The following is a 110,026-nucleotide window of genomic DNA, read 5'->3' as shown; positions in this document are numbered from 1 at the left end:
AAAGAAAATAACATCTGTAAACATCAGCCTCCACATTTCCTGACACCCCTGGTAGCCGCGCCGCGTCGTACTGGATCAGTACCAAAAACTGTTTTCTCAGAGGGGGAAGCAGATTTTTATTCCAAATGTCCTGACATTACAAAGAATTAAACAGTAGAGAAACAGGCCCACAGCAACACAGATCCTCCACCGAACTTAACAGTTTTTCTCCTTTGTTTCACAGCAGAAACATCCTGGAGTGTTTGTTCCTGCAGAGCTCAGTCAGCTGCTGTTCCATTACAAACCTGCACAAAACTTTGTCAATATTTCACTAACGTTAAAAAACACAATTTTGCAACTGCAATGTTTTGATTGAATAAGAAACACAATTAAAATAAAATCACACATGAATAACACCATCATTCTAAAACTACTTCCTGTTGTCATCTTCTTGGTTTCCACCAGTAGCAACATCCTGTTGTTGATCATGTGACTCGTGAAGCGAAAACTTTTGTTTCTGTTGCATTTTGCAAAATAAACCAATTTTCATAGGGCCAAAAAATCCACCTGCTGCTAGCACCGAAACCTTTTACTGAAAAACGAGATTTTTTTTTTTTTTAAATTAATGAATTTATTTTCGAAACATCAAATTTTGCAATTATATGTTTAGTGGAAATGCAGCTGCTGCCCTGCCCGTTTATAGTATCAAAACTGAGAGAGATTTTTCTTTGTTAAGATTTTATTAAGATAATTAAACAGAAATATTCATGTAACCGGATCAATTGTTGAGTTTCTCAGGTTGAGGTTGTTACTGGAATAATTCCTGCCTTCGTTTCTTCACCAGGGATGCCAAAAAGTGCGGAGGGTGCTGAGCGTTTGTGTCTGGACATGTTGGTAAAAAACTGCTGAAAGTGTTAAACATCCAGCTGTTGTACAGATAAACCCAATCAAACATTTTTCATCACATAATATGGGTTAATATGCTACCTACACAGGCTCAATGTCAAAGTATACAACATCCAGAGAAAAAAATCTACAACTTCTTGTCTTGAAGACGTCTGCAGGTAAAAACTGTGAAGAAAAACGTGGCTTTTTGTATTTTTTTCTTTGTTTTTGATCGATGCCAAAAAAAAAAGAAAAAAGAAAGTCCCTTTCTTGTCGTTGAGTTGTTTGGTGTTCAAAATGATCGGACAGCTTTTTCTTGTGATTTCACTCAAGCCTTTAAATTGAATCGTGTTTGTCTTTTCTAAGTCGTCAGTGAAGGAGCGATGGACGGAAAAGGAGGCTGGAGTTTTGCCCGTTTTTCTGTCGTTTTGTAGTTTATTTTTGACTCCTGCCGGGAAGACGGGATGATTCTGGAACATTTTGGGCTTCTAAAGTCAGAAATGAAAGGAGAAACAAATCAGCTTTGGAGCTGAAAATAAGAAACGTTTGGAGGTTCATTTTTGTTCGGTCCCATTTCTTTTTGCTCTACAACAAAAGTAGCCGTGATTTATCGCAGCGTAAACCTGGACGTTCAGCAGGTTTTTATTTAAATCATGTACACAGTAAATGAACACCCACTGAAGGTTTAAATTTTTTTTCACTAATGTAATTATTGTTTTACTTTGGATTTAGTCCAGACTGAAGGTTTTCCATAAACTTGTTTTCTGGCTGGCACAAACTTTACATTTTTAGGTAAACTTTCTCAATCTTTCCACTGATTTCTCAGATTTATTTCCACATCAGGCAGGTAGATTATGGGGACGTCCCAATCTTACTGACAAAAGTAGCAAAAATGCAGAAAGGCAGCTTCTTTAGGGTTAAAACATTAAAAATGCAATTTAATTTCCTTCAACATTTCAAATATATTATTATTTATGTTGTTTCTCAACAGAAATATTTTGTATATAAAATGTACATCCAGATTTCAGATACCAAACCGTTTATTCTCTGTGGAGCAGCATTATCACATTCATCATAATGTTGCAAAGAATATTAGTAATGGGGAAAAAACATTTTAATTTGTACATATTTACCTGTTATATTCCACAATAACAAACTAATTTCTTCTAAATGCAGTATTTTATTTTGTAGTAATCTCAATGGTACTGCTGAACCGGCGTAGCATTTAGCATAACTGTCATAAAACGTCTTCAGTATTGTTAAGGTATAATTTTGTTTTGTTAATATAAGGAGAAACAAGTTCTATGTTTATGCTAATGGCAAAATTTAAAAAAGTACCAAGCAAAAATTCAAAATACTCATGCATGTGGCTACTTAGCACATGCTAAATAGCATCTTGCTAGTTAGCAAATGCATGTTAGCTTTAATTTCTTTAATTTGAAGTACTGTATATATACTGAACATTGTCAATCACAAAGTTAACAAAAAAGTATAGCTGCAGTGGTTTAAAGCTAATGGTATATTTTGATGTAGGCTAACTAGCATATGACTTAAGGTCTGTGGTACTATATAAACGCTAAGTTAAGCTAATTAGCCATATGCTGATTAGCTTGAGTAAAATTAAGCTCTGCCTTGACAGGATGAGTTGTGTTGCTTTGAGTCAGTCAGTTGTTAAAACTTTGATCTAAATGAAATCTGAACATTATAGCAGAAAAAGTAAACAAAACGTTGGCATTATGCTAGTTAGCTTAGAAGTTCTCTCAATGGTAATCCGTGACTACAGATTTGACATGAAAATCACTTTTTCTCTTTTATTATGAAGATTTAAATTTGCTAATAAACTTTTAATATTGTACCGTTTCCAGTAGTCTAACAAATTTTAAAGATTAATTCTCATCTTTGAAATATAGGCACAACGTTATTTTTATTTTTTAACAGTTGAAGAGGTTTAATAGCAGTGGCCCGGAAATCATTTTGATAACAGTTTTTGCTCTATAGCAATTATTATTTGGCTAACAGTTCTCTAGCATTACGTTCAAGCTAATTTTAGCTAATTCTGTTATATGCTATTTGTTTGTGTAAAATGCTGCAGTGTGCTGAGTCGAAATGTTTTCAAATGTTTTTTTAAGCATTCTTTTGTTCTGGATAATTTTAACCATACAGTAATGCTTGTTGTTTTACATGACAACTAGCATAAAGCTAAAAGTACAATAGCATTCTATACAAGCTAAGTAGCCATTTGCTAACTTGTATAGAACCCTGTTTGCTGAAATAAAACTGATTTTCAATGTTTCTCAGATCAGAACATCCCTATAAAAAATTTAAGTTTCAGCAAATCTCAAAATGTTGTTAGCTTAACGGTTTAGCTTTGGACTTTCATTTGTATTTTTATTACCAATATTCACAAAATCCTAAATAAAATCAATATATTAAACTTGTCACTGTTGAACAGTTTGTTTGGGGAAAATTTGGTGCCTTTTTTTTGGCTCGACAGAAAATGGTGGCTTATGTAAAACCTTCAGTGTGTGAGTGTTCTCCTGTGACGTAGCTAGTTACTGAGGCAGAAAACGGCTATTATTACATCTGTTCTTATATATGTATAGAAAAAATATTCTCCCAGTGGCCTTTGGGTCCCTGAAGCTGTGCAGCTGTTTGGTTTTTATTAAGCATATGACTGTGATCATCTCAGCAGGACACTGTTTTAATTAGCAAACACACCAACGGGTCATCACTGGGCTGTGCTTTCGGTTGGTTTAGCTCATTTTGCTGTATGTGATATCAGACTATTGTGGTTATTGTTGGAGCGATTTGGGCCTTCCATCATCCTTCTGCCTTGTAATATTTGTTTTTGTATGTTCAAATATGTATGTTAATAATTTTTATTGTTAATGGATAAACTTACACTGTGTGCTTTGTCTTTCTTTCATTTAATCCACATTATGTCACGTTAATCAGAACTAAACTATTTTTTACCCATTATGGGTGTAAAAAGTTGAGTTTCTCTGATGCCTTGACTGCTCAAAAAAGCCCAGATCATCACTCTTTCACTGCCGTGCTCAACACCAGTAAGCTGCCTAAACTGCTGATTTTATATCAGTGTTTATGCTGATGATCGTGTAATGAGCTTCAAAAGCAAATTTTTGTTAAATATGTTAACTTGTTATACTGAGGTTGATTTTTATTTTGAGACATATTGGATATTCAACAGCCTTTTGGATTTTTAAAATATTTGCTAAATTAAATTTCTTCCATTTACCCATTATAACTTCAGAAAATGTTGGAAATAAATCAGTTATGCATGGCTCTTTAGTTATTAATTAATTAAATGTGAAATTGATTTAATTTGTGAAAGGCATGCTAAAGTTGCTTGACTTATTAATTTAATGGTTCCTGGGCTGCAGTTTAAACCGTCACTGAGGATCATTAAACATCTGACTGGTTAACATGATCAGCATAATTAAGACTAATCACTTTAACTGGAACTTTAAGCTGGCAGATATTAATCTATGATATGCTGCAGAAAGGATTCATTTTATAGTAAAATATGTGATTTTTGTAAAATGTCTGTAGTAACTTGTAGAATCTGACCTTTAACCTTTAACCTGCTTTCCTCCAGGTCCCTTCAAAATGTCATTGATGACGTACATTTTAGATTTAGCAACAAAAGTCACTTTTTCCCCACAAATCACCAAAATATGTTTTTTCTGACAAATTTGAAAACCGTGGCAGTTAAGTCTGTTTGGACCATTTCCACTGAGGGTATTAACATATCAGGGTATATTTGGTGCTGCACCAAGCACCATATACACGCAAAATGGGTATTTCTAAGCATTTTAACTATTAATTTTTCAATAGAATAAACATTGGATTTGGATTTTTCTTTTTTTATAAACAGGGACCAAAATCACAACAATCTATTCATTTGTTTTTAACTTTGAGGTTCAACTTCTGAAAGTTTTCAACATAATTAAACAGTGAAATAATTTTTTGGGATTAAAACATTTTATTCTTTTAAATGTTATTTTTCACTTCAATTGATGCAAAGTTGTAATAAAAGTGATGATCTGGAGCTGAAGCGGTTCACAGAAGAGTCGACCTGCAGGCTCCTGGTTGAATCACATTTTATTTCAGTGCAGTTTCAGCAGGAGGATTTCAGATGAACAAGCAGAACAAACAAACTTTCCTTTAGTTCTGGTTTTTTGACGCTCCAAGAATCAGAAAACCGTTGAGTTATTTAAACGGGAAGAAACTTTACGCAGAACAACAACAGAAACAGTAATAATCAGAAAGAAGGAACATTGATTTCTGTAGCTTCTACTGAACATAATAATTATATATTTTGGTGATTAAATCCTACGTTGAACCATAATTACCCTTTAAACCTGAACGGGGACACTGTTTTAATCCTTGGAGCGTTAGGCTGAATCTGGGAACTTTGTGAATAATTCAGAGTAAATATTTATCTGCTGAACGTCAAACATGATCCGCCTGAATGTTTCAGGAAACCGACTTCTCTGCAACGTCTCTGACTTTCACTTTGACGCGGTAAGACATGACAACTAAGAATGTAGCATGCAGCGACTCGTATGGGCTGCAGGGGGCGCTGCTGTGATCCAGAGGTGTGGGCTGCGGTGCGTTCAGGGCCGGCAGCGCTGGATGAAGCGCGGGTACAGGCAGACGTCCCGGATGTGGTGTCGGTTCAGCAGCCAGGTGAGGAAGCGCTCCAGGCCCAGACCGTAGCCGCCGTGGGGACACGAGCCGTACTTCCTCTGCAAAGCCGGAGAACCGGGTCAAGCTGGATCAAACCGGGTCAAACGCGGCAAACGGCTGAGGCTCACCTGGTCCGTGTACCAGTAGTACGGAGTCGGGTCGATCCCCTCCCTCTTGTATCCCTCCAGAAGCTCGTCAGAGTCCCAGATACGCATCGAGCCGCCGACGATCTCCCCGACGTTTGGCATCAACACGTCCACCTGGGGGCGACGAGGAGAAAACTCAGGTTTCCTCCTAACATTCACATCTGTTTCTACACCTGCAGCTCGGACAAAACTTTATAAACATAAAAAATAAATAAATTATAATGTAAAAACTGAGATAAATCATTTTAGAAGCTTTTCTGCTTTTATCAGGTCAAATTCAACTGAAAAACAATAAACTGTTACAATAAACTGTTAGCATCTGGTAAAATTACGACTTTAACTTGAAAAAATTATTCTCGCATTTTTATGATTATATTCTTGTACAACTTTTTTCCTTGTAATATGACTTTATTCTCTTTTCCTCCTTCGGACTCTCATGAAGAGCGCTCCGGTTCTGGATTCTGCCCGGTTCAGTTTTCTAACCCGTCTCTCTGGTCTTACCGACTCGGTGAGGCGCCGGTCCTCTGGGCAGCGCTGCATGTAGAAGGATTTGATCTCGGCCGGGAAGCGGCAGAGCAGGATGGTCTCATTGATGGCGTCGGTCATTAGCCTCTCCGGAGCTTCAGGGATGTCCTGAGAAAAACCCAGAATGAAACATTAAAGCTCAGCCCAAAGTCCAGACAGATCTGACTTTATAACATCACTAAAAGTGATTCAAATGTAAAAGTCCATTTTTATTTACTGGCCAGGAAGATCATAAACTGATTTACTGTCGAGACAACAGCGTCCTCTGCTGGTACGTCTTATAACTGCAACCTTCACCTGAAGAATCTGTCACTTCAGTTTTCTGCTAATGTGACAGATTCTCTGTAGAAATGCACAAGTGGTAAACAAAGATATTTGTTTTAAAAATATAAAATATTAATAAATACTAATTATTTGTATCATTATATTTCTATAATCCTACGAGTGACTCGAATAGTTTGGTTGGTTCTTTCGTTGACGTAAACTCAGCCGTTTCCACAATCCTTTCAAATTCCTGCTACTGATGATCCTTTGATGCTGATGAAGTTTTTCCTTTTGGTTAAACTGATACCAAAGTAGAACTTTACAAGATGCTCAACATTCCTCATTTTCATTTATTATTATTTTCATCTTAAAGTTATAACATTACGACTTTACTCTCACATTTTTACGACTTTATTTTCTTATTTTTACAACTTCACTCGCATTCGTACGACTATTCTTGAATTCATTTCTGTATTAACACTGTTGTATTGTTCTTATAATCTCATTTTTTAAAAACTGTTTTTTGGGTTTATATTAACTGTGTTTGCACCATTACACCTGGATTAACGGACCCTCCTGATGGTGTGAAAAGATTCAAATCAGAGCAGACTTTGAGTCCGGATTAGTCGTCACCTCTCCAAACTCGTAGTAGGTCCCGTCGTCCTTCTTCACGTCGTGCTCTCTGAGCCACTCGATGGCCTCCGTGTAGTTCATCCTCTTGAAGGGTCTCTTTGGAGGTTTGAAGTCCTGGAAAACAGAAATAAAAACCCAACACTACCAGAGACGCAGTAATAATAAACTAGTGGAGCCGGGCTCTTCTGTGTCGTACCGGGTTGATGTCGTAGAGCAGCTGAGCAGCGGGAGATTTGAGAACCCGGTCCACCACGTCACAGACCAGATCCTCTAGTCGGGTCAGCAGGTCCTCAAAGGAGATGAAGGGACACTCGGCCTCGATGTGAGTGTACCTGAGAAAATGATAAATGACAGATTTTCAGCTGAAGAGGCTAAAAGTTGACCTTTCCCTGGGTTTTCTCTGGGCTGAAATCAGCTAAATGAAGTATTTAAAACCAAAATTAAATAAGATTTTCAAAATATATTCATGGAGTTGGCAAAAAGAGGAGATTTCAGACTGCTGTAGTTCCTCTTAGCAGAAGGTGGTTGAGGTTGATCCTTCCATAAATATACTGGATGTCTTTAAAATGGAAAAGCTAACAAAACAGAGACTCTATAATATTTGGTACAAATTAGTTGTATATTACTCCACCCTCTCAAGATGCTTTTTGATTCCTCCACGTTTATTTCTTTTCTTTAAATTTTAGATTCTAAAATATATGTTGTTATAAGGTAAAAAGCTGATTTAAGTTCTTTTCTTGTTTCTTTTTAACTCAGGGAAGTTTCTTCATTCTTTCCTGAGTTTCATATAAATATTTCTGATTTTTAATCAACTATAACGAGTAAAATTACAAAAATGAAGGTCTTAACTCTTACATATGACAAATTCACACCCAAAAAGTATCCTAAGGTCTTTCTTTAGACCTGAGGAGTCTTAATGTGAGAATATTTTGGCTCCACTCACTCGGACAGATGTCTGCGGGTTCGGGACTGCTCGGCGCGGTACGACTGGGCGATGCAGAAGGTGTCGCCCAGGGCAGGTATGCAGGTCTCCAGGTAGAGCTGGGAGGATTGTGTCAGGTACGCCTGCTCGCCAAAGTAGTCGAGGCTGAACAGCGTGGAGCCGCCCTCCACCTGGGTCTGCACCAGCGTGGGAGGAGTAATCTGAAAAATTAAAGATATGCAAACGTCTGAGAAGATTTGACGCTGAGTGCACTTCATGTTTCATTTAATGAAATAAATATTTCAGTTATATAGTTAACCTCAAATGTAGTAGAAAAACTAAGTACTGCCTACAATGTGTAATTATACACAGCATGCTATCACATAATAAATCAGTTAAATTTAAGAGTTGTTTGAGTTGCTTTGCGTCACCTCGTAATATCCGCGGCTGAAGAAGTGGTCCCTGAAGCACTGGGTCACCGTTGATCTCACACGCAGGATCTTGGAGACGTTCTCTCCTCGGATCAGCATGTGCCGGTTGTTCAGCTGGACGTCGACGTCCGACTCTTCGTTCAGCAGGTTGTCGGCGCCGCCTGCTGGAGCTAAGCCCACCAGCTCCCAGAAATCGCAGTGCAACTCGTGGCCACCGGGGGCCTGGCAGGAAAAACTCAGAATGTTAATCACATGTTTAACTAGTTATATCGCTATAATTCTAGAAAACAATTTACCATTTTATATGTGGCACAGCATAGAAATGTGAAGCCTAGTCACATTCTTAACATTTTAGCAACACTATTTAATACCAAAGTGTTGTTAGAGGGCATGAGAGACATTTTCTTTTTATTACAAATAGTGTCAAAATCAAATGGTTCAGGCATCTCCAGATTAAATACTCTTCATTTTAAATTTTAACATCCATTTATGTATCTTTTTATAATGTTCCTGCTATTAGTTTTCTAACATTTATAACATTTTATTTAACTTAATTATGGTTTGCCTTTTTTCTTGATGCTAATTATTTTTATTTTATTTGTATCAAAGACAAAAAAATCAGTTTTTTTATCGTTAAGAGTTTATACGCATTTATTTTACTTTTTCATTTATGTTTTACTGCTTGGAGAAGGTGCGTTTGATTTGTTTACCTGTTTCCCTTCAGGAACCGCAGTGATGGTCCCGTACAGAGCTACAGTACTCTCTGTGGCCAACAGCAGCCCGTTGTAGCACTGACACTAAACATAGGAAAAAAAAAACACACACAAGTTTAGTTATTTAAATAAGTTTTGTACAGAAGGAGCAGAACTTGTTTGAGATTTTCTAAAAGTCTCGCAGGCTTTCTGAAGGTCTAAATATTTTATGAAACTTAAAAGAAAAGAAAATATGACCGTTTGGATCAGGAAATGCAAAGTAATGACAGTTGGAAACAAGTATTACCAGTTTATCAGACAGAACAGACTGGAGGAAACCAGTTCCATCCCTCAGCACAATGAACATCAGGTTCTTCCCTGCAGGAAAAGAGAAAGTCCAGTGAATCCCAGCTCTCATCCAAGCCATGAGGTGCGTTTCATTCTGCTGCGGTTCTCACCCTGCCTCCGGAGGCGGTGGACCCATCCAAACACCTTCACCCTCTCACCTCGCTTGGCCTCCAGCATGTGAATTTTCACCTGGAAAAACAAAACAGGAGCTACATGTTATAAACAGGATTTCTGGTCAAATTTGCCTTTGGAGGACATGGATTCATGGAAGTGTTGACAGGCAAAATGAAGACAAAGCAAAGTGACCAATCTTCCACTTCCTGTGAAACTTCAGCCGTTTATGAGCTGGACTGATGGGAGTACTGTTTAATCATTGCAGGGAATAAAATATGGTGAAAATTGGTATTTTTATAAACCTTAAACCAAGAAAGATCTTTATGATAAAATATTTTGTAATTGAGGAATCTAAAAATTGATTAAAATGTAAAAAAAAAAACAACTTCTGGTCACATTTGTAAATATACTGTCAAACATTCATGTTTCCATTTTGCAGCTTTTTAAAATCCAATCTCAAAGGAAATTCTACCACTTCTTGTTCTAAACATGCAATGGTCTAAGAAGAATGAGAAGAGGAGACCGACCGTCTCAGGCTCAGGAAGGTTCGGGTCATTCACTATCTCGATCTTCTTGGCCTCTTCCAGGTTCTTCTCCCTCCTCTCGTTGTCCTCAGCCTACGCAACAAATAAAAAGACACAATTCAGAGGCACAGTCGCCACCTGGTGGGTAGTTTAAGTAAAAAACGAACCACCAACCTCTTTCTTGTCTTTGGCGTCGTTCTTCATCTGCTCACGGTTGAAGGCTTTCTTAGCGTTCTTCATCTGTGTTTTTGAGATCACCGCCCAGCGCTGAAGACAACAACACACACAAAATCCAGAGGTTTTTACTCAATTTTATTTAAACAGCTGGAACAAACCAGTTGCATTAGGAGGGATGCCATCCTACCGTCAAACATAAATGTGTGGAGTTTGTTAGTTCTGCTGGGACTTTAAGTCAGGTGAATATGTGGGGAAGAACCTAATGCCCACTGTTAAGCACAGTGGAGGATGTGTGATGCTGTGGGAACTCACCTCTCCCTCCTTCTGGGATTCCACGTAGATGGTCGGGAACGGCTCCTTCCCAGCAAACAGCAGCGCCTGACAGGTTCAGATCACAAACTGAATTTTAGAAGTAGGAACAAAAACATCTACGGCAAAATTTTTTAAATAAATCTAAAAATCGCTGTTTTTTTGTTTGTTTTGAATTATTTCAATTCAGTTAAGCTTCAAAGACTGCATCTATTTCAATATAATTAGAAAAAAATTTATTAGAACATTATTAGATTTAGGAATTTCCTCATATTGATCCTTCATATATTGATAATTGGTAAAAAAAAACGTTCAGCTTGATGTCTGCGTGGGGAAAACCTGCCTTTAGGGGAGTTTTGAAGGGTTTCTGCTCCGACCCGTCTCCATCCTGGTCGCTGCCGTGTTTATCAGAGACGTACATCTCAGCTGAGGAACAGGAACAGCAACAACAGGTTTAAAACAAGGATGTAGAGACTCCATGATTTACCTGAAGGAGGTTAAAGTTCAGGCAGTTGACTCTGAAATGTGGAAATGAATCTGAATCGCGAACTTGAACAAGGCAGATGATGTGAGGAAATAACCTGCTGGGGAGTTTCTGCTCCGATGAAACAGATAAAAAATCCCTGATGATAATTATATGAATTTAAGTTAAACACATTTTTGATCTGGATAAAACCAGGAGGTCACATCAGCCCAGCAGATTTAAACTATTTCAATTTAAAAAAAACATTTCCAGACTAAAATCGACCATTTTCTCAACTGATTTTTTTTTTATTCAAGATTTTTGTTCAAATATTTACTGTAAATTTTCCTGTTAGCTCCAGACCTGAACTATGTGTCTGATTTATGGTTCCAACAGAAACACAAATATCCAAAGTTTCCGGCTTTGGATTTCTGTATAAAAATTAATCCAAATTAACAAATTAAAATCCCAACCCAAATTAAAACGGCTCATTTTAACCAGAATCTGTTTCTATTAGTTACGAAGAAGAACCCAGATGAGTAAAACTGAAAGTGAAAGAAGGCTAAATGTTGCAACATTGCAGCAGGACATTTTGAGATCAACTCATCTGCAACTGAAACACCAGAAACATTTAACAACTGACTGTAAATAATAATAATTTGATGATCTATTTAAACCAAAGAATCGGCCCCATCCTGAGTTTTAGGATGCAGAAATGGGGCAAATTTTTTTACAACCTTCATTTTTGATTGAATTCATAAACCTGAATAAAAGAACCAGCAGTAAACTCAATGTTTGTTGCATTAAATATATATCTAAAAAAGAAAACATATGAAAGCAAAATGACAATGAATAAGCAGTAAATAGTGAAAGGGAGAAAAGGGGGTCTAAAATATTATTTAATTTCTGGTTTTGGGTTACACTGAGGTTATATTTACATTAATAAAACTTTTGCTCCTTCTTTGCACCAGATTCAGAAAATAAGCAAAGAATACAGAAATATAGAAACAAGGGATGACAGGTTGGAAACATAGTATAACTTTTTAGAATATATAATACAGGATATAGTGTAACAGGAGAAAAGGCCATATATACATCTTGATAAAATTATATACAATTTAAAAAATGTTAATTTACATTTTTGCAAATTAAGTCAAAAAAGAAACTCCTGTATTACATAGATTTATTACAGAAATACACATTTTAAGTGTTTATTTGTGTCAATTTAGATGATTATCGCCAAAAGAAAAACAGGAAAAATATAACATAACAGCTGTAGTCCTCAGGTGACACCATATGTCTTATAGTTAAACAGATACAACCGAGAAACCTTTTTAAATTCCGTTTTTATTAAGTTACCCGATTAATTAAAGTATCGTGACTGAAAATGTTGCATTTCCTCCACAGACTGGTCGTCGTATTTTATCCCTTTAACCTCCGCATTGCAGATGGACGGCCACCTTAGCCTGAATTAGCCCAACATTAGCTTCCAGTCTTTATTTACGTTTTTCATTCAGTCTGTAAGCGAACAATAAGACCAGTTATAGTAAAATAGATCAAACTAGAGACTCACTGATTGATAAAGCAGAGATTTAACCACCTTTATCATCGCTATCCAGACAGAAACACACACATGTCCCTGCTAACCAGCTAGCTCCCCCTGGACAGGCTCATTTATCTCTTACCGACCGAGACTTGGTCCACACCTTTAGTTATCTCCGTCGCCATGTCGGCCCACGTCTAAAAACACCTCGCTGAAAGCAAAAGGTGGCAAATTTGTATTAAAAATCTAAATCAGCCTTCAGAAACGAACACCGGCGACGTCCCCGGGCTCCTAACGTGCAACTTTGCATCAGCCTACGGCAGCTTCATAGAGAAGGCGAGACAGATATCTGATTGGTCAGTCTGGAAACGACGCGCATATTGCGTTGAATCTGATTGGTTACATTCCATGTCAACAACTGTTGGATTCAATGTTAGCTTGAAATCATATTTAAGGTTGTTCAGAGGAAGAGAAACTAATAATATTTGTTTCACGTAAGATACATTTCATTTCGAAATTACATTTATGAGACTTCACTTACATTTTTAAACCAAAACGCAATATAACATTTACCCGTTTTTCTACTATATACCATAAAATCATATTTTTATGATTTTGAACGTATCATGAAGAAAAGAGGCGGGGTTATTGCAGATTCTTTTTCTGTCAGGTGTCATGTGATGCATTCAAGTGACACGTAAAGTCGGAAATTAGAGCTACGTCACACCGGGATCGATCTCATTATGATTGTTAATAAATGACAGAAAATATTTATACAGAGCTACAAGTAAGATGTTACAAATTACAATTCTAAGATTATTTTACACAGAGCTTTATAAAAATAAGCTTTATAAATTATAAGGAAAAAAAAACACACCTGAGCTAAGAAACAGGCCAGAGATTAACATTTAAGATTTAACCCACATTTATTGCAATCAGAGACATTTTAAAGAAATGCAAGGTAAACAATGTCATTCACTTAAAGTAGAAATAAGCAGATTTAATGTTTGACTTTGATCAAAAAGTGATTATGTCCACAAAAAGACAGAAAAAAATTACAAATTTGTCCATAAAGTTACCAAAGTGTTTTATTTAGATTTTTAAATAAATTAGTTTATCAATGTTACACTGTAAATATTATAGTAGATCAAATTTTGTTACATTATGTACATTTTCATCACTTCATCTCATATCAGACCTCATTTTTATTGACTGCTGCTCTTTTCCCCATTTCAGGTCTTACTTATGGAGAAATAAACAAAAATGTCTGACTTTATCAATTTAAAACAAAAAAAAAGAAATTAAACAAACTTTTCCAATGATTTAAGATTTTTTCTGTCCATCCAACACATTTCAATATATTTAGTAATAGAATATATTGACGTCAAGGTGGAATATCCATCTGCTGTTTTTATTTTTTCACTTACAGCACAATATTTCTGCATTTCGATCACTTAAGTGGACTCACATCCAAATACTAAATTGATGTCTTTCTGTGTTCAATATTTAGTGTTTAATTTGGTAACTTTTCTTCAGTTTTTCCTTTCATATTTGTTATTTATTTGCACATTATTTATTTATGTGTAAAAGAAATAGGAATGCAACTAATGTGCATTTTTACTGCTGCAGAACATAAAGGAGAATTATTTTAATCAAATAAATCTCAAACTGACCAAAGGTCACAGATCTGAACTGAGGCGCCCCTATACAAACCGAATCCAGGACAGAGAGGTCGGGTGAACGTTGTCTGGACTCTGTGCAGGAGGATCATGTTGTTGTCAGAGATGCTGTAGAAGGACAGAACTCCTGCACTGTGATCCAGGTAAACTCCTATTCTGGATGAAATTGGACCTGAGACTGGAGTTCTGATGGAGTTATGTCTGATTTCATAACTTTCATCATAACACTGCAAAGCCCAGGACTTTTTATTGTTTCCAAACGCACTTTCTTCATCTTTCCTGCTGATGTCTTTATATGAAACTGCTAGAAAACCTTCCCAGCTGAAATACAACATTTCCCACTCCACCTCCCAGTAACAACGCCCAGTTAGACTTTCACAACACAAAATCTGGGGCCAGCATGAGAACTTATCTGGGTGATCCACAGGAACGTCATTTATTATGTAAAAATAAGCCTTTCGTGGACATTTATAACTGACCCACTTGTGTGCAGTCCTTAGATCTAGTGTGAGAGGACAGGCGTACTGCAGGAACTCCTCTCTGGTCTGAGGTTCTGCCTGTGGAACCAGAACCTTCACATCGGTTCCAGTTGGTGGAACTGGGCTCCAGTCCTCGGTGAGCAGCTCCTCCAGTTTGTCTCTCAGCTCAGAAACCGTTCCCTCTGCGTCTCGTCTGAAGCTCTCAGGCTGACCGTCGATGCGGGTCGGGTCGGAAGCCTCTCCGAGTCGGTCCAGGGAGCCGTAGTTCTGCAGAAAGCGGATGTGGTCACTGGTCTGCTGCAGCTCCTCCACCATGGCGGCTCTCCTCCTCAGATCCCTGATCTCCTCCTCCAGCGCCTCCTGCAGCTTCTTCACTTTGTTCACCTCAGATTCCTGCCGAGATCGGATCTGCTGCTTCACGGCGGTGAAGATCTTCTCTGCGTTTCTCAGCGCCTCGTCAGCAGACCGATGGATGTCCTTCTCCACCTGCTGGAGCTTCTCCACCTCCTGCTCTCTGCCCTGGATTCTCCGCTGGACGTCCTGCCGACGAGCCGCCAGCTCCTTCTGCTTGTTGCTCATCTCGGCGGCGGCGGAAAGCGTCTGGTGGCCTTTATGCTCATCCATCAAGCAGAGGTAGCAGATGCAGCTCTGGTCGGTGCGGCAGAAGATCTTCATCACCTCGCTGTGCAGCGGGCAGACGCTGTCCTCCAGCTGCCGGGACGGCTCCACCAGCTTGTGCTTCTTCAGGGCGGAGATGGAGAAGTGAGGCTGGAGGTGCTGCTCACAGAACGACACCAAACACTGCAGGCACGACTTCACTGCTTTCTGCTCCTCCTCACTGCAGAAATCACACAACACGTCTACAGAGAGAACAGGTTGGATCAAAGTTAGCATAGCTAGCTAAACCTGAGGAAATAATGAAAACTGAGAAAATGTTGTGGTACATTTGGGCAGAGAACAGAAAATCTGTACTCAAGTCAGAGTAGAACGATTTTTACTCAAGTAAAAAAAAAGTAGCCATCCAAAAATTAGTAAAAAAGTATTTAAAAAATCTACTCAAGTACTGAGAAACTGAACAAACAATCAATAATTTAATATTTAAAAATTACATCATCAGACGGACCAAAATATCAAACTAAGTGAACATTTTGGTATAAAAATAATAATAATAATAAAAATCTAAATCAGACGAAAGAAAATGTTTCCAAATCAGTTTCTTTCAATAAAAAAAAAACTTATGAAACTTTAACATAAACTGCAGGTGTGTGTCTGGCGAATATCTGGTTTAAACATGTTTGTTTTTTTCATTCGGTGGGTAAAAAAAATCCAGAAATTTTACTCAAAAGTGTCGATAATAATGATACTTCATAATGAAATTACTCAAGTAAAAGTAAAAAGTAAAGCGCAGTAAAAATATTCCTAAAAGTGTAATTAAAAAATAAAAAAACTTACTCAAGTAAATGTAACTAGTTGCTACTCTGGTTATAATGTAATGATTGTTTCTAAGTTAGAGAAGAACGAGGAAGAGCTAGCTGGTGGCTTGTTTACTGTTGTCATAGCAACTCCACACCCACCGCCTGCCAAAATCAGTTGATCACCTGATTTAGGTCACACCTAAGTTCACGGAGGTGTGACGTCACATGAGACCATACTAGCAAACACTGTAAAAACTAATTAAAACTAATTAACTGAAAAAGCCACAACAAAATGAAAGTGAATATAATGGGAACCCGGAGCTTCTCTCACCCTGGTTGGGCTCGTCGGGAGCCGCCTGCGGGCCGCTCTTCCTCTTCATCCTCTTCCTCTTCTCCTCCACCAGCTCCGCCAGCACGGAGCTCCTCACCAGCACCGGCCTCGGGCTGAAGCGCTGCCTGCACTGCGGGCAGCTGGGGCTCTCCTCCGCCGTGTCCCAGTAGCTCCCGATGCAGGCCAGGCAGTAGCTGTGGCCGCAGGGAATCGTTGCAGGATCCTTCATGAGATCCAAGCAGATGGAGCAGCTGAGTTTGTCCTGCTGCAGTTTCACTTCTGGCTGCGCCATTTCTGAGCTGCTTTCAGAGCCAGACACCCGGAAGAGGCAGAGCAGCAGCGGGGATAGCGCCCCCTATGCGTCACAGCCAGAGCTGGGGAGATTCTTTACTTTAAATAGGACTTATTTAATTAAGAAAAAAAAAATACACGTTCATTTTTACTCAGTTTGAAACGAAATATTTAGTTGCTGATTAAATATCTAATATTGATCCTTAATAAGTTACTGAGCTAAATAGTTAATTTGTAAGCTAAATATTCAGTTTGGAGCCAAACACTTAGCTTGTAGCTAAATATTTGGGTTGTTTGATTTTTCATTTCAAACTAAATATTTGGCTTGCTAAGTATTTAGTTTGGGGCTAAATAGTTAGCAATCCAACTAGTTCATTTATAAGCTAAATATTTAGTGGAGCTACATGTTTAGCTTGCTAACTAAATAGTTTGAAGCTAAATATTTAGGTTGTTAAACATTTGAGATCTGAGCCTAATTCTCTTTAGTATCTGCAAGTTGCTTCTGACTTTTTTCTATCACACTTTTTCCTTCCACTTAATTTCCATTAATATTCTTAAATACAGCACATAGTGAACAACAAGCTCAGCTTTAGAGTCCGGTTGTGGTTTATGATTTTGTAGCCATAACATTTATGTTGTGGCTCAGAAATGGCGCAGCCAGAAGTGAAACTAGAGCAGGACAAACTCAGCTGCTACATTTTAATATTAGTAACATAATATTAAAATGTAAATATTAAAATTAACTGTTTAAAACTGAAGCAAACCGGAAGCGCATGCCTTTGAAAACAGATTGTGTTTTTATTTACAGCGATTTCAACAGAATTACAATATAAACGACTGACAGACGGAGCAACAGGAGGGACGCTGGAGGTCCGTTCTTCTTCTTCTGCTTCTCCTTTGGCAGACGGGAAAACCCCTCCACTGTTTCTGCAGCCTCTCCTCATCCTCATCCTCCTCTTCCTCCCTCAGTGGCTCTCTCCTTTCTTCCCGACAACCTGCAGAATGAAAACATGAGAACGTCTCTGCTGAGCGGGCGGCTTTAAGCCTCGATAAGAGCAGGTTTGTTGCTCCGTATCGCGGCTTTAAGCCTCGATAAGAGCAGGTTTGTTGCTCCGTATCGCGGCTTTAAGCCTCGATAAGAGCAGGTGTGTTGCTCCGTATCGCGGCTTTAAGCCTCGATGAAAGCAGGTTTGTTGCTCCGTACCCGTTTGAAGTCGTTCATGTTGGTGGCCTGGACCGGAGTGCCGATGAACGTCAGGTAGTTGATCTTCGTCGTTTCCTCGTCTCCCTGGTTTGACTTGACAAACAGCTGCAGAAGGAAAACAGGAAATGCATGAGACTCAACATCAGGGTGTCCAACCTGCGGCTCGGGGGCCATTTACGGCCCGTTCAGTAGCTTTATACTCCAGTAAATGCAGCTGATGCAGATGGAGTTTGGGTGAGATTTTCAAAAACAAATTTATTTAACATACTGACCACTGTTCCTCATCTAGTACTTTCTCCTGCTGCTCTCCGTATCTGCAGTTTGTTTGTCTGGTTCTGTCCAGTGGACCCACCTGGTCGTATTTCAGTTCATTTAACTTTCAGACGTTGTTTTCCTCACCGTGACACTCTGGACGTTCTGAAACTTGACGTAGCGCAGCGGGATCAGGCCGTCGTCTTTGCAGTCCTCCTCAGACAGCTCCAGGGTCTGGGTGGCTTTACTCCGCTCGGCGTCGTCGAAGTCCATCGACCGAGGAAGGTTGATGAAGACCTTCAGGACCTTCGGGGCCCGGGCTGAGGCGAGACGACACGCGGTGAAGGAGGGTCGGGTTTTAAACGCCTCACCTTAAAAAAACTCACCTAAATCTGAACACTGGAGCTTCATGGAGAAAAGCTTGACCGGCTGGTTGAAGGCGATCGTTATCAGCAGCTGGAGAAGGAAACGGTTATCAGTAAAGCGAACAGGAAATGTGAATCCCCCGTCACTCGGGGTCAGAGGTCACCTGCTCGTCGCAGTCGGACTCCAGGCAGGACGAGTCTTTGATTAAGCAGTTGTCGAAGCCGCAGTCGTCGCTCTCGTTGAGGCACTCGCAGCCGGCTTTGTTGACGAATGGCATGAGGTCCATCTGAGCGACACAAACAGAGAGGTCAGAGGTCAGAGCGGGTCGAACCGGTCCCAGTCTCTGCTGACTGGAACCGGAGAACGTTCTTAACTGGTTCCATTTGGATACAAACACAAAATAATGTTCTAACATGAAGACACAGCCTGACTTCAAACTTTCCTTTAGGAAATCTTGATCTTCCACAGAATTTATAGAACTGAAATTTTACTCCATCATTTGTGTTTTCATTTCATCTGCTTTATTTCTGATCAGAGTAACTGAATATAATGAAGGGGCATCACTTAGGATGTTTTTCTCCCGATAGTCCGGTACATTTGGTTCTATTGGTACCAGAACTCCATCATCTGCTCCACCTCCAGCTGCTGTGGTTCTGAGTCAAAAAAACCTGTTCCCCTCCTGGCCTGTGGGGGCGCTGCACCAAGAACCACTGAAGGAAACGACTCAAAAATCTCTGAAGATGCTGAGAGCAACTTCCTGTTTCACCAGATGGAAACAAGATGGAGGCGTCAGATTTTAGCGGTTTCATGAATTATTTCTCCCATTAGCACTAAGCTAATACAGTTGTTTTGGTTTTATTTACCCAGAATGCACTGCTCTGTAGCCCACTTCCTGCTTTTGGAGCGCTCTCTGGTCTGCTTGGGGTTCACATATGCATTCAAACTGAACCAGAGTTCACGTCAACCGAACCCAGACCGACGTCTGAAGTCCAGAGTTTGTTTAGTTTTGGTTTGGTGACAAATTCACTCCACAAACAAACTGGAGTTCAACTAAAGTGGACGGAACAGGCCTGGTGTGAATGCAGCCTTTAACATCGCTAAACACATTTTGGATTTGAACAGACACCTAATAATATCCAGCTTTCTTCAGTCTCCCAGCAACCAGCTCTGCCAAGCAAGGGCGCAATTTGGAGGTGGGTGCACTTCTCCCCCATTGGAGTAGTGCCCCTTATTTTAACTGCTTTTGGCAGAATCCGTTTGGCCAACAGCTCTACAGTAAATCACTCTGATAAAACACCAAACTTGAGCTTTTCATATTTCTATTCAGGCGTTTTTTCACTCCAAGAAGCAGATTTTTCTGTCTGTCATTTTCCCAAACTCAGAAATCCAGCTTGGACAAAAACATCTGCTTTAAACTCTGACCACTGATCTTAGCTCTACAGGGATAATCCAGAACCAGGCCTGGACCCGTGTGGTGGAGTAAACTCACGTATCCCTTGGGAATGTCCGAGTCCTCGTTGTTTCCCGGGTCGTTCTCTGTGTGCTGTTTGATCTTCTCCTCCAGGCCTGCCGCGTCCGCCCCCTGGTACTGGTCCACCCGGACCCGGTTCCTGAAGAACAGGAAGGTGGGCGTCGCTGAGATGTTGTTGGCTCCCGCCGTCCCCTGAGGAAACAGAAAAACAACTTTTCTTTCAACTGACTTTGAGATCTCAGTTTTAAAAACAGGATTAATGACGTTAAAAAGTCTGAGCAGGAAAATCCCTTTCAGATTCAACCTGTAGAACCTCAAGTTGTTGATTTTTAGACTAATTTATTCATTTTAAAACAACTTTGGATGGATGTTTGGGATCATACAGAAATAAAAGGCTTGATGACATGCTTACCTGACAGACATGAACGTCGACCTCCAGGAAAACCACATGTGGATATTTGTTGCTGAACATGTTAAAAGCCGGAGCTATTCTGATGCACGGCCGACAGCTGCAGGGAAGAGCAGGACATCAGAAAACTTCATATTTAAAAATTACATCACAGACCAAAATATACAGTTCAATGGACATTTTTGGTATTTTAAGGCCCAAATGACAATAATTCATATAAATAAAAAAAATCTGTTCCTCTCAAAAAAGACAAAGTACTGAAATAATCTTAACTGCTGGAAAACGTATTCAATCAATGATGTAGAAATTTATACGTTCACATTATTTTAGTTTTAAAGTAGATCCAGTTAAGCTGTAAGCCTTTTAAGCCACATTAAAGGTGGAAGAAGTTCTGAAATTAGGATTGATTTGATTTTTTCTTATACTGACGAAACATAGAAAAACATAAACTGGTACAGCCTTACACTGTTCCGGTTATTACTCATATATTTCTGTATATTACACCAGAACCTTGTTAGTACAGCGGTGCTACACCTCTGCAGCTAACTTACTGTAATACTGCCAAGTCATTGTAAGCAGCAGAGCTAGTTAGCTTCCACCGGCTAACAGCAGCATGAATCTGGGAGAAAATCAGAGCCACTCCAGCATTCAGCTGGTTTTAAGTCTTTAAATCTTGATCTTCCACGTCCACAGGACCGACACGCAGAGCCTGGTTAGTCGCCCTCGGCCCGTGTGGAGAATCTTACCCGGCCATTGTGAACTTCACCACGGCTAGCCTGGAGCCGGCGGCCGCTAACTCCGGCTGGAAGTCCGGGTCGCTGCCGATCACTTTAACGCCAACCATGGTCCGGTTGTGTGCTGGGGTCCGAGCCTGGTCCTCCGGGAGATGTTCAGAGCAGGAAACCGGGCAGCCTGGTGGGTTAAACGGTTTTGTTTTTAGCTTTCTGTCACAAAATTAGCTCAGCTGCACACCATGGGAACACACTGCACCGTTAAGAACGGAGACTCCTGATTGGTCAATTCCTGACAGGAAAGGCGGAGTTTGTTCTTCTTCTTTGGTTCCTTAACTCCTCTTTGCTGCCCTCACGTGGAAACAGAACAAACAGCTTTCATTAAAACCTTCGACCATTCAGGTCATTTGAGGCTGCGTGGGTGTTTTTAAATCCTCTTTTTGGTTCCGTCATCTACATTTATCTTGGACTGGAATTGATGTAGTTCATAATAATAACTAGAAAACTTCTTCAAGATTTTTATGGTTCCTTTGGTGTGTGACAGCCATGATTATTATCTATATTTTGTTTCTTAGCTAGGCTGCAGGTTTTTTATTTTTTATTTCTAAATCCCATTAAGGATTCTTTATAATTATTAAATAAAACAAGCAAGAATTTCTGTTAGGTTTATTTTGAAGTCAAACAGATTCATTTTTTATTGCCTCATGTAGCTAGATTTAGGTTAGCTGTTAGCTCAACTATGATTAGCTGTTAGCTTGATTGTAATTAGGTGTTAACTTACCTCTGAGTTGCTCTTTCTAAGACTTGGATTAACCGTTAGCTTGTCTCTAATAAATTGCTAGCTTGTCTCTGAATAGCTGCTATCTACACTTAGCTTAACTGTGATTAGCTGTTAGCTTACTTGTAAGTAGTAGTTAGCTTGTCTCTGAGTTTGACTTTAATTTTAAAAATTCGTTGAATAATTAATTGTGCTTTCTGTCCTGTTTGGTAACTAGAATCAACTGCAATGATTTTTGATGACGTGTCTTGAGATGATATTTGTTTTTAATTGACAAACTGAGTTGAATTGAGTTACTTTTATATTATTTGTACCATAGGTAGTCAATCAATCAACCAAACCAAGACTATCATTACACTTCAAAAATGTTGGCTAGTGTTTCATTTATTAAAAAAGCAACTATAAACATCTGGGTTTGTTTTGGCTGTTTTTACAATTTTCAGGAAGTTTATTCCAGGTTTGAGGAAAATGCTCCATGTTTGGTTCTGGTTCTGGTCATGCAAAGCGAACCAGAACCAGATATGGAATGAACAATGTGATGTTAAAACATATTGTGGCAAACAATTGTGGAAAAGTACTGTCTATTTCACACAACCCCACCGTTAAAAACAAAAAAATTAACTGTCCCTTTAAATCACCATGGAAACAGAGAAGCGCCTCTTTCGCTAAAGAGCTCGGAAATCCGAGGTTACGTGGAGACCTTGAAGGCATCTTGAGCGTCGGTCCCCCACCCCTGAAGCGAACGGGGCCACATCCAGCAGAGCCGCAGTTCTCTCGGAGCTTTTCATCCCGCACGGTCCTCCGCCTGAGCCCGGTTCCTCTGCGCGGATCCTCCCGTCCATCCGAACCGGGGGAGCGATGCGACGTCCCGGAGGAGAGAGCAGCGGAGACCAAGCGGCCGGGCAGCAGCGCACACCTGTGAGGAGCATCTGACTTAGTTTCCACTAAAGAAAGGTGAGCGGCAGAGAGAAATCAGGGGGTTCTGGCTGTGTGTGTGTTTGGGTTCTGCTCGGCGACGCGTTTCGGTCGTGCCCAGCCCAGCATCAGTGACTGGCAGGCGGGATGAGTCATAGCCTGAGCGGCGCTGCTGCTGCTGCTGCTGCTGCTGGAGGAGCGGATCTCTCCGCAGCCTTCAGGGCTTCATTATCAGCTGCTGCTTCACATGCAAAAGCGCAGCCAGCGGCTCAGCGCCGCGCGGTCCGCACAGTTTGCATGAAGTGTGGGAGGCAGAGATCCACAGATCACAGATAAAACAGAAATGTTGTCTAGTTTGTGTTGCGCATCTAACTTTGAATCTACATTTAATTAAACTTTTTCAAATGTAGATACATATAAATACTTTAGGATGAGAAGAAGATGAACCAGGGAGTTCTGTTTGTTCCTGTAGCTGTAAATGAGCATAATAAAGGAAAGTTAAGTGGAAGGAAAAAGTCTGTTCTCGGTATGCTTTAGATCTAACAGGCTTCAGGAAATAGAATAGAATAGAATATAGTTTATTGATCTCAAAAGGGAAAATTGATTGTTTGTTGACAAAGTGTTAAATGTTAGTAAAGACAAACATACAATATAAAAATTTATATATATAAACTGCAGGTGCATCTTAATACTTCCAAAACCAGGAAATGCAATTTTTAAAGAAGCAGTTTGTTCCGTTAGCTGCATCTAAGCTTTAGAACGGAAAGTTAAGTGGAAGGAAAAAGTGTTTACTGTGATGTATCTGTGTGAAGTAACGCTGGTCCACGTTGCTCTGCGATGTTTTAGGTTCATATTGATGTGTCATTATTATCAAGCTGCATCAGATCCACAGCTCAGATATTTGAGTCGTTTTCATTCATGTTGGGAATCTAAAAGAATTAATAAACAACAAAATGATTCCTGGATGTTTTAAATCAAACCGCAGGCAAATAAAAATAAATTAGAATGTCACCGGACACTTAATTAGTTCAGTAAAGAAGCAAACTGTTCAGAAAACGTTCTCTAAGCTTTTAATGGAAAGTTGAGTGGAAGGAAAAAGTGCAGCTGTGTGAGACAGTTTTGCTCCTTGTTTTTCTGTATATTTTAGGTCTAAATTATTTGTTGTTACCAGATTTCAGCAGATCTCAGTATCCAGGTTGGAGATCTAAAACACGCAGAATTCAGATTTAACAAAATAACTCCTGGTGGTCGTAAATGGAACTGCAGGTGCATCTAAATCAGTCAGAGTATCATTGAATAGTTAATTAATTCAGTAATTCAATGCAAATGTCATGAAAAGGTTTTGGTTGATTCTTTTTTATTATTATTTTTGTCCCAGAAGTCGACGCCACTTTCTCACATCAAACTTTCGAAACTCGTTGGTGTTTTTTCTCCAGCTGTCCTGTCGTGACCTTTAACCTTTCAACCCGCAGAGCCGACATGCTGAGGCGCTCTGTGATAATCTGGAGCTGCGAGCGTCCGAGGCGTTTTGCAGACCTTTAGCTCTGTTTCTGATCAGGCTGTTGCCGTGGCGACGCGTTTAAAAACCAGAGGCTCCAGTCCCGTCGGAGGTTTTTATCGCGGGACGCGTCGGGCGTTTGGCTCTGATGATCCTCGGTGACCTTTAGGCTGGAGGACGTGACCTTTCCCTCAGTGTGACTCCGCCTCCTGCGGAGTATTGACCAGGAGCAGCGGGGCGCGTTAAGACGGAGGAGATTTCCACTCCGCAGAGCCTCACCGGGTTTCCTGCAGCGAGGATCTGGCAGCAGAGACACGATTTGGTTAAAGAGAAACTTATTGGCAGAGGAAACGAGTCTGCATCCAACGAAAACAAAAACACTTCCTGATCTAATCATTTCAACTAATCTAATTAATTTAAATCAGTAAAAACTGGAATGTTGACAAACTTGATGAGAATTTATTGGGATTTGTTCAATAAATGTCTCAGAAATGGAAAGATCTGAAAAGTGCAGCATGCTTTTGTTGCTCTAGTTCAGTCAGATGGGATGGAGAACATCTGTGAACATTCATTTTTAATTCATACCACAGATGACTTTGACTAGGCCATTTTAACCTGTGATTCTGCTTTTCACCAACACTCTCCTTGGTTTTCACATTTCAGAGGGCGGCCATCTTGTTTGATATGCATATTTTACAGCTTCTATTTAGGTCAACTCTACTACTAAATATAAGGACAGGCTGAGATATTTATTTCCTTTAATCATGATAATAAAGTCATAAAATTACTAGAATAAAGTAGTAATTTTATAACTCCTACAAGAAAAATTACAAAAAACGTCCAGTTTTAGAGATAGATTTTTATACTTCATAGAAATACTTCATCTTTTAATGTATGTGCATCAAATAAGTCATTAAAAACATGCGGAGGCACCATAATCCAACCACTTCCTGTTGGTCTTCTATGTTGTTTCCACCAGTAGTAACATCCTGTCGTTGGTCATGTGACTCGTTTGATGCATTTCCATTGCATTGTTGCAAAATGTACCAATCCAAATAAAACTAAGATGAGCTGAAAAACCTCCTCATGTTAGAGCAAAAGGTTTTTATTGAAAAACAATCGTTTCTCTAAATCGAGATGTTTATTTTAATTTAATTGAATGAATTTGTGTAATTTTACAGTGAATAGAAACACAGCTGGTGAGACTCTGGTTTCCTCTCAGACCCGTTGTTTTGTTCTGCTCCCTGTTGGTTGTTTGGATCCAGGTTGAGGATGTGACACGTTGAGGTTAAAATCTGTTTCTTTATCACGTTCAGCTGGGAGGAAACAAGGAAACCTAAAAAGCTTTGACTTATTTCCAGCAGAGCCATTTGGAGCCAGTGTCTGGCAACGGATGCAGTTTGGGAATATCAGGCAAATGAAAAGGTTTCATCTGTGAAGAGAAGGAGCTGATAATCCTGGTTGTTCTGTCAGACGAAGCTCTGAAAGCTTTAAAAGATCAATGGATTCGGACAGTAAATCAGTTTAGCATCACATTCTCTCGGCGCTGCAGCCATTTTTATTCCTGCTCATAAACAGCAGGATTACAGCCAATTATGATGGACGGCTTCGCTCTGATGACGTCGGTTTATTAACCGCAGGAGAATCCTGTGATGTCCAAGCATCAAATTAATCTGTATACCAGAGAATATTTGATGTTATTATATCTATCTTGAATCTGTATCAATATTTCCCATATATAAAATAAAACCCTCCAGTCTAGAAGTGGAAATAACATAATAGGATCAGTCAGGAGACATTACAGAATAATTGGAAAATTCCAAAAATAATGAAATAAAAACTAATTGTGTGTTAATGGTTATGTTTTTTTTATTCTTCGGAGCCAAACTTGAAGTTGAACGATAAATTTGATGAAGTGCTCAGTGGATTTAGTGGAGCAGATAATTGAATGTTTCAGAAAAATCTTTCACATGCGGATAAAAGGATCTAACCTGGCACAGATGGTCCAAGGGGAAGTGAAAAAAAACCTTTAGCCACTGAAAAATTCAAGATGGCCGCCGTGGTCATCATGTTTGAAATAGAATCGCCAATTAAATGAATGTGTTTGGTATCAAATAATTAATTTAAATCATAGAAATCATAAATATTTTCTTGCTGTTGTTTCCTTTATCTGGTGAACATTTTTCAAAATGGCCGCCATGGTTGTAATGGGGAATAAATGTTTGCGCTAAAATCTCGCAGCTAACCACAAAGTTTGGTCAAATAACCACTAATTTGCAAAACAAGAATACTAGCTATGCTAATGCTAATCTGCTAAACACATGAAAATGACCAGAAGCTAATGCTAAACCACAAAACACATTAAAAAATTTGCTTGGTCTAATAATAAACACAGAAAACTCACAGGAAGCCAACAGTAAACTGCTAAACACATCGAAAAAATAACAGAATGCTAATGCTAAACCGCTAAGACACTTAAAAGAATTAGCAGAAGCTAATGCTAAACCACAAAGACACTTAAAAGAATTAGCAGAAGCTAATGCTGAACTGTAAAATCAGTAAAAAAAAAAAAAAAAGCAAAAACTAACTTTAAACACACAAAAATTACTGGAAGCTAAAACTAAAACGCTAAACGCATAAAAGAATTTGCGGCAAAGCACATTGTAAAATTAGCAGAAGCTAACGCTAAAGCTGTAAAAAAATTTAAAAATTTGCTAAGCTAACGTTAACCATTAAGTCTCTCAGTCTGTGTCGTAAATCTTCATCTACTTCCAGTTGACTAATTGTGTGAGACTCTCAGATATAAATATCAATATTCTGTAGAATACGATTTAGTGCAATAACTATTTGCTGTTTCTAAATGTAGCTGGTTCTTAAAGCTGGAGAGGAAAATGGTGTGACGGTTGGAGAAACCTGTCCTGGTTTTACTGCCCCTGATTTATCGTCGGGTTTCGCTCAAATGGCAAATGTCAAGCCAACAACGACTCTCTCCATCACTGCAGGAAACTGTGTTCAGCTTCCACTGAAATGGAAAACAATCTTCACATGTCGGGTCATTTGTGTCCGTGCAATAAATGGAGGCAGCAGAAATAAATTGCAGCTCATCAATAATTGAATGCAACAGGCAGCCGGGCTGTGAGGTCCTCAGTGACGTCACACAGGGGAAAATGCATGTGAGCCGAACGGCAGAACATTGTAGAGAAGCTCAGTTCTGTCTGGATTCCTGGAAACCAAACGGATGATCAATCATGTGACCGTCCAGGTGGTCTGGAGGAAGTAAACAGGACTGAGGTTATCAACGAGGCCAAGAGCTGCAACTTCCAACAACATCAAACAAATGAAGAAGTTTTTCTGCCAGATTCTGGAGGACGATCCAGAAGATTTGGTTTGTTTTCCCACCTGATCGTCCGGTAGAGTCAGAAACAAAAACTGAAACATTTGATCCAATTTAAGCTGCTGCAGTTCTTTATCAAACCAACCCTGAGCAAGTGGCCTGTTTTTAAATCTGTGCGCCCAGTTAATGATTAATTGATTGATTAATTAATTGATTAATTATTTCACCTCTAATCCAAACTGGTTCTGGAGTGGCCTTCCCAGTTCTCTGACTTCAATCTTACTGAACATTGTCTTGAAAATCCAGGTCCATTTAGATCAAAATACCATTTCTAAAGAAATATCCATCCAGAACGGCGCCAGAATCCGGACCGTTTACACTTAAAAACCTGAATTCTTCCTACTTTCTTTTTTATTTTTGAACCAGAAACCATTGCAGAGTTTTCCTTTTCCAGCTGAGTCCCAGAAATCCTCGGGCTTCTCATCAAAACAGCTTAGATTTCAAAATAAAGTAACTTCCTTTAAATTAGTAGCAGTGGTTTCCATGTTGGATGGAGTTTCTGTTTCCACAGAGAATCAAAGTATAAATTTGATCCTCATTAGCTGTGAACCGTCGCTGATTTCTCACGTGATACGGAGCTCATAAAGCCTCACTTCCTTCCTCACTTCCTTCCTTCCAGCGGTGGCCATAGCAACCAGGCTAACTTCTTGTTTCTGCATTTCATTCCCTGAAAAAAAATATCAGTTTCACTTTGAATTGGCCAGAAAATATCAGTAGAATAAATTTAGATTATTTTGATAATTTCAGGTTGAAAACATTCCTCAGTGTCAGACATTCGTTGCTCCATCGTTTGAGTTTTTTTTTTTATCGCTTGCAGTCAATAATCTCTTCCAGATGTTGAATCTGACGGCGTTCGCTGTGCAACAAACCTTTTCTCCACTCGTATCCACCGTCTGCTGGCGTTTGGTCTAACGAGGGTGAGAGAGACGGACACCATGTTGAGGGAGGAGAGACCAGTTGCCTGGTGACGAGGCAGGAGGAGACGAAGGTGAAGGAAGGAGAAAAACGAGGAGGAGGAGGAGGAAGAGGAGGAGGAGGAGGTGAAGAGTTGTTTTCCGATAGCAAAGAGTTTCTGATCACGATCTGTTGATTTTAGCCAGTCAGGTTCTCTTCATTTTCATATTCAGTTGTTTTTTTACAGGTTTTTATTTTTATCTGCACTGATTTGTTTATTTTAACAACATCCAGTTATTTTTATAATAATTAAACATTTAGAAAAACAAAAAACTTCTTCAGATGATCTACATCTGCAAATTTATCACAATGTCAGTAACAATATTGCAAAAAAAAAATAAAACAGTCAGAACTGCAATAAATGTTTAATTTATCTGAATGTAAAATATTTTATGAAGACATTAAAGTGAAGAATAAAACTATAAATATAATTACGTTCAGCTTTCTCATTAAAAACAGATTGACATTAAATGTTACATTTAATTTTATTCTAGTTTCTGACTGACCTGTTTAGTTTTATAGTTGTTTATTTTCAGCTCATATTGTTATTGATTATTATCGTCCAACCTTTACGTTTCTCTTGCTTCGCCTACATTTTTACATTTTCACATTTTTATTAATCTTATTTGAAGCTGCTCTGATTACAACCATTTTTTAATATCAAAAATAAATCAATTTTACTCCAGTTACATAAAACATTCAGTGTTAATCACCTTTAATTAATGGATTAATTGAAGAGTTTAAATGAATCTTTATGTATTTTTTAACCTTCTAATGAAGCTGTGAGTCTTTCTCATGTCTTTACACAGAGTTGTTTCATCTTTATTTTTACTTTTTTATCATTTATTTCCATTTCTCCTCTGTAATCTGGTATTTTGTTGGTCTGAAACTCGTCAGTTTCTGGGGATTTTCATGCACCAGTTGTGCTGAAAGTGAAGATTTGGTCTGTAAACAAACACAAAGCAGAGCAGCGGCGCTCCGGGGACGTTAGCAAACCTTCAGCACTCAGACTCAAATCCTAGGGAATATTAAGATCACCTGTTTGCTTTCTGAATGTATTTTTAATAATTAATAGTTAAAAATGTGGATGAGAATTTCAGCAAGTCTGGTTCAGATTTCAACTGTTGAATGAAGAAAACAAAGTTTATTGATTATTTAGAAACAGCCGTGTTTCATTTATTATTATCATAATAAACGATAACGATCATAATCAGGTTACATTCATTTCAGTTTATTTAGAACCAATTAACAAAAACATCAAGATTTTAGTTTCTATCAAGACTTCCTGTTCACTACAGCAGTCTGCACTCTTTCGCTAATGTGCTAACAGCTAAGCTAAATTTTTTGTTTAGCTCTTTTGAAACTTTGAAATCGCTCAGCGCACAAAACGTCCTCAGTGCTAATCCACTTGGCTGTTTTGTAAACTTTCATTTGAATAAAGTTCGACATCTGTGTTGAAGTTAGTGCGCTAACAGCTAAGCTAATTTTTTGTTTAGCACTTTTGCTAACTTTACTGTTGTGGTAAAACAGTTTTTACTCTTTCAGTTTTTCTGCATCATCTCCAGTTTTACTTCAACTCGTTTCTTCTTTCTGGTTTATGTTTGTCTTTAATCTGTCGTCTGCCTCCATCTCCTCCTCCTGCTCCCTGTGGCCTTCCCGTTACTTCTTCTCATTTATCTTCTCCTTGCTCCGCCGTTCATCATGTTTCCCCTCCTCGGTTGAGCTCTTCTCCTCCTCCTCCTCCTTTTGGGACTCGTGACTCGAGCTGATATTCAGCTGACAGGACTTTATTAGAAGTCAGACACAGGCACCTCTTTCTCTCTCTCAATAAATACCATTAGCAGGAACCTGGTGAAATAAAATCTGCTCCCAAACAACCAAACAATGTGACTTTCTGTAAAACAATAAAGCAGATTAAGATGATCGGATCAGAAAGCGGCGCGTCTTTATCCGCTCTTCACTCTCGCTGTTAAATGCTGGCATCTCACACACACACACACATACACACACACACACACACACACACACACGTTACCAGCTCTCTGCTTGAGGTTGAAGGCTCATACATTTTTAAATCGCTGCTGTCAGCAGCCTGCTCTTCCTCTCCTCTTACTTCGCACCTAAATTTCTTCCTAAGCGTTTCTTCCCTCAGTAAAAAGCGGCTTGTTCTCATTTTGCACTGATGACTTGAAGCCAAATCAATTAGGAAACATGGAAATTAATCTGCATGAAGTAAATGCTGGAAAAAATCTCATATTTAAAGAGATAAGTGAGACAGAGAGGTGTCCGCATCCTTAAAAAGTCTTAAATTCATTGGGAAAAATAGAAAAAGAAATGCATTAAGAAGAGTCTTACATTTAGTTTTGGTAGGATTATTTAATCCCATATACTTCATGTAGTTTTCATTTTTCTCATGGAAATTTACTGTTGTGCAAAAGTTTGAGCTAACTAGCTAATTAGCCAGACAGGAAGGGTAAAATATCTAACTTTTTTACATCTATATGGCTGGACGATATTATTCTTAGCCATTGGGAATTTCTTTTTGTACATTTCTGTCATGATACAAGTCTTAAAAAGTCTTAAATTAATTGGTGAAACCTGCAGAAACTATGTAGCTACATAGTTATCTATAATATATAGATGTTTCTTTTCTTTAAGGTGCTGCTTGTGCGCCCTAATTTCTGGGCAACAGTATCAAAACCCATAACTATTTATGAGCAATCTGCGTCTTGCCTGCAGTCATTTTATATTTTTCACCAACAAATGTTTTAATTTAACCATTTCTCTTTAAGTTTTGTGTAATTTCTCGACAGAAAATCATCTGTTTCCATGGAAATGTAGCAAGGATGTGCTATTCCAGGAAAAAATATTTTCTTTTTGAATAAAACCTTTTCACCGGCATGATTATGTTTCAATTTATTTTTGTTGGCTCTAAATATTTCAGCTCCAAAGCAGTAAAAGAGTAAAACTGAACCAGACCTTCATTATGTGACAGAAGAAGCTTTTACTTACTGGAAACTGTTTCTCTGCTTTCCCATCTTGGCGTGTCTGTTGGCGTGTTTGTACGGGGGACTAAACATGGCAAAACTAAGCAGACTTGGTGGAACATCAAGTCCTTTCAGGTCTTGGAAGAATTAATGTTCCACTTCTGAAAAGTGAATCAGTTTATATTTCCTGTGACATCAGAGGCTTTTATTTTTATTCACATAGTTAATTATTAACTTACCTTCTTGGGATGAAAGTGAATAAATCAGAAAGAAGGTTATGGCATCAGTTTTACTTTTTGTTTCGTACAGGCGGCATGCCAAGGCTGCTGGCTCTTCACAGCGTAGACGAAGAGTTGGCGTAGTGTCACATGAGGTTAACATAATTAATGTGTCATCAGTGAATTATTGAGCAGCAGTTCTGAAATTTTAAATGTTTTAAAAACATTTAAAATTTCAAGAGGCGGATATGCAACAGTGTGTCGGAGGTGTTAGCATAATGCTAGCTATTCAAATACTCAAGAACACAAAAATTTAATCTTCTGATGTTTTTTATGGTGTGGCTTCTTCTGTTTCTTCAGTTTGTGCGTTGCTTCCCCCTTGTGGTAGTAACTGTCCTCTACAGTTCAAAATAACAACAAAATTGAGTTAGTTTAATTTTCAGGCTAAAATAATGAAATTCCTTCCTGTTTACGTCTTTGTTTGCCATCCTGCTAACTCGTGGCTTCGCCTTGGCTAACAAGGAACGGGTTGTTGACGCTGCCAACAATGTGAACACTGACTGGTGCATTCCTGAACGTCTCATATCTCCAAGCGAGAGGCTGTGAGTCTCAGACTTTCTCTTATAAATGTGGATGTTTAAATGGCGACAGCAAAAAAACGCCAGAGTCGGTTGGTTGTTCGACAATTTAATAGATTTTTTGAAAATGGTGTCTTCAATACCCAACCGATGCAAACTTAACCACAGTAGAATATTTTTTACCTTTTATTAAAACTAACTGAATTAGACGATCAAAGAGCCGCAGTGGAATAAAACTGAACTTTGATTTTTCTAACTGGTTTGAATGTGTAGCAGCTGTAAATAGGAGGCAACATTCCTGCCGTAATTGAAGCTGCATGACCGACTGATTGTTGAGCTCATAAAAACTGACCTTCACTTCCACACATCCTCGTCTTGGTCGTTTTCAGAAGAGGAAGATTTAAATCCTCACAAACTATCCCATCTGTTTGGCTAAACTGTGTTGAGCTACATATTTAATTGTTTTTGTTATAAGTAAAAATCCTCCCAGCTCCAGATTTATTCATAAACTTTTCTCTGAGCTGCAGAGTGATGTAACAGCAGAAACTTTCCTTTTTGTTCCCAGTCTGTTTTCTTTCTGCTTTGCATGATCCACAGCGATCTGATCTTAATCCTCCAGCCGATGCAAAGCGCTTCCAATGGAAACAGAGATAAACCGAATTTAGTTCAAGTCTTAGTTTGCAAAATGCTTTAGTGTAAAAAACAATTAGATTCACTTCAGCTGCAGCGTCTGAAACGAGATCCTGGGATTGTGACAACTGGATTTCAGGTCTCATCTGAAATCTGAGTTTTCATCTGGTAATAAAAAAACAAGGATTTCTGAGAAACTTTGTTCTTTAATTCTGATTTATGGCCTGATTATTACTCATCATTAAATTAACTGTCTTTGTTGATAAACTGTTTAATTAGTTGGTGGTAAATTTGTTTAATTCTGGGAAGCTCGGCAGCTATGAGATGTTTTCCTCTTTGGAGAATGATGGACTTCAGTTGGTTTGGAGATGACCTTTAACCCTTCAGAGGTTGATGAGCAGCATCAGATCAATGCTGCTGTTTCCCACCTGATAGTTTGGTAGATTTGGTTTGATTTGGACCAGAACTTCACCATCTGCTCCACTTCCAGCTGCTGTGGTTCTGACCCAAACCAACCTGTTCCCCTCCTGGCCTGTGGGGGCGCTGCACCAAGAACCACTGAAGGAAACGACACAAAACCTCTGAAGACACTGAGATCAACTTCCTTCTTCACCAGATGGAAACAAGATGGAGGCATCAGATTTTAGCATTTGGAGGCTAGCGGCACTAGCATGTTTGTTTTGGTTGTATTTACCCAGAATGCCCTGCGCTGTAGTCCACTTCCTGCTGTTGGAGCGGTCTCTGTTCTGTTTCATCACATTTGCAGTCAAACTGCACCAGACTTCACTTGGACCAAACCAGAGGTTTGTAGGCGGATTCGGTTCGAACCGGATTTTCTAGACAAACGGACTGGAGTTGGTTTAAATCAGCCTAGAATGAACTAAAGCAGCAAATCTGCTTTTACTGAGGTTCTCACTCTGTTTCTTATTAACTATTGAAAGCTTTTGATCACCAGAACCAGAACCTTTTGTTCCTTTTGGGTTTAATACGTCTGGTTTGCTGAACATCTGATGGGAAAGTTTGATTTGAATCCGATCCGGCAGCTGGATTTGCTCCGGCCTCAGGTTGTCGTATTTTGGGAAGTCGGCCTTCGATTTCCACCCGTCGGCTGATGATGATGATGATGATGATGATGATGATGATGTCAACACTCCCAGCAGTGACTGCGGCCCAGTGAACCCTGATAACGGCTGTGAGCCGCAGAGACACTTCCAATATGAAACCAGTTCATTCTCTGAGCTTCTCTCTGGTTCACTGGGAATTGTGGGAATTGCTGTCATTTTCTCGCAGCGCTGTCATGTTTCATGTCTCGGTCGCTGGTGATTGGTTTGACCCGGCTGGCCTTTTCACGGTCATCCAATCAGAGAGCGGGGATTGGAAATGTCTCAGGGTGAAAAGAAATAAATAAAAAGAGTTTATTGATCTGAAGGAAGTCGTCTTCATCAGCTGGTGATCGATATCCATCTGATCGATCTGATGTGATCCTGTAAGAGACAATCATCCTGTTCAGACACTCGAGTCAGAATGAAATGTGTAAAACTTGATAAAAATGTAACAAAACATCAACACTTTCTATTGTAGGGTGTCCAAAGTGTGGTTCAGGGGCCATTAGTGGCACCTGGAAATGAGATTTCTACCGTTTGTGGAAAACTTTAAGAACAACACAAATAATATTTCCTTAATTTGATAAAGGTGACAAGAGCCACCAAAAAATATATAACTCTTGATCTATAATATCAAAAGTAAAAATTCTGAGTTTAAAGCAAAATTCTGTGAAAAATGTCAGAATTGTGAGAAAAGACAGAATTCTGAATTTTAAGTAAGAATTTTGAGAAAGACGCCACATTTCCAAAAAAATACAAATTCTGTGAAAAACATCAGATTTTTTTTCAGTGGCCCAAATTTTTTTCAGAATTATTTTATTTTATTTTATTTTATAGAAAGTCGTCCCACAAATATCAAATATATCATATCAACACATCAAAGGTTTTAAAATAAAATTTTTATTGCTGGAAATGAACTAAAACCTGGTAGATAAAATGCATCAGGATATTTACTGGGTTATGTTTGACTGTTATTATAAAAATGAAATAAAATCAGACACATCATTTTTCTTTTTTCTTTTCAGTTTTTCTTTTTCTCCTCGTCTCTCAGTCCTCGGTTTAAAACCTTCTGCAGATAAAATGAACTCGCTGCTCATCAGATACGTTCAGTTCAACTTTGACTCACTTCCTGTTCTACTGCTCTGGTTTCCTGGACCAGCATGACCCCAGGCCCTCCGGCGCTGATAACAGAGCGCGCGTGTGTGTGTGTGTGTGTGTGTGTGTGTGTGTGTGTGTGTGTGTGTGTGCAGCCGTATCTTTCTCCATCGCAGCCTCACCCTCTCATTACTCTCAGAAACAGAGGAAACTCGGTTCTCAAAGTTTGGATCCTTGGAGACGCAGGAAGCGTTTCTGCTCAGAGTCGAACGCCGAGCTTCTAGATTCACACGCAAAGTCGTGGCAGTGATGCACGGTGGTGGCAGCATCATGCTGTGTGGGGAGGATAAGGAAAGGGAACAATGGTTTAGATCAAAGCTGATTCATGGGTGGGAATGGCCTAGTCAAAGTCCAGCCGTAAATCCACTTGAATGGATCAATGGATGACTTTTTTCCTTCCCTTTAACTTTCTCTGTGGCTTCCAGCTGAAACGTGACTGAAGGCTGAAAATAGTTCCGGGTGTGAATAGTTCCGGGTGTGAATAGTTTTTCGTGGAGTTTTTCCGAGAGGCGGACCGGAAGTTAACCCATCCGTGACGCGTGGCGCCCCGCAGTCAGCTGCTGGGCGGAAGGCGTGGCTCCCCGCCCGGCTGCCTCCTCCAGCTCCCCGCCCGCTCCGCCGCTCCGCGTCCCAGCAGAGCGTCCGGTCTGTGGGTAAACGCTGGCTGACCGCCCGGTCGTCTCCCTCCGGATCTGACGGTGAAACCGGCCGAGGAACCGCGGACAGGTAGGAGCTCCGGTCAGCGGGACTTCTGGGAGTTTTCTGATTATGTGACTCATTAGGAATAAAAAGCTTTGAGTTGATCTGCTTAGAGGAAAAACTCCTCCGATGAGTTTCTCTCTTCACTATCAGCCTGATTTTAAACGTTTTTTATTTTCAACAGCCTGAAACTTTCAATTAATTCTGATTTTATTCTAGAAAAAAACTGTTTTTATTTTATTTTGTGGGATATGAAAACCTCAAGCTGAATTTTCTTTGTTTCTTCTTGTATGTATATTTATATTTCCAGCTGTAAGGAAATAAAAGCAGATTTAAGTTAATCTGGTTCTGAATCAAGACAGTGAAATTCCACCTGAAAGTAGAAAGTTGTTTACAGTCCCACCGTTACTCTTTCCTTTGGCCAGGAGCAAAGTTTAGTTTATGGCTGCAGTAAAAATCTGACAAGTCATAAGTTTAGAAATGGCCAACAAAGCTTTTGTCTATAAAGAAGAAGAAGAAACACAGGAAGGTGAAAATGCTCAATATTTATTTATTTTTATTTTTCATAAGCTCAAATTCTTCTTTCCTGCTGCTAATTAAATGTGGCTGTATGAACGATTTAGTATCCAAATGCACAGAAGACAGTGAACGTCCCACCGCAGCGCATTGTATGCACAGGGGCGCCACCCTGGAGGGGGCGCCAAAATGCAGGTGCATTTTTTTTGTGTGGGTCTGTATTATAAAATCTGTTTGTTACAATGTTTTGTTTAGATAGAAAAATGAAGTGAATTTCCGCAAAAACACAGAAATTTTGAGATTAATCTGATAAATTTTCTAGGAAAAACTTTGAATTTGTTGATCTTCTGCTTTTGTTTGGATGTTTTGGTTCTCTCTGTTAGGGCTGCATGGTATTAGTCATTTTTTGATGATTATAAAAAAAGGAGTAAATTCCTGCCAAAAATCAGATGTTTTCTAGAAAAAAACTTGGAAATTTCTGAGCTCCAAAAGTTGAAAATTTGCAGGAAAAAACTCAGAAATAATTTTAAAAACCTGAGAATTTTCTGCCCAACTTTACCGTTTTCTCCTCACATCATTATGGAGGAGTTTTGGCCCACTCTTTTTTTCCACACTACATCATTTCAATAAGATTAATGTCTGGACTTTGACTAGGCCATCACAGCTGCTGCTTTGGTTTTGTTCATTCTGTGAAGAACTGGTTCAGGTCCAATCAGAACAGCTGCGGCTCTTTTCTACCAACCTGAACAGGAGCCGAGTTTACATACTTTAGATCAACGTCAGATTATTTTTATTCCCTTTAGTTTGTTATTTTGTTTGTATTTCCCTTTAATTCATGTAAAACCGTCTGAACTGCCTTGTGGCTGAAAATGTGCCATATAAATAAAATTACCGTTACATCATCACACCTCCACCACTTCGCCGGATATTCTGAAATTATTGCGATGATGAAAACAGCTGAGATCATTTCTTAAACTTTGAATATATTCAAACAATAATTTCTTCATATGAATTGAGTTTTTATTTCTCGTTCTTTCTGGGAAAACGAGTCGGGAAGTTTGACGTGAATCTTAAAAGTTTAGTTGTGAATGAATGAATCCGTCAGCGTTTCTTCCTCTGACCCGCCGGGTCCGATTCCAGTTCATTTTGTTTAACAGAACCGGTTTTGTCTGTAGAACCTTCTGGACTCAGGTGATGATGAACCTGATGATGTTCATCACCTGCTGGAGGATCTGGAGGTTTAATTAGGTTTTAATTTAACTTTATTTAGTTTGATTTTATTTCTTTAAACGGTTAAATCTGAGCTGGTGTAAAAAATCAATTTGTATTGATTGATTGGTTTGGTTGATTGATTTTGAAGTTTTTGTCATTTTGAACTGAACTGTTATTTTGAGGAAGTGAGAATCTCCCTTAAAGTTGCAGTTGTGATTTTTCAGGAGGGGTTCTGTTGAGAGTTTCTGAGCAGTCAGCGTCTTTTCCTGGTTTCTCGTCTTCAGTTTGATTTTAACTCCAGTGTGAAGCAGAAAGTCTCCCTGGTTCAGCCCAGCGGCGTTTTATAAACCTTTAAACCTGAAACATGGTTCCAGTCGATCGTTAGGACTTTCCTCGGTCGTTTGGTGGAGTTCTGGTTCTGTCCTACTCAAATCCTGGCCTCTGAGCTCCGCATGTCTGCTTACCTAAATGGACAGAATGAATCTGTTTGTTTCCTTTACTCTCAGGATTCACAGGTTTCTCTGCTTCAGTTTAGGCTCATTTATCTTTTCAGTTGATATTCCTACCAGAGTTTAGATGAGGTCCAAACATCTGGGTTTGTTCTTCAGCCACAGGAAGTCCTAACGGTTGTTTAGTCATGGGAAAAACTAAGTACACCCTTCCAACATGATAAAAATTATTCTGACTTTAGAGCTATTTTTATCTTATTGGGAAAAGATTAATAAGTGAAAAAGCTTCATGTCACATTAAGGTCTTAAAATGTCTTAAATTCATTTTAAAATGCGAGTTAGCTTTAAATATGCTAATCACAGATCTTAAATTGTTCTTAAGCGTTTCTTTCCTCAGTAAAAGTTCTCATTTTGGACTCATGACTTTTTGAAGTTTTTTATATTATTGTAACTTTCTCGTTTTAATAATATAAAACTTTCTCTTTATAATGAAAACATTTCTCATTTTGTGTCTTTTTTAACCATTTTTAAATCTTGTTGTAATGTGAAAGTTTCCTGTTGCAACAAAATGCTGCTCCTGAATGAATTAATTTCAACATGAAATGCATAAATTAATGTAACTGCTGCTTTTCTGTTGCGTTTTTCATCTTTGCTCAATAAAAACCAACAGATGGAGAAACGATTCTCACTTGCAGCTTCTAATAATATTAAACCTATTACAGCTCGTTATTGCCTGAATTAAATCTGTTATGGAATCAGATCTAATTGACCTAAACGGGTTTAAAATGTGATTTAATGAAAGTTTTCCCTCTGGTTGTGAGTGAGAAAGTGAAATATTCAGGTCAAACCACTTTAAGGATCCTGGAGGCAGAAAAACGCAGAACAGGATGTTCTGTTTCTGCTGACCCGAGGCAAAATGGCCGCCGCACATCCAGTCAGCTGACCGGTCACATGACCTCTAACTCGATAAGCAATGAACCAGGAGGAGAGAACGAAGCACAGAGAGTGTTTCTCACCGTTGTTGGGATTTTAACAGCAGAGTAAATTCTCCTCCTGTTGTGGTAAAAAGTCCAGATTTGAACCAGTTTTATAGAAAATCGAGCCACAGATCCGCCATCCGTCTGTCCAGATCTGTTGGTCCAGGAGGGAAATGCTAGCATGTTTCCACTGGTTGGCGCACTTCTGCTAATGCGCTAATAGCAAAGCTAACTTTTCATTTAGTTCTTTTGCTAGCTTTGAAAACGTTTAGCGCACTTAGCTTCCCCTAAAAGTCCCAGATAAATTCCAATTTTAGTTTTAGAAATATTTATTGTATTTTTCAAATTATTCCAGTTTTTTAGGAAATTTACAATTCATATTTGTTCTTCATGTTATTAATTTTACATTTTATTTTTCTATTTTCTTTTTGTTTTTCTCTGTTTTGATGCAGAACTTTACTTCTTTGCTTCCAGGTTTTATTGTTTTGACATTTTACCGTTTTCTCTGTTTATTTGTGGATATTTTTATGGTTTGTAATCTTGTGAAGTATTTTTTGTTGCCTCTAAAGTTCAGTAAAGAAAAGCAGGAAATGTTGTTTTCTGAACCTGCTCAACTGTTTTTCCCTCAAAGCAACATTTTCCAGCAGCGACTCGTTTTCCACCTGTAACCAGGTTAAAGGGACGCAGCTCAACGCTCAGCCGTGTTTCCACTGCAGGATGAATCTGTTCTGTGTTTGATCGGGTTTCATGTGTCTGGATGTGATGATTGGTTTGGTTTTCGGGTTTGGCTGAATGTCGGCCTGTTGGGTTCAGAGAAACTTTAAATCCCGACGCTGCTTTGGAACCATAATAAATGAAACATTGACAAACGTATTGGTTGTGTCTGGTTTTGGTGAATTCGCTCATCAAACTGTAATGTTTACAGTTACTTTCTTTGTAACTTTGTAATTTTCTGTTTTGAACCGCCTGGCTGTGAAACGAGCTCTAAATAAAACTTCTGGTTTGTTTTCCGTCCCGTCTGCCAGGTTGACTTCCTGTTTGGTTGGTAAATAAAGACTCTGTTGTGTTGGACTGAACTAATCTCTGGAATATCTCAGATCGTCTTTATCCTGAAGCCTGTTGGACTAAAGCAGGTTTTCTGTTTGTGTTTTGTGAAGGTTGATTGGTGAGGATGTTGGCAGCAGTGAATTATTCACCGTGAATCTTCCAGACTCTGAGGTGTTTCTGCCGTTTCCTCTGTGGAGACGCTGAACGCTTCAGGACAATCTGCTGCAAACCGTCTGGGCGTCCTGAGTAACTGAATAGTTAAAGGCCAGCCCTCATCAGCGTTAGCAGTTATTGATCTGCGGCTTCGGAGGACAGATTGTTAGCGACAGCAGGAGATGGAAAACAAATTAGTTCTGTGATCAGGTTAGGTTGAACCGGAGGACACATCCGTCAGACCTAAAGGTCCAGCTGACCTTTCAGAAAATATTCACTGCTGGGGAACGAATGTTCTTAACTGCAGACCCAGAGGAAACTCGTGACTCCAGGTAGGAAGCTGGGATCTTTTATCCTAAATGCTCCTAAAGGTTTACATCTCTGTGGCAGAAAGATCCTCACTGATCCACAGTGGAAACCAGTGGAAACCAGTGAAAACCAGTGGAAACCAGTGAAAACCAGTGGAAACCAGTGGAAACCAGTGGAAACCAGTGAAAACCAGTGGAAACCAGTGGAAACCAGAGGAAACCAGTGAAAACCAGTGGAAACCAGTGGAAACCAGAGGAAACCAGTGAAAACCAGTGGAAACCAGTGGAAACCAGTGGAAACCAGTGGAAACCAGAGGAAACCAGTGGAAACCAGTGGAAACCAGTGAAAACCAGTGGAAACCAGAGGAAACCAGTGGAAACCAGTGAAAACCAGTGGAAACCAGAGGTCGGCATCGCTAACTGGAAACTGAGCTGCTCTAATGTCTGAAGCGCTAATCATAAACATTGTTTTGCTATTGCTAAGGATCTACACCAGCACAGTATTTAGTGGAAGCTAATGCTAAACGCTAATCACAAACATTAGTTCCACTAAAGCTAAAGTGCTATAACAGCACAGTTTATGTAGCAGATGCTAATGCTAAGTTGCTAATCATAAACATCCGTTAATTCTTTTGAAGTTTTGGTTTTTGACTGCTAAGTTTTTTTTAAGCAGTCATTTGTTTATATTCATGCTCTTATTTTGAAGTCTTTGTACACAGGAGTTCTGTTTCCTCTCCTCAATGTTCTTTTATTTTTTAAAATAAGTTTTATTGAGTAGCAACAGGCAAACAAATGAGGAATAGAGCAAAACATTCAACACTAACATCTTAAAGCCACTGGGGTGTACTTACTATTCCTGCTCTGTTTTTGTTTAGGAAATAATGTCATTATGAAATCTGCTGCATATTATTTACATTTGAGTGAAGATTAGAATAATTTTAAAGCTGGTTAAAGGTCCTGGTGTTTAAGATGCATTAATTTAAAAGAATAATTTCAGTTTTTTATTTTTAGTGTCAGAGTTTTCTGCAGGTTCCTGATTGAAACGTTCCAGGTTAAAGGTCAGGAGGCTAAATTTGTCCCAGAGTGACGACTTGAAGGCCTCATGGTCTGAACTGCAGGCAGAACGTCGCTCCCCCGTAATAAAGCCCCATATTTAACACGCTGCAGTCAGCTGATGAACCAGAAACCCATGATCCGTTTTCTAAATACACAACCAGAGAAATACGACCTCACCTCATACAGGATTACTTCATTTCTACAAATAAAACCAACCTGCTTTGTTTTACAACACTAAAAAAAAAAATACGCTTTTCATTTCTCAAAGAAGCAAAAGTTACTGAAAAAGTTTACAGATCGTCTTTTTGTTGTGAAGGATCAAATTTAAACAGTTATAGTCATAATAAACCTGCTGCAATAATCAATATATTAATTAATCACATGATAAATTAAAACAGGCTCAATATTTTCCATTTGCATGATTCATTTTTTTCTCTTTCTACCAAAAACTGGAAGTTTTCAGTTTTCAGTCTGGTGATCTGATCGCAACTGAAGGATCATTTTGTTTACAATTAAATTTATTTGTATTTTTGTTTATTTATGTTTTATATTTAAAATGTCTTCCACTTCTAGAGTTAAATATTTGTTAGAATTTAAAGTTTATTGATATTTCAGAATGTATCTTTATATCACTTTAAATGGTCTCAGAACAACAATACTATCGTTTATCGCGATAACAATTTATCGTCCAGAAACGTTTGTTTTTGCCTCTGAGGCAGCAGCCAGCGTCACACTGGGGTCAATTAAAACACTTTTTACAACCAGTGTTGTTTTTTAGAAAGTGGGCCGAGTACACGTCCAGGTGGAACACCTTCCTGTGGACTTTGGTTATTTTAAAGCTGTAAAAACATTTATCAGGATCATTTCTGGTATAAAAACCTTTTTTGTTGTAAGAGTTCCAGCTGCGGTCCTGAACCAGCAGGTTCTCCTTTCCTTCTGGACTCGGTCGGTGGTTCCCCACCAGCTCCAGTTCTGGTCCGGACGGCCCAGCGACCCGCGGCTCCCGATGGGAGAGTGGTTTCATTTCATTCGGTTCGTCCCGCAGCGCTGCAGCCGCCCGTCGTTTGATTCTGACGTGACTCTCATGTGACGATGTGTTGGATTCCCAGGTTGTGATTTTCTGCTAGAACCAGAAACGGAGGATAAATGATTCACTCCAGCGAATAAATGAGACGTTGAGCGTTTTCTATTCACTCTGGTGTTTAATTCCTCCTACAGACAGAATTTCTTCATTTTGTGTGTATTTGATGTCTGATTTCTCCTTCAAAGTGAATATTTAGCATTTTGTGTTCACTCTGTGGTTTCTTCTATTCTGCTGAGAAAATGTTGCATTTTGCAGAAACTTATGTATAATTTCTTCTCCTGTAGATTTAAATTTTCCTTTTTGTTTTCACTCTTCTGTGATTTTTCATTCAGTCGATCCAGTTTCTCCGTCTTCAGGGTTCAGTTTTCCTCTTTGCTCCCTCCTGTGATTTCTCCCTCTGGCGGTTCTCGGGGTTTTGCTGACAGCCTGCTGCCCTCTCTCTCTCTCTCTCTCTCTCTCTCTCTCTCTCTCTCTCTCTCAGGTTTTTTCCGGTCTCCACTATGACTGATGGGGATTACGACTACCTGATCAAGCTGCTGGCGCTGGGCGACTCCGGCGTGGGGAAGACCACCTTCCTCTACCGCTACACCGACAACAAGTTCAACCCCAAGTTCATCACCACGGTGGGCATCGACTTCAGGGAAAAGAGAGTGGTGAGGCTCCAGCTCTTCCTCCGCTTTGCTTGTAACACGCGCCCAGGCCGGGTTGCCATGGCGACTCGTGGCGGGGCCAGCTGAGGTCAGCTGAGTCGCAGCCGCCATGTTTCCGTTCCCACATGGAAATCAATTCAGATAAATGACCTGCAGAAGCAAAAGTTCACTAAGTATTTACAATCGATCAATCGATCGATTTGGTCTGATTCTCATCAATAATTTGCAGTTAAATGTTAATCCTAACGACGGATAGATTAGAACAAAATTAAGATTTTAATGTTTATTTTAAGGAAATTAGAAGAAACTTTACAGAAAGTAAACTGGTCTTATGTTTCTTTTTTATTCTATTTCTCTTTCTTTCTGTCTTTCTTCTCAGATTATTTGATTTAATCCCAACTCTAAATGTTTTTCCTCTTCAGGTTTACACGGCTTCAAACCCGAATGGAACGACGGCGGGGAAAACCTTCAAGGTTCACCTGCAGCTCTGGGACACGGCGGGACAGGAGAGGTGGGATGGAGGGATGAGGGATGAGGGATAAACAGTTACCTAGAGCTGTAAATAAATCTGGTTTTCCACCAGTAGGGGGCAGGTTTCTCAGGTTTCTGAGGTTTCTGAGGTTTAGAAACTGAACTGAATGAAATCAGATCAGAATCAGATTTTATTTATTTCTTCAGCTTCATGTTGATCTGCAACGTTTTGACCTACATAAACTCTGAAAGTTTCCTGTGGAGGATCCAGTTCGGTTGATGTGATAATTAATCGATTATCCTGACAATTAATCAATTTGTCTGACGATTAATATACTAATTGGATTTTTTTTAAAAAAACCTTTCTGAAGATCTGAAGACAATCAGACTTTTATACATCATTATAAACGTACTAAAGAAGCAAATAAAAAGTCTATTTTTAAATAAAATGACAGGTTTCCTTTAATGATCGATTAATCGTTTGCATTAAAAACTTTCTCAGCTCCTTTTTGTTCAACTTGACATCAATAACTTAGTTTATAGATTATTGATTGGATAGAAAAAGATGCTTAATATGAGATTTATTTCCATCATTAGAACCAGGTGAAGCTAAACCTGAAACCAGAGTTTATAGTTTGTAGTTGTGGGTAAAACAGATTTACAGAATAAGATGTTTTTATCTAAACTGTAAAATTTTTATATTTTTCTCTATTTTTGGCTTCATTAATCCTCTGAATATGTTTTTTACCCTTTTTATAGTCTGTATACTCAGTTAGTGATTAATCAATCACTAAATTAGTTGATGATTCAAATAATTGTTAATCACAATTAATCGTCCCACCAAATTATTTCTATGATTTTTCTTTTCTTCAGCCGTTTTGTTGGTTTAGATATGACCTTTGACCCTCCCAGGTTGCTGTAGCTAGCGCTGCTCCCTGCTCTCCTCCCACAGCTGCGGTTCTGCTGGTCGGTTCTGTGGGACCGAGGCGAGTTAATGCGGATAAATGACGTAACGAGCGGTGACTAATGCAGCAGTGAGTCATCACCAGGACCAGCCGGTTCTGGTCCAAACGCAGACAAACGACAGCCTGGAAGATTCTACATGTTTAACACACAAAATAAAAAATAAAGATTCAGCAAACTGAACTCAAACGTCACAGTTTAACCAGAAAAAAGGTTTAATAAAGAACAACGTCTGAAAAACCGGAACATTTCCTCTGAATCAGTAAAATAAATTTATTCCATCTTTAAAGCTGCAGAAACTTTTAACATACATATTTTTACATATTTTATATATTTTATATATTTACTGACAGTTTATAAAAACACAGATAAAATATTGATCTCCTCTGTCGTCACCCAGTTCTAGAAACAACCAATCAGAGCCAGGAGGCGGGTCTTAGCGCTGTCAATCACAAACCCACCTTTCTCTCTGCTACGTGCAGCTAGCATAGCATGCTGTGAATGCTAGTTAGCATAGCCACCAATGACAACGGACAAACGGTTTTTCTGTCACTGCAAGTTGTTTCTCTGCCAGTAGCACATTTAGCAGGGAGTACAATAGGATGATTGACAGCGCTAAGCCCCGCCTCTTGGTTCTGATTGGCTGTTTTTGGTGCATTTTTTCAGACAGCAGCAGCAGCTCAGGGAGATCGATCTTTTATCTGCCTCATAACAAACTGTGACAACATGGTGACGGTTTTAACTAATATGTAAAATATATATTCTTATAAAAGTTACGTACTGCAGCTTTAAGAAGTCATCATGTCCGTCCGTCACGTCTGTGATTTTGTGCTGCAGGTTCCGCAGCCTGACCACGGCGTTCTTCAGGGACGCCATGGGCTTCCTGCTGATGTTCGACCTCACCAGCCAGCAGAGCTTCCTCAACGTCCGCAACTGGATGAGTACGTAGGCAGAGCTTTAAAGATCAAACTCAGCTGTTTAAACCAGCAGAGCTTAAGGTTTAAGTTCAGTTTATAATTCAGGAATATCCTGAAAATATTTTTACTTTTATAGATTTAGTTTAAGACATTTCTAGTTCTAGTTTACATATTTATTCAGGTGGAAGGAGACAGAAGGACTAAAGTAAAATCTGCTGCATCCTCGGTGCACAAAGCAGCGTAAACACAGATCCTTCCTCCAGAACCATCACTGCTCACATAAACTCAATAAATCTTCACATCCCGACCGGTATTTAGTTTTACTTTCACTTGTTGTACATAACATTAATACACATGAACATTTTCTACATTTTCTAAATTATTCTACTGAGATACACATTTCAATTTCTAATATATATTTTTTACAGAAAATATTTGTGAAAAAGTGTCTGATCTGGTCAGTTAGTTCACTTTTAGATGACTTTTATTTAATTCTGGGAAAATATCTGTAATATTAGCAGAAAAATACAATTTTACTAAGGAAAAATATTACAAGAAAAAAGTTGTTTTAGCGATAAATAAGGTTTCAGTTTATCAGGATATGAGAAAGTATAATTCTAAAAACATTCCTGATTTAATTTTTTTGTTATTTTTGGAGTTATAAAATCACTACTTTATTCTCATTTTATTTCGACTTATTTCTGTGAATAAAAATAGGAACATCTTTGCGTGGCTCTTATATTTTGTCGTAGAGTTGAGCTGAATAATTCAAAATCCAAACAAACAAAAGCTGTAAATAAATGATTGTAAACCAAGATGGCCGCCCTCGGCTCTGAAGAATCGAGCAAATTGGTGGAAAAAATCCAGATTCTTTCAAATCTTCAAAAAACTCGATTGTTAAACCTGATTCATCGCCAGTCGCTCGTCGCTTTGCTGCTGATAAATGTTACGTTTCTCTGTCCTCTGCCTGGTCGCCGTGGCAACCGAACCGCAGGCCAGCTGCAGGCCAACGCCTACTGCGAGAACCCGGACATCGTTCTGGTCGGGAACAAGGCGGACCTGGCCGACCAGCGGGAAGTCCAGGAGAAACAGGCCAAGGAGCTGGCCGACAAATACGGGCAAGTTCTGATTTATCACAAATAAAAACATTTCACTGAGTTTTTATCAGAAATAAAAAAATTTCACTGAGTTTTTATCAGAAATAAAAACATTTCACTGAGTTTTTATCAGGAATAAAAACCTCTTTCTGCTGCTCATTCACAGACATTATCCCATATTTCCTTAAAGTTATCAGTTTTATTATCAGTTTTATTATCAGTTTTTCTCAGGTTATTCAATAATAACTATAAACTCTGCTGGATGATAAATTGTTCCAGGATTTACTGTAATAAATGATAATATTGTCGTTTTGATGTGATTTTTAACCAGAGGTGAGAAAAATACCCAAATTACTCGAGTAAAAAGTAACTGATCAGATTATCAATTATTTAATATTTAAAAATTACATCAACAAATGGACAAAATATAAAGCTAAGTGGAAATTTTTATATTTTAACGACCAAAATGACAATAATTCATACAAGTAATAAAAAATAACAAAATCAGGCAAAATAAATTGTTACTAAATCAATTTATTTCAATAAAAAACAGATTAAACTTTAACAATAACTGCAGGTGAGAGTCTGAGTCTGGTGAGGTTTTCATTAATCATCAGAATATAAATTATTGATCCAATTTTATCTTATTGTGTGATTAATTGATTAAATCAGTGTTTTTCAACATGTTGGCCACCAGGGGCAGCAGAGGGAAAGTTGGATGGAAAACAAGAAAAAAAAGGAAAAATAAATTAAATGAAACCCAATAAATGTTAAAATCATAACTTTAACTTGTTTTTATGAAAGTAATATATTTTGTAATTATTACTGTAAAACATAACTTTAAATAAAGTAAAGTTTATATTAGCTGTTTGAGGAGCTAATATAAGTTTGTGAACCCCTGGATTGATTGATTGATTGATTGATTGATTGATTGATTGATTGATTGATTGATTGATTGATTGATTGATTATGAACAATTTTCTTTTACTGGTGTTTTTTGGCCCTTTCAGGATCCCGTACTTTGAGACGAGCGCAGCCACCGGTGCGGAGGTGGACAAGGCGGTGATCACGCTGCTGGACCTGGTGATGAAGAGGATGGAGCAGTGCGTGGACAAACCGCCGGCCGACCCCGCCAACGGGAACGGCGCCGCCAAGCTGGGCGAAGGAGCGCCCGACCCGAAACGATGCGCATGTTAGACCCGGAGACGCTCCTCCGTCCTCCTCACGTCCCGTCCGTCTCTTACTTCCCTCCCTGTCTGTCCTCAGCATGTTACTGTCATCTTTCAATCATTCCTGTTTGCAGCTCTGACAATAAACACACTGCAGCTCCCTCTAGTGGACACCACTAGGCATCGCAGCCTCCGCCTGTCAGCCTTGAGAAGCAAATTGAACCAGGAGGGGGCGCCGTCATCGCTGTCAGACGCATAATGTGCCTCGCTGAAAACCTGCAGCCTGGGAATTAAACTCTGCACGCTCCCTGCTTCACCGTTTATCCAACGTCCGTTCATGGCTTCACAGCAGGAAAAGGTCGAACTTTGAGTCAAATCTGGGCTGAAACTAGTTTAATGCCAGGCTGTGTGAATGAAGCATTTTATCCTGGACCACAATGAGGATTAGTGGGACCAATGTGTTTTAATTATATTTCTTTGATTCTCTCCGCTCTGTGCTGGACCGGTACCAACCACACATTAGAGAAGCTTTGTTTTAGACGTTTACTGAACATGTGCCAAATGTGTTTTGTATTAACGGGCTTTACTGGGAGTCTTTGACACAAACATGGAGAGACTCCAGCAGCGTTTCTCAACATAAAACTGTGTGTGATGTCTTTTTGTGACCAGTTTGTTTTATTTTTTTATTAATCAAAGTTTTTTAGCTAATTTATTGGAGTATTTCAGCTTCAGCCAAAACAAGGTGTCCAGGAAAAACATAATATTCAGTTTAGTTTAAAAATAAATGAAAATAGAAACATAACTTGACCTGAAATTGTAGTCAAAAATGGTACAAGGTCAGCTAACCATCACTAACTGTTAAATTGCAAGTAGAAAGTGGTACAGATTAGCTTAGCAGTTAGCTTCTGTAGCTGCTAGCATGATGCTAATGTAAAACTTGCAGCTCAAGATTTTGTTAAGATAATTTAAGTCATATTTCTTGCTTTACTTCTTGCTCTGTGAACATTTTTTATTTCTCACTAACTTCACTAACATAATGAAGATTAAGCTAACCTAGCTTAGCCTACAATGTTTTGTACATCAACGGTAAAGAAATTACAGTGGCTCTTAAAACTGTTTACCAGTTTAAGATCAGACAGTTTCTACAGTTAGTAGTGATATTTGTCAGCTGTTCATCAAAAGCAACATCTTTTATTTTCACAGGCTGTCCACACTTTTAAGATACACTGCAACTAAACCGTCTTTTTGTTTTGGTATGTTGTAATAAATATGTTATTATTGTGGACATTCACCACAAATGGTTGTCCAAAATTAAACGACCTCTGTTAACATTTATTTACTTTTTTGAAAGGCAGATACAAAAGACTCATTAGCTAATGTAGCATGATGCTAGCCAGTTAGCTTTCATAACTGCTAGCAAGATGCTAATGTATCAACAGTAGCTCATTTTCATTTTAACTGAAAAATGAAGTTTTCAGGTTTTGTTTTATTTTCATTTGGTTTACTTCTGATTAGCTTTTCCATCTTTTACATTCCACAGAAGGCACTAGCATGCTAAAGATAGTCTAACTTAGCATAGCCACCTAGCATCTTTTAGCACAATATAAAATTGATTAGCATTGGCATCGTTTTGTCATCTGTACACTTTAAAGCTACAGTTCATTTCCAGCCCAAAGGAACTGACGTTTAAAGCAAATGGCGCTCAGTTAGCATAATTATACCTAATGTAGCTTCAGTGCTACACTGTTAGCTTCAAAGATATTTTAATGTAACATCAGCTCAAGGTTTTTCTCAGTTGGGTGACTTCATATTTTTTAAGCAATTCTGTGTATATTTTATTGTCTGTATCTGCCTCACTAACTTATTTTATTCATAGTCATGCTAGCTTAGCAGAGCCAACTTTTTTTAACGCAAACATCAGAGCATAGATGAAATTAATTAAACCGACATTGTTTGATTCTTCATATGGTGTAAACATTTGAATGTTTTAACTGTGGATGTCCTTCACGGCTGTTAAAATAATAAATGCTCAGTTAGGCTGCCGTTCGTTTTTGTCTCTTTGCCATTTTGCATTTTTGTTTTTTTCATATCCGACTTTCTCAAGTACAAACTGTCCTGTAGACGCCGGGCTGTTCGGTACTGACAGATTTTTTATTACAGGTTATTTCCTTAATTCATAAAAATACTTTAAAAAATAAGTTAATTGTTTAATTAAGTGGCTTTGCTAACAGCTACATGGTGATGCGTTTTTAGCTAGTGCTTGAATGAATTTCCAGAGGGACGACTGACCGGATTTCTTTAATTAACAACACTAAATATTATTTGAACAGCAAATAAAATCTTTCTACAGTATTTATTTACTAAGGTAGCGTTGTTGCTAAGCCGGTAGCCTCCATACCTGCTAGCAGGACGCTAACAGGAGTAATTCAAAGTTTTCCCATCTTTCTGTCTAAATGGAAGAAATCAGTTTTGGTATTTTTATGTTTTTTTTTGTTTGTTTAATATCTTTCTAATTTCAGAAAAGAGTAATTTACTAAAAGTGAATCCAACTAGCTTAGCTAGCTTGTTAGTTTGTCCAAAAACATGACAGAAAGCTAGCATGGTTTAGCTTCCTGTCGTGTTTTGAGTTTTTTGTAACAGAAACTCAAAGAAAACTTACTATACTCGGCATTGTTTGATATTTTGTGTGCTTTAATATTACAAAATATTACTGTGCACATTATAAAAATAACATTTACTTCATTGAGACAAACTGAGAGTAGGATTAGCACATTTTGGATGATTTTTAGCTTCAATCTCACTTTTTAAAACCTGTATTATAAATTCTTTAAGCATCGCAAAGCAGAAACTTTAATGAATGAATGTTAGGAAAGTTTTAGAGTGTTGGTGCCTAATATGCCTCATTTGCATCAGAAACGTTTTCATAACTTCACTCTTTCTGCCATTTTTGTGTTGTAAACAGATTAAGTTGCTCTGCGCTGATTTTCACCCAAACATTAAACATATTTTTTTCTTGTTTTAAATTACTGACATGTCCTTATAAATTTATTCATATCATTATTTTACCACCATTGTGCTTCATTGTTATTTACTACACTTACTAAAACTTATTAGTTTTATTGTTTTTTGGGAACAATTAGTTTTATTTAGCTGTGCCTGGAAGATTGCAAAAAAAAAAAAACACAAACTTGCTGCTGCAGCATTAATTTTATGAAATACCTCACATGCCAAGAATGGCTCGAATGACCTGTGTTGGAGAAATGAAGAATAATCTGCATATTAATAATAAAAATACAGAATTATTCCAGTAATTCAGAAAAACACCAAATGAGCTCCAGACTAAACAATCTGGATTAACTCTGTTAGCATCTTCTAATGTTTCAGAAAGGAGGAATATTTCATTAAGTCATTAAATCATTTTAAACCTCCATAAATAATTACACATATATTTGTTTCCTTGCATGACCAGTTCTGAAACCAATGCCTTGTAATCATGACAATCTTTTGATACGGTTAGTTGTCTGCATCAGTGTTTATATTTTTTAAAGCTACTGTTAGCTTAATGCTTTATATTTGACTTTGTTTGTGGTTCTTCTCAACACATCTGTCATCTTGAAAGCAGAACATTATTTTGCGTTGATCTTCATGTTGTGCCTGTTGAACCTTCCTGTCTGTGAGGTTTTGTCGGCTGAATGTCTGAATTAAACGGATCAGAAAGTCCTGAAGTCGGTTTTGTTTCTCTGATGCCTGCAGTTTAGCTGGTTTGTTGCGTTAGCGCTGAGCGTATCGATGCCGCATGTTTGACACGATGAGAACAACATCAGATGCTTTGTGCTTCTGGTGCCAGAGCTGAAATAAATCGGTTGGTTTTATCCTCAGAACTGTTTTGATTTGTTTTTTATTTTGTTTTTGACAGAGATTAGTTTTAAAGTAAAAAAACTGTTTTTTTATGAAGGAGAAATGGAGAAAAGGTTGGACTGTTGGACCACACGTTTCTAACTGTAACATTTATATATGACTTAGAAAAATACGTTTTAATAATTGGGATAATTTAGAAAGTTATTACATTTTTGTATTTTTGGTTGTGGAAACCCAACAGGACAGAGTTTGTCTGGATCTGTTGGCATTTCTGCAAAATTAGAACAAAACTTTTATTTTTTCTTGTTAAAAGTGAAAATCTGAGAACTTCCTGATTCTCTGGTTAGTTCAGTTAGTAAATCGCTCACCTTCAACATAGAGACTGTTGTAGGTTCAATTCCTGGTCTTTAAATCAAATAAATTTCTTTCTTATTTTGGTATTTAGTGGGAGTTTTAGACTGAAACACACAAAGTTCATCATAATCAGAAAAACATGATTTCTGCTTAAATTTGTTTTTTTTAAATAAATCTGTTTTTACTCCGGTAATGCACCAATTTGAGAATTTCAGCCAATATTCATATTTCTGGTTTTTTCACCATAAGTGTGAAAATCAATATTATCTTTTATTTTTGTCACATGAACAAACACCAGATGACCGACCTGCTAAACTCCCTCTAAATAAATAGTAATAATAAAATAATAAACTTTGATAAAAAATAAAAAATATCGGCCCAATTCCACCTATTGATTTTGTATTATTTGTATCGATCATAAAAACAGATTTTTAGTTTTTCTCACAGTTCATGAAAGAACAGATGAAACTCCATTAGTCAAAGTTAAAGTTTATTTTGTACCGAAGGGCGAAAAATAAATACCCAATATGAGAGAAAACAAAATGTGGCGTTCAGATTTAAAACCTAATGTTTGTGCTGGTTTAAAATGAGAAACATTGTAAACACGGCAGAAATCAATCTGCTTATGGAGTCAAAGGTTATATTTCTGATTTCCTTTCGTTGCAGACGACAGAAGGTGAACGGTTTCCTCGCCCCGTTAAATGTTCAAACAACTTCTTTACATAAACGGCAGAGTTACATTAAACAGCAGCAAACCCTTTAAATATGCAAAAAATTAAACTTTTAAGATGTCCCAGAAAGACTTCAAGACATATAAATAATCTTTGCTGTGATTGAGATGAAAAAAGCCACGATCAAAGATCCCACAGACACTTTCACGACCCGTTGAAGCATCTTAAACACAAATACTGCAGATAAACGAGTTTCTGTACAGAAAATAAAAACCGAGGCGTCTCAGACAGTTTTCTTCTTAAAGCTTATTCTATATTTTCTATTAGAAGAAACTCAAACATTTTCCTCAAAGTTTTCTTCTAGATCACATCTCCTATAAACATTTTGAAAGAAAAGCAGCTGAGTGCAAAATGAAGCGGTTGTAGTTCATGGTGTCCACCAGCAGAGGGCGCCGAGGAATTTAACTTCTTAAAAACATGAAGAGAGAAAAAGAGAATCCTGATTTGAAGATGTTTTGTGTTTTCATGGCAGGAAGGACCTGAAAACAGAAAGTGTTTGCTACAACCTGGCACCAGATTTCATCTCAATGAATTTCTCAGCTAGTTAAAAGTGAAGAACTTTCCCGGCAACATGAGATTATTTCCAAGCAGCTGAAAGTCATTCTGTGTTTCTGCTGCTGCAGATCTGCTGGTTTCCTGTCAAATTAATCCATTTCCCCACAGGAAGGTGGGCTGGAGGGTTAAACTTTAGTCACGCTGGTTGGTTGTTCACTTAGCGGCTTCTCCTCTTCGTCGTCTTCGTCTCCGCTGAGGTCCAACCTCAGGTTGTCCAGAGTCTGACGGATCGTCAGGTTGTCTTTACGCCTGGTAGAGACACAGAAAACTTTGTTTAATCCTTCATTTTTGTTGGAAAACCGATTTTAAAACTTCACTGGATTCAGAAGAAAAAGCTTAACAAGGTACAGCGGTTTCCTGCTAACATGTTAGCATTGGACCTTAGAAAGCTGTGAACTATTATTTCCCATCAATCTGGGAAGAGTTATGAAGACATTTCTAATCCATCTGAAGTTCATTTTCCTCCAGAAAATTCAGCTCAAAGGGGAAATCGCTCAATCCTCTGTTAGCATTAGCATGCTAAGTGTTAAAGGTCATGGAAGGTTGATTGAAAACATCATGGCAGCACAGATCGAGGGAAACTTTGAAATCTTACATTTTTCATTAAAATCTTTGATTTGTGTTAAAATATATAAAATAGAAATTATTTTCTGATTGGTTGCCAGTCAAATTCATAAAGCTAGCAGAGCTAGCAAGAAACGGAAAAGTTTCATTTTGAAGCGGTTCGTTTTCCAGAAACAAAACAACTTGAACTTATTGCCCAAATGGAAGAACCAAAACATGCTAACTTAGCACAGCGCGTCGTCTTTAAGCTAACTTATTGTCACAGTTTAGCCTGCAGGCTGCGGTTCGTACTTGGTCTGCAGGTGTTGGTCCAGCAGCTGCCGCTGCAGCCGGCTGCTCGTCTCCCTCTCCTCCGTCAGCTCCCTCTGCAGGTGGCGGTACTGCGCCTCCTTCCTGGTCGCCTCCTCCTCCGCCTCGTTCAGCTGCCGCTTCAGCGTGCGCATCCTCTGGGTCATCTGAGACCAGACACAGCAGGGAATTAGCATGTTGCTAACGTTAACATGCTGTGTCAGACTTAAATAACGTAAATTATTATACTGTGTGATAAATGTGGGGAAAGTTTCTGATTGTAGTTTTCATGTTTCCATGTCACTTTGCTGCCCCCTGGTGGCGGGAGGCTGCAGCGTGTATTACCAGTTCTTTCTGCTCGTTAGCGATGCGGGTTTCCTCCTCCAGCTGGTCATTCAGCTCGTTGATCTTCCTCTCCAGTTTACTGATGGAGTTTGTCAGAGTCGCCTTGTTTCTACAGAAACACAAAAAAACCGTTAAAAAAACAAACAAACAAAAAGAAACAGAGCAGAAAAGTTCAAACTTGAGATCAACACTCAGTGAAGGATGGAGTATCTGGACGATGGACGGCGGCTCACCTCTCCTCGGCCCTCAGCGCGCTCTCCAGCTCCTTGGCCCGGCTCTCGGCCCGGGACACAACGTCCTCCTGAACCCTGGAGCTCTGCAGCTCCTCCACTTCCATACGCAGCTCCCTGATCTGGAAACACAGAAAAGCCAAGCGCCATCTTTAGCAGGGAAAAGGCTAGCGGTGAAGATGCTAGCAGCTCCATCGTTAACAGCCGAGGTAAAACACCCAACGTTTGTACTTCAGTAAAAGTATCTGTCCAAGAAATTCAAACTAAAGTAGGAGTCAAAAGTCTACTGAAGTACTGATTAACCTTTGAAATTATGAATCATGTAATATTTAAAAATGACATGAGGTTAAAGGTTAAAGGTCACCTGTCTCTCCATGAAGGTCTTATCCATTTCCAGCTGGTCATTCAGATCTTTCTCCTGGATCAGCTTCAGCTGCAGCTGCTCCGTCTGAAACACAGCAGAAAGTATCGGCGCCGGTCCGGTGGAAGACCCGGTTCAGCGGCGGCGCTCCGCCTGCAGGTGGCGCCCTACCTGCTCAATGGTCTTCTTGTGCTTGGCGGCCCAGCGCTGCTCGCTCTCCAGCAGTTCCTCCAGTTCCGTTTCCACGTCGATCAGCTTCTCCTGTTCACCAGAAAAACAAACGGCTCGGCGTTTCATCATGGCCGCTCGCTTTAGAGAGTTTACGGCTGAACAGGATTAGCATAATTAATGCCTCATTAACCCCAAACTGATGGTTGAATGTCTGGTTAATTCATGTGGACGTCTCTGCTTCACAGAAAAACATTTAGAAACTAAAAAAAAATTTGTTTTAGTGCTTAAAAAGAAACTTATTGCTCATTTCTTATAAATAAACCCAGAGTAGAAACTGACCTACTTAACCAGAGTTTAATAAAGACTCAAACATTTCAGAAGAAACAATCACAATCACAGCCTGAGGTTTTATAATTCTGTGATAGCAAAAATTCACACAAAATCAACAAATCCATGCTTTTCATTATTATTATTACTATTATTATTATTATTATTACTATTATTATTATTACTTACGTTAATACATAATTCTTTGAGCCAATTTCCTCCAAAAAAAACAAAAACTCTGAGTTAAGTAATACCAGCTCCCACCTGCAGGTGGCAGCATTTCTCACTACACAGCTTCATCTCGTGTTAAAGTCTGAGATCAATATGGTGAAAAATAAAATAAAAATGGAGATATTTAAGTTGTTTAGAGAATGAAAATGTTGGTCTCTAATCTGTCATTGTTTCTTATTCTATTTGTAGATTTCATAAAGTGTTTAATAAGGAAATTAATGGATTATTTATTTTGCAAATATCTCTTTTTTAAAACTTTTTTTGTTACTGTTTTTGAGCCGTTACACCACCAGGATCCTGTGAGGTTTTTGTTTTTTGCGCAGGCAGTACCTGGGCCACCTTGACCTGCTTGGCCAGGTCGTCCTTGGCCTGGTTGGTGCTGTGCAGCTCCATGGTCAGGTCGTCCACCGTGCGCTCGGCCTGCCTGCACTGCAGCTGCAGCCGCTCCCGCAGCTGGATCTCCTCCTCCAGGCTGCGCTCCTTATCGATCAGCTTCCCGGACACCTGGACCCGACAGAACCAGAACCTGAAGCAGCAGCAGCAGCTTAACGCCTGTTTCGTGTCTGCTGCAGCTGCGTACCTCTCCCTGCAGCTTGCTGACCAGCAGCTGCAGCTTCTGGACCTCCTGGTCCTTCTCCAGCAGCGCCTCCTCCAGCTCCTCCACCCTCATCTGGGCGTCTTCACGCAGCTTCAGGTGGAGGTTCACTTCTGCTGAGTTCTGGGTGGACGACTGCAGAGCCTCGCTGAGCTGGAAACAGAAGCAGCCGTTAGCGCCGCCTCTCACAGCCCAGGAACCAGCAGATTAAACGTTTCTGCACCTCCTCCTCCAGCCTGAGGATGGTGCTGTTGAGCTCAGACGTCTTCTTGTCTCGGGTCTCTTTGTCCACCTCCATCTCCTCCAGCTGCCTCTCTGCCAGCCACAGCTTCTCGGCCAGAGACTGGGCGTGTTGGGTCTGCTTCTCCAGGTTGTCCTGAACGCCAAACAGAGGCACAGAATCAGGAAGTAGAACCAGGAAGTAGAACCAGGAAGTAGAATCAGGAAGTAGAGTCAGGAAGTAGAATCACTAAGTGGAACCAGGAAATAGAACCAGGAAGTAAATTCAGAAAGTAGAACCAGGAAGTAAAACCGGGAAGTAGAACTCAACAAACAAACATGGCTGACTAGGAAGACGTAATGGTGGTAGTTTGTGGTCTATAATAACAGATAACGTGTACGAAGATTTCTCAGACGTCTATAGTGTCTATGCAGTTTGTTTGGATGAGACAAGATTCACAGCAGCTCGTCTGGTTCTACCTCAGCGTCCTGGATCTTGTTCTTCAGGGACTGCTGGAGGAAGTTGAAGGCGTACTCCTGATTATTGGCCTCCACCATCATTTCCCGGGCATCCTTCACCTCAATCTGCAAAACAAACAACAAACATCACACAGACTGAAGCCAAACAAACACGACCTTCTGTTATAATTAACTTTTTAATAATTGGATATTTCACCAAAAACTTTCGCAGAACCTAAATTCTCACAGAATTCTAATTTTACATTAGCCACTGAAAAATTGAACATGGCCGCCATGGTCATCTAATAAGATTTATTTTACAGTAAGCTTGCCAATATCACAAATTAACATTTTTGGTGTTAAAAAATAATATATGGTTTCCTAATCTTGTGTTTCCTTTTACAGGTGGACATTTTTCAAAATGGCTACCATAGTTGTGGAAAACGTTTGCACTAAAATAGGAGAAGTTATTGCCAGTGTTGGACACAGCTAACCAAAAAGTTAGTTTCACTAAACACTAGTTTGCTAAACAAAAGTATTAGCTAAGCTAATGATGAACTGCTAATCACATAAAAAACTAGAGAAAGCTAACGCTAAACACATAAAATAACAAACAGAAGCTAGCAATAAACTGCTAAACACATTAAAAAACTTTAGGAAGTTAACGCTAATCGCTAAAGACTTTTAAACAATAGCAGAAGTTAACTTTAAGGTGATAAACACATAAAAGAATTAGCAGAACATAATGCTAACCAGTAAGAGGACTGAATAATCGGCACAGTTACGCGTCTTCATCTCCTTCCAGTTTACAACTGGTGTAAAAGTCTGAAACCAGTTGTCAGACTTGTAAACACCAAAGTGTTCATTTTCAGTTTGGTGTCTCATTTTGCTACATATTATCACTTTAAAGTTGTATGAATAGTTGAAAACATGATGTGGCATAAATATCATCCAAGTCATTAAATTAGGGAACATTTTGGTTCCCATTGTAATAACTGGCTAAAAAATGCACAAAAATGGCGGCCATCTTGAAACATGTCCATCATCCTGAATTCAGTGTGAAAATCATACGACCAGAAGGATTAGCATGCTAATTTTCACAGTAATTTTCTGTTCCGTCTCACCTCCATCTCTCGGCATCTCTCTCTGAGGCCCTGGCTCTCCTTGTCCATCTCAATAATCTGCTCTCTGGTTCTCTTCAGCTCGTTGTTCAGCTGGGCGTTGGTCCTCAGCAGGTCCTCGTTGTTCACCAGCAGGGCGCGCATCTCAAACCTTCACAGGACAATCGGATCGGTACCGATGAGATTTACACCTCAGATGGTCAAAGCAGCAAATTAAACAACAAAAGAGAAGCAACATTCAAAACCAATTTACACAATTTCTGTCTCTATGAACCAATGCTAAGGATTTCTAAAGTATGTTTATTGGACCACAGTCATTCCCACCTACAAACCCAGGTCTTAAATGTAAGGCCTTACGTTCTTTAAAAAAATTTACGTTGGCCTTAAATACATTAATCACAGGTCTTAGTTTTTGTTGTAGAATGACTAACCGCAAATATTTTATGTAGTTATTTTTTTCTCTTCTGTCAGGCAAAAGTTTGAGTCATCTTCACTGCATTCTGTGACTTGAGATGAGGCTACAGGTAACTGCTAGCTGCTAATATACCCTTGCTTGCTAACAAATTTTTTTTTGTTCATTTTTTGTGGTCAGTGCAAAATTACTTCCATTTGGTTGGATGATTTCGCTACTGAACCACTTTTGTTGCCAACCCATTCAAGGTTAGCATTAGCTGCATTCTGTTCCAAAACATTTTTAAGCTAGGTGGTACGGGGTTTACCGATGTAGGGAGCCATTTTCAATGTGATAAACACAAAGTTGCTGCCAACAGTCACAAACACACCGCAGTAGTTTCACTGTTTCTCTATGTTTCATACAATACGATGTCCCAACAATCCCCAATATTTATACTTCTTCTTTTTCTTAAATTTAATTCAGGGTGGCATTACAAAAGGTCTTAAAAAGTCTTAAATTTGACTTTGTGGAACCTGCAGATAACCTCAGTTCAGCTAAAGTGAACCTTGGTTCAGTTCGAGTGAGTATGTGAACGACAAGCAGACCAGAGACTGCTCCAAATGCAGGAAGTGGATTACAGCACAGTGCATTATGGGTAAATACAACCAAAACAAATACTAACTAGTACTAGCAGGAGAAATGGTTAATGGTCTTTAGCCAAAGACAAAATAGAAAACGTCTAACCACTAAAATTTGACCTCACTCCATTTGTTTCCATCCACCCCATAACTCTCCCCAGATTGACCTGCGTTATTCAATCCAGCAGATTAATCAGGATTAAGACATTAAAGCATAAATAGTTGAAATCATCTCTGACGATGCGGCTCTTCCTCTCTGACCTGATCTGGTTCCTTTCTTTCTCCATCTCGACGCTCTCTGCTTCCAGGAACGTGTTGCGCTGAAGAAAACACACAAACCATTAGAAATATTGTTTAATAATTCAGTCACATAATAACTAATAAACCAGTTTTTATTTAATACCGGTAAACTCTGGTATTATTAGTTAAAGTTACAGCAGTCAGAACCTCATGGAGCTGCTAGATAAAACCAAACAAAATGTCTTTAAATCTTTAACTTTTGTGTAAAATTTAATCTAAACTGAACATTTCAGTTCAGTTTATTTATACAAGGCAAATGTTACAACTACAGCAGGTCCAGTTCATGGTGAGTAATTAGAATATATTTAAAAACTTTATTTATTTCAGCAACTAAAGAGAAAAAAATATACATATATACGTAATATACGTATAACACACAGTGCAGGTATGCAAATACCTGAGATTCTGCACCTTCTCCCTATTAACCTTTTCTTCCTTCCACTCAACTTTCCATAAATATTTGTTTGGATAAAGCACTCAGAGCATCCAGCTTCTTTAATAATGATCTCTATGGCTGACTCTCCTAAATAAAATCATCTTTTTGGTATATTAATTTATTCAGATGCATCTGTAAAACCAGATTAGTGTTTTAATAATCTGAGATTGATTTTACCTTCTGACAGACGTCCAGTTGTTTGGTCAGTTCTTCTATGAAGTCTTTCTTATTCGGCGCTCCCAATGTGGCGGAGCGCAAGCTGTAGTGAACAGGCGCCACCTGCTGGCCAGATATGAACACAGTAAAATTCACTTTTTTAGCCGCTAAATATATTTTTTGTGTACTTTGAGTGTCTACGATAAAAAGGTTGTAATACTATATGAATAAAGTAAAAATACCCAAAAGTTATAATAGATTAAAGTCGCAGTAATATGAGGATAAAGTTGAATAATATGAACAAAATTGTAATGATACAAGAATGATGTCATAATATTAAATAATAGTTGATGTTTTTATTGAATTAACAAAACCCCCATAAATCTGAACAAACTTTAAACGTTTTTGTATTTTCCTCCTTAAAGAGACAGGCGCGTGTTTCGTACCGTGTTGTTCATCTCGGGCCTTCTCCTCAGGGTGTCGTAGGTGGAGAAGCGTGTGCGCTGGGAGGTCAGCGAGGGCGTTGGCATGCCGATGGGGCTGGTGCTGCGGCTGTTGAAGCTGAACAGGTTCATCTCTGAGGTGGCGGGGGAGAGTCCGCCCTGAACCTGGAGACAAACGCAACGTCATGCGCTACAGCTCCCCGCTCTCCACTTCACACAGAAACCAGGTACACACCTTGTACTCGGACATCCTGTAGGTCGGGGTGTAATCCACGGACGTGGTCGTGGCGTACGGACTGTTGAAGACCCGGGGAGGGCTGTCGACAATGCCCGTCTGAAAACACACACCAGGTGTTCAGTTTACTTCCAGCAAGTAAAAACAGAACAAACAACTGTAATGCAAACAAATGCAACATTCTGATGGGATCAAGACAGTTATTACTTCAACAGGAAAAACGTGACATCAGCTGTGAATTATTGTTTCATTTTGGCTGCGTGACACATTAACGTGGAGACAGAGAGTTAGAGCCAGACTGAGAGAAGTTTGTTTATAAAATTACAAGAATAAAGCAAAAATATCATGTAAATGAAGTCATAACACCAGAAAAAGTTGTGAATATAGTAACATTTTATGATTAAAAGAAGTAATTATAATGAGAAAAAGTCATAAAAATGTAAAAATAAAGAAGTAAAAAAACATATCCAAATAAAGTCATAATTCCAGCATAAAGTCAAAATATTAAGTGAAGTTGTAATAATACACTAACAAATTTGTAATAGTAGACTACAGATGTAATATTACAAGAATAGTCATAAAAATACCAAAATAAAGTTATAATATGAGAATAAAATTGTAATAAAAAAAAAACTTCTACATGAATAAGCAGTTTTACTGCTGCCTTAAGATAAGGAATGTTGTGAATCTTGTAAAGTTATAATTTGGTTTATAAACAGGAAACTCTTCATCTTTAAACACATCAACATCAAATTATTATCAACAGCAGGATTTTGAATCTATTTTGAAGAATCTCTGGATAACTATTCACACTTTTTCTCATAATTTTACGACTTTCTTCTGCTAATATTGTAACTTTATTTTTGTAATTAAAAGAAAATTCTCTCAGTTTGTCTCCAGTACTCCGTCGCAGTAGATCTAACGTGATTTTTGTAAAATAAAAACATTAATCGAAGTCGAGTTTCTGTGCTCTGATTGGAAACTGTGAGTCAGCCGACGGAGCGAAAAACCTTCAATCTGTGTTTCTTCCAGAAGGTGGCGCTGTGCATAAACTGGAAAGGAAAGATTAGATTGGATTCATTCTGCAACAGACAAGTTACTGCTGGAAGGTTTGGGGATAAATCAGTTAATCAATTAATCTGATTAGTTATATATAACATTATACCAACGTAAAGGAAAATTATTATTTTTAATCATTTATTTATATGTACTTTTTACTCGTTTATCTAAACAAAGGCAAAAACACATACTACAAATATTCTTTAATAAGTTTAGAAATTTGTTTGGCAAAATACATTAAATAGATTTCATTTATCAAAGTTCTTTTAAATACCTTTAAAATTGAAAAAAAAAATAGTTTTTCCTACATTAAAATGTTTAGTTAAAACCTTAATTATATTCTTTTAAAATATTTTAAATTTTAAACATTTATTTCACCATTTTGAATTTTAAAACTTTTAACTATTTATCTACTTTAAATTTTTTTCTACATATGTGAGGTAACAAAGTTCCTTTCAAAATAAAGTCTCTAAATCTCAACTTTAGTTCAAAAAGATTTAGAAGAGTAAATAAATTACATTGTTAATTTTTTAGGAGCAACTAATGCTTTATGTATCCTTTAATCTCCATTTCTAGAAAATATTAAATTACATTTTATTAATTTTAAAACTGAATATTTTTTAATTTTTTATTTCATTATTGACTTAAATTGTTTTCTAGATATTTAAGGTAAATAAATTCCTTTATAGCTAAATAGTAGGTGTCTAAATTTTATTTAATATTTTTGATATTTTTAATATTTGAGGCCTCAACTATTGCTTAATCTTTATTTTTTTTAAAACAATAAATAAAGTTTATTTTAAAAAATTTTGGTATGTTTTTACATTTTTCATTTTGTTATTTATTTCCCTTAAATTGTTTTCTACAATATATTTGAGGTTAATAAATTTCTTTAAAGATAAATGTTAAGGACTCTAAAACTTATTTTTAATATTCTTAATATTTTTGAGTATTGAACTGTTTCTTAAGTTTTAAATCTAAGTCTTTTTTACCCAGAATAAATCAACTTCACGTCTTTTTGACAAATTCAAGAAGACCTTCAGATTTCTGCACAGGAATTAAATCAGTTCCCATTTCTTCCATGTGATGGCGCTGTTAACTCTAGAATGACTGTTATCCCTCAGCATCTGGTTCCTATTTGGTCCAAACTTAATCTACCAAATCCCTCACACACACACACACACATTCTGGTCTTCCTCACTCACCCTGTCAGAACCCGTGTCCCAGTCCCGAGAGGCCAGGGACTCCAGGGACCCGCGGAAGTTGTTCGATCCCAGCCGGGTGGTCTCCCATCTGGAGAGCCGGGGGCTTTTGTCTCCGATCGACCCGCCGCCTGGCCCGTTGGCCTCCCTGCTGCTCAGCCCGTTGGTCTTCAGATCGTGGTTCAGCAGAAGCTGGTACTTGGGGTTCTGGGTGACCATGGTGGCTCTGGGCGTGGATGGCTCCTCCTCGGACGGGCTGTCGGACTGCTTGCTGGAATCCACTTCTGACTCCTGAAGGACGGAGGCAGAGGATTCAGAGGAAAGGTGGAGATGCAGTTGAGGAGTAAATCAAATGATTTAAGGCATTTTCATTCCAACGTGAAGAAACAGATCAGCAAAAGCAAGATTTGGAAAGTTTAAAGAGTTAATTTTTAGTGCAGCATATTACTCTAAAAACCTTTCATGTGTGGATACAAGCATGCACAGTGGCATGCTCACCCCTAAGGTCAATATTTCCCATTAGCCACTTGAATTTCAGGATGACAGCAATTTTTCAAGATGGCCGCCATTTTTGACCCTTTCAAATCAGTTATCATGGAAGGGTGAGGCAGCAGTGGAGTGGAAGAAAGAAATACTGGCACCTGCAGGTGGGAGTTTGCACTTAAACCCAAAATAGTGGAAAACATTCACCTTATTTTACTTTGCAGGGAATCAAAATATTGTCAATATTTACACTTTTTCTCAAACCAATGAAAGAAGAACATGTAATTATGGATAAAACACTCCCCAGCCTTCCTGTTTACCATTTCATTTATTCTTGTCTAATTTATTTTCTTATCCAGACTCAGAAATGAAAAGTTAATTCCTTATTTTTCAACACTCTAAGAACCTGCAGGTTTCTTATGAAGCATCATTTTGGTAAAAAATAACCTAAAGGATTTTTTTTCCCAGATTCAGGACTGATTTCAGGTCATAGACCATCGTTTTTCCAACCCTACATCATCAGACTTTGTGGAAAAGTTGGGAAACAGTTCAGAAAGCAAACAGAAACAGAAGCAAAATTCAATCAGGCAGATCCATCAGTTTAAATCTTTGTTTGGTGAAATAAAATCAAGTCGTTATTGACATGAAGAGGAAAACTTGGTGCCTTGTAGTAATATCTCAACCACAACCTTTAGTAAATTTTATTGGGGTTTTCTGTAATGAATCAACATAAAGTTATAAATAATGACAACATGGAGAGAAAATGATGCATGTTATTTACTTACAAATAAAAGTCTAAAGAGCTTTGTGTCTATATTGAGATGATGAACTGGGTTCAAAGCTTGCAACAAATTCATTCCACAGTTTAAAGTTTTATGTAAATATTTCTCAAACATGCATCATTTAGATCCCAGTTACGTTTGTGTGGATCCGTCGGTTTAATTTCCAAATACATCAAAGTTTGTGGTTGAACCAAGACTAAATCTGAGAGTGAAAGAGGTAGAAGTGTTTTTTCAAGACATTGTAGGGGAAAAAAAATCAACGATGAGAAAGAGATTCAGCTGACGATTAAATGATGATGTGCTCTAAAGGCCTGAAGTGGTGCTGTGCCTTTAAGTCGGATCAATAATCATGCAAATCGTTTTATGAAGCGTCCGGAAAAGGTGCAAAGTTCCCCGGATCGGTGCAGCTCGTCTGGATCGGATTTGATCCTCCGTCTCTTACCGATCCCAAGCCAGAGTCGGCCACTGAGTCTCTACCAGACTTTGGAGTTTTCGGTTTGCTCGTCGTTTCTGAATCCGTCGTCTGAGTGCTGCCCTCTACTGGACACTCAACCCTGGTGGTTATATCCGTAGATTTGGCTCCCTTCTTAGTCGACTCCGCCTCGTTCTGTTTGGCATCTTCGGATGGAGTCGCTGTGACGGTGGGAGTCGAACTCCTGACCTCCTCGATGGCACTCGGCGTGAAAACACTCAGCTTGGACTTGGAAGAGTTCAGCGACTCCATGGAAACCGACCTGAGGACTCGTCTGTGTCCAGAGAAAGCGCTCTGGGATGAAAACAAGTACGGAGTCGGACCGGAGAATCGACTCAGCAGGTCTTTGATGCTGTCAGCTCGCCGCAGGTTGGAACCAACATGGCCGCCACATGATCCCTCTTTACTGGGAATCTGGGAACTTACTGGCCGATGCTGAAAGAGGTAAACACAGCAACAAATCCCCCCAAACAGCTGTTAGACAGGACTCTGATCCGGAGCCACGCTCTAACCGATTCTGTAAATACACACACATCTGGTAAATATTATCTATCAGCAAGAGCAAAATATATAAATATGTTTCAGGTTTCTGCATAAGTTCATGAGCAAAAACTCAACCTGCTGACGAAGCAACAGTAAACCAGTGAGTAAATATATTTAGTAGAGGCGTGCGTATATAAAATGTCACTGCAGTCCAGTAAAGACAAACGTAGCATCAACCAATCGCCTCAAATGATACAAAATCCCAATTTTAATCTCGGCGTCTATACCAGCTGTTGAATGTGGAAAATAAATGACAAAGAATCATCAATTAAAAATCCTAAATATTTAACATTTTACATTTGAAAACAGCATCGCCTTCGATTTGTTTGCATTTAAAACAAGCTTAAGATTTACCTGTAATCAATTAAAAGTATCGTTAGGTGAGAGACCAGCACAATGTAAAACAGTATCATCAGCATAAAAATGAAATTTTGCATAAGCCACATTTGAATTAAGACTATTTACATATGTAATAAAAAGGCACTGACCCCTGAGGAAACCACTAGGGAAGTTAAAGCCCCTACATGAACTCACTGACATCTTGTTCAGACAAGTCAAAAGTGTGAAAACTCTGTAATAAAGCTTCATTATTAACTGAATCAGATACTTTGGAGAAATTGATAAATTTGGCTGAAAAGTGTTATAGAGTCAAACAGGAGCTGGGAGGAAGGGAAGGATCTGTGATAACGCAGCTTTGTGCACTTTGGATGCATCACTGAAGGAGAGCTGCAGCTGTTTTGGTCAAAATAAAATATTTCACAAAAAATAATTTAATATCAACCTAAGTTTATATGAAAAGCAGTTTCTAATTGTGACCTTTGGTTTGTTGGCAGACATTAATGACTACTTCGTGCTGTCAGACAGGTTCTATCTGAGTGATACGTTGGGTTTAGTAAAACTGCAGAACAATTCACAACAGAATGAGTTGATTCTTTAACTAGGACCGAGTATTAGAAAAAAGAAACCAATTACAAGAATAAAGTCATAATATTAAAATAAAAATGTCGAAATAAATAAGTCATATAGTGCGACTTAATTCTGATAACATGATTATTCTCATATTCAGACTTAATTTGCGAATTACTACTTTATTCTCTTAACATTATAACTTCATTCTCATATTATTACAATAATTTTCATATTATTACAACTTTATTCTCATATTATACCAATTTTCGTCTCGTAATATGAGTTATTCTTGTAATTAAATTATTTTTTCTTAGTTTGTCCATAATACTAATTAATAATTTAAATCTCTCTGTACTCAGGTTAGTTTTTTCTAATAATTTTCTAAAAATCTAAAACTTGTCTCCTGATATCTAAATGTTGGTAAAAACCAGAAATGATAAATAATACAAACATAATGTCCTGATATATCCCTGAAATATGCCTGGATGTTTATTTCGGTGTTAATAAAAGGCTCTTTTCTCTGCATGCCGTGTTCAGACGTGTAGATGTTGACTGATAAATGCATTCATTATGACACACAGCCCAGAGTGTTGTGTGTGTTCCCATCCTGACATAAATCCCTCCTGAGAAACTGCAACATCTGCTCACTCATATGAAAAAATTCCCAGCCCTCCCCCCAAACACACAGCTTCCCACTTTCTCACACAAATAAAAAACAGATAAACAACATGGAAAAAAAAATCCACTCAATTCAACAGAAAGATGAGAAAAAAATAGAAAATGTCAACTATATTTTTTTGCCAGAAAAGTAAAGAAATCCTGTTGAATAAATCCAACTTTAATTAACAGTCATAACGAGGGAACTGATGCCACTTAGAGAAATGAAGTGGCGGACGTCCAGGGGTTTAACTTTCCAGAGTGGCCTTAATCCGGGGACTCGCCTGACCGCCTCCCCCAGGGACGGAGAGCCGAGGCCCGGGCGGGCCGGCCGCCCGGGCCTGACGGCGCTGGCTGGCCGGGCTTTAGGATCACTGCTAATCACTCCGGTATTAAAATGTCCGCAGGCCGCGGTGGGATTAGTTCCAAGCCGATGACTTTTAAAGTTATTATTTTTGCCCTGTGAGTTCAGGCTTCCTGAGCGCTGAGTGTCAGAAACGGGCGGAAGCTGCTTGTTGTCTCTGCTCATGTTCAGAGCGCTGCACTATGAGTGGAAGCCAAGTTCATTTATAAGCAGAATATAGAAGACCACCAGAAATCTGGAACATTTTCATTCAATTTTCACTAGCGGTGTTTACATTCACCATAAAAATAAATTAATTTAATGGAAATGTCCATTTTCAAAAACGTTTTGGCGCAAGGATGAGGGGTGTTTTGTTTTTTGGCCGTATCAAAATTGATTTATCTCACAAAACTAAAATGGAAAATTTTTTTCACATCACACAAATCACATGATTAATAACCGAATGTTACTACTGGCGGAAACCACAAAGAAGAAGCAGGAAGTAGATGATAATGTTTTTTAACGACTTTAAAAAAACTTATTCAGGTGTGATTTTAATTTTTCTTATTTAGTGGAAACGCCGCAATTGCAAAATTTCAAAACATTATTTGGATTTTAAAGCAATGGAATTACAGACACTGTAATCTTGGAGCGTATCTATGTAGCTTAGCTTAGTTGGTGCTGGATGAAAACAGACAATTATTAGATAAAAATAATTTAAATCAACACCTTGGTATATTTCTAAACAAACAAAAACTAGAAACTATTATTTTCCAAAACAACAAAGAACATAATAGTACTCAAAACCTAGTGGAGTTAGCAAGATAGCTAAATGGATTAGCTGTTTCAAGCTAGTTTGATTTAATAATAGTCAAATAATTAATTAAATAAGCTAAATTTAAAGGGTAAAAAATGTTAAAATACTAATAAAATTTTGCTTTATAAATGGAATTAGTAACTTCTTTATAAAGCAATTAAGTGTTTTATAAAATTTAAGGCTAGCTGTGTAGCTAACTAATTAGCGGTTAATATAAAGCACGATAAAGAAAAAGGAAAATGACTAAACACACAGAAATCATGTACTGAAAGCACCAAATAAATAACTAAATATGAGTAAAGTGTTAAGATCTCTAATAAAAAAATAAAAATAATAACCTGAGTTATACTGGCAGAACATAAAATGAGCTAAAATTGATAATTAGAACTTGTCTGTGTGAGAGATGAACTGCATCTTTCAATAAAAACACAAACATCCTCCTGGCGCTCTTATTTCAGACCTCTATTCCCTGCAGCCTCACTACAGTAACAAACATATGGCAATAAACAGAGTACCATCTGACCCACATACACAGCAGAGGTGCATTCTGGGAAACGCTATGAAAGTCTGGCATGCTGGATATCTCTTCAGAATAAAAGTGTAGTGGATGAGGCTCTCACTCGTCATGTCATTCAGCATCATAAAGGAGAATTTATGTGGTAATAAAAGATCTGATTGATCAAATATTAAATTTATTGACTTTATGAAAACAAAATATAAATGTCATGTCTTTTTTTACATTCTTTTATTAATTAGTTTGTTTAAAAGCTCCCAATGTTTTTCTGAGCTTCTGTGATTTTTTTCCACTCAGATTATTCACGTTTAAGCTCACAATTATTCATACCTCTGGAAGATTTAACATGAAAAAGGGGAAACATGCAAACAGCTGTTCAGTCATTAAAGAATGGAGGATCATTAATCATTCAGAAGGCTATAAATAGTTTAAATTTGTTCAAATGTTTATTCTCTTTGTCTCATTTTTCAACAGATCAGAAAAAACATCTGTTTTTAATTTTAAGCTGTAGTTTGATCAGATCCATCAACTTAAACTCACTCAAGATTTATTACAGTGACTGAAATATGTTTTTCTTTATTTTATTGTAATTTCTATTTATTTTGTTTATCTTTTTTACAAATAAAACTGAAACTGGAGAAAAAGTGAAGCCTACTGAGCAATATTTCCTTTCTAAGACTTAAAATTTACACATTTTAGGTGTAAAATCAAAGTTTTAGACTAAAAACTGACTGAACCAGAAACAGCGGCCCAGTGATCGCCAACATGTTTCTATTTCCTGGATGGATCATCGTTTCCACCAAGCCGTTTTTAATTCAATCCAGCCTAAACCCATTAGATTAACACGTAATCAAAATGATGTGATTATCCAGAGTAACTGAATTATCTGATAAAGAGGGTCAGAGGTCACAGAGGGGGGGCGGAGGGCTGCCCAGTAAACTCTTTGGTTTGTGAATAAATAATTTCAGGGGTAAAATCTGACATCTGTCAGCGTGTGAACCCAGTTTTTAACAGGATGTGACCCAATTCCCTCTGAATCCACACAGCAACTGACTTCACAGGATTTCATGACGGCAGTCGCTGAATTTTGATGAACATTTGATATAAATAAGTTTATTTGTTTTTTAATTTTCCACCATATTTTAATGTTTCAAGTCTTTCATCCACTTTTTAAAGTGTTTCCAAGGGACAATCAGGTAGTTATGTTACCTTTAGTTGTTATAAAAATTATATATATCAAATGTGACTTAAAATAAATGTTGACTTAAGTAAATAATTTAACGCCTTAAAATTGGGCCTCTGTCTCTTTAAGAAGCTCCTGCTATTTCTGAAACAGGAAGTCATCACAACATGGCCTCTCTATTAACTGCCCTTCGTTGATCGATTGTCCACCACTGTTTTCTTAAAAATCTGTTCTTAAATGTATGGAAGCACATTTCTGCCAAGAAAGAAAAAAAATGAAGGCTCTTTATAGTAACTACAGTCATAGTTACAACCTTATAACTTGTAATCATGACATTTATTCTCACAATAATGACTTGTAATTATGATTTCAAAACTCAGATATGACATTTATGACTTCAAAATTCACAATTATGACTATAAACCAGGGTGGGCACCTCCAGGCCTGGAGGGCCTAAAAGTCTCCTGCAACTTTTAGATGTGTCTCTACTTCAACACACCTGAGTCAAATAATGAGGCCATCAGCAGGACTCTGGAGAACTTGACGGCACTAGGAGGAGATTCAGCTGTTGGATTCAAGTGTGTTGGACCAGAGAAATGTCTAGGAGTTGCAGGACACCGGCCCTCCAGGACCAGGACTGGTCCTGCTATAAACTCATAAATATGACTTTAAAACATCAATTTCTCATTTTAAATTTGTAATTTTGACTTTAAAATTTGTAATCATGACTTTCAAACTGAAACTCCCAGTTTTGACTTTCAACCAATATATTATGAATTCCTGTTGGGCTTGTATTTTTTTACTTTCATGGCAGAAGTGAGTTTCCATACATTTCTCATAAAGGTTTTGGGACAGAGTGATTTCAACATTTCCAAAGCTTTATTTTTTTGCCACTTGTTGATGATTTCACTGAAGTTGCACAACTTGAGTTTTGCATCTTTAAGGTATTTTTTCTGAAGGGAAATATTAGAAAACTTTGCTTTTTTTGACCAAACTTTTGCTCCGTAGAGTTTGGTGTTGTTCACATTGTGCAGATGTTTCCAACACATCAGGATTTGACTTTTGGGAGCGTGATATGAAACATTGAGCAGGAATCCCAGCCCTGGTTGTTGCTGCGCTGGCAGCCGGCCTGTCGGCTGTTTGTGTTTAAGCTCTCAGAGTTAAACTGTGGTGACACTTTGACAGCTTTCCTGTTATAATAAGACTCCAAACCAGGTTTCTTCCCTCATCATTTCCCGTCACAACTCTGTCAGGTTATTATGGGATGTTTTTTGTTGATTTTTAGGTGTGTGTTTGAGCGTGTGTGTGTGACAGACAGAGCCAGATGAGCGGGCAGATGTTTCCTCCGTCTCTCCTCCGACTGTCTGAGGAAGACTGACAACAGCTGGACGGACGCCAGGCCCACCAGAAACACAAAGAGGCGGCCATGTTTTATCCCGCGCGGCTTCGTTCATCAGCAGCTATTAGTTATTTCTGTTCGCTTGTCAAACGGTTAAACACGTTTAAATAAAAACCAGCCCAGAAAAATCGGTTCAGAATTAGCAAAACAGTTTTACATCAAGTCACAGAGCAGCAGATTTATTTTAACAGCAGCTGAATTAACATATAATTTGTTTTTAAATTGAGAAATTTGGAAAAGTTGTTTTAAAAGCTTGATATTAATTAATGTGGTTTGGTTCCTAATTTATAATTATAGTAGCATATTTAATATAAATTTCACAATATTTGAAACTTTACATTCAACATCGATTTAATGAAGTTTCTTATATAAACGTAAATCTGAGGAAAACGTCGACGTGACGTCAAAGTTTTTAGACTTTTTTTTTAAGTTTGTAGTTGGGAAATTTTGCCATTTTGCTAGAAAACTCCAGAATTATTCAACAATAATTGACCTTTTTGAAATCTGCACCTTAAAATCAACCAAAATGTGAAAAACTAAAACTATTAGTACAACTAATAAAAACTGAACAATGTTTAGTTAATAATAACTAATAAAAATGAATAAAACACTAAAAACCAATTAAAATGAACTGAATTAGACAAAAAGTCAGAAAGTCTGTCAGAGGTTAGGATTGTCTGTTAGTGGATGAAGTCAGCAGTAGATTTAGTTTTCTGCATCAGTAATGAAAGAAAATGTTAGTTTTTAGTCTTTAACACTGAAATCCACCCAGAGGATCCAGCTGCTGTTAAACGTTTAAAAGAAGGAAACGTTCATCTGTACCATGTTCTTTTCCGGCGCCGCCTCGTTCTTTCCTTGCATACTTTCTTCTGCACAGATGAAGGTTTTCTCTCCGTTTGACCTGGAAAAGATAAATAATTATTCATCCATCAACAACAGCGCAGCAGACGGATTCCCAGGGCCGGAACAAGCCTTTATGGGGCCCGGAGCTGGTTTTTTGGGGGGCCTCCATACAAACACCACATGCTTTCTCATTGTTTCACATCCTAACATTTCTGTTTATCTGCTAGCATTAGCTTCATTTGTAATTAGCTTACATCACACCAGCGTTGTTACAGCTGTTGATTTTAGCCTTATAGGATTAACAAACTAAAAATAATTATTTGGGTTTTGAAATACAGAGTCGAATTTAAGGTGCCATATTTTTTTATTTTAACTGTTTGAAAATAAAATCAGCTGATAAACACTAAATTTACAGTAAACAAGTTGATATTATTTATGTAACAACAATAAAAACAATATAGATATTGTTTTTATCCATGTTTAATAGCATTTAGTTTGCATTATTTCATGTTATTTTAAATATATATTTTTTTATCATGCTAGCTTGCTGCTCTGTGGGGCCGCTCAACTCACACATGCCTTGGGCCGGCCCTGGTGGTTCCCAGCGCTGGTTTACCTGTGCGATCGGCCGATGATCTTCTCAGTGAAGCAGGTGAGTTTGCGGCTCTCTTCCTGGTACCTGTGCAGGTCGAGGGTCAGCAGGTCACGGAGCGCGCTCAGTGCCTGCTCCTGGAACACCAGCTGTTCACACCGGATCAAACGATCGGCTACGATGGCCTCAAACTTCTGCAGAAACACGAGAAAATGGAAAACATTTTCACTCAGGAAGCTGCAGAGAGGAGCTACGGCAGATTATTAGGGAATAAATTATAAGATGAGAATATGTTCATTATATTACCAGATGAAAAAAAGTTGTTCTAATGACAAAAAAGCTTCAAGTTATGAAGTCGTTTCATTATCCTGCTACTGTATATTCACATCCTAACGTCTTTTATTCTGAAATCAAACGTGTGTTTCCTGTTTCCTGTTTTTCAATCTGTGGACTCAGAAACGAATCAATGAACAAACAGATTTTGCTCTTTGTAAGGAAAAACTTTTCCATGAGTCTCAATCGATGCTGAACGTTTCCTCAAAGTGAAGTCTGGATGTTTCTGTGCGGTAACTTACGGCGGTCGTCTGAGGGCGGGAAGCGGTCGTCGCTTCTTCTTCTTCTGTCCGTTTCTTCTTCTGCTGAAGGTCGGGCGGCTCGGCGGTCAGCTGCTGCAGGCGGCCTTCGATCTCACACAGTCTGGAGACAAAAACACATTCAGAGTCCCTCCCTGTTGATTTATAACTATCACAGGTCCTACAACATCACAACAGCAGCACAGGTACGGACCACCAACACGGCCAAAACTAATAACAGCTGCAAAGATTTATAAACAGGAAAATAAGCTAAATACTACACTATGGAGGGCTAATGCGTCCATACTACGAATAAAAGCTACAGAGATATGTAAATAATAAAATTAATCAAGTACAAAATGTATGGAGAACCAATACAGTCAAAATTAACAACTTCAGAGACATACTGACAGTAAATTCATGGAGGACTAGTACTGCCATAACTAAATGCTACAGATGTAGCAAACGAGTGAAGTACTAAATGTATGGGGCACCGATACAGCCAAAGTTAAAGGCTTCAGAGAGACATAAATAGTAAAGTAAAACTATATGTATGGAGGACTAATACATACAAATTTATTAAAAGTTACAAGGTTACAAATTGCAAAATAAATTAAATACAAAAGTATGGAGGACTAATACTGACAAAAAACATTTATATGAATTATTTCACTTACAGTTTTAGAATTGTATAAATTAACTTGGTTCTCAAATTTGTACCGTTTTATGTTTGTATTGTACTGATTTATTGTCGCAATTTATTTCCCTGTTTAACTTTTTTTTTCATTTACAAAAATATTTTATACATCTGGAAATATTCAGCCTGTGTTTATTTTAATAGCTGTACCTTTTTTATTTCTTCTTCTGCTTATTTCTCATATTTATTCCTAGATTTCCTGCCAGGTCTGTTTTTTATTGTTACATCTGCTTTGCTGTCAAATTTAACTGGCTTTCATTTATTTCTGTATTTATTTTCATTTTGGCTGCTTTAGTTCTCCACACAAACTGGATTGTTCTTCTGGAAATCATTCAATACATCAAGATAAAACAGAACAGCAAATATTTAGGCAGTGAAAAATGACAAGGCTTTGCAGAAATGTAATTATTGAGCAACTTATGCAACAAATCTTTCAGTTTTTTTGCTGTTTGAGTCAAAACAAATCTGATGGAATATGTTTGTTCTGTTTCACCCCAGAAAACCCAAACCCAGATCATCACCGAGTCCAGAAAGAAGTGAATAAAAGCTGCAGCTTGGGATCCTAAATCCTGACAGGCTGCAGGTTTTTAACCGTCTGACGGCGAAAACAGACAAAAGTCCAGACAGACACAAGTTTTAATACAAAGCTGCAGGTTTGAGTAAAAACTTGATTTATAATGAAAAATTTCTCATTATTCGCATTTTTCTGCTTTAAATTGATGATGGAAGCAGCGAGTGATTCCCCATCTGTCCACTGGGAGGCACTAGACCTCTGTTAGAAAGCATCAGAGGATCTGAAGTCAAAGATTTGTTAAGTTTTGTTTGTGGCGAGGAAGAGGAGGGTTTGATGAAGCAGGTAAATCATTTCACAGAATAAAAACACAAAAAGAAATAACTTCATATTCTGTTAACGAGTTTCTGAAGGAGGAGCTTCACCTGGAGGAACAACAGACACATTTTATTTATGATGTAGAGCAGAAAAACACAGAGAGATAAACAACTTTAGTTCATAAATTATCATGGAAATTAGATTTTAGTTACATGTTTTGGAAACATCTATTTTCAGGATGTTTAAAAATAACATTTTAAAATAATTCAGATTAAAACTAATCTGTGATCCTCCAGAGAAAAACCAGAGACTGATGAAGTTTTATTTCCATCTGTTTTCGCTGCTGATTTAACATGAAACCGATGGAAGCCCACAGCATGCTGCTGCCACCGTTACTGTTCAGTGAACAAGGTTAGTTTTGATAGAATTTTAAAATTTCATTTTGCTTTTACTTCATATTTGTTTGATCAGAATCATTTTAGTGTGATAAATAAGCAAAAGTAGAAGAAATATTAAGGGGGATAAACACATTTTTACCTCCAATTGATCTCCATAATTCACCAAAATGCTCAATAATACAAATAAAAAAATGTTAAATATTACAGTAAAATCTGCCGTTTTGTGTGAATCTCCTTTCAGCTTGTTATTCAAACTGTAGAAAATGTATTTATTGGAGGAAAGCAGGACGAATCACCCGGGAAACGTCCCAGTGGACCGGAACCAGAACCGACGCCTGACACACGTGAACACTTCCTCCGCCAGCTGCCGGCGGCTCTGCTGACGTACGGAGAGGCGTGAAGACGACAAAACGCTCCTCGCACCAGAACCTGCCGGGTTTCACAGCCAGAATTCATACGTTCATCTGGATTTCTGTTTGTTTTTCCACCAGAAAATGATTCATTCAGACGAATAAAACCCGGGAGAAAACACGTCAAAACTGAGGCGGAGAATGAAAAGATCAAGATTTAAAATGTTTCCATCGAGGGCAGAAAAAAACCCGAGTCCAGGGCCGGAGCCACAGGGTTGGGGCCCTGGGCTGGAGCCAGTTATGGTGCCCAGAAAAAAGATTCAACTAATGCAAATTATAAATCATTACGATACATCAGAGAATATAAACTGATAAATTATAGATTTAATATCAGAAAAATGCACAAAAAAACGCAAAATAATTTGATAAAATCATAAAATATTTTTACAACTCACTTTCACCCTGCAGGTTTTGTCATTAATTTGGTCGTTCAGAAGATTTTAGATTAATTTTAATAATTTAGAGATCCAGTTTTAAAAATCATTGTTTCCGGATTCATTTAAAAATATTTTGTGTTTTCATCTGAGCCGCTTGTATTTTTAAATTATGACATCATAGCTCCATATTTCTCTATATTTATGTTTTTCTGTCTACTGCGTCATTCTTTGGACGTACTACAGCGCCACCGCCTGGCCTGGCAGACCTAGCGGTGTAGTTCAGTAAAATAATCATTTTTTGGAGAAAGTGGATTTGTATTTCATGTTAGAGCTAAAAAAATAATTTTGCCTCATTAAAAACAAAACTGATCATTTGGTTCAATTGTCACTTTGTACTGTCAGCAAAAACTACATGAAAAATGTCACTTCTTCTTTAAAACCTTTTGCTGAATCTTAATTTTCCGTGAAGGTCGGTGAACCGAGGCTGAAGGTCAAACCCGGTTGGGTTCGGCTGGGTTTACGAGCCGCTGCCAGTGACAGTTATCTCACGTTCCAGCAGGTTCAGCGGCTTTTTCCCGTCACTTTCAAACGGGAGGAGATTTAAAGATGAAGCGCTGATCTGGGACGTTTCCAACCTGCCAGTCGGCCTGTTGCTGCTGGCAGCTCAGAGGCCTGTTGCATAACCGCAGGCTGCCAGCGGGAACCACGGCAACGCACACAGTCAGGGTGGAAACTGCACCGCTCCTCCGTAAACCTCACTTTATTCACAAGCAAACTCAGAATTAAAATAAAATGAAAAATATCACTTTGTAGTCGATCAATGTTTGCAGCTGGACTTTGACTAGACCATTCCAGCAGTTTGGATCAAACAGATGGACTCACATCTGACTCTAGAAGACTTTGAATGGATCGTGAACTCTGATAGAAACCAATAACTTCAAGGTTTCCGATTCTTTGGCTGCTGAGCCCAGAGCATCATTCCTCCTCCTCCGTGCTTCGTACTGTGTTTGTCTCATTTGGCACCGAATCAGCAGAGAGAGGCTGATAACTGGATTTATTAATCAGCAAATGAGAGCAACAAGTTGATTAACTTCAGATGTAAAGGTTCAGTCCCTGATCGGACCTAAAATCCTCCAGCAGCAGATAAATCTGCACGAAGCAGCAGCTGAAGCAGCGATTAGCATCAGGCTGCCTGGACTCTGATCCCAGGAGAAACTGGAGGTTTTCCTGGAATGTGATCAGAGTTTAGAGGAACGGCTGTGAGCCGCCACACCTCGATGTGTTTTAACTCGTCTTTTCTGAAACAATGGAAGGAGAAACGACGACGTCATGAGAGAGCAGAGCTGCAGAGAAACCGAGACAAAAGAAAATCTGGTCCTGATCCGACACGGAAACTGACATTCAGACATATTTCAGCTTTAAAACACGATTTATGTCCTGAGTATGCAACGAAATTTCGTTCTGTATACACCCTGTGCATGCAAAATGACAATAAAGTCAGTCTAAGTCCAAAATATGAAGAAGGAAAAGCAGGAAGGTGATGAACTGCAAAACTAAAGTTCATACATCTTCATCAACACCAGGAAGATTAAAATAATAAATCTTTAGCAGCAGAAACAAATATTCCCAGATAATCAATCACAAAATCCTACAGAACAGCCCAGAAAATCCAAACGATCAAAACTTCACTTCCTGTTTTTCACTCTAAAAAATGAGAATAAAAACTGAATCCCTTCATGCAGCTTTCGGGTCATTTTAAGTCATTTTAATCTGAAACCAGAATTTCTAAAAGTCTAAACCGTAGCACAGCAGTCTCTTGTTTTATTCACATATTTTGACTTTATTTTGAAAGTCCAAGTTAAAGCTTCTTCCTGTTTCTTCTTGAACAATTAAAAAAAACTAGAGACTCAAAATTCACAATATATTTGGCTCCATGTTGGATTTATTTAGATAAGCAAAAAAAGCAAAATCACTGAGTCACTTGTTGCCATGGCGATTCCCACTTGGAAACACAAAGAACTGGACAAAAACTTTTTCCTCAAACAAACAGTCACTGTGTGAAAACTAAAGGTCCTGTTAAAGTAATTCCTCCACTGAAAGGGACAAAACGCTCCTGTGGACGAGAGTGTCCATTTTCATGTCTGTCCAGGGTTTTATATGGGAGTTAGGACATGTCAAGACAGACTTATGGAGCTACATTTAGGCCAAAATGTTTGTGAGGAAAAAAGAAAAAAACTAATTTTCAGATTCAAGCTGTTTTTTCAGTTTCAATTTTACTTTTTTTCCTGTTACGTTTAGTTTTCTCTTGTTCATCAGCTTCAATGAAGGCAGTTAACGTCTGCAGACCACACACATCCTGGACACATACTGTTTGGCTTCAACGTTACATATGTATGAATTTCTTTTCCTTTTTATATATTTACAGTAAATAGAAAGTGAAATCAATATCAAATTCCTTGTTTGTTAACAGCTTGGTGAATAAAGCTGATTTTGATTAAAACACTTTAAAACTTATTTGTTTAAATTTGACGATTCAAGTTTTATGAAGCAGATCAAAGCTTCCATCAACAAAGTCACCAGTCCAGGTTTAAAATGTCCAGACAGGAAGTCAGCGCCTCATTAATGTTTTTTTCCGTTAGCGGCGGTTAGCAGGAATCCCCACAAACCGACGGACGAAGATCCACTTTCGCTTCCCTCCCTCACCTTCTGCTCGACTCAAACTCAGGAAGGCAAGTAGGATCCTGTTGCCTGCTGCAGCGAAGCAGAACCTGCTGCAGCGAAGCAGAACCTGCTGCTGTCAGGAGACACTTTCATGTGACAGGAAAATCCCACAAACCAACAGCGAGCCGCTCCACACCCACTCATGTTCAAACAGCGCCGCGCTCGTCCACAGCAGCTCCAAACACAACAGCACAGAGAGACGAGATAATAAAACAAACACCAGGTTTCATGTTCTGAGAAACTGGAACATCTGTGACTTTTAAAGTTTTATTTTATCCTTTTCTGCTGATAAATGAGCTGATATTTGCATTTTAAGTGTCAATTAATCCAATAAAACAACCAAAGCCAGGCAGTGATGTCACCAGCTGTAAAGTTTAACCGTTAGAAAAAGTCCAGTTTTGATCAGATACACTAAAAAAACATAATCAATATAAACATTAAGTTTTAATTCATTTAAAACTCAGGATGAACCGAAAATCTGAGCCAACATCCAACATCAGCAGATAACCAATATTTACCAACATTGATCCCAACGTTAAACGTCCCACAATCCTCTGCTGCATTAGTCACAAAGCTAAAGTGCTACATAAACACAGTATTTTGTAAGCTAACACTAGAGCGCTAAACCAATACGGCATTTAGCGGAAACTGAAGCTAACCGGCTAAATTTCACCACGTTTATATCCACAGTGTCTCCATGGCAACATGAACGTTAACATAATTCGACTCGATAACTAAAACATCAACACGGGTCAAACTTTATCCAACTGAAAGTTTAGAAAACAGTAAATTAGTGTTTTAAAATTTATCTGCAGAAGCTAAATGTTCTTATAGTTAGTAAAAATGCTAAGCTAAAAATTAGCTCCACTGTTAGCTCATTAGCAGAAATATGCCAATAAGAGTAATTATTCTAATACATAATTAATATTATAATTTAAAGGGGAAACAAATCATCTGTAAATAAATAAACAGATGATTCTAGAAAGTTTTTCTCCTTTCCTCTGACCAGTCAGACCAGTAGAGACCAGTCAGACCAGTAGAGACCAGTAGACAGCTAGCAGTGGTTTCCACTCACTGTGTTTGGATGTTTCTGAGCTCCTGCTCCGTTCGGCTCTGCAGCTCCTGGAGGTGAAAGGTCAAGTCCTGACTCAGAGCAGCAAACCGTGACAGCTCCTGTTCTGGGTTCTCCTCCAACACCGAACCCTGACAGGGGAACATTTCAAACAGAGGTCAAAGTTCATCTTTAACCGGGCGATGGACGACGCATCGGCCAAACACTGAAACCTCCTGACATGTCAGGCGACAAAATGAGAAATCCTGTTTTCCTGTTAACTCTAGAAGTTAGAGACTGAACCAGAAGTTTTTAATTTCACGAGCTAACAGAGCTACTGCTGCTGCTAGCTCTGACAGAAATGACCTCTGACCCAGAGGCTCTAGCGTTAGCAACGACTGTTTGTGGACAGAATCCCTGAGAGACACTGCAGGGAGGGAAAGAGAGAGAGAGGGAAAGATAGAGAGAGGGAGAGAGAGAGAGAGGGAGAGAGAGAGAGAGGGAGAGAGAGAGGGAGAGAGATAAACAGAGGGGAAGACAGATGAACAAAAAGAAAGAGAGAAATAGAGACGTATGGACAAGACAAACAACTAAATCGATACGCCAACTTCATATTTAGCAGAAGCTAATGCTAAAGCGTTATTCCAACATGGTATTTAGTGAAGCTAATGCTACAGCTCTTTACCAAAATGGTATTTAAAAAGGCTAATGCTAAAGCGCTACAACAACCTTTTATTTAGCAGAAGCTAATGCTAAAGCGCCACTCCAATAAGCCATGTTTGTTGCTCTCCACTGTCGCCACGTACTTGCTGAGGAAAAGTGTTTGATCCAATTTTTCACGTCTCATTTTGTGATGAACGGATTTGGACCGATGGTTCAGGTGAACCGGCCCTTTAAGAGCCCAGTTACATCACCGTTTCTGAGCTTTCCAGTTAAAATAAAGATGTAATCTGAACCAGAGCGAAGACTGAACAGAACCCAGCGGTTCTGCTGACCGGACAGGTGAGTCCGGACAGATCCAGAGGAACCGGGTCAGACCGAGGACAGAAACCTCATCAGTAACGGCGGAACGGCTCGGTTCTGGTCCAGTCTGAGCCTGCTGGAGCGGCCAGAGGCCTCGGAGCGCCGTGGGCTGGAAGACAACAGACCGGCTGAGTCATCCTGGCAGAACGTGGAGATCGACCCGATTCACCCCGTCATCTGTCCGTCTGAGTCCGTCTGAGTCAGCCGGCCAGGAGGAGCCAGAACCGACCAGAACCGACCAGAACCAACCAGCAACAACAACTCAGCTCAACAACATTTACCTCCACAGAGAAAACATCCCAGCAAACCTGAATAAAACAACTTTCAGCTAAATATCGATCAATAATCCCCCAATATTGATGAGGATCCATCATTAATCTCCACTGGCAGATTATTAATAATCCAGAGTCTCTTCAATAATCTGCCAGTGGAACCAGTTATTTTAAAATCAGTTTAAAGAAATTATTGACTTGAAAAAGCTGCTATTTTTTACTTGTAAGTTAATTTTGTTTTATTTCCTGTGAACTAAAATATTCAGACCAGAAATTATTTGGAAACATTTTGTTTTTTCAGGAGGAATAAAACGGATTTTTAATATTCTCCGTATGAATCCAGGTTTTTTTAACTGAAGCTGATTTCATGAAGCTTTTGGCCTGAAGAGTCGTGATGAAACAGAGTCCAGACGGTCAGAGGATGAAGCAACCAGAACCAGAACCAGAACCAGAACCTCACAGAAACAAACCTCATGAAATTATTTCCACATTTTAGCTCATTAGTTTATTATTTAGGGATTTTATGTAATAAAACAACAATGGAGGAGGAAGATGATTCATAATTCAAGATTTTTTTATTTTTAATCTGAAAAGTGTGGCGTACATTTGTATTCAGTTCTTTTCTCTGATAGGAAATCTAGTTGAAACAATTAATCAGATTAATCAATTATAGAAATAACGTTCAACTAATGTAGTAATTTATTAGTTATTAACTGGAATATATTGACTCTAAAAAGCAATTTGATGAAACAACAACAAAAAATATACATAAATATTTTAATCAAAATGTAAAAAACCTTTTTTATCTGTAAACAAGTTTTATCCAGAACTCAAAGTGTCAGTTTTAGCTTCACCCAGTTCAACTTTTATTTAAAATATCTCTTATTAAGCATCTTTTGCCACCAATTATTAATCAATAACTGTTAATAAATAAAAAATCACAATAAATTAATTTTTGTCTTTTTAATAAAATGAATTTTGTGGCCCATCTGTAGTTTAAATTAAAAGTTTAGACACTCCTGGTTTAGATCAAAGCAGATTCATGTATCAGAATGGCCTAGTCAAAGCCCAGAGCTAAATTCAAATATAATCTGAGGAAAAACTTGGACATTCACCGACGTTCTACAGAAAAACCTCAGACCTGAAGCTGGATTTGACTAAAAAAAGCACGCCGCACTATTCAGATCACTAATGAATCTGATTCATTTGGTTCAGTTCCTGAACTCCTCTGAGTGGCTCTGAACTCTGGATTTTAACCTTGTGAGGTTTTTACCTGCTGGTTGTCTGCAGTCGCTAACCACAGGACGCTAACTTTGTCCTCTATCAGCTGCCGTAGTTCGTCCACAGAAACGGGCAGCTCCTCTCCGCTCCTCTGGAAACCTGGAGTCTGAGCAGAGAGACGGGAGCGCAGGGATTTATCCACTCAACTTTCAGAACCGCAGGGTTTCACAACATTTGGAAACAGCAGAGTGAAGCGCTGCAGCGTTCAGCTAACGTAGCTTCCAAGCTAGCTGGCGTTTGTTTGCAGGTTTCTTCAGCTTTCAGTTTCCATCCAGGTCAGATGATTCTCACAGGAATGTGTTTTACTTCTTCACCATAAATCAGCAAGAAAATAATTTCCTAAACCGATGAACCGTTGAGACGTTCAACCAGCAGGTCAACAGATTGTTTCGCTTTAATTTAATGTTTTATCTTGTGATTTTTCTAATTAAATGCAACTGAAATCAGACTCTTGTGAGAACGATTTACGACCCCAGAGATGACGATGGTTTTCACCAAGATATTAGCATTTATCCTTATCACAGCTATGAAAACTAGCAAGCAGCAGTTTGTGTTAAAACATAAACTCTGCAGATTATTTTTATTTCACATGAACTAACTTTTAAGTAACTTTACAGCAAGAAGTAAGAGATTGTTTTAAGACAATAATTCCTTAATATGATGAAAACGTGAGAGTTTGACTGGAAGATAAATTTTCCCTGCAGAAGTGAAATAAACTGGCATTTTTTCATCAATATTAAGGAGTTATTGACTTAAAACAATCTCTTCTATCTTGATAAAAAGTTACTCCTTGGTAAGTTTTGCACTAGAAACTAAATAAAAGTACTTGGTAAGACGTTGTGTTTTTGCAGTGCAGGGTTGAAAGTGTCACCGTGTTCGGAGGTCAAACGCTCCGTTTCCCAGCGTTTCCTGCCTCCTCTGCAAGTTTAATTAAACGGTTTTTGATACGCAAGCCGACATTTTAAAGGCTAAACAAATTTTAAGAACACGCAGCAAAAAATGGAAAACGAGAAAAATTCAGGCGAGCGTTGCTGCAAAGGTTCCTGACAGACTTAATGAGCAACTAAATGAGGAAGCAGGAGTGAAATCTGCGGCGCTGCCTGGTTGTTCAGGGCCTCACACACCTACAGCTACACGGAAACACAAGAATATTGTAATTCTGAACCTTCCCGACTCAAAGCCTTCATCTACTTCTCTCTGCAGAAAACACAGACGGACAGCCGGCAATTAATTTGTTTGCATCGCTGTGCGAGGTGAAGAAGTCGTAACATGAGTGGGCCGGATGCTGACGACACACACGCTGTGATGACTGATTAAACTCAATCAGAACCGTCTTTTGTGCTTTAACTCCTCTCAGAAAGCCACACTCGCTCCAGAAATGGGATGAAATGATAAAACTGTACATTATTTAAGTTCAACCATCAGAAGCCCCAACAAACTTGTTTCGCTTCCATAAAAGGTAATTATAAAGCAAAGCGGCGCCTGATGAATGAGAGACGCTGTAATTCTCTCCTCATTACTCCTTGACCTCGTCTCTCAGAATTAGGCTTATATGCTGCTAATGTTCCACTAATTATGTTACACAGCTAAATGTAATTGGAGAAACAAATTAGCTCTATAGAAATGTAATTTCTAGCAGACAGGGCTCCTCTATCAGAGGAGATACTCACATTTTATGGTTTTAAATAAAAATGATATGCTAATACGGATAAAAACCATTAAAGCTGTAAACGACTCTGCTGCTCCGCAGGGATCCGTCAAAACGACCTGAATGTGTCGGTGCTTTGGTTTAAAAAAGGCTAACCGTAGATGTTAGCCATATTCGCTAAACATTTCAGAGCTACTGGGTAAAAACTACAGATTTAAGGCAATTATTTACCGAAAACAACAACAACATTAGGAGGATTTCAAAGTAATAATCATCCTGAAAAATCTACTGTCAGCTAAACTACAACTGGCAAAACTAACAGAGTTTAAACTAACTTGCCAACTTGCTAACTTGCTAACTAAGTGAAGCTTAGGGTTATTTATTTATAATTCTGTTATTGTAACACAAATATTAGTCTGGACTTCAATTTGGTTTTAAAATGACAAATAATGTTTATTTAGGGAAACAAAAAAAGTCCTTTTACTGATAATCACAAAGCTTAAGAAGTTAGCTTCCATGCTAGCAATGGCATTAGCTACTTGATGATGGTTTACACATCTATTCAAACTTTAAATTCTGTTTATAACCTCTAACTGTGAATTATTTCCTTCTGTTTTAAGGTTTATTAATATCAGATAACTAAATATAATGAAAAAAAGTTATATTTTAGAAATAGTCAGCTAAAAATACAGCTAGCCTTTGTTAGCTAGAACAAACACAGTGGTTCTTATTATTTTCTTTAAGAAAAGTAACTTGAGGAGAATGTCAAACATTTCCATTTCATTTAAAAAGGATTTGCTAACTAAAATACTCAGCAACCAGGTGGCTACTGTCAATACAAGCCTTTAAAACAACATTTTTATGTCTAATGAGATAGAAATAAACATTGTTTACAGCATCTGTGATATTGATTTATGAAAGTCGGCCATACTGGATTTTAGAAATCAGGTTGTAACCGTGAATAAAAATCTGTCAGTAGGATGTTGCTTGTAAAAATGTGTTTTTACTGAGATGTTTTATTTATTAATCAAAACAATTAGTCATGTCTACCTTTCTTTTTTCACATTGACTATGCATTTTGACAGCTTTGGGTTTCCGTACAACTGTTTTCTAGGTAGAAAACGAATAATTTTGTTCTAAAAATGCACTTTAGAGTTTAAATGCAAATCAGATCCAACCAGCAAGAACAGAACCAGTGAGACAGAACTCAGTGGTGTTAGTTTAAGTCAGAGTTAAAGCAGAGTCAGAGCTGATTTTTATTTTTATTTTTGTGAAATACTCACAGTGGGATCTGCAGAGACGTTCATGTTGAGCGTTTTCCTGCCTGAGCTCAAACTAACGGAGGTTTGGGCCGTGAGAGAGCGGCTGGGTGGGCCGAGCCGAGCCGAGCCGCTGTGTACATGGAGACGACCTTAACGACAACCTGCAGCTGGCAGAGAGTCAGCCGGGCTGAGGAGCCGACCTGATTGGCTAAAAACTGAGACTCAGGCTGAGGAGCCGACCCGATTGGCTAAAAACTGAAAAAAGTTTTGGCAGGAAAGTGAGAGGCTCAAAGACAGAAAGAAACAAGGAAGGAGGACAAGAAGAGCTGAGGTTAAAGGTCAGGGTTCCTTCACTCAGTGTGATTAAAATAATAAAGATCACTAGGAAGGAAGGAAGGAAGGAAGGAAGGAAGGAAGAAAGGAAGGAAGGAAGGAAGGAATGTAGGAATGAAAGAAGGATGGGAAAAGGAAGGAATGACACAGAAAAGAAGAAAATTACAAAACTGTAAGGAAAAAAGGAAAGAAGAGCAGAAGGAAATGACCAAGGAAAGGAGAGAAGGAGTCATAGAGGGAAGGAACTGAGGAAAGTCAAAACCTTCGGTGGAGGAAGAAAGTCAGGAATTAATTTCAGCACTAATTTTTTTCCGTATCTGGTATTATTCACTTCTCCGGTTCGGATCCGCTGATTATTTTCATGTTTCTCATTTAGATGCATAAATCTGTGATAGAGCGCCCCCTGCAGCAGAACAAAGGCACGACACCCTGAGCTGTTTAAAGCTCCTTTATCAAGTTTTTATGTTTTTACTGCAGATTTTATAAATCTGGTCCATTTTTAATAAATTTGACGTTTGAATCAGAACTGAAAGTGAAGTCAGCGCTTTGCTCCGGGTTGGATTCCCACCTCAGGGAGCGTCCAGGCGGGGCGACGCCCTGGGCTCGACTCCAGGTCCGACACGCCCTGATAAGCAGGCCGCCTCAACGAGGGCCGCACACACACACACACACACACCCGCACTGCACACACACACACACACAAGCTGGCGGATATTACGCAACTCAGATACATAAAAACCTTCATCCTTTAACAAACCTCATTTTACTGGCAGGAACTTTTCATTTAATGGAGCAAAAACATCAATAATAATCTGAAAAATCTCAAATTTAAGAGTTTAAATCTGAAAAACTCAAATAGTTGTAAATATGTGAGTAAATTTCAGGAACTTTCCCTTTTATCTGCGCCTGAAAACGTTCCTACAAGTTTCTGATTCCTTTCTGATGAAACTCAGCGTGACGGTCAGAATGAATCACAGCTTTTGTCCCTTTAATCCAGGAAAACTTCCAGAATACTCAGAAAAACCACAGATGTGGAACATTTTGAGAGTTTGGGATTACAGACTATAAACAGTTTGTTTTAAATAAATAAAGATTAAATTCAAAACTCCAGCAGCTTGTAGATCCAAAGACTTCAAGAGGAGACGGACTGAATATGGGAATCTGTTCAGGAAACTGAATCTGTTCAGGGAACTGAATCTGTTCAGGGAACTGAATCTGTTCAGGGAACTGAATCTGTTCAGGAAACTGAATCTGTTCAGGAAACTGAATCTGTTCAGGGAACTGAATCTGTTCAGGAAACTGTTCAGTCGTGAATCTGTTCAGAGTTGGGAATCTTCTAAGCAATCAGTTTCTGACTCTGAACAGATTCAGTTTTTTGTTTCGCTTGCCGTCGTCTTCCCACCCTGGCGTTGAGCCAACAACCTGAAATCTCCTGCTGATAATCGATACGTTTGATCAGCTGATAATCGATACGTTTGATCAGCAGCTCCTCACTGAGACCAAGTTTACGTAGTTTTTCCATGTTTTCTTCATAAATAATCTGGAATCTGTTACTGGATCTGAAACTTTCGACTCTTTAAATCAGATTTAACGTTCTGTTAGATTTTATGGTTTGGATGTTTTTCCTGGAGGTTTGATGTTTTCGGCTCCATCGATAAATAAAGTCCTTCATCAGCAGCAGCACACCTTCATGACTCACAGCGCTGGCAGGCCGCCAGAACGCTGCTGCACTTTGGACCAGTTCACTCCCACCAGTACGGACTGGGAGGGACCAGCTCGGTGTTTCATCACCATGGAAACAACTTCTCATGTGGAAACTGTTTAAAAATGAACTTTAAGCCTTTAAACATCCTAAAAGTTTCATTCTGTGATGTTAGCATCTGATTTTCACTTCAACAGATTGCAGATTCACTGAGGAGTTGATCAGATTAGGATTAGTAATCTAAGCAAAAAAATAAATTATATTTCAGAGCTGCATGTTTGGTTAGGAGCTGCTGCACCTTCAATACACGATTTAAGTCATTATTTATGTTATTATTCACATAAATTAAGCTTCTCAGATGTTTCTTTTGGGCAAATCAACCAAACCCTCTGAGCAACCTGTTCCCCTCCTGGCCTGTGGGGGCGCTGCACCAAGAACCACTGAAGGAAACGACACAGAAACCTCTGAAGACGCTGAGAGCAACTTCCTTCTTCACCAGATGGAAACAAGATGGTCACTTTATACATTTTTGGAAATGTTTAATGTTTGCTTTGACTTGACTATAAATAGTGGTGATAATCTGAGGTATCATATAATGCTAATGCTAGCTACCATTAGCATATCAGGTCAGCTAACTTTAGCATCTCTAGCAAACTAGACAGTTTTAATGAACTATATCAATTATTTGAAGCCAAAACCTGAGAAGAGGTGAATGCAGTTCAGTTATGAAGTTAAGAAAATCTCAAACTTTTGCTGGTTTTTCTCGTGTCACTAAACGAGTCGACCTTCTGACAGAACAGCAGAACCAGTTTGGTTTTGCTAATGGTTCTGCTGTCTCCCAGTTTGTCCTCCAGAATCAGCCGAAGCATTTTTACTGTCAGTAGTTAGAGAACGAGTCGCCTGCCAGGCAGGAGGAAACCTGGAGCAGAAAGGAAACGTGGTTCTGAATCAGAGGAGCTGCAGACGAACCGTCGTCCCGCCTGCAGCTCTGATTCACCCGGTTTTCTGGCTTTGGGGCGATTCAGGGCTCGGCAGAACGCCGCCAGCCTCACGCACCAAGACACGGAGGTGAGCAACACGCTGCTGACACGCTGCGACCGAGTCCGGCCTCAGAGACCTGCTGAGGAACGACCAGACAGAGAAACAGAAATATTCAACCTTCATAAATATTTCTGATGTTAAGGGTTTAAAAAAACTGTATGTGTCTCTATTGCTAATTTACTAAAAATGAAGAAAGACTGTAAATATTCAGCCGAATAAATATGAATAAAAACTGTGTCCAACAATTAGAACCAAAATAACTAAATTAAAATGTTAAATTACCAGAATAAAGTTTTAATAATATGAGAATAAAGTTGCAATAATCCCAGAAGTGATCATATTATTAATAATAAAGTTATATCACTAAAATAAAAATGTAGAAAAAATGAGTAATATTATGAGGTTGTACGACAAAAAATAATATACATAATATATTTTTTAAAGAAAATCCCAATATTGCAAGAGTGAAATCATAATAACACAAATATAAAATCAAAATAATACGGAATAACTTTACTAATAAGAATAATATCAAAATAGTTCTAATAATGAGATAAAAGTGATAATAATACGAGAATAAATATGAAACGGAAAACAAATAACACAAAAATAAAATCATAATATCACCAAAGGAAGTTAAAATATTATAGAAAAAACTGTAGTGATATGAGAAGAAAGAAAAAAAGTCTAAATATTGAGAATAAAATCAGATAGAAAAATAAAATTGTAATAATAAGAAATAACTTCATGACAATTCCTAAAAAAACAATAATTAAACATTAAAATGATTAATGTTGATCATTGTGTGAATTTAAACTTTGGTATCAATTTTAAAAATAAATAAATATTTTATATTTTAACACATTAGGATCAAATTATAATCAGCAGCAGGAAAATGTCTTTACAAAAAAACATTTTATATCCTAAAATCATCCGCAGCCAAGAACTAATTACTAAAATGACTCATTAAACTTTCTAAAGCCGACATTTAAAACGTGACATTTATAATCCAACAGAACCAGAATTAAAGGTTTAATAATAACAACAATAATAATAAATGAACAATCAGCAGAAAGACGACCAGATGCCGTCCTGCTCCCAGAAAGCTTCACTCCGTTTCCCGACCAGAACCTGAAGATGTTCTGCTGCTAAATTAACCGTCTGAGCGCCGGGACTCCCACCGGGTCCGGCCGGTTCCGCCGGGCCCGGCGTCAAGGCCTAACGAGTAATGAGCGCTCCCTGGCCGCCATCTTGGAGTGAAGCCAACTTCCCCAGATGTCGAAGCGAAGCCGGGAGGTAATGCATAATGCAAAACACGCTCATTAAATCCTGAAGGAAACAAAAAACACCAGCAGCTGAAAAATGCTAAATAATAAACCAAGAGATTCCAGGAGAAGATGAATAATTAGTCTGAGAGAAATCCATTAGCAGCAGAAACCAGCTGAAAACCAGCAGATTGAAAACCTTCAAACCATTAAAACCAAAATGACGGCGAGTCGAGTTCAGAGGTCAAGAGGTGAGAAACTGAGCAGCTGAACCAGAAACTGTTCGGATGAAACACCAACCGGACCCGATTCACCAAAACTGGACAATATCAACCAGCATTAATAACCAGCAAGCAGCCGAGCGAGAAAAATAAATCCTGAACGTTCAGACAATTTAGAAACGATTAATCGAATTAATCGCGATTAATCAGAAAATAATCAATTTATTGTTAACTGGAGTTTTAAGAGTCAAAAACATTAATTCTGATGAAAGAAAAACACATTTTTAATTTATGATTTAAATAAAACTTTTATCTACAAATCTGATCGACCCAAAATTTATCAACTGGCAGTTTTAGCTTCACCTGGTAAAAAAATAAAAAAATCTTATTAAGCATCTTTTGCAATTCAGTTATCAGTTAATTAAAAAACTGATCAATTAATCTGGAAATGATCAGATGTTCACTGAATCAACGCTGCTTTTATTTTAGGCAGTAAAATGTTTTTCTTAGTTAAAACAGAAACTAAAATGTTTATCTGCATCTTTTAATGCAGAAAGTTTTTTATATGATTAATCGATTAATCGTCAGAATAATTGATGGAATAATCAATAACTAAAAACAATCGTTAGTTGCAGTAGAGATCAGAATATTAAATCTTTTCTTCTAACTGTGATTTATTTTACAATATAACTTATTGTGAACAGAAGAAAGAACCGTTTGTTTGGAGATTTTATTATTTTTAGTGTTGAAAAAACGATATTACAGAATCAGAAACAAGAATCAGAAACAATAATCAGAAACAATAATCAGAAACAAGTATTTGTAAAAAACTTTTAAAATAATCTGTTCTTCATTCATAATCCTAAATCTTCAGTTTATGCTGATTTTTGCTGCAACCATCAATTAATGAATAAATCAGAAACTAAAGACTGAAAAATTAAAACCAAGTAGAAAATTCAGCTTCACTCCAACAGATTAATGAAATGTGATTAATTCATTTCTAATATAAACCTTAAGATTTATATTAATATCTGATGCTGAACATCTGGTTAGAAAAATGAAATGAAAGTTTCCTGTCAGTTTGGTTTTAATAAAATATTTCTAATTAATTGCAATATAATTTGTTTCTAGAGAGATTTCAAAAGGAAACTGGTTGAAGAAAACTTTAATATTTAAAAATTATATTCATTTATTTTAATGTTTTGGTTCTTTGGACGATTTGTGTTGTATTTTTCACCAGAGTGACTCCAGATTGAGCCAGATTGACTCCAGAGTGACTCCAGATTGAGCCAGATGTTCAGACTGATTCACTGAGGAAACATTTCGATCACGACGTCCCAAACGTGACATGCAGGAAGTTCTTTGAAAATACTAAATCATTTCAGTTTTATTGTTTAAGTCAAAGTCACTGAACCACAGAAACGATCAAGGAAGCAAACGAACATCAAACAGAGAGGAAAATATCAGACATGGCAACAGGAGTCAGAAGAATAATCAGGAGTTTAGTGAGAGAACAAGACGTTACCTCTGGAAACTGGTTTGAATATCTGTTCAAACTCACGCCCTCATTCCTCACATATCTGCTGTCAAACCTGCCAGTCGATCAGCTTTTCACTGATTCACACTTTTAAAACGAGCAAGAAGAAAATCATCCCTCATGATTCACCAGTCTAGTCGGCCTCGGCGCTTATTCAGCCAAAATACGTCACATTTAGTGAAGAACAGCAGAGTTACTCAGATCTGGGAGCAGCGTTCAGTAAAAACTCAGCTAAACGCCACTGGATGTTACCGTTAGCATTTATCAACTTAAGCTAGGAAGCATTAGCATTTCTTCCACAGTTAGCTAAATCTAGCATTTCTAACCATCACACAGACATATTTAGCCATTATCCGTTAGCATATTCCATGCTAGCATATTTAGTGGAAAACAAATAGCATTTAGCATCAACATCAAATTACAAACCAAACACAAACATTTATGAAAACATAGATCTAAAACACCAAGAATAGATCAAATTGAGTCAAATTTTATCTTTAATCACAACAATTTAGACGTTTAGCACGTCAGTACAACTCTAGTTAGCATACTTGGCTAACTAAATATGCTAATGTCTATTTAAAATGTTCTTTTGATTCAGCCAAAAATGACTATTTTTAACTGAACCTCAACTCTCAACACATTTTTTCCACTTTTATTCTTAACATTTAGTCTAGATGTCTTTAGACATTGTGCTAGCATAATTAGCAGCTAGCCAGTAGCCTTTAGCCGTCAACGCCAAACTCCAAACCTTATGTTAGTATTTATTAAAACAAAGCAATCTAAAAACTCACAAAAATATTAAATTTAGTTAAATTTTATCTTTGATGACATTTTATGCTAGTAAACAGTTAGCATGTCAATACAATGGTAGTTAGCATACTTAGCTAACATCTATTATCATGCACAGCCATTACTTATAGTTCTAAATATTTCTCACTAGACCTAAAAAACAACATTGAAGGCCGATCCAAACATGAACTACTCTGAGTGATAAAATCTCTCTTTAGAAATGACTCATAGTTTACAGTAAAATCCTGTGTTTTCATTAAGAGCGAAAGATTTAACAGATTAAATCAGCTTCTACTGAGAGCTGAAAGGACGCGGTGATGGATAAAGATCCCTGATCCTCTTTTTGTGGGAAGATTCATCACCTGGATTCCTACAGGCTCATGAGAAAAAGTCATCAGATGCCTGTTTGAGGTGTTGCTCATTCCAGACAGCTTGACATATAATGAGTAAAGAGATAAACAAAGAAGACAAAGGACAGAGTTAAAGACCAGCTAAATGCTGCAACAAGTGATGCATTCCTGACTAAAACCCTCCAGAGACAAAAACACCAAAACAAGCAGAAAAATACACAACTATTCAAAATTACCTCATTAATAAACTAAAACATTATCTTAAAAGACAAAAGTGTCTAAAATTAGAACTTCGGCTTCAAGTTACATCTATAGAGCTAAAACTGACTTGGTTCGTGTTGCAGAAATGATTTAAAGGAAAACTAAACTCGTCACCTGCAGAACAACACAAGCAGTTCAGTGAGTAAATATGAGAAGAAGAAGAGCCTGAAAACACAGACAGACAGACAGACAGACAGACAGACAGACAGACAGACAGACAGACAGACAGACAGACAGACAGACAGACAGACAGACAGACAGACAGACAGACAGACACACAGACAGACAGACAGACACACACACAGACAGACACACAGACAGACAGACAGACAGACAGACAGACAGACAGACAGACAGACAGACAGACAGACAGACAGACACACAGACAGACACACAGACAGACAGACAGACAGACAGACAGACAGACAGACAGACTCCACCCTGCATCAGGATGCAGCCATCAAACTGCAGATGGAAACTCACTGGAGGATTTCATCTTAAATAATATGAAACAAAAAATGGCAAAGATTTCAGGATTATGTACAAAAAGAAGCTAAAATACAAAAAACATCCTGATCCTGCAGTTTATACAGGAACAACCTAGAAATATGATAATAGAATCTGACTGAGAGGTTTTCCATTTGTGAAAATATTGAAATAGTAAATATTTCTACTTCAAGGAATTCATAAATGGAGGTTACAACAGATGGCCAAAAAAATCCCATCATAAACTATTTTTACCCACAATTTTTTAAAATAGTGACTGAACTTTAATTAAAGTTTAATTAAAATTCAACATCTGAACAGAAGCAGATAAAAACGTGACGTTTTCTCCAGTTATTAAAACCACAGACTGCAACCAGCAAATATATATAAACAAATGTTATTTTTTCAATCCGTATTAAGGATTAATTAAGTTAAAACCAGATTCTATACCTTTCTGAAAAGTTACTTATAAGTTATTATTTAAGGTTCTGATGCGTCTAAAAACTTTTCCAGCTCTCATCTCCTCATTAGCATAACGACGCTACAACAGCAGGAATGTCTGAAATACTATGAGATCATTTAATGACATGACTGGAGGCTCAGGTCTTGGTGAAAGCAGGAATCAGCAGGGAGGGAGAAGCTCTGTGAAAACAGTGACATCATCCAGGTAGACTCTTTCTCACAGACCAGATTTATGGAAATTGGAAGAGTCACAAAACCCAGGCAGAAAGCCAGATTACATCAAACATCAGCAGAAAGAAAGAAAGTTTATAAAAAATCATGTGTGAAACCTCGGGAGCAAACATTTGGCTCTTACGGTCCTCCGTAGGGGTTCACAAACCACCAAAAATGACAAAGAACAATGTTTAAATGTTTAAAATGTGTGTTTGCAGTTTTACTGTTTTTATGCCATTTCTACACAATATTGGCACAAAATTTCATTTTTAATATTTTTTAGTAATTAGATCAGAACTAAATTATGTTTTTTCTTCTTTCATGAAAATATATTAACTCGATTTTGGTATAAGTTGATTTTTCTTTAAAACACAATAATGGAAGGTAGGGATGAACATTTCGGTCGATAACCGATATTTACCAATATCATATTTATTTTCCTACCATTCTGACATAAATAACCACAAGCTCTGATTTTCTTCAGTTACCCACAATCCTTCACTGCACCACTGTCACATGACCAAACAACAACCACCTGACCGTCCTCTTTCTGAAACACGACAACAAGATGGAAATAAACGTCGGCTGTTCATATCCACCCAGTTTTACTTACAGATCGATATGTTAAGAAATGATTAAACCAATATCGGCCGATTCCGATGTTATCGCGATATATCGGGTGTCACTAATAGAAATCAATTTCTGGTTCTTTAATCATCAAATAAACACATTTTTACAGTTGATCAAATATCTGTTTTTGAAGAGTTTTGCAGAATTTGAGGCTAAAAACTCAAAGGGATGTAAAGGTTGATGACCTCTGACCTATTGGGCCATAATGATTGGGTTGAAATTAAAAACAAAAGTTTAAGGATATTTCTTTATTTTGATAAACCAGCAACTGAAATGCAGAAAGAACAGATTTACGTTGAAACGAATAATTAGCTGAAAAAAGAGAAATTTAGATGATTCTTAATTTGGTGACTAAATGTCCGAACATGAACATTTAAATTATATCTTCAGATCAAAACCACCAGTTCTGAGTTGAATTTAACAAAATAAAAGCTTTAAAAGAATTATTTTTCAGAACTTTAGCATCTTGTCAACGTTCTGCAGCCCAAAACGACCCAGATTGACCCGGATCAGAGGCCTGGAAACAACCCACTGGGTTTATAAAGACCAGCAAAACCAGTAAACCCAGTCCAAACAAAAACAGGAGAACGGGTCAGCTCACGTCTGCTGGACATTACACACGACAAAACCGCAAAGACGAGGGATTCCTAAAGGACGAGTCGCAGCGCCGTTCAAACAGAGGAGAAAACTGTAGACAGTGGATTAGCATAACTTGTTAGCAGCAGCATTTAATCCACTAACCTGCAACCTGAGCAGGACAGGAAGTACCAGTTAGCTGCTGTTATTTAGCAAAAACAATTCTGAGAAAAACCAACACGTCCCAGCTGGACAAATGTCCTACATGTTGACCTACCTAGTAAATTAGAGGCCAGTGGGACAGGAAACGCGGCGTTTCCACACCTCTGCAGGTTAAAATGTCTAAAAAAGGGAGAGACTGGTTGGTGGGCGTGTGCCGAGAAAGCCTGAGAGAGAAAACAGTTTTGTTTTCCTGTTGGTCTGGTTGGTTAACTTCCTGGGCTGAAGGGAAGGAAAGAACGCCGTCCACTGAACGCACCGCGGACAGAAACAGAAAGACAGATTTCATTATTTTGTACAAAGAGGAAAGAGTTCAAAGGCAATAAATAATATTCACAAAGAAACGACGACGTGAAAAATACATGAACTGCTGATTCATCAGAGCTCAGATTAAACTTCATATTTCTGTTTTAAATTTATACTAAAGCCAAACTAATGCTGAAATGATTCTGTTAGCATACATCTTTTATTTAAGTTTTACCTCAAAAAACAACATGATGCTTCATAGCCTAGCAACATTTAGCATAAGCAGCCATAGCTATTCACTGTCCAGAGTTACAATACAAAATCAGGCCAAACTAAATATAAAAATATGCTATAAAAAGTTCTGAGCATCTCCAGATTATTAGCATTTAGTAGCTTTGAAATGAAGCCTCCTTCTGTTAGCAGAGGCTAAGCTAGCAAAGATAGCAGCTTAAGCTAATCCCATCTTAGCCGTACTTTTACCTATTAAAATATAAATATTGGTCTGGAGTTTCTAGCAACAAAGCAGAAAACTGTAAAAATATTTCCAACCAAAAGCTCAACTCAAAAATTCAGTTATCATGTTAAACTACACTGATGCTATGATACACGCTAATCTTTTGTGTTGCTAGTTAGCTTCTGCTAAAGCTTTTTTAACCAACAAACTGTCTATTTCAAATTTATGAGTTACAAACTAAAAACCATCTTCTGAGGAACAGAATATAAACAAAAATGAGTCAAATATGATTAACGAGCTAAATTAAAGTAAAACAGTAAAGGTGTTAGCATCATGCTACGGTAGCAGCTAAAACTAAAGAGTTAATTGGTTAATAGATGCTTTTTTTGACACATTTAAATGAATTTTGTGAGATTTTACTTCAGTATTCATTAGTTTTTTAGACTGTAGCTGCAGTTCAATAAATGGAGTTTTTCCATAAAAAACTTAAACATGAGGTTTTATTTCAATTTAAAATGTTTTCAACCAAAAGGAGAAAACTGTTTCTACAGATCAGAGATCTGCAATTATCAAGAAATACTTTTAAAATAATCAACATTTTTTATTTATTGAGTCGACAATAAATTATATTATATTTATATTCAAACCACAAAACCTTCAACGTTGTTGGAAAGTGTTTACAGAGCTAAATATATTTATCTTTACTGTTAATTATTGTTAATTATTGTTAATTATGATCAGCAGCAGCTTTAAAGACTTTCATCGTCTCTGCAGCCAAGTTCAGATTTCAGATCTTTATCTGAGCTGCCAACTTCAAACACAACAAAAACATTAAAAGCAAATTAATAAAAACGAAACTTCATTCCCAGCTTGCAGCTACATGAACGCTGTCGCCGTGCCAACGGTGAAAAACCCCGGCTAGACAGCAACTGGGACGGACTGGACCTTTAACCTTTAACCTCTTCAGGCAGCGGCTGTGCGGTTCTGCTCTTCAGGGTCCAGAGTCCAGCCGGACCCGCCCGCCGGACGGAGTTACAGGATCCGGTCCTGTTTGGATCGACTGAGTCAGAACCGCTAACAGAGAAATTACACAACTGATAAAGAGCTTCTGTCTCAGGATCAGAATAAACCAACAGGACTTTAAACATTAATAAACTTTATGAGACAAGCTGATGTGAAGTGAAAGCAGCTCCGTTTGGATTATTTAATAACAAATTAACCTCAGCAAATAAAAATCATTTCTAATGATTCGGTTCTTAACTGAAGAATCTGATCCAAAACGACCTGATGTGTAAAATAATCCCTCCCTGCTGTTAATGAGTTAAAGAGTCTTTAGCGTCACAGCGGAGGAATGTTGGCCCACTCTGCTTGGTTGGATTGATTTGGCGGACATGTTTAATCCAACTCCAGTCCGTTTGTCTGGAAAGTCCGGTCCGGTCCGGTCCGTTTGGTGAGGTGTGAACTCTGGTCGCCTAAAAACCCGAGTCGGTTTGGTTGAAATGAACCTGACTGCATATGTGAACGCCAAGCGGATCAGAGACCGCTTTAAAAGCAGGAAACAGACTGCAGTGCAATGCATTCTGGGTAAAAACAACCAAAACAAACCCTAGCTAGCTTAGCGCTAGCATGAGAAATAACTCGTGAAATTATTCAACCACTAAAATATGACAAAACTTCATTTTGTTTACATTTTGTGAATCAGGAAGTGGCTCTCAGTGACTTCTTCAGTAGTTCGTGGTGCAGCGCCCCCACAGGCGAGGAGGGGAACAGGTTCCTCAAACAGTTTGGTTCGTTTGACAAGAGAGAAAAATGTAGCAAATGATGCAACTTTGGTCCCGATCAAACCGAGTTTACGCAAAAAAACATTCAAGATTCAGACAAACTGGAGGATTTTCCAGCTGAACTCTAAATATGGCGTCTCCTGAACCACTGCTGGTCTCACTGGTGAGAAACTCTCTGGTCTGCAAACGTCTCGCTCCGTAGAGCAAAATCAATTTGATTCCATTCATTCCTCAAACAGCTGAATGAAACCTGAACGCTGATAAAAAGCAAAGTTCATCTCCGCGCAGGAAAAACGTGGATTTATGGTCTAAACTGGATCAGCTGTCCGGTTCTGGTCCTGAGGAGAGTTAATGTGTCACCAGCGTCACTGCAGGTGATTAATCTCCACACTGATTCCTGAACTGTTCACTCTGGAATAAAAAGACCTTCTGATGGGATTAAAAACTAATTCCAGCCATTTTGCTACATAACTGAGCCAAACTGTTATTTAGGGTTCAGTTCCACCTGCTGCAGATCAGCAGGTGTTCAGGTTAAGCTGCGGCCCCTTTAAGAGCGTCTCTCCAAACTAAAGTCACTTTCCTGACCTCTGTGGGTGACGCAGCCCCGGATCTCTGACCCCAGCAGGTGAAACCAACCATCAGCCTCTTACCTGTTCGCTGCTCGGAGTCTCCGCTGTTCTGCCGCGGACTGACAGGCTGCGGTCTGAGGCTGCGCCGTGGGCGGGGTCAGCTCACCTGCGGCGCAGCGGCGCTCCTGACGCAGGCAGAGTCACCGTGGGAGGAGACAGGGAGGGGCTGAGCGCCGCAGGAGAAGGTGTTTTATTTAGACCAACATGGTTTGGATTCCGATTAGAAAGTTTTTCAGAGGCGTGAAATTTTCCTTTCTGACTGTAAAAACCTTTTATGGGAATAACAAAAAGAAATCTGTCCCTGCTTAGATATTTCTGGAATGTTCTCTGCTCTAAATGCCAAAATAACAAACCAAACGGTTGTAGTTTTCACTGATGACAATTAGAAGGAATTTTAAAAACACTTTGAAACATTAAAAATAATTATAAAATGTATTTTTGCATCAGAATTTGACATTTGTTTAAAACAGCTCAGTTTTTTCTCCAACTTTAACAGATTTCACCCTGTAGCTGTAGAGATGGGAGGAAGGCCATTTCCACCGTGAAATCAAATCAAATCCTAACAGGAAGCTGTGGATACCAGTAACAAGTCACACCAGTGGATTTGGACATTTCTGAGCTTTAAAAACAGTTGAAAACAGCTGCGCTAATCCTATTGCGCTAACATTAGTTCTGCTAAGTAGCAGAGTGGTGGAAGCTAATGCTAAAGCGCTAACAGATAAAATTCAGCTGTGTTGAAACCCATCAGATGTTAATGCTACACAATATGTACAACTTCCTGTACAGTTTGAGCTTCAGGGAGTTTACAGTTGTTTAGTTTTGCTAATTTAGCCTGACTGACCGCAGCGGGGCTTCGGTCAAAGAGGAGGTCAGTAGATTTTAAACTGTTGCATTCTGGGTACAGAACAAACATTTGCTGCTCTGCATCTCAGGTGGAGGACAGGAAACAGAACTGCTGATGAAAAAAGTCACCCACTTCAAAATAAATTCAAATTTATGTCTATAAATATAAATATATTTATAGACATATAAATATAATTTATATTTATAGATATATAAATATACATATATACATATAAATGTCTAACTCCCTAAAAATAATTAACAGTTGATAACCAAACCAAAAGTCAAACTTTATTCAACTGAAAGTTTAGAAATCAGCCTAAAAAATGAGCTAAAACAAAAAATCTCTCAGGAATTTATCCAGAAATAATTTAAGGGAAGCTAAAAGCGCTAAAAGCTTCCAGCTAGCAAAAATGCTAAAGTTAGCAAAAATGCTGAGGTGTTAAATGAATCAGCAGAAGTGAGTTAAATGTGTGTGATCCAGTGTCGACACAACAACCTGACTAAACTACTGGGACATGTTTAGAAAGTTGTTGCCATGGTTACCGTGGCCAGCAGTTAGTCTGTCAAAGTTCAAGTTCGATGTCTTGTTGACCCACTCTCTAATTTCAACCAGATCCATTAACTTTCATGAGGACCAGATGGACAGGAGACCGAACCGGGTTGACGGTACCGCAGGTTGCTCAACCAGCTGCCGGTTGCCAAAGGCGTCACTCGGTGTTGCCCTGTTGGGAAACGCTGCAGCCACGCCTCACATTCCTCCGATCAAAAGCTGGAAACACCCACCCATAAACAGTTCACACACACACACACACACACACACACACACACACACGCACACACACACACACACACACACACACACACACGCACACGCACACACACGCACACGCACACACACACACACACACACACACACACACACACGCACACGCACACGCACACACACACACACACACACACGCACACACACACACACGCACACACACACACACACACACACGCACACACACACACACGCACACACACACACACACACACACATACAGCTTCCAATGGCCGTGAGTAACGCTTCATTCAAATCCTTCATTCCTGTAAAACTGATCTGTTGTGACAAAGTTGTGGATCACAAATGTCCCAGAACATTTCTGAACATTTCTGAATAAATTATCTACATCACCTCTTCCAATTAAAACCATATTATTTTACAGAACATGAAGTTGTTAATCTGACTGTAATGTGGTTCCTTCTCTTTCTGAACCGACTCGTTGACCTTGAAAGCAGCTGATTGTGAGTTGGCAGGTGAAATGTTGTGGTCGGTTCTCGGCTCCTGCAGGGTGCGACGCTAATAAAACAGAAACGTGCAGCGGAGGGGAGCGTCCAGGTGAGCTCAGCGGAGGGGAGCGTCCAGGTGAGCTCAACCTTTACTCACAGCGGCAGTAACTTACGTAACGGCCTGAAGGTTCGGTACGTCTGCGGTTGGACGGCAATAATCCTCCGTTTCCTTCTTGCTGATGTTGTTTTTCTTTCGATGTATTTGTAATGTTAGTTTTTCACATTCCATTATGGTTTTGAAGAGATCGTCATCATTGTTGTCCATTGTTTCAAATAAAGTGATTGAATTACAAAAACAGCAGACAAACTACTAATCTAAAGAAAATGTGACAGTCATCCCACATGTATATTCAAAACTATCCAGACTATGAGGCTAGCTATACCGTTAGCTTCATGAGTAAAAGTAAACAGATGAATAAATTTAATAATTCTAATAATAACTCTTTAACAGTTTCAAGTGTTGAAGCAAAAACCATTAATGTAAAAATGCTAACAGTTTTCAGGACAATGCTAATGCTAGCTATTAATGCTAAAATGTATTCAAAATGCTAACATGCTCATATTACTGATCTTTAAAATGAAAATGCTCATCATTTATAGCAACATTAGAAATAAATAAACTGCTAAAATACATTGAAATACTGATGCTAACCATGTTTTGACATGCTAACCATGTAATAATTGTTAAAGCTAACTACATAAATATGTTAAAATACTGCTAGGATTGCTAGCAGAAATAAAGTTTTTTGGTACGTCAGATATTAAGCAGGAGATGTTATGATGCTAACATAGTTTAGATATTATTACCTGCTGAGCTGCTTAGACAATAACTGATCATTGTTTGCAAGTTAACAGTTGAAATATAAAGGTTAGCACAATTTCCTGATATGCTAAAGCTGCAATGACATATTGATGAGTTTTTAAAAACAGTTTTTTAACAACAATGCTAACGGCTTAATTGTTATTTGTAACACACTGAGTGATGCTGCTGTTATTTTATGAGGCTAACACCGAAACGCATACAATGTTTAAGCTAATATTTCTATTTAAATGTTAATTAAATTGGTGTAACAGTATAGATTAAAGTTTTATTTATATTTAATAACATAAAAAATACAGTTTGCTCCCAAGGCTAGTGGATAAATTTAGCAGTTTTATCATACTAAAGGTTTTGTGTTATAAATTGATAAATATAATATTTTTGGACCAAATATTCATTGAAAATCTGTTGTTGTTGAAGTTCAACCTCTGAAAAACTTCAGCAGCTTCTGAGCAGCACAGAAATATTTCAGTTATGCAACCCAGCATGTTAAAAACAGTCGAATTAGAACCGACTCTGTTCTCTCTGCTTGTTTACTCAGCAGGTTTAAACACGAAATAACAAAGAAAAATGATATGAAAACCAAACAGGAGGGCAGAACCAGGTCCGGCCTCAGGCTGGGACGGATTACCGGTTCTCAACGCTTCTTATCTCTGAGTTCTGGGACAAAACGTTGGACAGGTTGTGATTATAAAAGCCACAGACATACAGCAGATAGAACCGCTTTATCACCCTGACTGGTTTCTCCAATAACTGGATGTTTTTCAGTCTTAACTGGACCTGAACCTCCAGGGATGAATGTGATTAATATTTCATAAAGCAGATAAAATCTGTTCAGGTGACTGAGGCTGAAAATGATGATAAAGTTGAACTCTGGAAAACATTTGACTCAAACAAGAGCGTCCATGTTCCAGTGGAAACCCGACCGCCAGGTCGACGAGTGCAGAGACCCGGTTCAGGTTCTGTTTGTCATCACGTTAAAACCAGAACCTGGCGACCCGAACCGCAAACAGACCGGCACAAATTCAGATCCACATTTATCAGCCTGTGTCTCAGAGGTCAGAAGGTCATGAGTCGCATCAGTTTTGGGTTTCAGATCATTTATTCTGTCATCCTGGGTCAACATGAAACTGGATGAATTAATGGGAGAATCGCTTTATAATCCAGTTTCTGCTGCTTCTAAAGCAGATGAAGCACTTAAAAAAATCCAGTTGTTTTTGGGCAATAAATTGTTTTCTGGTGTTTGGAAAATGAGCCGCTTCAAAAACCTTCTAAATGTACCGACACAAATCAGGAGGCACTGCCTGTTACCTAGCAACCCCAACAGAATTCCCCCTGTTACCTAGCAACCCCGGCAGAGTTCCATCCGTTACCTAGCAACCCCAACAGAGCTCCATTTCATTTGGTGAGCTGGTTTTCCCGCTGTATGCTCTGTACAATGGCTGCTGGAAAAGACGAGTGTTTCGTTGTTGACTTACCATCTAGAAACCACCTGCTGCATTCTGGTTGGTTGTAAAGGAGGCTCCACTTCTGCTTGTCAAACATGTATGGTTGTATAATTGTGCATCTGTTTTCACATGCGAATGTAAATGTTGAGTTGGGGGGCGTGGCCAACATCAGGGGGCGTGGCCAGCATCAGATTATTTGTATTTAACGTGACAGAGGCCTCAACACAAATCAAAACAGAACTGAGCAAACTGAAATCTCATTATATGATTAATATGATTTAAAAATGATTTTAGTTTTTTTCTATAACCCAACAAATTCTGGTCTAGTTTTTGTTTTGCATAATCCTTTTTATCCTGTAATAGGAAAGATTATAAATAACTTTCTACAGAAACCAAAATTTAGTCAACAATTTTGACTAAATTTGTTGTGAAAAATATGAAGTTTTAGTTAAAGATGTGATTTTGTGGCAGTGAGGGAAAGTCGTTCTTTAAGTCGTGTCAATCAGCTGCTGATCTGGAATCATCAACCGACGCCTGGCTTTGAAGTCGACTTGATGGATTCATATCAAAACTAATACTTTGAAGCATGTGAACTATTTTCCCTGCAGCGTCAGGTAAGCTGACGTCAGATCGCCGGTGGGAACAAACCGAAGAACCTCCTGACTGACGCATCACATCTGTCATCCTGAGCGGCGTCTCGCCTTCAGCTGAGGCCCAGAGGCTCCAGGCAGCTATTAGCAGAGCGCTAACGCCGAGCCGCAGCATGGCGCTGCACATGGCTCTGCACATGGAGCTGCACATGGCTCTGCACATGGCCGACAGGTAAACAGAGAAAACAAGCTGAGAACCCAGGTCTCTACCTTTGGCATTAATGGCTGCTGGAGGGAACCGTACAACTTTCTCCTACTACTCTCCAGTTATTGACATTCATTTTCTGTTTTGTGCAAATGCCGGGGCCTGTTTATGGCAGAGCCGTTTCCCCACCTGATGGTCCGGTAGATTCAGTTTGATTTGGACCAGAACTTCACCATCTGCTCCACCTCCAGCTGCTCTGAGTCAAACCAACCTGTTCCCCTCCTGGCCTGTGGGGGCGCTGCACCAAGAACCACTGAAGGAAACAACACAAAAACCTCTGAAGACACTGAGAGCAACTTCCTTCTTCACCAGATGGAAACAAGATGGAGGCGTCAGTGCTGTTTAGTTAGCACTGCTTAGCACTGCTAACTAAACAGACATGATATTTAGCAGAAGCTAAAGCTAAAATGCTAACCTTAACTCCTTGAACGAAATTTTATTAGAAATAAGAAATGAATGAAGTGATTGTTAATTGTATTATACATTAATGTTTTCCTTTGTTATTTGTTTGTTGGTTTTTATAACTTTATCTTTCGATCTGCTTCTTTTTATGGCCAAATAATTTTTGTTTCAGCAACCAGAACATTTAAATTTAAATGAACATCCAAACATTTTGAGTTAGAAACAAAGTTAAATAAATCAGATGGACTAAATGTCAACGTCTTACTGAAACTGTATGGTTTATATTTAACTGTCCTTTTTCATAAAACACAACCAATCACACAAGAACAAATATAAAAACCACAGAAAAAAGTCCATTTTGAATTCAACTCATTATTGCAGTTAAACTGGTACAGATTAACAGATTACAAAGCTCATGGCACAGTCACTGAAAAAGAGAAATGAGGCGTGTATGTACAACAAGGAACGAAAAGTTAACAGCTCCGCTAATAGAACCGATGGAGGGGAACAAAATGAGGATCTGTAACCTGGGAGACGAGTATACAACAAAGAAAATATGAAATGAAAAATTTCAAAAATAACATGAACTAAAACACATTTAGCAGATTCGATCCTAGTGTTTGACCCAGGTCCAAGTCAGAGCAGCTCAGTCTGAACGGCAAACACTAAACACTGCGACTGCAGTGCCTTGCTCTCCATCCGATCCGTTTTTGGGGAAATAGCTGATGAGATTGTTGGCATTATATTAGCAACGCTCCAATCTTCTCCTAATATCATCATCATATATTAATCTCCAATCAGGTGCTGAGGGTTTTCCATTCATTCAACATTTACACGCCTTCTTCCAGATAACAAAAGCAGTCACAGTCGACCCACAGCCACCAGGGGGCGCCGAGCTGATTTACACTCTTTGGCTACCAGAGTTAGTTGAAATTTGTCCAAAAATTTGTTCAACCATCCAAAAGACGTTTCCACAGATGTGTTCAACTCGCTTTTACAGTTTAAAAAAAAAATCCAAACGCTGTGATTTTTGGCAGGAATCTATCAGGACTGTTGGCGAGTCGGCTCTGACCGAACCAAAACCAAAACCAAAGGTTGGCACCGGTAAAAATCAGTGTTCGCTGTCGTGATCGTCGTGTCTCTAGCGTTTCCACGGAAACCGGCTGATGACTATTTACACACATTTCTGCAACTGGAGACGTAAGGAACGCTGCGAGGGAAAAACACACGGGAATATTTTCACTTCTGATTCCTCAACTTGAAACCCTTAAAGATAAAAACGTAGTAAAAATAAAAAACAAATGAGTTCTGAACTTTTGATCTCACTACATTTTCAATGTGACACATTTTTTTCAACACACACTGAATTGTACTTTTTCATCTTTTAACAAAAAACAAAAAAGAAAAACGGTACAACATATTCCTAAAACACAAAATAACAACCGTCTACATGTAAAAATATAACTTTTACATACACAATTTCAAAATAATGGTAAAGTTTGCAATTTTTGTTGCATACAATTTACAAATGTCTGTGTGTTGTTGTTGCTGTGGAACTCCGGTCCCGTTATTTTTGTCCCGTGCAGGATGCCGTACTTGCCGTAACGAAGAATACGGAGCAGTCAAGGTGAAAATTTCTAACACTGAGGGGCGTCGCCGTTTTCTGTCGGTTCAGTCTGTGACAAAATAACTCCTCCCCAAAAACAAACACTGATAATATCAATAAAAAACAGAAACGGCACCCTCGTTATATATCGTATATACTTTTGTACATTTATATATAGATCGATTTATTTATTCAAATAGATTCTTTCCAGTTTCCTTGCCTCCTGTTGGATGTTTGGGATTTGAACGATGCTGCTGGATGGCGAATTGACTTCTTTTGTTTCCCTTTCGTTTAGTTTTTTTATTCTTTTTACAGTTTTTCTATTAGACATGTAAACCAGAACAGACAAAAAAGTAATAAGAAACAAAAATCATTCTTTAAAAAAAGAAAGAGCAAGAGAAGAGGGGCAAAAGAAAAAAATAGTTTTACAACAAACAACCACACACTGAGTACTGAAGACTACATTGGCTTACGGACAAGCCGATCAAATATTGATAAAAAGCCGATAAGCTATAATACAAGAAGAGACGCAGTTGTCCACCGTGGACAGAGGGTTGGACAGGAACCTGGGGTTGGGGCTATGGAGGACTGGGAGGACTGGGAGGACTGGGACAGGGGCTGGTCTCGCTAAATCGAAGCGTCTACTCCAGAACACGCCGTCTACTTACAGGTAAGCATACAGTACATTAAATACAGTTTATTTTTTTGTTTTATTTTTTTATCCAAAAAAATACTTTTTTTAACCTTTTTATCTTTTTTTAAATTCCCAGGTCTGGTAAAAAACCTGACTGCATAGAAGCTAACCGCTAACAACAGGTTTCCCTAAGCTTGCATCCTATTAAAAGACCAGGAAATGTCTTCCTCCATGATATGGACTCTAAGAAAGGCACGTCGGTTCAACTGTCAGTGTTCAAATTGCATCGGTTGGGGGTCGGGGGGGTAAGGCCAGTTCAGTCCAGTAACTGGGATGGATTGGTCAAACTGGGGTGAAAGGAGGCTTCCAGACTGGGAAATGTCCCAATGGTTTCATGTAAGTTTTGATGTATTAAAAACTGAAACTGGTTACAAAAAAATACTTTTTAGAGTATTTTTACTTTTACTTGAGTAAAATTTCTGGATTTTCTTCCCACTGAACGAAAATCAAAACTGTTTTAACCAGAACCAGACACACACCTGGAGTTTCTGTTAAAGGTTCAGAAGTTTTTCACTTAAACTGATTTGGAAAAATTTTCTTTTGTCAAATTTTGTTTTATTGTTACTTATATGAATTATTGTCATTTTGGTCCCTAAAATATTAAAATATCCACTTGATTCTATATTTTGGCTCAATTGAAAGAGTTACTGATGATGATGATGCTGTAGGCAAGAAAGATCTCCTGTAGCAGTCTGTGTTACAGTGAACCTGAAGAAGCCTCTGACTGAAGACAGTCTCTTGGTCCAGTTTGTCTGATGATGTCATTTTTGAATATTTCATCAGTTACTCCGTACTAGAGTAAACTTCTCTGCCAAATATTTTTTTACTTTTCTCACCTCTGATTATCGTCCAGGAATAGTTGTTATGGTAACAGACCTTCGTCATCCTTGATTTTTAACGACTTGTTCATGTTTGAACTTAATTTCATTTCCTGTTTAATGGAAACTGTAAAGTTTCCACTTCCTGTTCTGATGCTGCTGGTGAAAATCCTCCCTGGTCCAACCAGGATGAACTCTGAACTTTAACGCCCTGCGGCGGCCATCTTGAAGCCCCCTTTCACCGGTGTCGGAGCGCGGGCAGGATTGGGATTGGGGCGGGAATGCTTCCCCATCGCCATGGTGATTGTTCCCTGGCCTCCTCTGACCCTCGCTTTGTGTTTCCATGTTGGAGCTCTTGATTCAAGTAGCGAGGCTCAAGGAATGTGATTCGCTTTGCTGTCCAGTCCAAGTTTCCCTCCATCTCTCCGTGATTTGTCGAGCTAAGCTAGCGTTAGCGCCGTTTGGTCTGCTCAGTGACTCTTCGCTCTATCCGGGCCGTTTGGTCGCTACTCCCAAGCGTTTTTGTACTTTTACCTCTACAGAAACACGATGAGTTTGTGCAGGTTTGCAGAGAAGCACCTAAGCGCTCCTGCGGGGTGCCGGTTTGTCTTCTTCCTAAGCTTTCCTGGGGAAGTTTGAGGGAGTTTTTTTTCAGAATCCTCTCCGTGTGCGTGTGAGGAGGTGAGGCACAGCTTCATCCACAGTGCGGCGCTAGAGAGCCGTGTCGAGGCTGCGCTCAACTGCTGCGCAAATGTTGCGTTAAAAAACAAGAATCTCTTTAAACACTTTGTGATATGTTTGCTCCCTCCTTAACCCCAACCTTCCTCGCTGCCCGACTCAAGTTTTTAAACTTTTTCTGTTTTCTTACACACATATATATATATATATTTACTATATATATCTATATAGAGCCTTTTTGTCCTGGGAATGCTGATAAAACACGTAGCACAAGAGTTCCTTGGGCGGATCCAAAGAAATTTGTCCGTTGCCGTTTCGAAACGTCCGGAAAGCGACGAATGCGATTCTGAAGTCCGATTTTCTCGACTGAAGAAGAAGAAGAAGAAGAAAATGGCGGCGAAGAGGAGACGACAGATCACAGAGGAGACGAAGGCGGATCTGACCCGGAGGAACTACTTGGTCGGGCTGGAGCGAGAGGCGGCGCGCGTGATTGGTTGGTGGAAAACGCCGTCAGAGGAAGTGGTCACTCATCATCCTGATGAACTCTGGCACCTTGGACCTGCCGAGGAAACGGAAACCGGGTCAGAAGAGGCGACTTTACAAGACGCTGTGCTCGGGGTGTCCAAAGTGAGGCGCGGGGGCCACATGGAGCCGTTTGCAATAATCTGAAAGGTCCAAATTTCCATTTATTTGGACAGACTTTCAGAACCTTTCAAAACAAAAAGCGTTTTTACTTTTTCAGTCGTAGTTTTTGGTTTTTTAAAATATCTTAGTAATTTGGGTCACAAACATCCAGAAACTTTTTACCCAACAGACATTAAATTTATAAAAATACCGCAAATGTTTTGGCAGTAAGGGTGCGCCATATAAACTTAAAGATTTATCACAATATCTTTCAGTATTATTATAACAACAATAAAAGTGACAATAAGAACTATTTATTCTTTTGTTTTAGGCAAATATGTTAGGGAAACGATATCAATAATCGATATTAATTCTGCTGTTATGGGCGATAATCGGTTTTTATCAATATTCTACAGATTTGACTATCGTTTTTGGAAAAAGGTACATCGACACAGTTGATGTTCTGATATATTGGTATATATATCTATATATGTATATAGATATCTATACACCGATTTATACCTAAACTGTACGGATAATCAAACAGAAATATTGCAGAAATAATCCCAACAACATGGATCGTCCCCAGTTCTGGGGATTTTAAACATCATTAATTTAGTTTATCATGAAAATGATAAATCAAAATTCTTACACAGACAAGAAATTTATCACAATAAATGATAAAGAATACAATCCTTGTTGTTTCTAGAGCAGAAGTTCTCAAACTTTTCAGCCTTTGAACTCTTAAAAACATATATAGTTATTTAACATTATTTAAAAATACAGGAATTTATTTTCTAAAATTTGTATTTAATTTTAACATTTAAAATGTGTATTACATTTTAATGGTACATTTATTTACTTAATTTTGCCCCGTTTGGCCTTCCATACACTAAAGGGTCATTATTATGATTTTAAAAATCATTTTGCGACCCTTTATTTAACGTCTCATGACGCCTCCAGGGTTCCCGACCCGTAGTTTGGGAACCGCTGTCAAAACTTTTTCTCATATTTGTGATAAATTGTTCTTTTCTGCTTTGTTTCATTAAATTTTGCAACTTTAATTTGCTGCTGATGAGTTGGC

The 110,026-nt window shown here is 38.4% G+C and overlaps 6 protein-coding genes across 10 annotated transcripts in view; 1 reads left to right on the top strand and 5 right to left on the bottom strand.

Moving 5' to 3' along the window:
- Window positions 1-4,968: 4,968 nt before the first annotated feature.
- Window positions 4,969-13,002, bottom strand: nars (asparaginyl-tRNA synthetase). Of its 2 annotated transcripts, none has more exons than XM_005813657.3 (15): window positions 12,808-13,002; window positions 11,003-11,085; window positions 10,663-10,728; window positions 10,348-10,440; window positions 10,177-10,266; window positions 9,646-9,724; window positions 9,495-9,565; window positions 9,206-9,292; window positions 8,496-8,717; window positions 8,086-8,285; window positions 7,339-7,474; window positions 7,143-7,256; window positions 6,222-6,353; window positions 5,703-5,834; window positions 4,969-5,633 (listed from the first exon to the last, which is right to left on the bottom strand). In XM_005813657.3, the coding sequence occupies exons 1-15, from the start codon at window positions 12,848-12,850 to the stop codon at window positions 5,502-5,504; spliced, it is 1,680 nt and encodes a 559-aa protein (XP_005813714.2). In that variant the 5' UTR covers window positions 12,851-13,002; the 3' UTR covers window positions 4,969-5,501. The 2 variants fall into 2 exon arrangements, with proteins under 2 accessions (XP_005813714.2, XP_005813713.1); XM_005813656.3 differs by having other exon boundaries at window positions 12,829-13,002.
- A 640-nt stretch (window positions 13,003-13,642) lies between these two features.
- LOC102230066 (tripartite motif-containing protein 16-like) lies at window positions 13,643-16,908 on the bottom strand. The gene is made up of 2 exons (XM_023337779.1): window positions 16,570-16,908; window positions 13,643-15,683 (listed from the first exon to the last, which is right to left on the bottom strand). The coding sequence occupies exons 1-2, from the start codon at window positions 16,859-16,861 to the stop codon at window positions 14,329-14,331; spliced, it is 1,647 nt and encodes a 548-aa protein (XP_023193547.1). The 5' UTR covers window positions 16,862-16,908; the 3' UTR covers window positions 13,643-14,328.
- Window positions 16,909-17,634: 726 nt separating this feature from the next.
- On the bottom strand, window positions 17,635-21,586 carry txnl1 (thioredoxin like 1). The gene is made up of 8 exons (XM_005813658.3): window positions 21,309-21,586; window positions 20,566-20,662; window positions 20,172-20,345; window positions 18,846-18,968; window positions 18,703-18,772; window positions 18,464-18,636; window positions 18,065-18,169; window positions 17,635-17,855 (listed from the first exon to the last, which is right to left on the bottom strand). Exons 1-8 carry the CDS (start codon window positions 21,404-21,406, stop codon window positions 17,826-17,828), a joined length of 870 nt encoding a protein of 289 aa, XP_005813715.1. The 5' UTR covers window positions 21,407-21,586; the 3' UTR covers window positions 17,635-17,825.
- A 1,158-nt stretch (window positions 21,587-22,744) lies between these two features.
- Window positions 22,745-51,991, top strand: LOC102229808 (ras-related protein Rab-27B). Of its 2 annotated transcripts, none has more exons than XM_014474373.2 (6): window positions 22,745-23,025; window positions 43,486-43,657; window positions 44,077-44,165; window positions 45,926-46,029; window positions 47,000-47,123; window positions 48,113-51,991. In XM_014474373.2, exons 2-6 carry the CDS (start codon window positions 43,505-43,507, stop codon window positions 48,297-48,299), a joined length of 657 nt encoding a protein of 218 aa, XP_014329859.1. In that variant the 5' UTR covers window positions 22,745-23,025; window positions 43,486-43,504; the 3' UTR covers window positions 48,300-51,991. The 2 variants fall into 2 exon arrangements, with proteins under 2 accessions (XP_014329859.1, XP_023194512.1); XM_023338744.1 differs by lacking the exon at window positions 22,745-23,025 and adding an exon at window positions 36,128-36,229.
- A 965-nt stretch (window positions 51,992-52,956) lies between these two features.
- Window positions 52,957-85,720, bottom strand: LOC111609483 (cingulin-like protein 1). Of its 3 annotated transcripts, none has more exons than XM_023338186.1 (23): window positions 85,643-85,720; window positions 82,704-82,817; window positions 80,160-80,287; window positions 73,656-73,776; window positions 73,105-73,274; window positions 72,468-72,546; window positions 65,251-65,715; window positions 63,547-63,834; window positions 61,283-61,381; window positions 61,051-61,212; window positions 60,626-60,730; window positions 59,974-60,032; window positions 58,684-58,831; window positions 57,581-57,685; window positions 57,105-57,257; window positions 56,867-57,034; window positions 56,617-56,790; window positions 55,729-55,818; window positions 55,561-55,644; window positions 55,200-55,318; window positions 54,967-55,075; window positions 54,625-54,788; window positions 52,957-54,018 (listed from the first exon to the last, which is right to left on the bottom strand). In XM_023338186.1, exons 1-23 carry the CDS (start codon window positions 85,664-85,666, stop codon window positions 53,895-53,897), a joined length of 3,252 nt encoding a protein of 1,083 aa, XP_023193954.1. In that variant the 5' UTR covers window positions 85,667-85,720; the 3' UTR covers window positions 52,957-53,894. The 3 variants fall into 3 exon arrangements, with proteins under 3 accessions (XP_023193954.1, XP_023193955.1, XP_023193956.1); XM_023338187.1 differs by having other exon boundaries at window positions 60,626-60,727; window positions 85,643-85,719; XM_023338188.1 differs by lacking the exon at window positions 65,251-65,715 and having other exon boundaries at window positions 85,643-85,711.
- Window positions 85,721-105,936: 20,216 nt separating this feature from the next.
- The window catches only part of tcf4 (transcription factor 4), a 54,219-nt gene continuing 50,129 nt past the window's right edge, over window positions 105,937-110,026 (bottom strand). Inside the window, exon 12 of the mRNA XM_023338674.1 lies at window positions 105,937-108,877. Within this exon, the coding sequence (XP_023194442.1) occupies window positions 108,829-108,877 (49 nt within the window). The 3' untranslated portion in view covers window positions 105,937-108,828. The remainder of the gene's footprint in view (window positions 108,878-110,026) is intronic.

Source organism: Xiphophorus maculatus, chromosome 8 (genome assembly GCF_002775205.1).
Source record: "Xiphophorus maculatus strain JP 163 A chromosome 8, X_maculatus-5.0-male, whole genome shotgun sequence".
NCBI classification, from domain to species: Eukaryota; Metazoa; Chordata; class Actinopteri; order Cyprinodontiformes; family Poeciliidae; genus Xiphophorus; species Xiphophorus maculatus.
The sequence above is the reverse complement of the archived record's forward strand: the minus strand, read 5'-3'. Positions and strand labels throughout refer to the sequence as shown.

Excerpts from the sequence above, each read along its gene's own strand:
- nars (XM_005813657.3), bottom strand. The coding sequence starts at position 12,850 with ATGGCGACGGAGATAACTAAAGGTGTGGACCAAGTCTCGGTCG. Across the intron at positions 9,293-9,494 it reads CTGTTCTGTCTGATAAACTG|TGTCAGTGCTACAACGGGCT; the intron begins GTAATACTTGTT and ends TCCTATGTTTAG. Across the intron at positions 7,257-7,338 it reads TGCTCTACGACATCAACCCG|GACTTCAAACCTCCAAAGAG; the intron begins GTACGACACAGA and ends TCTGTTTTCCAG.
- LOC102230066 (XM_023337779.1), bottom strand. The coding sequence starts at position 16,861 with ATGGCGCAGCCAGAAGTGAAACTGCAGCAGGACAAACTCAGCTGCTCC. Across the intron at positions 15,684-16,569 it reads TCCCGACGAGCCCAACCAGG|ACGTGTTGTGTGATTTCTGC; the intron begins GTGAGAGAAGCT and ends TTCTCTCTGTAG.
- txnl1 (XM_005813658.3), bottom strand. The coding sequence starts at position 21,406 with ATGGTTGGCGTTAAAGTGATCGGCAGCGACCCGGACTTCCAGCCGGAG. Across the intron at positions 20,663-21,308 it reads GTGAAGTTCACAATGGCCGG|CTGTCGGCCGTGCATCAGAA; the intron begins GTAAGATTCTCC and ends TCTTCCCTGCAG. Across the intron at positions 18,969-20,171 it reads CGGACATTCCCAAGGGATAC|ATGGACCTCATGCCATTCGT; the intron begins GTGAGTTTACTC and ends TGTGTCGCTCAG.
- LOC102229808 (XM_014474373.2), top strand. The coding sequence starts at position 43,505 with ATGACTGATGGGGATTACGACTACCTGATCAAGCTGCTGGCGCTGGGC. Across the intron at positions 44,166-45,925 it reads GACACGGCGGGACAGGAGAG|GTTCCGCAGCCTGACCACGG; the intron begins GTGGGATGGAGG and ends TTTGTGCTGCAG. Across the intron at positions 47,124-48,112 it reads GAGCTGGCCGACAAATACGG|GATCCCGTACTTTGAGACGA; the intron begins GCAAGTTCTGAT and ends TGGCCCTTTCAG.
- LOC111609483 (XM_023338186.1), bottom strand. The coding sequence starts at position 85,666 with ATGAACGTCTCTGCAGATCCCACT. Across the intron at positions 82,818-85,642 it reads ACGTCTCTGCAGATCCCACT|ACTCCAGGTTTCCAGAGGAG; the intron begins GTGAGTATTTCA and ends CTCTCTGCTCAG. Across the intron at positions 57,686-58,683 it reads AGAGATGCCGAGAGATGGAG|ATTGAGGTGAAGGATGCCCG; the intron begins GTGAGACGGAAC and ends TTTGTTTTGCAG.